The sequence below is a fragment of the Diadema setosum genome, chromosome 5 (genome assembly GCF_964275005.1).
Source record: "Diadema setosum chromosome 5, eeDiaSeto1, whole genome shotgun sequence".
In the NCBI taxonomy this organism is placed as follows: domain Eukaryota; kingdom Metazoa; phylum Echinodermata; class Echinoidea; order Diadematoida; family Diadematidae; genus Diadema; species Diadema setosum.
Window position 1 is genome coordinate 7,158,850 of NC_092689.1, and position 144,179 is coordinate 7,303,028.

The window sequence follows — 144,179 nt, forward strand, 5'->3', positions numbered from 1 at the left end:
AATCAATGTTGCCACTAACAGACTTTTGATAACATGGAATACTTTGTGTTATATGTAGATGTTGAGCGACTTGAATAAAGTCCACTCATGATTAAGCTGCTGTCATTAATAGCGAGTCCATGTTTTGTCATTCGATTCAGGGCAACAGATTCATGCGGGTTGAAAATGTCTGAAAACCTTACATTAAAACTGACATTCATCATAAAATACGTCGCAAGATATTTCTTGGGAACAGAATTCAAACCAAGGGAAGGGTCTAACTACGCTTATTGGAGAGCCTTCTTTCAATCTTTTACTTCAAAGATTTACATCGTCCGTCACATAAATTCTAAATGAATTATAGCGCGCTAATTTGTATTCACAATATCAAAGAGCGCGCTAAAGTATTATATTTCGTGATCGGGTTAATTTCCCTGAGTCAGAAAATAGCGCGCTATTTCGAAACATCGGGCTGATGTGAAAACGCCTATTAGGCTATTAACACCTGCGACAGAGCTCATAACTTCTCAGCGGCACGGGGCATGGGTACAAAAGGAGAGAAGTGGTTTCTTTTCCTTCTCAAACACTCCATGCTATATAATATGTGCGGCGGCTTGCCCCGGAGTGCTAACATGGCTATACACTCCGTGATAAGCAGATTGGCACTGACGCGTTTTCACATCAGCCCGATGTTTCGAAATAGCGCGCTATTTTCTGACTTGGGAAATTAACCCGATCACGAAATAGCGCGCTATTTGATAATGTGAATACGAATTAGCGCGCTAATTGATCGAGAAAATTTCTCGAGTCCAACTCGGGAAATTTCCGAAATAGCAGGATAATTAATGCGAACTGGAGCGCTATTTGATAATGTTCGGGCTGATGTGAATAGGAAATGAAATGGCGCACTAATTTGCGATCGCGATATCTCGAGCTTGGATTTTTATTGGGCTGATGTGAAAACGTCCAGTTCAATCCAGAAATCTAAGAATAAAAAAGTTCCCGTATGGAAATTTAATACATTTTCAAAAACCGCAGTGGCCCTCACAAATCAGTAAATGTGACGATCCAAGGCAATGGTCATCGCCCGAGTCACGAGATCTGACCAGGGGACCGTTTCATGAAACTTTTTGTCAGTGATTTACACTGACAACTGTTAAAAGCTACTGAAATCCTTGCGTCTGATTGGCTGATAGCAAATTTGTCGGTGAAAACATCCGACGAACTCGTTGATGAAACACCCCCCTGTTTTATTATTTTTTTTTTTTTGGCAATATCTTGAACACAAATTAACGAGCTAATTGTATCGCTCTGATCGAGAAAATTTCTCGAGTCCAACTCGGGAGATTTCTGAAATAGCGGGATAGTAGCGCGCTATTTGATACTAGGCGTTTTCACATCAGCCCGATGTTTGGAGATAGCGCGCTATCTTCTGACTTGGGAAATTTTCCCGATAGCGGGATAGCGCGCTATTTGATAATGTGAACACAAATTTGCGCGCTAATTGTATCGCTCTGATCGAGAAAATTTCTCGACTCCAACTCGGGAAATTTCTAAAATAGCGGGATAGTAGTTCGCTATTGGATAATGTGAAAACGACTCGAGAAATTTGCGCGATGAATTCCATCATTCCTAGCGTGTGTGACCCGATCGACCGAGGCAAACTGCACACAAAGCATGAGGCCATTTTTGAGAGGGCACACACATTACTGATGCTGTTTGCACATACTCAGCTGTCGAATTAGCTCGACAAAAATTCGGGCTGATTCTCTTCGGGCTGATGTGAATAAGAAATGAAATAGCGCGCTAACTTGCAATCGCGAAAAATTATTTTCTCGAGCTTGGATTTTTATCGGGCTGATGTGAAAACGCCTAGGCTAGGTAAGGCGAGCCTTGTGGTAGCTAGGGGCAACTTTTGTGAACAAAGCATGTCAAAATCTGAATGCATTGCAGAACCGGTCTATTCACATCAACAAAGAACAAAAAACAAAAAACAAAAAACAAAACAGTGAAGATTTATGCAGGAGAGGGAATCAAGGCTTTAACGGCATCACCATCTCATATGACTTGTGAATATATGGCTGTTCATTATGACTACGATGGGAAATCTCTCTATCACTTCTGGTTCTAGAAGTTGTTTTTTTTTTTTTGTTTTTGTTTGTTTGTTTGTTTGTTTTTTACAATTCCTGAAAGGTGGGCCTACAGTTTACCTTTGGGAGCAGTGATTTAAAAGATGTTCGAATTTTGATGCATAATAATGTGTGTAGGTCAGAGTTGCGGTATCACAAAACATCCTACCATATACACTCAGCAAAAAAAAAAAAAAAGAAGAAAGTAAACACTTTTTTGAGTTCATAATTTTCATAGAAGATTTTGATGAAAATCAATGTATTATATACCATATTAAAAGTAATTTGATTGGATACCAACCTATGAATATTAGGTCATTAGGCCCTATATATAGCAAAACTTTACGCATGAGTGAACACATTTGTTTTTATCCTCCAAGACACAAAAGTAAAAATTGCAAAAATCGACGTGTCTTTCATTAACAAACAAAAGACCAGTTTAACACAATGAGAGACATGAATGAAATAGCAAAAATAAGTTTTCATTCTCTTTTTCTCTATATAACCTCAAACAAAACAGAAATGGAAAACTTACGGGGGAAAATAAGAATTTTCTGTCAACTCAAATTTCAAATGACATAGGGACTAAGGGTAGGTCCTACAAAGATGATTAAATGAACAAATATCTTTATTTCATTCATTCAAGTCAGTAATTTAAGAATTAATGAGACAAATTCAAGAACCAAATACAATTTTCCTAATTTGAGAAATCGATTAAAAATCCTACCAATTTTGTTAATATTGCTTCTTCTCTCATTTCATTTGAATTTATATTTGACCGAAAATTCTTAATTTTCCTCCATTATTTTCAGCCTTTATTGATCTTTTGGGCTTCAAAGATATTATAGAGATTATAGGTGTATTTTTGCAACTGAATTCATGTTTTTTACTGCGTTAAATTTGTCTTTTGTTCTTATTGTTACATGGAAGAGCACTTACGCATGAATGACAACTTGTTCATCTTTGCAATTTTTACTTTTGTGCTTTGGAAGAGAAAAACAAAGGTGTTCACTCATGCCTAAAGTTTCCTTTTTATTAACTTAGCAAGTTGATAGCCAATTAAATTACCTTTCATATGGTATATGATACATTAAAATTTAGTCAGAAATTCTATTAGAAATGTAAACTTTAAAAAGTGTTTACTTTTTTTTTTGCTGGTTGTATAATTCTTACAATAAAGCCTTGAATATAAAGAGATATAGCAATGTACAACTTTTCTCAATAAACCATAACTGATGAAGACGGTTTATTCTAGAAATAAATAACTATTGTTCAAATTTCGTATAGGCCTACTGAGTAACATTTTTACATTGGTTGTTTTTATCCCTAACTCACATTTTAGAACTATTTTGAAGCACTATTGAAGCTGGGGTTTTGTTTCACTTGCAAATGATGAATAATGCCTTTAAATAAGGGTCTATTGTTTCCTCCCCTCCCCCTTCAACCCCCACCCCCCGACTTGGTGCACCTTCTAACAAAATGACCTGCTTCTATGCGATTTACTCTGGTTGCTGTTCTGACCAGGGAGGTGTTGCACCTCCCTGTTCTGACTCAGCAAGGAGATTCATAGAACCTCTTTGCTCAGAATGCACTGATCTGAGAATGCATACTACAGTGTAGTACTAATAGTCTAAAATCGTGAACGCTTAATTACCACAAGTACTACGCGTACGCCTGCGCGCACGTCGAATGAGCACATGTGGCGCCTTCACGGAGTAATGCTGTAGTACACGGTAGGACGTGGGCAGCGTGCCGACGCCGTCGTCGTACGTCCGTACGTAGCGCGATTGTATGTTGTTGCATATGCACGTACATAACACTGACGGCGTGACAACGATTTGATACTTGTTCACAAAACGAAGAGCTGAAGACTCCGACTTTTCCATTGAGGTTGACATCAAAGAAGTTGGCAACGATGGCATACAAAGGACAAAAAGTGCAGAAAGTGATGGTTCAGCCAATTGTATCCTTTCCCGCTAATCTCCTTATATGTCTTTTGTAAGGTAGAACGAGATCTAAAATAGTTGAAGTGTGGACTTCAGCATCATCTTTTGTTTCAAGTGCTTACGTACATTTACTTGTGTGGGACTGTGCTAATGTCGCCCCCCGCACAGCTCGCAGTTGCAGTTGTCAGTTCAGTTGAAAGAACATGCGGCAGTATCGTATGTAGAATCTATATAGCTAATTGGTAAAAACGTTATAGATGTTAGATGGTTATAGACGTTAGATGGTCTACCCTACACATTATAGCGTTGGGGAAACCATAACTGCGACCAGCAGCCCCAACGTACAACGTACAGTGTTGGGGCTGCGCCGTTTTGGCCTCGATATTCTAATGTTGTACCAAACGGGTGCCGTTCCGGCGCTGTATTTCCTTAAGTTTTCAACAAAAACTACTGGCAATACTTACATGGGTGGACTAAACCTAAATGATTCTTATCGGCGACTGTTTGATGCATTTCATTGCTTATGATGCAGAAAATGCTGTCTTATAAGGCAAATATCTTCAGCTCACCGATGCTCACTAAAACTCACAATCACTTGCACATGCGCACACAATGCATTCAGTGCAGTGCATTGACAGCTGTATTACTCGCTACATGATGCATATTCACCGTGCGATGATGCATTATTCATATCCTTTTGCGTCCGTAACGTTGACGTCATTGTTTACGCATGCGTAGATGCGTACTGATGGATAAACACGTTCAAAATAGCAGCAAAGCTCTCCACTAGGGCAGACCGCCTACTCCTAAAAAATGTGGAAAATTATGCAGTTTCCAGATAAATTGGTGAGAAGGACCAAGGCAATGGGGTAGTGTATATTTCATTTTATATTGTCACTGTGTTTATGATGGACATTTAGCTATGGTTTATTTGTGAAGTTGCCGTATATGTGGCAATAGGGAGTTGTTCGTGATTCTCACTTGCACGAAACTGCGGGGTAGCCGCCAGGACCCCGCCGCAGAACGGCGGGTCTCCGGGGCTAGGGAAACCACAGGGTGCGTGTGTTCATGCACGTTGTCGTTAGCAAGCATACCGTCTACTAACTGCGACCAGCCCCAACACTGCGCATTGTAGCAGATATGATCATGACAGGCGAAGTATAGCGCCTAAATATCAATATATTATCGCAAAAATTCTGTAATATGAAGACTTACAGGTGAAGTTATAATGTTGAAGACTGACTGCGTGCAACTTTTGGTCCTGCCAATATTCCATTTCTGCTCGAATTGATGAGTTAAATACGACTCGGTCGAAAGGAACTTGGGAGAACGACATCTTATACAGTCAATGGATTTGAAACTTGTGCGCATGCGCTGGCCGTCAATTCATCTGTACAGCTGTAGCTTTATGGCAAGGCCGTATCATACTGTTGTGGCAAACCCTCTCGCTGTGTATTGCGTTGCTTTCTGGGTGGGTACGCGCGCGCAGGCCTTGTCAGAAGGCTAAAAGCATTGCGACTCCGCCCAGCACATGAATATTTACGTGCGCAGTGTACTGCATACTGATTTCGAAAATGGTGAATGGGATGGGGGAGCTAGGAGATGGACCTGTAAAAAAAAACGTTTTTTCAAGATCATTGGACCAGTGTGAACAAGAAAAAGGTGAACGTATGGTAGGAATTAGATAAGAATCTTATGTATACTATAAAAGCAAGTTTTTTTCTAGTGAAATTCGAAACTTACGGAGGCGCGAAAATCTGTGACAGACTGTGTATGTTTTTCAAGCTTACCGATATAGCACTCTATTGACTCAGGACGCTCCCACAGTGTGTAACTGTGTACACGGAGCGTCCCGGGGTTAATCGTCTACTAACGCGCTGCGTGTACACAGTTACACACTGTGGGAGCGTCCTGAGTCAATAGAGTGCTATATCGGTAAGCTTGAAAAACATACACAGTCTGTCACAGATTTTCGCGCCTCCGTAAGTTTCGAATTTCACTAGAAAAAAACTTACTTTTATAGTATACATAAGATTCTTATCTAATTCCTACCATACGTTCACCTTGTTCTTGTTCACACTGGTCCAATGATCTTGAAAAAACGTTTTTTTTACAGGTCCATCTCCTAGCTCCACATCCCATTCACCATTTTCGAAATCAGTATGCAGTACACTGCGCACGTAAATATTCATGTGCTGGGCGGAGTCGCAATGCTTTTAGCCTTCTGACAAGGCCTGCGCGCGCGTACCCACCCAAAAAGCAACGCAATATACAGCGAGAGGGTTTGCCACAACAGTATGATACGGCCTTGCCATAAAGCTACAGCTGTACAGATGAATTGACGGCCAGCGCATGCGCACAAGTTTCAAATCCATTGACTGTATAAGATGTCGTTCTCCCAAGGTCTTTTCGACCGAGTCGTATTTAACTCATCAATTCGAGCAGAAATGGAATATTGGCAGGACCAAAAATTGAACGCAGTCAGTCTTCAGCATTATAACTTCACCTGTAAGTCTTCATATTACAGAATTTTTGCGATAATATATTGATATTTAGGCGCTATACTTCGCCTGTCATGATCATATCTGCTACAATGCGCAGCCCCAACACTGCGTGTTGGGGCTGGTTTTGAGTTTCCAATAGAAATGGAAACTCAAAAAAATGGGGCTGAAACAGAATGTTTCAGCCCCAACACTGCGTGTTGGGGCTGGTCGCAGTTAACCATCTACGGTCTAGTGTACACCTGTAGGTAGGCGTATAGGCTAGGGTTGTAACGTTAGCTGGTTAGATGTATCTCTACGATATACCTACATAATAAAAAATAGGCAGTGTATACAACCACACGCGTGTGTCTTTACCATCCAGCCACACGAGTGTGGTTAGGTTGTAGCTATGGCCCAAGTCCAGAGACTCCAACCAAAAGCACCTTCTGATCTGGAGATTCTCCCGCCTGAAACCCCTAGCAAACGGGAGACTCCAACTTGATGTGTGCAAAGCGCGAAGTTCCCAGGGTTCTAGATACTCTCGTGTGCTATCTAAGGCTTATTTTTTCAACACACGATAGAAATAAGTAAGAAATCCTTTCCAACGGGAGACAAAGAGCCAGGGTGGGAGAAATTAAATCTCAAACGGGAGGACGGGAGATTTTGCAAAAATGGGCTTTCGGCGGGAGATATCCCGTCGAAAACGGGAGAGTTGGAGTCTCTGCAAGTCGCTGGATACAGCCACACTCGTGTGTATCTACATGTTACACACACGGAGAAGATAATCGCTGTGCGTGCGTGTCAAGCACATGAACACCACACAACCAGCTTATTGGCAAAGCGATGAAAGTAACCTCATTTTCATACCTTCTGATATTGTTTTCTTACAATTTTTTTTTTTTTTTTTTAGCTCCATTCTCATCGTGTTTGCTTGATACGATGGGTTAAGCATTAATAGCAAAGTTACAACTGCCGCTAAATTGGGGGACTTCGAATTGACATCGCTAGACTGCAGCTGGTGGTGGGTCCTACATCGTGACTTCGGATGCTAGCGATCGCTCGGCGCAGCTGCAGCCTAGCCAGCGCAGTTGTGCCATCCGCGCCCGCCCCAGCAGGCCGCCCCAGCAGGGACCCACGCGCCGGCTGCCTGTGTACGCTAGGTGCACGATTTGCGAGTACCCGAACGAACGAAGGTGAAGTCTCAATAACGACGCCATGCATGATCAATCGTAAATAAAAGTCCAAAATCAATTGGAACTTTGCTATTTATTTTAAATTCATCTTATCAAATTAAGAAAATGAGAATAAAGTTTAAAATGAAAAAAAGTAAATTTGTGTAGATGGCGAGATAATATTAAATGAGGTTAATCTAGGAGGTAGGTTCATCGCTTTGCTGTGGTACATCATATCGCGTGTTGATGTGGCCACACACTTTCACACAGCGTGTTCCCCGCTACGCAATACAGTATAAAGCTCCGTGTGTGTGGATATGTACATTTGAATACACACGAGTGTGGCTGTATCCAGAGACTCGGGCCATGGCTACAACCTAACCACTCTCGTGTGGCTGGATGGTAAAGACACACGCGTGTGGTTGTATACACTGCCTAAAAAATATTACATTACGATTAGTCGAGGGACAATCCGTGCAATTCATCACCAGCTCAAAGTCTGGCAATCATGCACTTTACAAGTACGTAACCATACACAGCCCTGTTGCTGTACACAAGTGTCGCGACAGGACTGTACCTACTGCTGGAGGCCATGCAATCTTTAAATTCCGGGGCGCCGACACTGCTAGTATTCTGAATTTACTACACCATATTTGTTACTCGAACTTAGTATGTAGGATGAAAACTTTGCCTATTTAGCTTCCATCTTTGGCTATCGATATTGACATACAGATTTCACAACTTACCGAAAATGAAGCCTTTTTTAATCATATACGCTGCAGAAATTGTAAACAGCAGACATAATTCAAAATGTCGGCGCAGCACTGCAAAATGGTGGGCAAAGGGGGCGCTGTCATCTGTACGGGCAGTACAAACTCTGTCGGCACAATTTGCATCGTTCAAAGCTGGGAAAGATTTATTTTGAATCGCCCAGCGATAATCAGCATTCCAGTTTAAAATTTGACTTTTTGCTCAGTGTATGTTGCGTGAGGGCTAACTATGGACTGATATACTATGCTCATTGTCCAAGCATTTCAATTCACGTGAGTGATTCATAAAATTTGTGATAAGAATGTAGAAATTTTCAACAGTTTTGTTGTTGTGTGTCCGTGTTCGAGGGTCTTTAGTAGACTGGTGTATCAGAGCTCGTCTGACGCCGTGCTGGCGCATGGGCTAACTTAACGGCCCTACAAGTGTATATTATTGGTATCTCATTCCCCGTACGCCAAGGTGATATTTAATGAACCACCATGCACTAACAGCTGGCGAGCTACTCTTGCTGTAGAGTAAAACCCCCATTTTTCGGACGGCTTCCAAAATCCGGACACTTCTCACTTATCACAAGCCAGCAAATTCTACTGTCACAACATACACATATCACATCGTTTCACATACTGACACACTCGTTCACCACAGGAAAGTGCCAGAGTCACCTCCAAAATTTCCATGGCATAGCATCTTTCGTCCTTTCTTCTTTCAATTTTTTCCTTAGTTCCTTCTTTTCTTTCTTCCTTCTATTATTGAAAGGACTTCCTATTATGTCCCTCGACTGATATAACCTTAAATACAACCCTAACCCAAACCAAACCCTAACTCTAACCTAACCTTGCTTGCTAATGCATGGATGCACGCACGCTGCGGTGGGGCCGATTTCAGGATTTTGCCAGAACGTTCGAAGGAAAGAAAAGAAAAAGAACGAAAGAAGGAAGGACAAAAGTAACCCTGGAACGCTCCTTTGTACACAACAGAGTGGTGTCTCTTTACAATGAAAAGAGAAACACAAATTTAAGCACCTCTAAAAGTGCCCTTTCGCCAGCAAAAGGTTACTTTTATATTTCAAACATATATATGTTTTTTATCTAATTCATACCCGTCGTACACTTGCCCATTTCCAGACTGATCCCATGATCCTGAAAAGATGTTTTTCTACGAGTTCATCTCTATTCCAACTGTTCCTTCCTCCATTTTTGAAACGACCTTTGCATGGCACTTTGCACATTGGCCATATCAATATGCATTAGAAGGAGTCAGTGTTTGGGCTGGTGGCAGTTGGGACGAAAGATGCTATGCTGCAGAAATCAGCCCCGCTGCTGCATCAATCACGCATACAATAATGTACTTTCTAGGCCCCCAAAAACTTTGTTCGATCGTTCATTTACGTGTGTGCAGCGATCGGGAGTAGAAAGTCACTCTTACTCTCTCCCATCTACTCAAATTGACCTCCAAAATGCAATAACAATCGAGATGATCAAGGTCACTTGTACACACATGTCATTTACTACGTAGTATCTTGCAAACTTACTGGCTTGAGAGGCTTCCTTTGGGATTTCCAGGTGTTTTTCAAGCAAAAAGAATTTATTGTACTAAGTCTCGCATACGTATAGTGCTGTAGAACAGAAGCAGGAGTTACTGCAAAGTTCCATAAGTTCCACGTACATTTGTACTCATATATATAGATATAAAAATGTATTCCATTCTACGGATTTTCCTGACATACATACTGTATATGAATGTATGACTTTCACTATTTATCATTATTTTCCTTGACTATATACTTTCTTTGATGTCAGAACCTCATTTTCAGATATCTTCAAAACGTAAGTATTCAGAAAAAAAAGAGATGATGTAGATATTCTGTAGAATTTAATGGAGCCTCGACATACTGTGTACACTGTATATATGTGATTTCACAGGTTGCAAGAGAATATCACCATTTGCTTTACATGTTTAATTAATAGGACAAGTTCACCTTAATATACATGTGGATCTATTGAGTAAATGCAGCAATATCAGTAGAACACATTATCGGTGAAAGTTTTAGGGAAAGTGGACATTCTCTTCCAAAAAATTATGTATTTTTAATGTTACTACTTACAGTCACCGCTGGATGAGAAGACTACTACAGTTTGTGATATCATATGCATAAAACCATATGAGGAAAGTACAGTGTATAAAGAGAATTCCACATAATTTCGTTTTGTTAAATAGTACACATTTCCTTGACTTGATGCAGACATATAAAAGGGTAATATTGTTCCCACTGCCTTCTGAATGAAACAAGTCGGGTGCTCTTTTATTGTGAAAAAAGTGAAAATATGTTTCTCTATTTTCTTTATATTATTCTACGCATGTGACATCACAAGCTGTAGTAGTTTTCTCATCCAGTGATCACAGCCCTGTAATTTCAGTTCATGATAAACTTCACAGTCAGATTATCTGATTTTCCTCAAATTTTCACTGATACAGGACTTGTATGTTGTACTAATATTGCTGCATTTTCTCATGAATCCCTGTGTATATTAAGATGAACTTATGTAAACCTAACTTATCCTCAAAAGTCAAAATAACCAGTCACAGCTGGTAGCCTGGTACTGGTAGTATGGCAAAGTTTATATAGATTTACATGAACACGTATACTCACATGCATACAATGCACTTTCAGAACTTCTATAGCCAGACTTACAACATGTGTTCTGTTTCTTATTGTTGAAATTAACCTCTAATGTATTTGTCCATATTCCATAGTGTACTCTCAAGCTTCTGAGCAATTCCAAAGATCATGCTTGATTTAAAAAAAAAAAAAAAAAAAAAGAAAGCAAAGCATACAAACCGAGAAAATAAACTTGTTATAGTACATGTATTTTGAATAGATTTTTAAGAGTCGTATGAAGAGGAAATGTCAAGTGCAGATGCCAGTAGATGTATGTTAGAGATCCCATCTGTCATAGTAGTCAGTCAGAGCAAGTCCATGAATGGCACCCAAGTCATACCGTATAAGCTTGCACAACTATGTATTCTAAATGTTATGCTCCTCATTTTTGTTTGCAGAGATCAAGAGTACAAATCTGGCTGTATGACCAGTCCAATCTGAGAATAGAAGGCCACATTATTGTAAGTACATATGTGTGTGTAATGTACAGTGTGTATGTCACGTGTGTGTGTCTCTGTGTGTGTAGATTTTATTTGAACAAAAATCTTAATTTCTAGATCACAAGTGAGAAATCCTTGATTTTTTATTTTCCCCCCTTTTTTGGAAAGGATTGTCTGCTGAAGTTCAAATTATGTAATTTCTTCTGTCATGACATATTTCTGCATATAAAAATACACAGGAGGAAGTTTTGCGATGCGTTAAAAAAAAGACTGCTGTTTTCTGGTAGTCAATCAGTTACTTATTTAAACCAATGTAATTTCTGGTTCTGTCGACTTTCACAGACTAAACACTTTGCGGCTTTTGTCTTCTTTCTGTTTTTGCTTTGTTTTTCTTCAGAAAAGAGCTTACCGGTATTCTGTATGAAGTGCCTATTTGATTGTATCACCATAGAGTCAAAATCCTGTCCCCTATTATGACCACCATATAGCTATCCCTAATTGGGTGATAAATTATTGAAAATGTGTTCTGAGAGCTCACAATAGATTGTAATGGATGGCTCAACAATTTACACTGAAGTTGAAATTGTATACAGTGTGTAACTAAAGGAAACATGAGTGTGTGCAACATCATATTTTGATTCATTAATTTTGTCCATAACACAGATTATTGCCTTTCGTCTTCCTTTCTTTCTTTTTTTTTTTTTTTGGGGGGGGGGGGGTAATAATGGCACAATATGCAAGTATCCTGACTAGCAGCTAAAGTTCACATGTGATTGCTGCTCTCTTTCCTTTTCCTTTTTTAACAGGGAAAGTTGGACAAAAAATCAGACATCAGCTTTTTGGGGTTGTGTGTTCATTATTGTTTTGATTTAAACCTCTGTGGTCTCTTGATTGCCAAAGAATGAATAAATGCTTTGAAATGCAAAATGCAAATGATGCTGACATTTTTCAGTCACCACAACTATTTGAATGATGCAAACTTGCCCAAAATGTGTCCATTAAAGGATTAAATCAGAAAATGAAATAATAGGTTGTAAGAATTCAGAGCACCTCAAATTAAGATGATCCTCTGAAACAGTTATTTAAAGAGGAGATAGAAACTGTTGGCATGGTTACCATCAGCTAGCCAATATTTTAGCATTTATGCCTTTCAAATTTTGAAAGGGCTCACGTTTCTGTCTTTCCTTCGTATTACAGGGGTTTGACGAGTACATGAACGTTGTGCTGGATGATGCAGAGGAGGTTCACAGGAAAAACAAAACCAGGAAGCCCATTGGTAAGGCTCGATATTGATATTTCCCTTTTCCTTCAAAATAGAACGACTTAAGCACAGTGAGAGAAATACATGCATATTTGAGTAATAGTGATTCTGATAGATTGTTAGAACTTGCTGTAATTCTTGTCTTTCATTCTATTTAAGTTTTTGTGTAAGCTTTAGTGGTGGATTCCATGACTTTTTTGTTTCTCAGTGAGAAATCACGAGTGTCTGATTGACTGGTGTGTCATATTAACACCATTTTCTGCTGATCATGTAGTATTGGTTGCTTTATGAAGTTAGAAAGTGAGAATGAAACAACCTGTGATGTGCCACACCAAATGATGGCAAATGATCATGCTCTTAGAACGGGTGAGAGTATGTGATGTACAGTAGTTTCAATCGTTGAGTTCTCAGTGTCTAGAGTTCCAAGCATGTAATTGAGTTTATGTTCTTCTATGACAGTTGTTCACCAGCAACCTCTTACACCTTGGTATTGTCTGATTTCTTGCTCTCTAGGTCGGATTCTTCTGAAAGGTGACAACATCACGCTCATACAGAATGTCCAGGTAGCAGCATAGCATCAGATGATCCTTTCCTGTATTCCACCATCAAATTCTCAGTTTTTGGTTCTTTTTATTTTCCCCCAAATTCTCCAAGCATTATATGGGTCTTTCTGTGTGATTGGCATTTGTTGAACTAATCTGTCTCTGAATGAAAAAATGGACACAATTGCCATTCATTGAATATTAGAGAAGTTGAAAAAGACAGATTTTCATGCCTACTTTTTTGCACAAACTAATCATTCAAGAGAACAAAAGTTTCATTATAAATCATGCTGTAGGTTATGTTGGAATCTTACCCGAAAGTTTTCTTAGAGTACTACAATGTATGATATCCTGGTCCTCTCAGATATTTGTAAATAATTTTTACCTAGATTAACCAAGGCTTTGGGTGTTCTTTTGTGAAAGTAGCTTACTGAAAGTATGTAATATGTTGCCTCGCATGGAATAGGAGAATATCGACCTGTTTTCATACTGTAAGGAAGACCAGTGCTTTTGATAGATCGCAAGCACATTGAGATGTTGCCTCCCCTCCGTACTTCTCCAACTTGAGTAACAAGTTTACATTATGACCTTATAAACAAAGGATAAGTGTGGATGCTTCATGTACAGCAGGATGAAGTAACAAACTTGTTAATGTTAATGTTAGTGTTGTATGTCCAAATGTTTTGTTAGTTTAATTTTGGTTATATGTTATGATTTATTATCTTTTCATTTGGTAAAGAAAGCTTGGGGATTTGTGTATTAGGTATGTGGTGTATTTGCACAGCTCAAGAGGGCATGCAGGTACCTTGCTTTGTTTTATTTTGTTTGTTTTTTCAAATTCCATGTTATTTCTACGCTGCGTGCTTAGCAAAATAATTAATTGCAGTGGATATTGTGATGAGAAATGCAAACCCAGGTCTCTCTACGACTCTCTTTCTGCGAGTTTTAATTTCATAGCAGTGGCGCATAAGCCCAGAGCTGCCAAGTCTCCCTGAAAATGTCAAGAGAATATTGAAATCTCCCTGATTTGGGAATTATTTTCGCCCATTTGAATGCATGTAAGACACAGATATCTCCCCAATTTCTGCGTGGAATCTCCCTGATTTGGATGTAGGAATGTTGGCAGACCTGTAAGCCCCGGACACATCAGCATATAAATGAATTGCAGTTATATAAAAACCATATTTCATTTTCAGTGTACACTGTGTGAAGCTTCCCTGCATAGCCCAATTTTTGCCAGTATTTAACATTGATATGATTTCTGGTTCAGAGCAGCCCCGAGGGCCTTTTGTTTAGGGTCATGATGGATTGCATCTCAATCTTTTATACAACAGACACTGGGTGCTATATCAGTATTAAAGGGGCATTCCGGACGATTTTCATAATTTCACATCATGCAGTACATAAATCGACAGCTCCGTGTATAGATTCGTGGAATTTATTGTGGGTCCTTGAGCAGAGAAACCAATGAATTTAAAATCTTAAACAAATTACACTGAACAGTGTTGATGACATCGGAGCCTCATATATTTCAGAAATGTAGCAGTGTAATTCCATTACAATACCACATGTTCAACAAGTTCACCTGTGAAAAATCTATGCATGCCTTCTTCTTTTGTTCTGCTTCCTTGAGCCCCAACTTCTACATTCTTATGGTGAGGCTGCCATGTCATCATCCTTGTTCATTGCAATTTGTTATAAATTTTGAAAACATTCTCATTCCTCATCCCAATCACTATAAATTCTGAAACTCTGTACTCAGTTTAACTAATTTATAGTTGTTAAAATGTAAAAGTCTGAAAATCATCCGGAGGTCCCCTTTAAATCCATATGTAGTTGACAGATTGTAAACTTACTCTGTATCACAGAAATTTGTCACTTCCCTGCTTCATGAGACCAGAAATTTCCACTCTGTGCATTGTCAATGATGATCTGTTGACATTCAAACTTTCAGCTACCTTGGTACAATACGTATTAACTGCATATGACCCATTTAGGAACATATTTTTGATCATATCTGTGAAATATGTTTATTCCATGATATTTCCACATATTTTTAACCTCTCTCAAAATACTTGGAGTGTTTGAATGCGATACAATGTATTTACACTTGTATCCAGCTTCTGTTGTAGTATGTACGTGTACAGTTTTTCTTCTTTTTTTTCTGTAAGTGTGGCCTAGTAAACTTTACGTGCACTTTTGTACAGAAGTTTCCAAGATGTCTGGTCGTGTTTGCTTGAATTGCCGACTGATATTGTAGGAAGTTTTGTCGTACATGAGATCCCCAAACTTGGTGTAGATCATTGCACTCTATATATGCATACCTTGTGCAGTGCATATATACATTTCAACAAAGAGTGCATGGAGAATGCCAATACTTTTTAAGATGGCAGATGATGATTTAACCCATGTAAGGGAGAATGGCCTGTGTGATTATCCATGACCATGGGGGGATACATGTGACGTGCTGGCATGAATGTGAAATGTGCAAATTTTAAACCACTTAGAGTGGGATCTACTCATATGATACATTGTATTCACACGTGCACATACATTAAGGGTGTAAGAGTATGCCACAGACTTTTGCCTTGCTGTTTTGAAAAAGGCTGCTAGCATGAAAATACCATAATCACGAACATGAGACAGCAAAATTACTGCAAACATGATATAGCAAGATTAATTTTGTAGAAGCCGACTTTATTACCAAATCAATGATTATATACACATGAGATGAATGTGTCTACAAGTTTAAAGGTTCCCATGCCAATGGATGTTGACTAACAGGATGAATGCTACATGTATTTGAAAATAACTAATATACACACTTCCCTACGTGGAGGTAAATTATGTACAGACCTGGTTCATGTTACACACTTTTACACACATGATATTGTACAATAGTATGTGTATGATTATTGAAGGCATAATATTCACACTTCAAGATAAGTGTCTGCTAATGTCATCACAGATTAATATTAAAGAAGTAATACTAGTACACACATTTGTTCAGTTCTTCATTTAACACAGTACATTATCACAGCACATTGATATACTACATATACAAGTAGTGTCATTACAACATACACGTACAGTAGTTGAATTTTAGAAGTGTTATATAGAATCGTACACTAATGTATATGATGGTCTGTTTTTGCAGCAAGAATGTGATCTATTTCAGGCAAGAAAATACGAACAAACCCTCTCTAAAAGAAAAAGGAAAAAAAAAAAACGAAATAAAACAACACTAGAACATTTCAATCGAAAATATTGAATGTTCATAGTTGTACAGTACTGTCAAAAAGTACCAGTATTCAAAGTTATGAGTAAGCCCTAACAGCGTGTGACTTAAAAAAAAACCCAAAATCATAACAAAAACCCCTGTAATGACCAAAGAATCAGACGTGCACTTTTCCTTATAGATGATATGTTATATGGCTGCTGCCTGACAAATGAGCTATGAAGGGTAGGATTAGTAACACTGACAACTGCTAATGTATGATTACTCCAATACACGAATATGAGTGTATAACGAAAATGCATTCTCCATTTTAATATTTGTTCAGTTTGCTTGTTTTCGTACACGCTAGGACTGCATACACCCTATATTTTGCTTTTGTTTTCGCGAATTTGCAGGTAGGGTGCTATTCGTAAATTTAAGAATCCCCAAAAATATTAACTGGTTGCGCCATGAATATGACATGCATGCGTACATGTACTGGTACACAGTGCACAGTTCGTGAACAAGGTGCACGATAAGACAGTACTCCAGGATTGCAAATAATGGTGAAGTTCCAATTCACAATACAAAAATAGACTCGCTAAATATAATGGCAGCATGTACAGTATTTTATCGTATGAGAGTGTGGATAGAGAAGAGTGTACAGACAAAGGTACAGCCTTCAAAGAAGCACAATGGAAGACTTGTGGTTCAAGACTTTGGGTCATCTGCAACTTGCATATACCTGGAACCCTAATGTAGTCATTCAAGAAGAGCAGGGCAGTAACTACAGAATTATGTAATTCATGCCTCTTCTTGTTCTTAGCTATTTGATATGCCAAGCATAAAACCATCATTGAATGACATTGCATTGTATACTGATGCTAAGGAAAGAAACTCCTCATGGAGACTACATGTACACTGCGCATCTACATTTGTACTAAGCTTTGGAAACTATAATACTTGTCACACTGCATTTAGGGTTTTTTTTTTTTCATAGTCTTCAGCCTGTCATTAACATCATACAAAATGGGTCTTCAATTTTCTACATCCACATGACATAATTTTGCTACATGCATTACCATAATGCAGTACTGTATTCATGATTGAATCATTTCCCTGAAAATTCCCCTGACGCAAAAACAAAAAAACAAAAAAAAAACCCACCTTTTCAGAAAAGTTCAACTACACTGAGGTAAGAGAGACATTTCTTGTCCACACAAAGTATACCCAATATAAGTAGACTCTTCTGGCTAGACATCTACCGTATATGTTTTGGGTTTATTGTGCATTGGTGAGATTTTGTGGAAGAAGAAGACACATCATATGAGTACATTCTACAGGTAGAACTTGAGACTATAATTGTGCGTGTGTCTGTACTACTTTTATGGTAAGTTCATGGCACACATCACACTGGAAGATAAAAAGATCGCGGAACACATTACATCACACACAAGTATGCTCATTCTAGTTTGTTCTATCATCAAGTGCATGGCCAAGTTCATCTTGGGGCTACTGAACTAACACAACATTCTACAAGTTCACTCTGTGATGAAACTATAGTGCATGATTGATTGTCTGCAACTGATTTTGTTGTTCATGAAACAAAGGAACAGGTGCTTAAAACAGACATTATAGCCTCGATTCAGTGCTACAAAAAATTTAGAGGCATGTACAGCAAAACTTTTTCAATCAAACTTAATAACAAATTTGTGATTTCATTCTGCATTAACCCTATTCTAACTGGGGGGGGGGTCAAATTGACCCCCCCCCCCTCGACGTTTCGCGCCACGATTTCGCAACGCGCAAAGCTTTTGCCGCGTGGTTTCACGACTTTTTTCATTGAAGTCTCCCGCGTATTTTGAGACCAAATTTGCGACGTCCGGGTACACCGTTTTGAAGTTACGTAATGTTTTGCATATGCATGTCAACCAAAAAACAGCTCAAATTCATGATATCGTGTGCAAATCCAATGCAAGCTGTGTTTTTTGGTTAAATTGATATAAATTAGATTATTTCAACTTTTAAAGATTGAAATTAATCAATTCTAGTGTAGATAAGCCTGAAAGAGTGCCTGCAACAAGTTTTGGCAAAAAAACAATAGAAAACAAAAGGTTGAAAAAACAATAAAATACATAAGAAATTAACAAAACAATAAAAAACAAAAGAAATTAATTTCAATTGAGCTATTTTTTTACATGAAAATTGTATGATGTGTCTTGAGGAATTCTGACACAAAAATTTAGCAATCCTCCAGTCTTTTTAATGGAGTTATAGGTAAAAATATGATTTCATGCACAAATTTGCATAATTAATTTATTAAAAATAGAAAGGCAATATTTTTCTATTGTATGACGATGTAATCTTGTAGTTGACATCCAGCTCTATCTTCAGGCAAAATTTCGCGGCGATCGCGCCATCGGCGGCCGAGATCTGAAGGGGGGGTCAAATTGACCCCCCCTCAGTAAAAACTTGGTCTCAAATAGCCCAGTTAGAATAGGGTTAAAGAAAAAAGAAAAAAAAATCATATTGTGTGAACTGGCAATACATCATCATTACGTCATGTCAGTTGTACTGTGAAAAAGTGTAAATGCACTGAACAGAAACTGTTGGCCATTTGCTGAGTGTGTCATCAAGGTCCCCTTAAAGTTCAAAAAAATGACCCAATTTATCTGATTTTTTTTTATTATGCTGTGTTGTGGACTCGCAACATTAATTATTATAAGCTTTCACGGATTGTTGCTATTTTTCTGTGAATCTATTTCATTAAAAGCTCAGGAAGATACCACATGGCATTTAAAACTCTGAACTAAAGCAAATGTACAAACATCAACGCAGCTATCTATCTCCAAATCCATGAAAGACAGCAAAATAAAATCTCTAATTTTCTTTAATCTATTCTGCACAAATAATTTTCCTCAGCCATATACTACTTACTTCAAACCTAACTCTTACCTGGCATATGCATACAATATTTTTCAAAAGAAAAATATTTCAGTTTGAAATCTAGCCCAATGTCAAATATCTAAAGAAAAAAAAATCTTGCTTACAGTAAGTGCATATAATTCAGCTTGGAATTACGTTGACTGAATATTGCTTGCAAAACTTGCAAAACTCCCAGATCTCCCTAAATTAATATTATTATGATTGAATCAAAGCCAAGCTGTAAATGGGAAGCAATATATTATGACGGAGAACCCCACAAATATTCTCTGATTATAAGTGAGTTTTCCACAGAGCCAAAGTCACTCTATTTTCTCATATAGGAGAAATTCATACCACACTGAAAGATTTCTTAGTGTACACCATGACGTCACAAGAGGAGGGCCCAAAATTTCTTGCAGACCAAATTGGCAAATCTGTTAGTCACATAACATCTGATAGCACTTGAATTGATGAGATTTACCAGCACCAAGAGGAAATATTCCCAAGCAAACCATCATCATCCAGCAGCAGAAATTACAATCTCTCTTACTTGTAAAATATAAAATCTTATAAATCAATTTCTTTCAGTCATGATAGCCATAAACATAATTAACTACAAAACAATGTATGTGGAAGATACATGATTTTCATCTATTTATCATGGAATTCTGTTTTCATCAAAGTCTAGCTGTTTGTTAATCATGAAGGCATCAGCTGGGCCAGGAACTCATCGTAGGATACGTTCCCATCCATGTTCTCATCCACCTCGCTCATGATGTGGTAGAAGTCCTCCTCGCTCAGGCGGACGTTCATGATGCCGAGGATGCGGCGGAACTCGGGCACGCTCAGATGGCCGTCCCCGTTGAGGTCCGCCTTCTTGAATGCTCTTCGGATGCTCCTCCAGTCCGCCAAAATCTGACAAAGAACAGAGACAGGATTTGAGAAGTCTAATTTCTTGCTCATGTTTCAAATAGTCGGCTAGTATTTAGTTTAAAACAAAACCAAAGCAAACAATCTGATATGTTACATCCTGAAGATAATTTGGGGGTATTTTAAGGACCAAAGACCACATCTTTTAGATCATGAGTCTGTTTCATAAATATGTTCACTAGCGTCATAAATTTAAATGATTGCAGTTACTATAGCAACAGAATAGCTACTTTCATAGCTGAAAACTTTCATAGCTGAATAGATGTTTCCTGGCTGCTGCCATATAGCTACATTCAGTATGTCATCTCACTATTATTTGCAAACTGCCACATGAAAAATTTATGTCGGTATTGCATGTTTGCCTTCTTCTTTTATGTACATGAATGGTATCTTTCATGCACTCTTGGGACAGGATTCTGGTTTACAGTTTGGAACAGTGGGATGACTGGACAGCAATAAGCAATCTGGTTTTTTTTATCACACAGAAGAAAGAGATATATAAAATTATTATGTTTGACTGCTAATCAAATTGCACTGTTGGGTGATTGGGCTATATAAATTATCAAGATGTAGGTACAACCTGTATTCAACGTTCAACTGCAGTCAAACCAGCAACACAAAGATCCCATAAAGAAGAAAGATGAAGACATGACGAGTTCATTAAAATCAGAATACAGCCATATCCCGCAACCAACACAAAGGTGTGTTTCTGAGTGCCAATAAAGTCTTATTACTGTCTTTTCATCGAGGGTATAATATACTAATCTTGCATGGAATAGTTGAACATGTTTGTCACAACACCTCATGTAAGGAAAGTGATCTGTATTACATAATAACTGCACTCCCCCTCCCCTTTTTAATCCAGTGACAACATCACATTGTTTATACCTGGTAAATCACATTGTGACCATGTGACTACATCAAGGGTGAAGGGAAATAGAATGTGCAAAACAATATGTGCTCTGTGATCTACCCCGCTTTATACAGAGTTGTGAAGAGAACATAGACAGCAAATATCCAATATCCAATTCCAAGCTACTAAAAATCAAACAGCCAAATGAAAACTTTAAAAAACACACAAAATCAAACCATCACTTCACTTTCTTTTTGTACCTTTTCATCTCAATTCACTGTGGAATATGATGAGCAAAGCACAATGCATCAGGAAAGAGGCAAATACAAAGAACTTATTGGAATCTCTGACACTTTACCCTGCATTGCAAAAAGGTGCAAATTGTATCAAATGACATGTCAGTTTATGTTATGCATTGTGTGTGGTAAGGATAAAAGCAGCTCAACTGCACTCCATTTGGCAATAAAACAGCAGCATCTCAACTTTGTTCACCTACTAAAAGCTGCAGGGAATGCATTACATAAATAAAGAAGATGTAATTGATTAGATCACGACATACTTATGATAAATGCATCACCATCATCAACTGAAAAGAACAAAAGAATCTAGACCGTGCTTTCACATACCAAAATATTTTAATCAATTTATAAAGCATAGATACATAATCAGTTGTAAGTTAACTCAGATGGCAGCGATGTAACTTTAAAAAAAATCTCCATGTCACCAAATCTTTATAATATAGACAGCATCAAATTTGACAGGATTATATGGAAAATTTCTTACCTTCCTCCCAATCTTGTCAAAGGTTGCTGCGACAGTCATCTGTTCTGGTCCTTTGGATGTGTGATGCTAAATAAAACAGCAAAAAGGAATAGAAAAAAAAAATATGGTGGCTAGTAAGTCACATTTTCAGATAGTAGGGGACCACTTCCACTTTAATAAAATACACTTTTCAGAAAGTATTTTTCATGAGCCATTTGATCTTTAACCTTCTTCACTCTCAGAAAAACGACTCAAATATTGTGATTGCACGTACCGAGCATTCACAGGTGTAATGCCTCATATGAGAAATATGTCTACAATTTCTTTAGATAAAAAATGTAAATGCCATATATTTTGTAAGTATGATACTTTGTGATTGGGACTTGTAGACAAATTCACAAGTTATTAAATTTGAGATCAAGATCCACTATGGCTGCGTTTATCTAAAAATTTTCTGACGCAGAATCACGATCCTAAACGCATTTGAGGCATTTTCAGGGGTAGATAAACACAAACGTGTTTTCAAATGCATTTAGAAACGCCGTTTTGAAACGCCATTCAAAGGGCGTTTTGAAACACGTTTGAGACCACGATCGCTGTTCTGTGAGTAGATAAACGCAATGCCGTTTTGAAACGCGTTTATACCTCAAGGTCTATTCCCAGCTGTTTCCGGTTGTGCTCTCTACCCATTATTTGTGTGTGAATGATGAGGCATGTATGGTGGTATGCAGTTGACCTTTACTTCCCGGGTCAAATGGCGCAAAGCAGCTGCTCAGTGACACCACTCGAATCGGGATTGTATGATGATTAGATAAATGCTGCACCCTGAGAATCACGTTTCAAACCACGTTTGCAAACACCGTTCCAACCGCGTTTCGAAACGTGATTCTCTCTCTCAAGTTAGATAAACGCAGCCTATGAGGGAATGAAAGTGATTTCCCACCTTGGATTATTGGGTAACATGTATTTGTGTAATGGGAGGCAATATTTGTTGTTTTCATGAGTATCTGTCAATTTGCAAATGGTCAAATACTAGCAAAATTGAGCCCAAACTTACTGTGATTTTGTGGAAATTCCTGTGGTAGGATTGACCACCTTGTGGACCGGCTTTCTTGTTGTCAGTGAACAGACGCAGGAAGTCAATATAATGAACGCTGTGACAAATATGAACAGAAACATGATGAAATCAGATATATGAAGAAAAATGCAAAGATGTATTTTTTCTTTTGTTTTACTGACTTGAGTGTAGAAGGGTCTTGATGCCAGAAAAACCCCCCTCATGTATTTTTCTGCAGTTTGCACTACTTATGATCACAAATTCAATTATTTAAACTCATTTTTTTATTCAAAATATGCATTTCCACCCAAAATTAAGATTCATAGTGAGAAAAAAAACAAAACCATTTTGCATAATGTGTCCTTCTGTAATCTACTATTAATTTTGAAGCTTAAACAGAAATGTGCAGTGAACGTAAAAAGCATGCTGCATGCTCCAATGTAACTAGATGTCATTCTAAGATTCACAGTAGAGCATATATTAAGAGACAAAAATTAACAATTAGTGATTTTAATAGCTCACATAGAATATAACTTTTTAACATGAGTTAATTAAACATATATATTTTGGGTTTGTGGAAAATTCACCTTGAAGCATGAATGAGAAACACATATGCAATGTAAGATTGCTGGAGATTGATTACAAGTTGTCATGACACTCACTTTCCAGTTTGGTTCAGATCAAAGCTGAGTGCCAGTCTTTCCACCTCTTTACTGGAAATTCGGAACTGAAATCGCTCTGCCAGTCTCTGCAGGAGAAATTCATCAAAAAGTGATAGCATTTCCTCTAGCTCTTACGTACTCTACAAAGCATGTACATTCGGTTCTTACATATGTGTAGACAAGAGTAAGGACTCATTTACTGTACCTGTCCAGCAAACTCAATATACATTTTTAATAGCAAATACTGATACCAACATCACATATCGTCTGTTGAGAATGAGAAGGGCGTTGTCTCGAACACTATGGGTTTAGTGGCAACTTAACGCCCTTTTTATTCTCAACCGACAACATATTCTATATACACATTACGAGACAAAAGGAAACATTGTACTTTACTTGCTAATGGCTACTACAATATATTGAAAACCATACCATCAGGCCTAACACATTATCAAGGCTACTGCACTAATTCAAAGGAAAATATCAATATGGGATGTAGTTTTCATATTACACATTTGACCTATTTCCTCTGCAATATATATCAATTTACAAAGTGTTGGTGTATATGAGTTGTCCAGTGTTCAGACACTACATGTGTCAGATCATGCAAATGTAAATGTGTACAATTTATATACTGCCGACAAGATTTGAATGTATCATATAATCCACTTAAGTTACTCACATCTTGACACATTACATTGAGTCTGAAACATATATTCTGAAACTACATCCTACTCACAAACCTTAATCCCATTTATAGGGTAATATACACAACTTGATTCTGATGGGTTTGAATTATAACATTACATATTGTAGCCTTTTTATGATGATGTGGTTTTACCTCATGCCAAATTAAATAGAATGGATATTAAAGTGCAGACTTAGGATTAACTTTAAAATTCCACGCTTGGGACATCTAACCTGGAAATCATGGATGGAGACTGTTGCACTCCCATAAGGATCAAGATTCCTTAGCCTCTCCTTCAGACCATTCCAGTTACTGACAACCTGTGAAGATTGACATATGTGACAAAACATATATTCATATTTTCTTTCCCTCAAGCATGCACATCCTGTTTTCTCTGGCTGGTTGAGAGTTATTTGAATTGCCATCATTCATTTCATATGACTGGTTTTTACTTGGTTATACAAAAGTGTACTAATGTCCTATGAATAGGAATACCGCACTACTGTAGTTGTCATAATGTCATGATTGCAATGATCTCCTACATTGGACAAAAAAGAAACAATGATTCTTCTTCTACTGCCCCAAAACAAGTTCTTCACCATTAGCAGGGAAACTTTTGTATTTTCTCTTTTGCCTTTTATTCATATTGTGTTATTCATGGCTGATTATAACAGCTCGTGTGTGTGAATCAAGTCTAAGATATCTACCCAAATTTTTCTCCTGATTAAACTCTTTTTAAACTCTTTGAGACAATCTAAATTATTAATATTTTCCAGCTTTAGATTAGTCTCTAACACTACACATCTGAAGGCAACCACCTTAGTAATGAGGGAAAATTACACATTATGTAAGTGAAATTATTTCTCACTATGATACTCATGGCATAGGAAGTGAAAGTTTGAGTAATCCCTGGACGAAATTGGAATTTCTCTGAGAGGGCCAAGGAAAAATGAGTACCACACAACCATTGAGATGTTGATATCAGAAAGATAGATAAGATACTTACATCAGGTCTGACCTTCTCCACCAGCGAGCTGACCGGTATCTTGTAGAGGTCCACCATTTCCTTGACCTGGGCACTGCTCCTGACCACTGGAGGTTGGTCGGCCACCTTGGCTTTCCTCAACAAGCCCTCCTTGTCTGTAGATCACATCAATTAATAAGGCAATGAGGGTGGGATTAAAATTTGCTCACATGAGTAAAAAAAAAAATGAATCTATTAGGGTATCCTGTGAAGATCTACCACTAACATTTACATTTGCTGGAAACAATGACAAATAAAGTTGTTGGCACATTATATGAAGACTTTTGTAATAACATCAAATCTATTGCTGCAGACCTGAACAGTGCATGGCCAAAATTGGAAACTCAACTAGTGATATTAAATTTTGCAGCAACTAGACATTGCAGACATCTTTTGGGATTTAGCATACTGCAGTGAATGCAGATTAAGTTTCTTTCTTATTGTATCAGGAGAAATGAAATGTTTGTGATGTTTACATTAATTTCACAGCATAATTGTAAATTGTAATGCTCATCTGGAAATTGTGTTAGGAACTGTGCAACTGAGCTATTAACTTTGATAATGCTGAACTGATGAATACAAAACTATATAAAACACACAAAAAAAGCATTCTAGAAATACCAAAACAATTACTAAAATAATCTAAATAGTTGAAAAGTACCCACAGTTGCTATCACAAACCAGTGGCACTTTCAAAACAGTTTACATGTGCAAACAATGAAAGCAATGTACACAATATGACATCACAACTTAAGCAAAAGAAACAAAATCAATCCAATAAGTAAGATATTGAAAAGTTGCTATACAGGTGTATACACACAGTGTACATGTGATTTGACCATAGCCAGTGAAGTCTATAACATGCTTCAAATTACATATGAAATGCTATGATAATATTGATAGCATCTGTCTTAATTCTGGCCAAATACTACTGTTGTGGTCCATCCCACTGCATAACATATAAGGTGAGGGTATTTAAATGCATCTTGGATATATCAGGGGGGTGAGACGAATCACCTCCCTGATATATGTAATTTCAACATCTTTTCATTCTATCCCCAGGTGATTTGCAGTACACTACATTGAGTATTCCTGTGCTTTGAAGAATAAGAAGGTTCTGCAGAGGATATCATATGGATATCTATTCCTCGATAATTCTATATCACATTGAGCCAGAGTAATATATAGTTTGGTGCCATGGTGATTGCTACACAAAACAAAAGATGCAAAATACCACAACGGAAAAACAAGAAAGAAATGGATAGCAATGTGATGTCTAGCTGTGACAGCCAAGAATAAGACTCTATCATAACAACCTTTGAAGTATGACATTGTGGCATATGTGTATGTGTGCCATTGCGTCCATTGCATCAATGGAAGTAAGACCTATAAATATTTGGCAATGTCCCACGCACTCAGCACAAGTGCTTATAGTACTACAGAGTGTAACAAAAAAAAACACCAAACATACTGGTACAGGAAATGTAAAGGTACATGACTGGCAACGAAGAAGGAAGGAATCACCTTCAAACTGAATATCATTGCAATGAAATTGAATTCAGTGATAACACTTGCAACAATTGCAGACCTTCATGTGTGTCTATAAATATTTGTGTTGCATTAAAACAGAGGTGAAAATATCAATGGAAATTTTCTGCATTTGAAGGGAAAGACACCACAATTTGTAACACATCAAGTGTGCTTTTCAAATAGAAATCTTCATAAACCTGGTCCTAGACTGTAATGACTACATATGAACTGATTTTGCCCACTGCAACTGCCAGCTACTGTGGCTGTTTGGTCATGAGCTGGCCTGTTGTGGTAGAATTTAGACACAAAAATAAGTACATCAGACATTTTGAGTGAAACCAGTTCTCTATTAGTACATATGGTAAATCACTTTCTTTGATGCATGTATGCAATTCAAATATGCAATGTTACACTGCGATATCCAACGCTGTGAAACAAAGCAGCAAGTACTGCATGTTTATTTAATCATATTTATCAGAACTGCATGAAACTATCATGACTATCTTACATGAATGTCTTTTCCTACCCTAAAAGACTGCTACACTGTACAAGACCTGATAATTACATATACCACAAAAATTTAAAAAAAAAAAAGTTGCCTCTGAAATGTATATCTCACTCTGGAACACCATCTCATCTTAAATTTCTAGAACATTCTCATATTCTCTGGTATAAAGGAATAATCTCTTACTTCTCTCCATCATCGAAGAGCTGAAGGAAATGCATTACTTACTCCATGATTGGAAACAGAATAATTCTTCCATGACTATTAACACATCTTTCTGCATCACTCAAGCCCACAGAAAAATCATGGAGAGAGAAAAAAAAGGTTTTGCACCCTACGATCAATTTCAATGATACATTATGAGGCCATTTACTTACACTACTGCAGATAAATGCAAAGCACATTGTCAGCACTAGCTTGATTTGCTCCTGTGATATGTGCTCAATCAAGTTACATCTGCAACAACCTTCAGGACTGAAGGAGGCAGATTATCCAAAAGAAGAACCGCAACACCACTGAAAACACTTACCAGCAATGGGTTTCCTCTTGCAGCGATGCAGGAAGAAGTCAAAGAGCTCAGCATAGTGGACTAATCCATCTCGTGCTATATCCATGGCCTTCCATAGATCCTGTAGCTCCGTGGGATGGAGCACTATGCCCATGCTGAAAAAGTCAATCAAATCACGCATTTTTGTCATCATCTCTTGGCAGCAGCTTTGCTCTCACACAACAGGTGAAATTTGTAACAATTTGTACTCATCTAAGAGATATCTTTTTACTGCTTTGATACTACACCTCACTAAAGATTACCTTACAAATATGCATTTTTTTTTTTTGCATATATCATTTCTCTCTCCTGAAAAAAGAAATGCGAATATTCTAAAACTTAAAAATAGAATAAAGGAACTAATTGTTCAGTCACACTAAAGTTAAATTTCATGCATTTCGAAGTAAGATGTATTCATCATATTTCTCCTCTAACAGGAATATATTACAGGAAGTATCTTGCATACATATGAGTAACTGTTCACATCCTACAGCTACTAAAAGCACATTCTGTAACAGGTACAACTTAAAGTGTGGTGTAATTATCTGCAAGTCTGAACAATTCTAGCACATATGTGATCCAATGACAACCCACTTGAATGCTACCATGACAATGTCTTCATGGTACAAGTCTTGATGTTTGCACAAGAATTCAAAATGTTCTAATGACAGTAACTGGACAAGACTTTGAACAGTAACAGACATTTAAAAAGATAATTAGGGAACTTCCTAATTTTCATTGGTATCATTGCGAGGAAGTGCTATCTAAATAATGGAGGTGTGCTGACACCTCACTGTCAATTAGAGAAAATTTTGCGGACATTTGAACAGGCTTGGAGCAGAGAGGACTACTAGAGGGCAAGGGCCACTCCAGTGATCAGGACAAGTGACTTACTCAGACAGCCACTGGTGAAGCTGTGTCCTAGACAGTCGCCCTGTGTATTTGGGGTCAAGCCGGTTGTAAGAATCCTGGACGGTGTAGCCCTTCTTCTTCAGCTGGATCTCCACCGCTGCTGCAATCTGTAAAAATGGAAGGGGATAAAATTCAATCACTCCAACCTTAATCCAATTAGCAATTTTTATCCCAAGAGTCTTCTATGCTGATTTCTTGTTGTACTGGAAATATAAGGAGATAAACTGTCTAAGGAAAATTGGTTCTCAGAGCAGTGTCAGATTGACAAGCAAAATATTAAAGAAAATGTATATGAAAAGTTGAAAATATGTGAAAGAATGGAGAAAGAGTAATTCTTCATATGTTATAATGTCAAGAAGAATTTCTCTAAAAGGAATGAAACGTCAAAATTTGTGTAGACCTCATTATGTCTAACACTAATCTCATGGACTGCCTTTTTGAAAGTCACTAAGTTGCCAATGGCCACCCTTGTGTGCATAGAGGCAGTGTGTGGAGATTTGGGTCGTGTTTTGTTTTTTGTTTTGCCAAATTCACATCATCTCTTATCATCCTGCTCTGCAATTCAATCCCCACCAATATATGGTCAATTTGTCCAGGCTTGTTCAAAATCTGTGCAAATTTCATACTACTTTATTATATATATATATATATATATATATATATATATATATATATATATATATATATATATATATATTATATATATATATATATATATATATATATATATATATATATATATATATATATATATATGTATATATATATATATATATATATATATATATATATATATATATATATATATATATATATACATATATATATATATATATATATATATATATATATATATATATATATATATATATATATATATATATATATATATATATATATATATATATATATATATATATATATATATATATATATATATATATAAATAAAGTAGTATGAAATTTGCACAGATTTTGAACAAGCCTGGACAAATTGACCATATATTGGTGGGGATTGAATTGCAGAGCAGGATGATAAGAGATGATGTGAATTTATATATATATATATATATATATATATATATATATATATATATATATATATATATATATATATATATATATATATATATATATATATATAGTGAGTAGAAGTTGAAGCTACCTGGGCCCTGTGTTATGAAGAGATGTGATTGATCATATAGTTGATTTCTATCGTAAGTCTATATGGCAGCCCGTGTGGTAAGGAAATTCATAATCGACTATAACTTTTGATAATATGGGGCCCAGAAATACCAATGTTCTGGAGGTTTAAATGCACCGGTGTGGATTGTCATACCTCTGAGACAGGTCTGTATCTTCCTTCCATCTTCTTCCCCTTGATGTCCTTTTGAACCACAGGCCTAGAAGTCTCCATAGCTTCCTCTTCATGCTCCTCCCCCTCCTCCTGATTGGTCATCTTCATTGCAGGCCACGCCTCCTGCTGCTGGTCTGAAGTCTTGTTGGCATCCATGGTGGGATGGCTGTCATTGTGCACCGTCAAAACCTGTGGCTTATGCTCACTGGTGCGATTCTGGAATGGGACAAACCTGTGGGGGAAGAATGACAGTAATCATATGAAGGTATATAAATAATGGAAAAAGAAATGGAACTTTGAAATAAGTGTGCACGGACTGAAACCAGCCAATCACATATCATAGAAGATTGACAGAGGAACTTTGTGAAATCACACAAACACACTTTCCTATTCTACAATGTTCCTTTTACAATTTGATATCTGTTACCACAAATTATAGAATTTGCAACTGAAATGGATTGCTTTGTCAGCTGACAGAAATGATAACATCCAAAATACTCACACACTATAATCCATCGGGTATGCAGAGGATTGGGGATATGCTTCTAAGTATTCACATGAATGTTGAATATGTACAGTTGTAGCATTTTCCATGTCTACTTGAAGATGGCAAGCAATTGTACGTACACAACATGTATATCCATGTTTGTGGCAGATGCATATTTTCAAGCATATATCCACTACTAATAGTTTGTAGGTCTGTTGCTATGCTTTCTCAGTGAATATGTATTTTCACAGCTTGCATATCTGATGAGACCAATCCTCTACGACAAACATTGCACAAACAGATGGATTGTTTACCTCTTCCTGTTGAAGACAGCAAGAAATTGTGGGTAGACAACCAAGCCGTCCTCCTGGCCGTATTCATACAGGAGTTCATTGAACTGGTCCTTGCTGAGACGAATGTTGAAGATTTTCTCCAGGGTTTCCTTGAAATCTCTCTGGGTGAGGAGTCCAAGGCTGTAGACATCTAGAGCTCTGTATGATGTCATAAAAAGTACAAGAGATAATATAAGCCTTATTGGAGAGAAATACACATAGAATCTGGTGTATCCCTATGCAGCAAGATGATAGGATAGTTTAAAAATGTGAAATAATGCAAATAAATTATGAACTTTACAGTTTTTGTAGTCAAACTTGTGCTGTCACTAAATTGGGTGTAGATTGTCCAGAAAGACTTCTTGTTTGCTGTCACCCTTTAACTGCATTGCTGTTACATGTTTCCAAGGACAAACGCACTAAATACATGTATGATTCAACAGTAATTTCACCCCTCCTGTATTGTGTTTTCCCTAGCTTCCTAAAGAAAATAGTAGGATAAATTTGCTGAAGTTTGAAAAGAAATTTCAGTGCCTGTGCTAGTTGTTATTCTTGATAATGCATAACTATAAGGTACATAAAGCAAAGTCATGAAAATCCAGTCATATGACGTCTATTTCTGATTTGAGGTGAAACTGTAATACATATCATTTTAACAGAATGGAAAATAAAGAAGTAAGAAAATTCTACTAACTTGAACGAGCCCAAAAGGCGTAGAAAGTCTTTATGCAAGAATTCCACCAGCTTGGCCTCTGCAGTGTCCACAGAAAGGAAGCCCTGAGGTGTGTTCAGCCGCGTGTTGAAACTGGACAGAGAATGTTATCAAGTTAGAGAATGAAAGCATCATAATCACTCAATACTTAACTGTATAATACTCATGATACACTGTATGAGCGAATATCACAGATTAGTACACAACTGTTATCACCCTCGACTTATGTGCAATCAATGATCAAACTGAGAAGCGAGTGTCTTTTCGTGAAAAGTCTTAATCATATATTTAATCATATCTTTACTGACTAGAAGGAATATCACTATGATGGTAAGTGGCTTGTAAATACAAATCACTAAATGTCAACGGAACTGTGAACTTTATGCAATATCTCAAAGCAAACGTCAACCCTGTCAAGTGTATCAAACTTGGTAATCTCACACTTCTCAACATTTGAAGACACACGTTTCAGTTCTAACTTTATTTGTCAGTGCTAATAAATCAGTAAAAATCCAAGACATGCCCAATTCATCTACAGACCTCTACCGCAGTTAACTTAGTTTGCTACATGATTTACTAATTCATACTTACATTACAATACATTCTCTCACATGGACACATACATGATGAACGTACAACAAAAGCAGTAACATTGACGAGAAATCCAATGCCTATTTGAGAATGGCTGTATTGATGCCATCCCTTACCTGTGATTGGTATCCATGATGATCCTATGGGCCACTCCATTCTCCGTCCTCAGCATGTACTTGAGGAGGAAGTCCTGGTAAACCACTCTGCCATCTTTTCTCCTCAGCCCACACCTGCAAAAACAAAAACATTTTTTTAATTATAAAAAACACAGATATTTGAGGAGCTAGAATTCAGAGACAATACTCCAATTAAGCTGTAACTCATTGGCCCGAGAGAAGCAGCAGTGACCACCCGCCATCAAAATGAAAAAGATACATAAATCTCCCATTTCAATCAACAAGAGTATCCCATTCAGCACTCAACACTGTCAGCAAATTCTGAATAGGCCCTATATTGATTTTTAAAAGAATATTTTACATTGATATATTGATTGATAAACCATGCATCAGCTTAGCCTGTTGAGGATGGGCTGATTTTGCTACAACACACATTTCCCCATACACACCTGTCTGAGTGTACTCTGGACTCGTCCTCAACGAGAGAATGAAGAGGATCTGAACTCAACTTTCTGCCCCCTTGACTTACCGCTCCATCAGCATCTCTGCGTCTACATATTGCATGTTCATGCCATGGTCTGCAAGCACACGTCTGAACTGCTCCAGGCCGATGAGACCATTCCCTGAGTAGTCCATGGCCTCAAAGGAAGACATCATGGCGTTGAAGTTCTGCTCCATCTGCAGGGTAACATAGAGGAACAAGACTTGTAAATGCCTCTTGCTTTCAACTCTCTCTACCCTACCAAAATTATTTCCTGATCTTCCAACGACATTGTTACTCAAGACCACTGTCTCCCATCAACATCAGAGTGCAACTGCACATGAATAGTGCATGTTTATTGTGCAAGATTACAAGAGACCAGAGGGGTTGTTCTTTGTACAGTCAAACCTGCCTTAGCAGCCATCTGTCTATAGCGGCCACATGACATACTGTAAAACAAGGAATTTTTGCGTGCATTTTAATTTCCCGAATTTCGCAAGTGCCAAGATTCACAAAATCAAAATGCACGCAAAAGTTCTTGTCTACACTATATGCATTGAATGCCAGTGGCAGTTCACGAAAATTTCATGCCGCAAAAAAGGCTGTCGGCTCCAATTCGTGAAAAATTCATGCCGCGAATATATCATGTTTTACAGTATATAGCTACTAAAAGCAATGCCCCTGAAAGAAAAGCCATGTTAATGGCCCTTGTCTAATGGCCACCTGTCTGTAATGGCCACTTTTTTTTTTTCCCTTGGGTGGCCGCTATAGACAGGGTTGACTGTTCATTCTTTGAAATAAACTTCCCCTATCCGGCATGAGATATCTGGTACTAGATTCCTTTTCTGTATGCAGGTACTCAGAGGGCTGAGAGCTACGAGCCACATACATAATTGCTTCCAAGTTTGGCTGTGAGAATTAGAATTGTACCCTGGAGAGAAGTATTTGACCCCAAAGAGAGGGTTGGTTCAACCACAATGACCTCAATCAACCCCACTTGAACAGTTGTAGAATTTCTGCTCAGCTTCACACTGCATCCACATTTGTGTCACAATCATTATAATTCTAACAAGAACTGGAATTTATTATGCCCAGTGTTCTGGTGTCTAATGCAAGTCTGGATGGCAAATGCAAACATACCCTCCTCGCAATGAAGGTGATCGTGTCGGTGGTGAGAACTCTAGGAGCTGATTGCCGACTGCTCAGTTGCCTGCCAATAGAGGGTGGTGTGGGATTCCTGGGTAATTCTTCCAGCTCCCCCTCCACATCTTCAGCAATCTTTGGCTGGTAATTGTGCAATAAAATCAGAATGGTACAGAAATGATCACTAATAACCAGTAGAAAATAAAGCAGTTGATGATATTTAAAAAAATACATCAAAGTGCACAATGGTGATGTCAAGAAAGCATGCATTACTTCATACAAAAACTTCATACCTGGGCATCTTTTTTCACCTGCCAAATGTTTCTACTATGTATTTTTCTACCAAAACTAAGGGCTGTGGCCCCCACTAATTTAATGATTATATTTTATATTTTCTGTTACTTCATAAAAATAAAGATTTTAACACGGACTTTTGTTATTTACAAGGTAGTTTCTATGCCATGTAACATTACACCCATATATCGACACAATTATAAAATACTATGCTATGTTATATCATTTTTTGAACCTGAAATATAGCCACTATGCAAGAAAATTTCAGTGGGCACTTACTGTCGATGGCGGCTTTGAAAACTTCTGTCGTCTGCTGACAGGAGCGGTGTGTGCCCTGGGATTATAGCGCCCTCTGGCGTCCAACCCAATCTGGGTGAAGAACCAGGCACTGTCCAGGACTCCCGTATTCTCAATGTCATACCTTATGAGAAAACAACAAATAATTTGGAGGAACAAAGAGAAGAGTTAGATGCTTCCTAAGGCATCACTCGGCGATATCTTTGTGTTTCCTGTACGACATATAAACCAGCCATAAACATTAACCACAACCATTTTTATCTCAAATATTCCAAACACTTGACGGAGAGAAAATATTGGTGCAATCGTTGGTCAGGTTGACTCTCTGCTATAATACATCACTCACCGGCCCCGAATGCACCAAGAAACCATCACACATGAATGCATGATAATGAGTAGTATACATGTATACACATACATACAACTTGTTCTTGTGTGGCACACAAGCACAACATTTCTGAAGCACTATCTCTATCCCTTGCCCTACTCAAAATTTCCCAGCATTACTGGAAGTATGTGACTCACAAGTGATCATACCAATTCAAATAACCCTTCTCAATATGCATCATATTTTGTGCATTTGATCTTCTAAGCTACTGCAGGTTGAAAACAGGCTTGCCTTTCTAATTTCTTATGATTTTTGCATACATTATATATATGTTTGTCATGATGCCCAGCAGAAAGATATAATATCATTCATAGGATAACTTTTCTACAAGTATTGTGGAGCTTTCATAAATTCTTCCTACCCCCCCCCCCTGAAAAAAAAAAGAGAAGAAAGTATTCCAAGGAAATAAAAGACAACAACCACGAAAAGGTAGTGACATTTTAACAGATGTATAGTTTATATATATAAACAAATAAATGAATAAAGTAATGTTTTTAAGAACAAACATACCTTTAAAGAGGGAAATTGTATGAGAGAGAGAGAGTGGCAGATAGACATACAAAGACACAAATAAACATGGGAGAAAAAAGAAAGAAAAGGCTGAAGAACATAGAGCTGACCTTTCCCAGAGCTTCTCCATTTCCTCATCATCAAGGCGAGCACCCAGGAGTGACATACATTCCTGCAGCTGGGGTGCGATGACTGTCCCGCCCGATTCAAAGCAGGCTGGTGCCAGATACTTCCTGATGTCAAAATCACTAAATTGCCAAAAGATAAAAAAAATAAAATAAATGAACATACACTTGGAGGAATACTTGTTTAATATTAAACGAGAAATGTCACTATGGCGACTGGTATGCCTCCGCCATAATGCATGATTCTCCTAATAGGTCTATAGTACATGTGGGCAGTGTGTGATTACATTTTAACAAAATTGGCAAAATATCAAAAAGACATTTTCTCATAAATGTGCTGAATGTTCACCTTCTTTGACCTAGGTTTAATTGGATGAATGGGAGGGCATGTATTTGGGGATTTTAGGACTTTTACTTGACTTTTATTTGACTTTTGACCCTAAAATTCATAAGAGAATCACTGTCAGGCAGAACATGCATAGATATGTACCAAGTTTCAAGATAACTTGAGCCACTTCCAGGATATGGAGGAAGAAGTAAAGTTCAACACTTTTACTTAATCTTTGACCTTTTGACCTTTGACCTTTTTGGGCAAAAAAAAAAAAAAACTTCCAAGAAAATCTCTATTTGGTTATACATGCATACACCAAGTTAAAAAAAAATAATCCTGCAAGCATTGCATAAATACAAGGGAAACAGTAAAATTTTGAAATGTTGCCCCTGACCTATGACCCAACGAACCCAAAATTCCCTAGATAATCACAGCCAGTCAGTGCATGCATATATACTATGTTCCATGAAGATACCTTGAACCATTTACAAGATATGGAGAAAAAGGTAAAATTTTAACATTTTTACTTGACCTTTGACCTCATGACCCCAAACTTTCACCAGAGAATTTTAATTGGGTAGTACATGTATACACTAAGTTAAGAAAATATTTTCAGGCATTGCATAGATGTGGGGGAAATAGTGAAATTTTGAGCATTTGACCTTGACCTTTTGACCTTTGACCTTGAGCATGTGTACCCAAAAGTTGATAGGCACAACTTCACCCCCTAATACACATACATGCCAAGTTCCATTAGGAAACCTCAAAAGGTTTTTTAGATACGCTGTCCACAAAATTCATTACGGACGGACGGAAGGACGGACGGACAGAAGGACGGACAACGCGAAAACATAATGCTTCCGGCACCACTTCGTGGCGGAGGCATAACAAAAACTCAAAACAAATCTCATGAATTAGACATTTAATTCTTACTATTTCACCCTGTTATACATCTGTCTGTAAATTTTATCTCACATTGTGTTTCATACAGTGTATAAGCAGTACTTGAAACAATATTCATTTTGTCATATTTGCTTTTTCTATGTTTGTTCTACTTTTTTGAAAGTTATGTGATATGATTCCCTTAATGAAAAGCACCGTACAAAGAATTCATTTACAATCAACACAACTATGAGAGTGACCTTATCTTATATCTGGCACATGTGTAGCACATGTCAGGGTGACATTAAAGTGGTTATTATTATCTCTTTTTTTAGTTTCAATTGCTCCAAAATACAGCCAAAACAAGTCCATGATGTGTTATTCTACAACGTATCAGAATGCCACATAAACCAACTGCAGCAAACAACAACAAGAATGAAGTAGGCGCTATATACTCATACTCTCAAATCCTAAGCCAATGAAACACATAACATCTCTTCAGAATGCTGCCACATTTGAATGACTGATACACACCTGTGTTTACACTTCTCCTTCAGCAGGGCATTGCCGTAGGCAGCTGTGCACTTGTTTATCATCGGACCCCTCCCCTTGTCCCTCAGGTTTTCTTCGGGATGGAGGCGTCTCTTCTCGGCCGCCATCTCCTTTCTGGCCACTGGACTCAACCACTCTCGCTGGACAACCTGACAAAAATATTTTTACAAAGTCGATGTTATTTTCATTGTTTCTGCTGGTTCTAAAGCAAATTTGACAGTCTCATTCTTTAATTGTATTAACCCGTTGAGCACGAGTCCGGAGTATACTCGGGCAAGTGTCTATGGGAAATGCATGTTGTAGTAAAATCACCCCGTCCTCAACGGGTTAAATGTAATGCAGGAGAGTATAAAAAAAAGAATGCACGATATAATACAGTATAACACCGCATAGTATGATATTCCATACACAACATAATTTAATGTCATGTAATGTTATGACATGATATATGATATGATATGATGTATGCTAAATAATTTATCCCCAGTGATATGACATAGCATAAGATTACAAACAATTTTACACTATAGTTTAATCCTATGCCATGATGATACATGAAACTATACATCATATAATCCACATAATGCTTAAATTTTACATACTGATGATACACTGTTCATACACAAATATAGCATTTGTAGGAATCAGGTTAAGCAAACATGAATCAGATGTATAGCTTGCTCGTCAGGGATTAATATCTTCTCACCTCTGTATCTCTAAAGCACGCTATGAAGTCATCAAATGTCAGTGTGTCCTCACGGTCAAGGCCAAGTCTGGAAAAAAAAACCCACACAGGAATAATAACTATGATACACTAAGCCCAAATATCAATATTCAAAAAGTATTCTCCAAATGTTCGCAATTGCAACATATAAAGTGTCCATAAATAAAGAGATTAAAGGGCATGATAAAAAAAAACACGATATGGAATAGCATAACTTTGTAGCAGGAACTTGTCTCTCCCACGTTACACTTGCAGTTTTAAACATCCCTTCACACGCTATAACATTTGATTAAATGCAGGTTAAACTGGTATTTCATTTTAACTGATGAAAGAGTCCCGAGTTCTGAATGATTCATTTAATTTCAGTTTTACTACATGGTGGAACGGGTGCAAATTTTGCCTGAAAGCAAATTAGTACCTTTGTAGCAGTCTGCCCACATCCTCATGGGTGATATAGCCAATCAGAGGGTACAGTATCTGCCCCATGGCACTCCTTGACACACGACCTTTGCCCTGAGGGTCATGACCTCTGAACATTTGGCGGAGGCCATGAAACCCAGAAACCAACTTGACCTTCAGCACCTGAATGAGCTGCGCAAGAGATTATGGATAAAAAGAACAACATTAAAAATGAATATTATATTTCTTTAAAACTATAGCTGTATCAATGAAAATGTACTTTTCTTTACTCTCCTTTAAGTCTTCTTTGCTATTTGCTCATATGCAATACTCTCTCTTCTCATACTTTTTTTTTCTCTTTTTTTTTTTGTCTCATATAATACAACTCTCTGACTGACAGGAATGACAATGAGCAAGCTAGACAAGGAGAATTACATGATCAATAATAAACCATTAACTGAGGATAGGTGTTGAGCATATATACCCAGTAAGTGTTGTTCAGAACAATGTGTGTTCATTTTCTTAGTGTAACACAGTCTCTCACAAAACTGGATAATTTGGAGAACATGTCTGCTGGTTCAGGTCCTACAGACATTGTAGCTATCATCCTTTGCTGTGTGCATTAACTTATCAGACTAACAAAATAATAGGTCCATCCCAGAAAACAAAGAAGATCTAAAACAAAGACAAAGAATTATCACACATACAATAAATATGCTAACATCTCATGACATGTATACATCTATTTCAAACAATAAATGCAAACTAAATCATGTATGGATTACTGTATAACATTCTCTAAGAAAGAAATCATATTTTGTTATCAATATCCACATGAATGTACAATGTACAGGCAAACCTATTTGGCTTCTTTTCATGGAACACAACATTATCTTAGAAGACCCAACAATGTTGACGGTAGCCCTGAGTAACAGACGTCTTTGTAGTGTGTGCTATAAGCAGAACATTATGCTGTGTAAATGTTCTCACTTGGAATCTTATCTACTGGGTAATCATCCTCACAAACAGTCAGTCTTCACTATCATTGCATACAGCTTTGCATAAGCTCTGCGAGGCATTACGCCAGTTACGTACATTGTACTCGATACAATAGTTTCTATTGACTCAACGTCTGTATCAAAGGAATTCACACTCCTGCACTAAACAGCCAAGTATTGATTTCCCCCCTCGAGCCAAAATAGAAACAAATTGTGCCTCTTCAAATAGTCCTGTTATAAACAGTTACCATGCCTTAAAATGCAGGTGTGGCTTTATTCAGCTCTAAATGCTATGTTGACATCTGTTCTTATTATTTTTCTTTTATCACCGACATGTGGACTGACTGTCATAACAGCTATTCATCCGAAAGATTTTTTTTTTTAATTTATAAAATGCTTTTGGGAACTACACTGTACCAAAACTTGGACAAATTTGGTCACACTCTTTTCATATTGATCATCAAGATAGATAAATTCAGCTGATAATGATTCAAAAAATGTTGAAATGACACAAACTGCTCAGGTGCAATTCTTGGAATGTGATTTATAAACAGTACATTTTGTATTTAAGTGTTATACACGTACATAGCAAATCTGCAGTACAGTATGAATAGCTGATATCTACATCATGCATGCAGAAAACTATATCCTATGATGCATAATATTATGTACTGGGTATCACAAGATATCAAATCATAGAACACAATTCTACATGTGGCATTTAAAGATTCAATTAATGTTATTAAAATTAGTAAAATTAGTAAAATTAATGGTCGTGCACGAAAGCATCAGAAATTTGTCTAGATCGATTCTTTCTACATTGTATATTGTATCTTGGAGTGGATGCATTTTAGTGGATGCATTTTTGATTTGCTTTGAAACAATTGAGTGTATGTTTGTATTTACTGGTACAAAGAGCAAATATATATCTCCTCTTTTAGTAATATATATATATATATATATTTTTTTTTTTTTTGTGTGTGTGTGTGTGTGTGTGCGTGTGTGTACCGGTAGCAATGTAACATTTGTCCAGAGAATGATACTGAAATTAGACAATAGCTGTATGACGATTGTACATAACAAAGACAAAAAACAAACAAAACAAATACACAAAACAAGACTTATCCCATTGCAACTGATTGACAAATTGCCCAACATCGAGCTCAGTGGTCTAGTGGAGATGACGCCTGTCCGGTGATCAGGAGTTCGTAGGTTCGAATCCTGCTCGAGTATGTACGCCCATGATTTTTTTTTTATCATGGCTACTACTAAAACACTGATCAATTCAGTGCTTATTTACGTCGATGTAGGGCAATTTGTCAATCAGTTACAATGAAAACATCTCGACAGAAGAATTTCATGAAAGACATGTCCAGTTGTCATATATCTTACATGTACATTGTAGGTCTTGAGAGGAACATCTTTCTATGCGAATGCAAATAAGATCTACAATTTCAGGTACTATTTTCACTTGTGTGTGTACCACACTTTCTGCTGACTTTGAAGACTGTCAAAGTACGGTGTGCAGTTGACCTATTAAAGATTAGTTCTGAGTACACTCAGGCAGGTGTCAATGAGAAATGTGTGTTATAGCAAAATCAGCCCATCCTCATCTGGTCAATATACACTTTGAAATACATCGTTAAAGCAAAATTTGAGCCCTCATAAGAGTCTGTGTACAAAGGTCATCATCCTTTTGTAGCGGAAGTACTGTATATGTACACAAGGTAGTGGGATATCAATTTGAAGGCTTTACACTTTAGAGACCAAGAATGGCAAGTACATGCATACAATTTTCCAGTTTCCATGGCTATACAATGTATACATTGTATCAGACAGTTTAATTGTAGGTCACACTCAACTGGCACTGAACTAACTCTGAGTGCAATGAAAGCACTTTAGATGTGAATTTAGCAAAAGTCTTAGCAAAAGTCATAAGTTCTAACAGTATTTTTTTTTTTTTTGGATAAACTGGCCAGAGCTTGGGGGTGTGGTCGATACTGCCAAGGGTAGAGTAGAGTTAATACACATAGTTGGTAAATCTATTTGTGTAATAAACATTGGTGTAACTTACAAATAAGGAAAAGAATCCTGGAAAATGTTCAATCATGTAATATCAATACAGTAGATTGAAAATATAGGACTTCCATCATAACCTTGCTTGTCTTAGAATTTCTGTAAGTGAGTGTGACTCAAAAGCTGAATGTCTAAGACTACAGTACTCATTTACATTGTCCCCCTCCATCTCAAAAAAAAAAAAAAAAATCAAAAGAGAGACAACACTCTTCACAACTTTCAAGGTCAGAAAAAGTAATATTCCTTCTACAGCAAGAACCTTGTATCATATTTGGGGTATTTGCGACTGATGATCCCTTTTTTGTGAGAAAGTTATTGCAAACCCCTTAAGATACAGTGTACATTTATTCTATATTTCTACAACTCCCACTTCATAACTACAATGGCATGTAAAATTGTACGAGTCAAAATTTGTCCTCTTGTGAAGTCTGTCTTACAGCTTCAATGCCAGCACTCTCCACTCAACTGCATTGTTAATACACCTTTTATTTCTTGTTTATCTTTTTTTTTTTTAGTTTCACCATCCTCTCAGTTGGCTATTAAAAGTTTGAATGTTATTGTTATCATGACATTTCCATTCCATTTCTTAATATCTCACGCCATCGTAAATTGAAAGGTCTTGGAAGAAGGGAAATGTCTGGCCAAAGATAACTACAAGTAATGATATGACACATGTATGAACATGGTGGGTATCATATTCACCCATACAGGATGCAGGGGCGGATCCAGGAATTCTGTAAAGGGGGGTGCAACTAATATTTCTGGTGCCACTTCTGGGTTTCATTTCATTTTTTCTTTTTATTTCTTTTGTTTTTAACGAAAAATAAAGGGGGGGGGGGGCGTGCGCTGGTTGCGCCCCCCTCTGGATCTGCCACTGGGATGTACAATACAATTGTAAGTCCAACAATTTAAGTTACTGACAGCATCTTCTCTCCAATCCTCTCCTATACCTTGTGAGTGAGTGAGTACCTCGACAGGCACTGGAATTCTCTCTCTGTATCAAATCACTCTAAACTTCCAGAAATTCTTCAGTACATTCAGAATATGGCATAAAATGCTAACAAAGAGTAATATATGACCAACACATTATGAATAGGAACTTTTGTTATAAATATGTTGACACCATGTATTTCGTAAGTCTAAATTTTTCCAATTCAGGACTTCCCCGACAACTTCGCAAGTGGTTAAATTCGTGTTTGTAGAGTAAAGTACTTACCGGAAAGAGAAATGTATGTGAGCGTGTCACATTCAAGTCGGGATGAAAGTTGATATATTCGTGTTATAAAATTTGTAAATATCTGACTCACGATACTTGCAAAAATAAAAACATAGCAAAATATTTGGCATATACAGTATTATTTTGTTTTCAACATAAATGCATGACATGCTGGGCTAGCACTTTATGAGATTTAAAAGCTTACCTATATTGCTTTGACATTGTACTATGGCCATATCAACTGAGCAAATAACATGTTTTAATTAACACTGTTTCAAGCGAAAGTTTTCTTTTCTAGATCTGAAGATCATGTGTATACATAAGGGTTGCCAATATGAACAGGTTACGTTGGAAACAGACATCTGCGGTAAGACTTTTCCCAGTTTCTTACCTCATCTGGATCTCTGGTATAGCGAGCGACAAAGTCGGCACTGGATGGAACCTTGGCTGATTTAGCTCTCCTCTCACCGGGGCCACCTTCATGAGCTGCAAACAAGTTGGGAATCAGATTTACACACATTAGGGCCTAGATACTATCGACATGAACATGCAGCAACTAACCAGTGGAACAGGGAGCAGTACATTTAAATATATATATATATTTTTTTTTTGAACAGTTTTTTTTTTTTTGGGGGGGGGGGGCAGAGTGTGACAACTATTTTTTCAACAAAATAAGCTCCATGTTATCCTTATACATTTGATTCATTAGCGCTACAACTGTATCTGTGCCAATATCTTGTGACATGATAACCCAGCGCGCTCTGTTGTACACAGTTATACTGTGGCATTCGGGCTGGTCGCAGTTAGCTACACGCAGTTATGTTCACCCACAATAAAGTCGTACTGGATATCCCCCTCCCCTCCCCCCCCCCCAAAAAAAAGAAGTAAATATAGTATTAAATGATAACAAAGTGGCAAAATATTTCATACAAAAAGGAACTGGTGGCATATGTCATATGGGATAATCATTCAACTGATTGACCAACAGGCAACTATACTCTCAATGTGTAACTTATGAAATATTACTGATTCAAATAGAAATAATTAAAAAAAAATTCATGTCGCTGCCATTTTTAATATCCCACAACCAGGCAACTACTGTACTGTACGTAACTTAACAAATGACAACTTGGTGTAAAAACAAACAGAAAAGCAGTTTGCCGAATAAATTACCTGGAGGCCAAGTCATCATTCTAGAGTGTTTTTTGGACCGCTTGTTCTCCTTTCCTCCATCTTTTCTGAGAGGAGGTAGATTGTGATCAGGTTCATCCCACGCATGAAGGCCGACGACAGACGCTCGCCCCGCCGGAGCCCCGGGCGGCGTACCCGTACGGACTTCGTTCCTGCTGTAACTCTGACGTGGACTCACCGAGTCAGGTCGGTTTGAACCGATAATATTCAGAGTCTTTTTGTCGCCAAGACGAGAATTCGGATGTTCAATGTTCGGAAGATTCGGGGGCCTGAATCCCGATGAATTCCGCTGATTACTTACAATTCCAGTTGCCATATCTGAGGGATATTTATCGAATCTCTTCTAATGACAAATATCCATGTTTCTAGCAGCACGGAAGACCAGAAACCAGTCAAGAAGGCTTGACGTTGGAGTCGTAGTAGAGCCACTAGAGGTTCATCTTCACTTTCTGCAACTGTCTGAAGTAGAAATACTGAAATTTGCCCTTCTTCCTGTAAAATAACTGTAAGATAATCAGAATCAAGTCGAATGAGTAATGATTACAACCTACAAACAAAATGAACGGAAGTAATTTCACTTCGTGTCCTAGTAAATATTGACGGTACGGTAAAATCCTCTTACATAGGATTACACGGAGGGGTGCGATATTCCTAAAGCGGGCCTACGAGAGCTGTACGCTAGAACAAGTAAATGCGACTCTGCCATTTCTGTACAGGTAATATAGCTTTCGTGACTACATTCTCAAAATTAAATAACTATCTTGTGGAAATTAGAAAAAAAAAAGAATCTCAAGGATAGAGATACATTTATCATAGATATTACATGATAAAAAGAGAAAAATATTATATCATGGCTGGAACTATACATTATGAAATCAAATCATGATACTAAAATACCCTTCAAAAAATGAACGAATCCGAGCGTCTCCTGGTTACCACAGCCACAAGTTGTGTACGCGGCACGTGTATGTTTTGACTGACGACTGGTGTGCTGACAGGTGAATGTACTTGGTTGAATGGGAATTGAGAGAGAGATGCTCCTCGATCGAATTTGGTGTGTAATACATTGTACGTGCATAAATTTGCATGGCACATATCTCTCTCCCTCTCTACCCCCTCCCTCTCTCCGTCTCACGCTCTCTCTTTCTCAGGGATTCAGCCGTGGTACACGGCCAGACTCAACATACAACATTATTAGTATCTTGGAATTGAGGTTATTAGTCCTTTCGATCTCTCTTCTTCCCGAGAGCGCTATCGTAAGTCCAGAAAAGTGGGCATTATTCCAAGGAAAATATAACACACTAAAAATACAGATTATACTGGGAAGGTAAGAAGCAGTGGCGGATCCAGGCGGGGCCCACTTATTTATTAAATGCAAAGAAAAAAATGGGAGCCAGTTTTCTGTACCTTTGTTGCAGATGTAAAATAAGAGTAATAGCATACGTCTATAGGGTGAAAATGTCCAAAAAAAAAAATCATGAAGAGATAACAAGAAATATTTAGTGAATGTAACAAGACAAACTGAAAAACAAATGAATATAACTCATTAAAAAAAAAAAAAAAACGCGCAGGCCTATTTTCAGCTTTGTGTAATCAGCTTGTAATATATGTGCTGATTATGACGTTGATGTGTGTCGCGACCATGCTCGTACGTCACAATGCGCGTAGCAATTCGGAAGCCAGTTCTATAGCGTCACAATGAATGCGCTAGCATTTCGGAAGCCAGTGATCACTGCGTCAAAATGCGCGTGGTAAAATACTTTTCGAAGCCAATTTCTGTTTTGTTTACATCGTGCTCTTACGTCACAATGAGCGCAGCATTAAGGAAGTCAGTCAGTGGTATTGCGTCACAATGCGCGTTGCATTTTGGAAGCCAACACTCTGCGCTAATTGTGTTGGTGTTATGCGCATATCATTTTTACTTTACACGCACATTCCTCTTTAGTTACAACAAAGATCCTTGGTTACAACACAAGGCGCCTGTCCTTACATTCCGGCAATGCATTTTGTGTGCATAATCTAAGTTGGGTAAATGTCTAAAACATCTCATATAAGAAGGGCGTTTTTTTAAATATTTTTTTCTGAATTGTGTATATAAAGAATCATGGATCAATCCCAGCCGACCGCTCCACCACCATACCATAGTTCTACGGCTCCGCCTCCTGTTTACCATGCAGGGCAAGTGTCAATGGTAACGCCACAAATGCCTCATCAAGTGGCTCCTCCGCTTATACAAGAACGAGAAACATGCTGTACTGGCATCGAGGATCACTATCAATCTAAAGCCGGTAAGATGCCGTTATCCTTTCTGATCTCATTCAGAAAAGCTTCATTCACACACGTATTGTAAGATTAACATTTGGATGCTATTACAGCAGCCTGGAAGGATAATACAGAAAGTAGAATCTTGCATGAATCTATTAAAATAAAAATCTATGTACGAATTCTCTGTAGGCCTATATGATATATCGTTTCTAAGATAGTCGCCATCTACATTATTCTATTGTCATTATTGTCATTGTCATAATTATTATTATTATCATTATCATTATTATTATCAGAAGTATATAGTAGCAGCAGAACCAGTAGCAGTAGTAGTAGTAGTAGTAGTAGTAGTAGTAGTAGTAGTAGTAGTAGTAGTAGTAGTAGTAGAGGTATAGATCTATGCTTGTGCTAGATGTTTTAATTGCAACACCGGTATGACGTATTGTGCAACCATCATTATTCATTTATTCACTATTCACTCAAGGAAACTTAGTTCTTCGTGTGTGTGTGTGTGTGTGTGTGTGTTTTTTTTTTTTTTTTTTTTTTTTTTTTTTTTTTTTTTTTTTTTTTTTTTTTTTTTTTTTAACGGAGCATGCCATCAAGCGTATAGTTACACTCATAACTAATTAGCATACGACGGCTCTGACGAAACAGACGTACAATGTAATGTTAGACATCAAGTGAATGATAAGTCTTTGCCAATTTGTCTGTTCCTCTCATTAGCAAGCCATGTTAGACTAATCTGTCGGTTTTGAATAATATCTTTCTACAATAATCTCCTGCGTGATATGTAATTGCTGGCCGATTTTAACCTCTACCAAATCAGTTTCTGTCTTCTTCTTTAAATCGCTATCGGGAAGAGAGTGTTGATTTAGAAATGATTGAAATTATGACCATGTGAAAGACATCATGTTTGGCTTTTCGTATTATAAACTCGCTCGATTTGAGCAAACGACTTCTCTATGAAAGTTGTCAAAACCAGAGGCTGCTGGGGTTTCAAGACGAATTACTATGTATTACCTTGTATTACTTTACATGGAAATAAAATCATTTGAATTTGAATTTGAACTGTGGAAGTTTTCGTGTTGTGCATTGGAAACTTCAGGTTATAATTTCATCCTTCCAACGTTCTCAGTTGTTGTGACAAGATGATGATGACAATAATAATAATAGTAATAATTATTATTATTATTATCATCATCATCATCATTATTGTTATTATTGTTATTATTATTATTATCATTATTATTATTATTATTATTATTATTATCATCATCATCATCATCATCATTATTATGATTATTATTATCATCATCATCATCATCATAAGCAGTACGATAATGATAATCAAAAAGAGTCGATGAAAGTCATTATTTTCATTTTTTAAATATAAAAAGGTCACGTGACGGGCACTCTTCAGATTATCATCGGTATCTTCACCATCATCTTCGCCGTCATCCCGTATTTCGTCATCCCTTACCACGTCTATCCTGGCACCGGGACTCCCGTAGCAGCGGCCGTCTTCTTTTACATTCCCACGGGGATACTCGGCGTCGTATCCAGGCACCGACAGCGATGCGTGATCATAGCGTATCTCGTCATGGCCATCTTTAGCGCCTTCTACTGCTTCGTGGTGATGGGCGTGGAAAGCTGCGCGGCTGTCTTCTATTCCTTTACGTACGATTGCTCCTTATACTACTGCTTTTGGCGACGCGAGAACTTGGGCAGCGTCTTTCACGGCCTCGACGCCTTCCTGTCCTTCGTCGAATTCGTGGTGGCGGTCGTGGCCGCGTCCTACTGTTGCCATGGTCTGGCTTGCTGCGGATGTTGCGGGCCTGCCCGTTCGACTGCCCCCGTCTCTCGTGCTGCTACGACTGCCACCGCCGCTGCTCCGACCGTGTTCTATCACACCGCCGGCATGACGTCCCAGCTACCTGCAGAGGCTCACATTGTAACGCAAGGGAAACCTGTGTAGTTGAAAAAAATGACGTATTACAACGTCACTAATTGAAACGATAACTACAGTATTATGAGACAAAAATTGTTTATGCATTCGATGAAACTGGCAGTGGTGACATGCAGGAGGAGACGTTAAAAAAGAAAGAAAGAAGATGTTACTGACCATGGGCGGGGCTTTTTCTGAACTGCGTTGTGGAAGCTCGACGCACTGAGTACATGGCAACATAGATTAACTTCCAATAAAGTTGCGAAAGTGCTATTGATTGCTAGAAAGGAGAAACCAAGTGATATCCATATTTTACTGCTTTCATTTTGTGACATTGTTTGAAACCTCTGGAGGGAGAAGGTCTTATGTCAAAAGCAACCAAGAACAAGAAACGATAAAGGGGAGAAGGGACAATCAACAATGACTCGAAATAACATCGATTAAAGTGATATGTTGAAAAGTTCTTTTTGTTTCTTTTATATTTCTTATCTCTCTCTTATATATATATATACATATATATATAATTTCATCCCCTTAATCTAAGAAGTCATTTTAAAATGGTCAAGGATTGTCATGAAAATATCTCCCACAAAGACAAACAATGGCAGCCAGGTCTTGGGTGATCATGATTAATGAATGCATTGTCCATTGACTTTGTGCTTTCATTTTCTTATAATTTCCGACGTAGATGTGTAGTTCTTCTAAAAAGGGATAGATCTATAGAGATAAATCATTCCTTACTCACTATATTAAGAGAACAAAAAATCCACATTTTGACCCCTTTGATCGACTACTCCGTAATGTAAATTTTGCACAAAAGTGGATGTAAGGTCACAAAATGGATTTATTTAATTCAAACGTTCATTATGATGCATGCACTATCATGACTATATACTTTACTATTACTAGATTGGAGGTCCCTGTTTTGACAGTTGTATGTATAAATGTGAGATGTGCTTGATTCTACACATAACCGAACCTAACAAATTATAGGATGCGACCATCGGCCTATTTTCTGGATGTTTGGGGAATATGCAAATCTTCTCGGTTCCATAGGTATAACCCTCTGTATGCCACGTTAATCTCCTGTCCACTAGTGATGTGCGTTAAGTGTGTGCACATTTGAGTTGTTGGAACAGAAAGGATTAAGGATGGTCGAAGTGGTGTAATTCATTGATTTCATAATATGGGAGTATATCAATGCAAGAGAGTTATACATGCTCTCTGTGTCCAGACTCTGCTGATAACAATTGGGCTAGTGTATTCTTATGTACTTACTTTGAACTATCGTATGATTGTGATTAAAATTTCAAAGCATCACGACAGAATTCGTCAAAATTTAGCTTTGCTTCTTTTCTACAAAATTCGAGTCAATCCGAGTCTGCTGTTTTTCAAATGAGGTCTCAGATTTTGTCCTAAATCTAATACTGGAAGGATTAGAACTGTTTCAGCTTAATGTGCATGTTAATGAGATCTTGGATGTATTTCGTTATTTTCGTAGTTGTTTTTTTTTTTTATGAGGCACAATCATTCTTTGGATAAACGACTCAGGAGATGTCCCTTATAAAAATCTGTTTGGTACCCATGAAATAAAGTTAATCATTGCGATTCTTGTATCCATTTGAGTCAGTATTTATCATTACAATGAATTTGGATGTATTAACAGTGACAGTGCCTAATTGCAATTGATATGCAGAATTTTTGCAATGCGGTAAACCCATCGTACAAGTCTCAGATCTTCTAGCTGATTTTGAACTGATTTTCGATTCGTTTTGTTTTGAATCTTATGTTGAGATAATTTACAGACGAACCCAGAATATTGCGAGTTCTTATATAATATGATATTCAATGAAATCGTAACGTCTTATATGGACAATGATCAATAAGCATTATTTGTTAAAGCGACTTATGGTGATATGCCTTATCTTTCAGTTGCAGAATATGTTTTACACGCAGAAGGGATTGATTTTTATTGAGATATTTCCAGCTAACGTATATACGCTCTATATAGTTGCCTTACCTTTGATGTACTTTTTTTTGTCACTGTCGCCCCGTTAATCATCACTTTGATGTGATCTGCGTATGATTTGTTTGTGAGATGTGTATGTGAGCACCTGAGTAAATGTGTGTGTGTGTGTGTGTGCGTGTGTGTGTTTCTAAGAATAGTCACATGTATTTTGACGATGCGTCTACTGGGCGGGGAGGGTGAGACAGATTGAAAAAAAAAAACAACTGCGACCTGATTCTATTGACTGGGGAAGATTAGGAAAGATATGTGGAAAGATTCAGTACCAATTTGACTGGAGGAAAGAATGAATCGGAAATAAGGTTTTTCTACTCACGAGGGTGGGAAGAAGAACTGGTAGTCCTCTCAACACACCAGCACGATATAACTCAATATATTCTGTGGCATTTTAAAAGTACGAACCATGCAAACGCTAACAGAATGCACGCAGACACGTATAATCTCTAATGACATATTTAATTTTTTTTTGTGTGTTTTTGTGAAGAGGTAGACGATCTCGGTGAGCTCTAAGACGATAGGGATACAAATTTAATTGTACCCCCTATCATCTTTGTACCCCTATCATCTATTATCTTTTAATGATAATTTATTTCTTTCCTCTTGCCATACATTTACAATACAAGAAGTACATACATGTACATACAATACATTGTTATTTATCTGGATCAAGTGCCGTATACATTCATCACTGTATTTTATTCGGCATTGTCAAGATCTAGAGTACCTGCATACATATTACTTATAACACATGTATAAAATGTACTGTACTCATCTCCATTATCTCGATCCGGAGTACCTATAGGGCTCACACCCGTAAATACAATGGAATGTCCCAGACCCCTTCACAAATTCGTACCAAAGATACCAAAATAAATGAAGAAAAAAAAATAATTAAAAATCAATGACGTAGTTTGGCAAAAAACTGAATAGCTGTAGATATTGAGTATGAATTCCTCTACAAATTGCATTTTGGTTGGAAGACGAAAGCTTTTCTGGTGGAATTTGAGGGGACTATATTTCATTGGGTACGTGTACGGAAAATGGGTGATTTTTTGAGTGACAAGAACTCGTAGTCTGGCTTTGCGGACCCCTGGACAGAATTTGGACTGAAGAATCCATCCTGAAAATTTGATGGATGAAAGGGTATATCTAGTTTATCCAGGTTAGTGAAGCTGAAACACCTCATTTCTCCCAGCTATTTTACAGAATTTTTTGAAATTTGATTTTTAACACACATCCCTATGGGGAAATATTCATGGGTGTGATGAGCCCTATAGAGGATGCATGCAATGCACACAAGTCTATGGGAAGTATTCATCCCACACAAACTCTGCTGGTTTATGTTGATCTATTGTGTCAGATCTCTTCCTCCCTCCCCCTTCTCCTTCCTACCCCCCACCACTCTCCTCTACCCCCCCCCCCCCAACTCTGTTTGGCTAAAATTTGTTTTCTTATTATGTTGTTGTGGTACCAGATCTTTGTACATAGCAGTCATCAGTATCACACAACTTTGAATGACTGTGTTATTTTAATGTATTTCTTTGTTTAGCTACCACTGAAACAGGTCAAAATTCATAAAGTTAGTCTGTTTGACAAAACAAAGTCTTTTCAAGTATTTTGTAGGCAATAATGTGATGATGACACCCCCATAATAAAAGATTACTGCCTGCATTTAGGCATTCATCATATGAAGAACTGATCAACACTACATTTTTATTAAAAAAAAAACCCTCAAAGGGCATGAGTTTCAAAAGTGTCCCTTTTGAGAAGCTTTATAACCCTTGAATGTGTAATTTGCCATATGATGTAGGGGCAAATATCATCAGAAACACATTTATGATGTTTAAAAGTCAAATGAGAAATATGACCTCCACTAAAATAACTCTTTATCAATTACTATCAGAGCGCCATCTATAGGCTGTATGGCATAGCGCGAAGGGCATCACAGAGACACTGAGGACCCCTTACTCACCCCCTCCCCCTCCCCCTCCGATCCCCTGATCCAACTCTCCGAAAACGCATCAACAAACTAAAACATGCCAGTCCGGCCGTGAAATATTTACATTTTGCATTTTATACAGACATGTAACATAATAATCATTTTCAAAATACCATGCCAGTTCCGATGGCTATATTCCAGACTGATGCGCTAATCACACTCGCAGTGTTTTGCTTCTCTTTGTTTCTCTCTTTTACCTCTAGCTTGCATTTTCTGTTTTTACGTCGGTGTGTCCATTGTATTTGTGTGTGGATTTTAGATCAGTGATGGGTGGGTGGGAGTAGGGTAGGCGTTTCTACATTTTATGGGTTCAACTGAGCTTAGCATGGGTAACTTTGACCAGGGAGGTGGAAGAAAGTGCTTCCACCTCCTGCTTTGACAGTGCGCGTGCGTACGCCTAGAAAGTTTTTTGTTTTTGTTTTGTTTTTGTCTTTTTTTCCGTCTAATGCTCGGCACCTGTTCAGTGACCCGTGACGCCTTGTGCCTCCATACTCATGCGAGGGTGCCTTCATGGTGTTAGACGTGAAAAAAGGATACCCAAGCCTAAGGAATGCAGAGTTTGAATGCCGCTCAAGAGTTCATGACAGTAATACAGAATCTAGGAGCAGTACCTTTAGCGATGCTGTGTCCTACGGAGTAATGACTCTGATGACGACAAACAGCGAAAGACTGGAAGATGACCTGTTTATATGGCGTTGTCAGGTAAGTTGTCGATCTATCTTCATATAATGTGTGCTGTGATTTCTTGGCACAAAATAATGCGAGCCATGCAATAGTAGTAGTTTTGTTCAATTGTTGAACATCCTCCGCATGACCGCCGGCGCGGCGCATGTAGGTCACAAAGCCCGAAAGAGCGGCGGGCGTCCCGGGGAAACTTTCAGGCCATCGTATACATCTGGTCGGCCTGCCTACCACTGGGGTGGGAAATTCTGCTTGCTGGTCACCATGCACACCTCATGTTTGTTTGGTTTCACCTGTTCAGAGATCACTTCCCTGGTTTCACACGTGTTTGTTGCTGTGGTGGCGTAGGAACCGGTAGATATATGACACAGACTTTGGCATTTATTTATGAGTAGTTTGGTATCTTGCAAAGTTCTGCTCTGAATTTGAATGAAAGCTCTAGGTAAATTTATATTCATCAAATGCCATTTTATGTCTATCAACCATTTTACTAGTTTCTTTGTTAAAAAGCCCTGAACTGTTGATTGATTGATATAATGATATATAGGAGAGAATTAATTAAAGAAAAGAAAAACAAATGGAATACATGATTAATCAAAAGTAACAGATCCATAGCCCGGCTGGATTTTTATTGTCAAATTTAATGTAAACAAATGAATACAAGCTATTACTACATATAATAAGAATCAGTTTCTCAAATAACATGATGTTCTATGGCCACGTACAAGAAAAAAAATGTCCAAATAATTTAGTGTTCAAAGGAGTATCGGCCTACTGCTGGTAACTATAGAATAAGCAGCTTGTTTGCTTTTCATTCCTAGCTGTGACATCAAAGCTAGAGGTATAGGCACCTAAGCAGCAAATGTTAAAGGGATGTTACAGACAGTATTGGTGGAGATGAGAATTGGGCTTTTAACTTTTTGCGAGATACCAAGAAAACACTTATGAAATAGTACAGAGCATACCATTTTAAGAGGAATTCAAAGTTTATTTGATGAAAATCGGGTTTGGAATGACTGAAACTTCCAAAATCAAAGTAAAACAAAGCGATTGTAATAAAGTGTGGGTCCCACACTTATTAGAATCGCTCTGTTTTGGGATATCTCAGCCGTTCAAAATCAATTTTCATCAAATAAACGTTGAATTCCTCATGGAATAACATGCTCTTTCATATTTCATAAAAGGTTTCTCATTATCTCACCAAAAAATGTTAGAAACCTGAAATTAGGTCTCAACCAAAACTAAACGATCCCTTTAAGTGTGATTTAAACAGAGGCTTGCTTTGTGGTATCATGCAGAGAATGTAAACTTCCATGTACGGTAGGTGGGATTTTGATCGAGGCTTTTCCAGTGTGTGTTGTATATTGCTCAAATTTCTCAGACTTGAGAAATATCTTTGTTGCTGTTTGTCATATTACTGAATTTAATTTTCAATTACTGATTTCTACGTCTATGTTACTCTAAAGCTGATAACTTTGTTTTTTGAAAAGAAAACAAGGCAAAGCTCTTCTCACAAACTCTGTGGGCCTACATTTTTGCAGAGATTGCATGTTGACCATCTAATTAAATCGAATCACAAAAATATATCACAATATACACTGATATTGTGCTCTGTTTGTAAAAATCTCAAATAAAATGTAACACTTAAAATTGCAAATTATATTGATTATGTAGCTTGCAATAAAGATCATTTTACTGATGCAAATACTGATATAGGCCCAAGTGTACTTAACTTGAGTTACAAATTTGTACTTTGAATGGTCAGGTGCAGAATTAAATCAGTCCGGAGCAAGAGAAGTGTTTTGAGAACTTTTACTATAAGACTCAGTGTGGAAGGGTAAGAAGAACAACAAAAGGGGAAGGGGAGAAATAACAAGATAAGGGAGTGAGAAGATGAAGGAGGCAATAATCTGTCGACCCTAAGTGGAGGGGAGACGAGAAGAAACCTTAGGACAGCGGGAGGTTTGAACGGTGTCTTGCTTCACTGCTACACACAGGCAAAATGCAGGCAGGAGGCTGTATAGTGTGCGTTAAAGGTTCCAGTCACTTTCAGATTCAGCAAAATGAACTGTGTGCGTGTCTATAGGTGATATGACTGCCTCCAGTTTTGGTGGTGTTGATGGCTATAGTTTTAGTACTGCAGTGATACCTTATAGTGAAAAGTTGTGTCTCCTGATGATATATGAGGGTGATACCATTATCCAGACTTATCATAAAATAGCTAGGCATGAATTGTAATGTGTGAAACAAAAGGTTTTGCCCATGACAGCTTCTGCTTTCTTTACGAATCACCTTGAAAGCTGTTCATGTGCGCCTGTTTTCCCTTGAAACTGAGCTAGCTCATTAACTAAATCATGTATAATCATATAATACAGTACCTTCTATGATGGGATAAGACTTCAGTTTAGGCTGGCACTTCTTGGTGTATGGAAATTTTTTGAATGACTTTAAATGTGGGATCTTGGCCATTTTCATTTCTTCATGATAGAATTGTGGGATTCAGGGCCTACTTTAATACTCATCATTGCAATAGTGATATTTATTGGTCTTTTTAGTTGTTGGTTATTCTCTAAAAAGTATGAAGTTGAATTCTGCTATGTATGCAGAGACTATAAACCTGGGTTTTTTTGTTTTTGATAAAATCATCTTCTTGGTTCTTGTGTGGGATGCGACTTTATTGATGAAGTAGGGAGAAGTGAGGCAGTATCACTCGCCTCCTTGGGAGAAGGTTCTTGAATAATTAAATAATGTACTTTGGTGCTGTTTGTATTTGACATACCTTAAGAAATATTTCTGATCCTTCAGTTCTTGGCGAAGATAGCTGCTCAATTGGATTTACCTGTCCACTTACATTTTTGTAGTGTGGTAGCTTGCATCATGCACAAAGATTTCTGACTGGACTTTCTCCGCTTCAGAGAGTTGGTAAGACCAGCTATACAAAGGGTGACAAGCAGTCTATTGTTTAGGTCTTTGGCTGTCTAGCACTTGAGTTACACGCTATTGTTAGCTTTAACACCGGCAGTCTTTGTGTGGGAGAGGATACTGAGATATTTTGCTGAGTTAGCTGGGTGGAAGCCATATCCAGGTGATGCGTTGAGTTTTCTTAACTGCAAATCTGCAAAGGGATCGAATGTAGTTTGAAGTGCCTCCGAAATCACCAGCATCCAAGAGGCTGTTCTTGGTTTTTGAAGCAGCACAATTAAAAACAATTCCAGGATGAAACATTGATATCCTTGGAAACATGTTTCTATCTAATTCTATGTCTTTCTCCTCTTCCAGAGTACAATGTATGGTAAAATTGTCTTGCAGAAAGTGAAAATATGGCCTATAACTTTGTGTCATCTAACCACCTATAGCTCCCATTATTTTGCACTATAATTATTACAGGCAGCAAGTCTGCTTCTTTAACCCAGAGGACGGGCTGATTTTGCTGCAACACTCATTTCCCATAGATATATGCCCAAGTGCACGTGGGACTAGTCTTCAAGGGGTTTAAAAAATCATCTTGGCATGTAACAAGAAATGCACTCATACTTTTCACCACAAGGGTTATGACTAGATGATTTTGTATCGATAAAGCATACAGCTGTGCTATATCCAGGATGGTCTTTCATGAATTCCAGTGCTCAAGGCTCAAATTGCTTGATAGATTGTAAGAATTGTCAATTAAATCTCATTTTGATGAGAATTCTATGACAGGCCGTTGTTCGTCAGTGTGGGAAGAGGAGTACGACCAGGGAGATTAATGGGATGTTCAATGCCTGCACCCTTGCTTTGATAGAGATGTCTTTAATCTGTGATTAAGGGCTTTAATAATAGCACAAAGGGCCCACTTGAATAGAATTTTATGTGTATCGCTGCAGGGGTGCATGATTATGCCCCTGGGCATAAAGCAGTGTAATAGAATGATTCAACAATGGGGTGGGGGGGGGGGGGGGATGGGGAGGCAAGCTGTGTTACATGACAGATGAAATGTCAGAAAGAAGAATATAAGAATGTGCAGTATTTATGCTGCTGTTTCACACAGTTTAGATAATTGAACACATGTATGCAAACTACCTGTACAAAAGTTCTGCGTGAGACACAGAATATATGCTACATGTATGTGCACTTTTATCAGATGTTGATTGCAACATTTTAGCTAAAAGTGAATTCAAAATACAAGAAAACAGTCTATTTTCCATGGGGAAAAATATACTGGCTGGTATCTGATGCACTAACAGTACAATATGAACTTTTTTTAGCTTAAGATGTGATTTCACTTGGAGGTAAAATATCTACATGTACATAATATTGTTTCACAGAAATTCATAGACTGTGCTATAAGATACTAAATTGCTTCAATTTTTTTTCCAATGCTGCCTATTTTATTGTGCATCATGTGATGAAAAATAAAATTCATGCAATTCAAATTTTTAAATCCTTCTTTGAGGTATAATCCCTGACAGTAAAAATGTCTGTAAATTTGAGATAGATATCTTTACAATGAACGCTTAGAACATAGTAGTATGCCCTTGAAGTAAATGAAATTTCATTATTTGAGATGCTCATATTGCAGCCTTTTAAGGCTGAAAAAAAAAATACCCCCCCCCCAAAAAAAACCCAAATAAAAAAGACCCACAAAAAACAAAAAAAAATCTCCAGCCCTGAAGTCATTGACTTTGTTTCCATATGTTTGTTTGTTTGTTTGTTTGGTTTTGAAGTTCCTATGCCCCTTTTCTTTTCTTCTAGCTGCAAGAAAATCATTCTGAATCTTGACTTTCATCTCATACTACAATTATATGCTTCTCTGAGGCAATAGCATGCACACGGTCATGTTTGCCCTTAAATGCACATTTGAAGGTGGTTGTTTACTAGCCTTAGCTGATATTCTATCCTGTCATTGCAAATGAAGCCAGCATGTTTATCAGCAGGTACACCCACTTTGTTACCAACTTCTTGCAATTCCTTCAATGGATATCCTTCAGGTTGACCATGCATTTAATCCTGTCCTCTAAATAAAGTTTTTAAATACCAACAAATTACAGCTGAAAATTACTTTTAATACTTGTACTTAATTTAGTACTTGTACTTAATTGTTCAAAAGTGATTGCAACTCGCCCTGGATACCCTTATTGATTGTTATATGGTCCACTCCCAGCTCGTTGTCGTTACTAGTAAAACTGACTAACATCTGCAAAGGGCAGTGATTAACAAGTATTTTGAAAGGCAGAACACAAGATGCTCAACTAGATTTGAAACTAGTTTTGCAGTTGGATTAAAAGAATGTGATTTGGGGAATTGTTGGAATGCTTGGAATTTGACATTCAGTCTTTGGCTTTCCAGGTAAAAATGTGGATAGAAGAAGGGAAAAAATAATTTATGTAGGCTAAGATCATGGTAATTTCCCATAAGGACCCAGCATTAAGCTGTATGAATTCCTTTCCTTCTACTAAGTACTTACAGTGTATGTGCATGTTTTGTTACTTGGGACCTAGTTTTGCATACCAGTATACACCATTTATTGCTATATCAGGAAAGCCTGTCTGCCTTAGAAACTGGCAACCACATTAATAAAGTACAAAATATTCTTACAGTAAGCAGATACATGTAAGTGAACAGCACCTATTATGCTACTGATCTAATTGTGTGAAAGGTATCATCATTAGTACTTTGCATGAAAAAGGTGGTGAATTCCTGAAATTGTCGACTACAAAGTGTTGTTTCATGTCAAGGTGAATGGCAGTTGTTTGCTAATAATGTAGTTAGCAGGAGATTTTTCGAGGGATTATACAGTGAGCTCAGCACATGCTGGTATATATGTAGTGTGAATGAATAGTTTGAAAGCCCATAGAGTCAGATGTTCTTTTGTCATCATTGATGCTTTTGATAGAAGTGATCATTTGCGCATACCAACATATACCAACAGGGGCGGATCCAGGAATTCCATAAAGGGGAGGTGCCTTTACAGAATTAAAGGGGGGGGGGGGGTGCATGTGTCTCCCATTTTTTTCTTTTTATTTCTTTTGTTTAAAAAGAAATAAAGAGGGGGTGCTCACCCGGTGCCCCCCCCCCCCCCCTGGATCCACCGCTGTACCAGTATCTTTTTTTACAGTTGTTTGTCTGTGGGCAGCCACCCATGAGGAGCATGTTTAAATGCATTAAAGGGTCAAACATACACTCAAATTACATCTTATGTCCACCACATCTGCTAAGCAGAGTCCTGTTTACACAGACTTCAGAATTTGAAGCCTGTGTTATAGGTACATAGCCTGCATGTTTTTTTTGTTTTTTTTTACCAGATGGCTATACATTTGGACCTGCAGATTGAGGTTGGTGCTGTGTTTCACTTTTCCTGAAAAGACTGGATTGAATTGAATGGACTTGCTGAGACTCCATCTCTGACGACTATTTACTCTGTGTTGAAAGGATTGATGTCCACATTCAGTGTGATATATATCGTCGCTGGGGTGACAAAACCTCGTATCTCAAAAATGTCAAATGTTCAGGAGAGCAAAAAAACATGGCGGCCAAAGCGCTATAGTGAATGGGAAAGCCTTTCCTTTGACATGTCATGGTGACTTCATTTTTGAAGTAAGACAGTTTGGATTTGGTCAAGACATCACTTGATTCATTATTTGACCATTAAGCTAAAAAAAAAAAAATGACATTTTTGACATACGAGGTCTTGTCACCCCAGCGACGATATACAAATATGAGAATCATCTGTTTGTGTTGAATTAACCCATTGAGCACGGGCTGATTTTGCTTTAGTGCGCATTTCCCATAGACACCTGCCTGAGTATACCCAGGACTAGTCTTCAATGAGTTAAAAGGTGAGAGATGTTGAGGGCAGCAATGTCTTGATTCAAGGAACTGGCCAGCAGCAGGGAAACAGTCTCACCGCGTTGCCACCACACGTCGAATTGAAGGGAAGCGAAAGTTAGAAGTGGCTCATACCAGGAAGTGATCTTAAGGAGGATTACGTTGCATGGCTGCAAACCTGACACAAATGTGGCATGCAGTCAATATGAATATGAATACATTATCTCTTGCACACAGCTCTAGAACTGTATGTTGGCAAAGATATATTTACCATGGATCGATCTCTTTAGCGTTGTTTCAGAACAGACTGAATGGTGACTGCTTGGAAGATACCTGGGCTAGGTTTTCAGCTTGATATCATCTTTGATCTGCACAGCAGTGACATTCATTCTCTTTGTGAATTGAAATTTTTTCTATAGGGCCTACTTGTGAAACTCTTGATTATCTGCGAGAAGTAATGTGAAGTTAGGCAGACTGTGTTTACAAGATATGGAAGGAACTTTTCAACTCTGATGTGTTACAAGAACTCATACATTTCTGCTTGTGAGATTTGCAACTGTGAAAGAAACATCAAGACATAGTGAACATGGAGACCCTGCTTTGTGCTGAGCCATGGACCAACACATTGGTATCAAGGTAATCAAAAAGGAAATAGATGTTTGAGACAAGTGTTCTCTTTTCATTACAATTATCAGAGTTACAGGACAATCAGGCAATCAATGTATATAGTCAGCATGTATCACTGTATTCTTGATGGATTTCTTTAGTACCCTTCACTAAATAAAAAGGATATGTATTACCGGTACATTTTGTGGTGCCATTCATTTATACTTCATCCCTTCTGCACTTTGACATTACCAAATTGTGTTTCCTTCCTCCATATACTAGTATACTGCAAGGATAGGATTTGTGATGAGGATACGTTTTACAAAGGTGTAGATTCAGATTATTGTTAGGATTTGAATTTGGAAGTACATTTGGAATATTAGGCTCAAGGATTTTAAAGCCTGTATAATGGATATAAAGGTCAAAGGAAAGCTCAAACATTGTGGCATTCAATGACACGGTATTTTGGAATGAGAATAGGTATATTAACTCTTTCCTGGAAGTTCTAAAGAGGGATAGATCTGATGAATGGAATGAAAGTCAATTCATGCACAATATAAACAAAAATGTTCCAGTTCCTCTTGTCTGCTGTTAGCTTGGCAATCAGTTGCCGTCTGCTTACAATTTTTTTTCTTTAACATTGTGAAAACAATCTGATGTCTCTGGCACATACACCAGGAAGGAAATTTGATTTCCATGGCATACATTTTCTTTGAAAGCTCGGTTTTGCACATCGTCCCTGAATTTGTGATCAAATTACTGCTCAAAGTAGTGCAATGATCCAGCAGTATGAAATTATATAAGTGCATTATTTTCTATCTCTAAGGGGTACTCCAGACTTATTATTTTCCATAGCCAATAGAGACATGGCATATCAATCATTTTGAAATGATTCCCATGAAAAGTTTGAACAGGGTGTTGTGGTATAATTCAAGTACTACATATGTATAAATCATTAGTATTGGTTTCAGGTAGTCAATTTGTTTTTCAGAGTGCCTCCATGATAAATGGCAAATCCAAGTTTTTGCCTCTCGGACAGTAGCCTTCTGCCAGTGTATGAATCTGATAGTACGTGCCTATTACAAATCTGTCTCAATATCAGTCAGGTATCCATTAATCTTAAAGAGAATTAATTTTACAAGCAGACTTTGGTAATGGTGGCCTAATTTCCATTAAATAGCCGATGAAGACTGAAATGTTGGTCGACAATAATTGCTTCAAGTTTTCTTAAGATACTGTATACGGCGAATATTTTGCAAGGGTTTTATTTTCGCAAATTTTGCGAGTTGGGTGCTATTCACAAAATTAAAGACACACGAAAATATTAACTCTGATCCCGATGTGAATGTGACGTACACGTGTATTTTGTCCGTTCAGTACAGAACTCCACGATCGCTAATTTAACAACTCGCGAAATAGTCGGGAGTTCTGGATTCGCGAAAATTTAGACTTGCAAAATATATGGTGTATACAGTATCCAATCAATATAGGGTATGTTTTCAGAAAAGAAAAAACAAAAATTAACAGAAGAGGCAGATGGATGTGCTTAACCTCAGAATAAACATTGCAAAATCAAGTTTTGATAACTAGTTTCTCATTTTCACTTCATTACAGTTCAAAATCATTCAAACAGTATCATACCACCTCTGTCCTGAAATAACTGCAAGTATACCTTGCTTATTACAACCTACTTAGGTCCTGTGCGCAATCTATTGTAATGGGTTAGTCATAAAGTCTTCCTCTTCCTTTTCTCACAAACTCTCACTTTTATTGCCTTTCATGTTTCCAGTTAATTCTGGCCTGAGGTTTTTCCTGCTTTGTGTTGTTCGTTTGAAGAGAGAACAGTTATAGGCTTGTAATTCAATCACATTTACAAGCAAACATCTTGTCTGGCAATACATTCTAGATTTCCTTGAGGAATGGATGGGACTGACCCCTTTCAAATATATATGGTCATTGTCCACCTTCAGCATTCAATTATATTGTTTGCCCAGTACTCCTACATGGGAGGGATTAAATGTTTCCCAACCTTTGTCTGGGAGAGTGCCCCGTGTGTCTTCCCAACAAAGGCGTGGAGCACATCGGGATTAAGCGGGATGAGATTTTAGCGCCAATACGGTCCTCCATTGGTCTAGAGTGTGAGCCAGTCATGTAGGGCCTACTCGTATAAAGTGTGTGATTGTTGAGTGAATCACTGGAATAATTGCAAATTGTCTGTTTGTGTAAAGGTTGCAGAATGAATGTGGGATGGCCCAAATTGATTTGATTCCAAGTCGGGCCGCTTCATGATGCATTCAAATGATTCAACATTTCTGGCCCAGGCCTGTAGCCTATTTCTTAAAGGACAAGCTCACCTTCATTAACATAAGGATTAGGAGAATGTAGAAATATTAGTAGAACACATCATTGAAAGTTTGAGGAAAATCGGACAATCCGTTCAAAAGTTATGAATTTTTGAAGTTTTTGTGCAGTCACCGCTGGATGAGAAGACTACTGCAGTGTATGATGTCACATGCGTACAACAATATAAGGAAAATATAAAGAGAATTTCACAAAATTTCATCTTTTGAAAGAAGTACACATTCCCTTGTCTCGTTACTGACATATGTTATGGGTAATATTATTCCCATTGCCTTTAGAAAGAGGCAAGTCGAGTGCTCTTTTATTATGCGAAAAAAGTGAAAATATTTGGAATTTTCTTTACATTTTCTTTATACTGTTGTACTCATATGACATCACGAGCCTTAGTAGTCTCCTCATCCAACGGTTCCAACACAAAAATGTTAAAAATTCATAACTTTTGCATCGATTGTCCAATTTTCCTCAAACTATCACTGATGTGTTCTACTAATATTGCTGCATTGTCTCAATCCTTATGTTTATGAAAGTGAACTTGTCCTTTAATCACTGATCCCTTATGTTCTTTTCTTTTCTTTTGATGTGTTATCATTTTGAAGTGTCGCATGCCTAAAGCAGTTATTCCTCTAGAGATTGTTGTGGATTATTCTGTGAAAAAAAAAGTAGAATCAGAGATTCAAAGACTTGGGTGATCTAAATTTATATTGTAAGTAAATCAGTTTGTACATGAGGCATAGGCCTGTGCTTTATATCCACTGTCTTTTCTTTATTCTATAGCTTGTGTGGTATGTTCACTGCTCATGTGATCTAGAGATGTTTATTTAAAATGTACCCCAAATCTTAGATGATTTCATGGATTGATAAAAATTGTAATAATCCTGGCTGATTTCCTACAATAAACAAACAATTTTATTATGTGTAATGATGATAAACTATTCCAGTATGTGTTTAAATAACTCTCAAATCCTGTTTCAAATAGCAATATTCAACTGAATATGGTAACAATAACATTTCGTTCTCTTCCCTCTGAGCTAACAAGGACCCCATTCAAATGTTTAGTTTATGGGTGTTTAATTATCACATATTCTTACAGCATGTCAGTGAGGTGGTGAAAATGTATCTTTTCCTTTTTTTTCTGTAAAAGATTTAAACCGTACATGCCCTATTGATAAAAATATTATTGTATATTCTCATGTCTATTTCAGTGAAATCCCAAATTCTTTGGTAATATGTTTGCATGGTAAGACAATTATATAATATCCATGCTATTCTCATTGTAATGTGTTGGCTGCTAAATTTCAAATAATGCAGGTCCATTGTATGTTTGGGGAGTTGCACAGTTACTACAAATGCCTAGGCAGCGGATGCGTATAAACTTTGGTTTTAGCAGTGTGCCTGCTACATATAATACTGTGGAAGGGGGTCGGCTTTAGCACCATAATCGATAAGTGGTGAAGCCAACTTGTTGGGTTTCTAATCTGGCAATTACCGCCAAAGTTGCAGTCTTCTTCTCTCTTCATTGATGGGCGTTGTCTGTTACGATGTTGCTAGCTTTTGTGTGAGTTAGTCCAGTAGAGACTCAGATTTTCTCTAAAGCAGACAGTGAATTCTTATAAGGCTAAGTTAGGGCTTGGAAATTACATGAGCATATTACTAGACATTGTATGTCTATTGTTGTTGTTTGCCATTTGTGGTGGCTTAGCTGTGTCATTTTTATTTTGATGTTCAGCAGAGCACCTTTTTTTTTTTGTATATGGAGGAAGTACACAGTTTTTGAGCATAATACGCTGCATTTCTCTTACAGCAGACAAAAAAAAAATCTTCATTTCATGTCTTCACCTGCATTCCCTAAGGATTAGCTGAAGCCATCCAAAAGAAGGTTTCTAGTGCCATTCATTTTAAGGAGATAATAACTGGGAATTCACACCTGGTGAAGACTATTGTCAATTTGAGTAAATGTGTGTGTCTGTAATTATACAGGTACCAGTTTTTCCCCAGTGTAGTCAATGTAAGATTTGCTTAGGGTGACTGCTGCTTTTACAGTGCGAGAAGGGGGCAGTTGCATAAATCAGTGCATAAACCAGAGGTGTTATTTTCCTTTTCTTGTTATGGTTTGCTGTGTGCTTAACAAGAATTTGACAAACTCTTTTAAAAGATTTTGAGCTTGTCATCATTCTAACTAACTAACTAGGCTAACTAACTAACTAACTAACTAACTATCTAACTAATTAATTAACTAACTACTATATGACAAAAGGAATGAGCCTTATTACAGAAAGAATTGCTATTTGCTTATTAAGCTGAGATTAATCATTTAGAAGGAGTGCAATTCACACATATTCTTCAGCATTCCCCCATTTACTTTCCCTCCTTACACCCAGGGTGGCGGAGGGTCAAACCCCCCCCCCCTCCCCGCCCAAACTTTGTAGTATGCATCAATTGCATGTTTGAAGTAATAACAGTTGACAGAGCATATGATGCCAAATGCATTGGCTTCAAAAAGTAGGAGGGAGCTTTTAGGTCATAGCATTTATTTTAGGATGCATCCCAACTTTTATTAGGACAGCATAGTTTTTGGATACCTCAGCATTTTGACCCAGATTTTAGCGGATAAACTTTGTTTTGATTCTAAGATTATGAGCTTTTCAAATTTCATTATTGTGGTTTCACAATACAATGTACATTTGAACAAAAGAAATAAAAAGCTGAATGACCTCTTTTAAACCAAAACCAAACTGCACAAAGATTGCACTAAGCCTTTGATTGTAAGAAGCTGGTAGATTGTGTACTATGTTAACATGGGATTATATTACAAATTTTCATGGTGTAAGGGTCATAAAGTACACTTTGAATGACCAAATCAGTTTCATACTTCTGTTCACAGACAAGCATGCCGGGATTCAAACAAAGAAAACAAAACCACTCATTCCCCTCATTCTAAAACCTTGATTGAGTATCTTTGAGAGCTAGGAAATATACTCTTTCAGGAACTGAAGGATATGTGTCCAAAGTGCAAGCTTATATTTTCTTATGATTTTTTTTTCTGTCTTTAGGAAAAACAACAACTAGAAAGTTTTTTTTTTTCTTAAAGACAATAGAGATGCATCTGTGTAAGGGACTTCATATTTTTCATGAAGTGAAAAGAACCGAAGATGCAGAAAAGAAAATGTGTGGCCATTGTGTATAGATCCTGCAGTAATCTATATCTATCAATTTAGACTAAGATTTAATGCACTACTCATAAATTTGTAAAATAAATGCCTCTATCTGCAATCTATTCTAGATGCAAATTGCAACTCTTTTGTAGAAAGAATTTTCCTACTGTGATGAAAAGGGGCAGGCCCTCCTTTGCAAGTACGTTAGCCATTACTACTCTATGAGAACCACTGATCACACCTTTTACTGTGAAGTAGCAGAGAACATGCTTTAGTTTTCCCTTGCAAACATCAGCCTTTTGTGTGTAAACACCCCCTGGTTTGGCCCTTTTGTTTAAGAGTACAAAAGAAGTAGGAGTTTAATTGCCTAGTTAGCACACTAGATTTGTTTGCCAAGCACCTCTCATTGATGAAGAGCTTTATAACTTCCTCTCTCTGTCTCCTTTACCCTCTGTTGGGATGTCTCCTACTTCAAATGGGGGAGGTGTAAATCCTTCAACTGCTAAGTTTGACCACAGTAGACGTTGCTACCACCTTTCCTGGCCTTTCCTAAACAGCACTGCCGAATTACCCTATTTTCTTTTACTGGCAGCTTTGTATTTAAAAAACAAAACAAAAACAAAAACAAGACAAGTATAGACAGAATCAATAAGACCAACATGCATGGGTATCCATACCTTTTGCTTCTTGTGGCATATTCAAGCCCAAAAGTGTGTCATATTGGGGAAATTTTCTGTTCAATGTGTGACATACTTGTATCAGTGAGTTAACTAAATGTTTCCATAGCACATCACATCAAAGTCAGTTAAAATATGAAGAGCTTATTTCCTAGTGTAATGCTGTACAAGCCTTCATTTTAGTAGAATGATATAGGTGAATAACTCACAGAGCTGTGGTGCTCAACTACCCTGACAATTTTAAAGAGAAAAGACAAGCAGAAATCGGTGCTCTCCAACATATTGAAATCATTGGAGGCACCAAGTCTTTTCTGAGTGTTCTTATAGATTTTACAAAAATAGAACAATCAAATTAAGTGACATTTAGAGTTCTAAGTACATATAATCTAGGATAGATAATATGTGACCGTGCATCACAAAACCAACAAAAAGTCGCACCATCTGATTTTGTGTGAGGACTGAAAATAGATGAAATGGGTCAACATAGCCAGTCTTGAGTTTTTCATATTTTCTGAAAGGGAAACTCTTCTTTGAAGTTGAACTACAGTATGCTAAAGTTTGGGATCATAAATTGAGCAGGAAATTGTGTTTTCAGGCATTTTTCTCGAACACGTTTTTGTAGAATAGTGTAGTTAGGTGCGTCTTGATGAGTCCCAATTTTATTTCTCAAAAAACCCTGTACATATGCTTCACGTTCAACTCTATTAACTTTAGATGGGATGATGTCACTGCTCTGAAAGTTGGCATTAATCATGGAGAGAATGTATTGATAAGGCATGCTCAATTTTAGCTTAATCTGATTATCCCTTCATTGTTGTTGCTCTGGTGGTTTACATCCTGTTTTTTTGTCTCATTCATTGCACAACTAGCATGGCTTGGTAAAGATTGAGTGCTTGAATAGACCCTTTACTTCAGAGCCTCTTTTCTCAGATTATACTTTTCCAGTGTGTATGCTTTCTTTCCAATATATAAGGATAGGTACATGTAGGAGAGTCCATTTGAATTGAATTTTAAAGCTTAAAGTGTGCTCTTTCAGAATCTGCTCTTAACTAAGACATGTTTGGCAACTTTTTGTTGGTTTTGTGATGCAGGATGGCATACACATAGACATATGCAGATAGATTGAGGTATAATGCCTGCAGATCTACATTGTTGCGGTGTACGCAATTTTATCAAATTATATTATGGGAGGGCATCCACAGCAAATTGAAGTTTTGGTCAAAATGGCTGTGACGCATCTAGATCCTTCTACGAGCAGCTTAATGTGGAGGTTGGGTTCAAGACTGACCATTTGAAGGGGATTAGGAAATAGAGTAGATAGCCAGGTAGACTGGTAATGGTATTTGCGAGCCTGATGTTTTATGGCTCGAGATCATAGATAGCAAAGCCATTAGGCATTTGTTTCATAGGCAATAAAGCAATTACATGTTGAATTTTGCAGATTTGTGGTAGGTATCGCAAATATGCCATTTCCGTCGAAAGCAAGATTTTGTTTATGTATGTGTTTGTGTTTGCGTGTATATGTGTGTGCATAGAGACAAAAATGTGAGATAAAAAAAGGTTGATGCAAAAAGAGAAAGATGAAGGAAGCTTGTTTTACTTTGTCATTTCAGTTTGCATTCTGTCTGTTTTATCTCCATGGTATTTGATATGTTGGTCCTGGAAAAGGGCTAAAAACCACATTCTCATGAGAGCTGCTATGGTGACCACAAACAAAAAGAAAATTGATCATGTTACATCACTGTTGGTATTTAGGGACTCATGCCATTATCAATATATGCAGCTGATAGTCTGCTTGGAAGTGTTCTAAAAAAGCTTGCAAGTATCAATCCTTTTCATTGTCATTGTTATGATGATGAAAATTATAATAGTTATCAATATCATTATTGCCATCAATATGCTGGTTTTGATATCTCTCTGTTATAGTAGGTATAGTAATTAATTTTTGGAATTGCTCGCAATTGTTATCAGTAGGTTGTCACACAGCAAACACTCTCTTTCGAAATCAAAATTGTAAATGTTCCAAAGTCTTTTATCTATTTTGAATTCTATGACTGCCTAAAATATCTGCAAGTCATTTTAAATTTGAATTGAAAATGTGTTGAAAAAATTTGTTTTACTTTCTCTTTAAATGCTGACTGTAATGATTGTTGCATAATCCCATGCAAGATATGCTTACTTTACCATCCAATATACTTTGATATGATGGAATCTGCCTGAATAATCATTGATTCACAGTGATATCCGTCATTCATGAAGATTATCAGATTATATCTTTTCATTTGCTACTTAAATAGCACTGAATTCATTTAGTTAATTGCTTCACCAAGGCCATGAAATGTTGTGGTGCGGAAATGAAAGTGTTAGCATTGATTATTACGTGACCATGCATCAAAAAACCAACAAAAAGTCGCACCAATTGATTTAAATTGCAGTGATGCCTCAAAGGAAAAAAAAAAGGTGAAATGGGTGAAGATTTACTGAAAAAGCTTTTCTTCATCTTCTTCTTCAGTATTTTTAAGTCTGGGGTCATAAAATGGAAAGGGAAGTGTGTTTCCAGCAGTTTTTCCAGCCATTTGTTTGTTTGTTTGTTTGTTTGTTTGTTGTAGAATAGTGTGATTAGGTGTATCTTAGAGGCCCCTTTTCATTTCTTGAAAATCCTTTACACACTGTTAACCTTCAACTCTAACTTTTTGTAAGGATACAGCTCCTGCTTCGAAAGTTGGCATTAATCATGGACAGAAAGTGATTAAGGAGCATGCTCTATTTCAGCTTAATCTAATAATCCCTTTATTGTTGTTACTGTAGTGGTTTACATCCTTTTTTTGTCCCATTCATTCCATGGCTAGCACAGCTTGGTAGAGATTAAATGCTTGAATAAACCCTGCACTTCAGAGCCTCTTTTCTCAATTGACACTTTTCAAGAGTCTGTGCTTTCTTTCCAATATTATGTAGTTGATAGGTTAGGGGAGTCCATTTGAATTGAGTTATACATTATATTTAGAGCCTACAGTCTGCTCTTTCAGAATTTGTCTTTTTAACTAAAAAAATATATGTCTGGCGACTTTTTGTTGGTTTTGTGATGCAGGCTCACATATTTCGTCTTTTCATCTCTTGTAGGAACATGTATGGTCCCATGGACCAAGCCAGCTTCAACACTGGACATCCTCAGAAATCTGCACTCAGGTAAAGGCACTCCTTGTTATAAATACGATATTACTTCATGATTCTCTGTATAGTCAGGATTATCAAGGTCAGTGTACTCTTTAAATGCAGTTTAGGTATGTACCTGATATGGAATGTACATATCTTTGTACCAGACAAAATTGGGTAATAAACTGCAGGTTAGCATGATTCAAGAGAAGTTAAAACCCAAAGCGACAAATATCATTGCCACAACTATTCAGATACAATTGAATTACGTATCTTGTGCTAAAGGGAAGAAATCTGCTTGAAATGATTATGTGATTGGTCTGTATCTTTCCATATGTAATGTTAAGTACGTAGTTGATATACAACAACTGCTTGGAGAGGTATACTTCTTCCAGTGACGTGGTATATATAACAGGAATGTCCTGGTTCAATCCCAAGTAGACTACAGGATTTCCTCTGGAGAATATCCTAGACGGCAAAGTTTGAGGCTACTTGCCACTACTAACAGTCCTCTCTTTTAACCTGTTTGTAGATAGAAGACATTCATTTACACATAATTTTTTCTCATGACAAAATTGTTTCCATTTACATTTTAGTTTTGGTTGTTCCTTTAGATAATTACCAGAAAGAAATATCTTAACTGGGCATCCCTCAGTCAGAGAACTTGTACTGTATTTTGTGGAATTCAGGTGTATGAACAGTGAGGTGGATTCTGTCCAGCGCTGGCTGCTAGATCTCCAGGGCGCGACGGAGGGCGAATGCATGACCCTCTTGGAGACGAAGCCCATCCACAACTCACCGCTTAATCTGGAGAACGTTGCCGCCACCATCAAAGGTGCAGCATACATGCAGGCTCTCTCTTATACTGTTGCCAAGGATTGTGATGGTGGTCATGGTGGTGATGATGATGATGATGATGACGGTGATGTTATTGACGTTGTTTGGGCTGTAGTGATGGTAGACTGATCAAAGAGTAATGACACCAGTGTTGATGATAATATCAGAAATGTGATGCTGCTGACCACAATAATGGCAGAGAAGTAGTATATCATTGTATGCACAGGAGAACGACTATCTCCTGGGTACACGATGGTACATAGGGATGACATATATTTGGTGAAGATTATGCTAACAAAAGTGATGTTGCTCCGGAGTTGGTGATGGTAGTCGTGGTAATTATTGCACCAGTAATGATGGCTATGATATTGGAGTGGTTTTCACAGTAATGACACTTGTAATTATAGAGGTGAAATTATGGCCATAGTGGTAATTATGTTTATAAAGATAAAATTGATAATTACAATCTTGTTCTTGTGAGAAAAAAAAAGTTGTTGTGATTGAAAACAGTGATTATGATTTAACTGTAAAAGTGTTTAAAATCAATGTAAGATTAATGGAGTTGTTGAAGTCATAGCTAATAATAATGATATTAGCAATAGAAACATTGGTGATGATACAAATCATAATGTTATTGTACAGTGATGGTGCCAGTACGTTTGAGTACTAGAAAAGGGGAATAACACATAGTGAAAATAAACATCTCACATTGATAATTCTTCTCCTGTTTCTTACTGTACATACCTGGACAGAAAATATCTACAGGTTGCAACAGAGGGCTGATTGCCTATCCACTGAAATAACCCAACTCTTCAGGTGAGTGTTAGTTTGAATGATTCATAGCACAAAATTAAATCAGAACTATTTAGAATATGTTGTATTAATGAAATCCACTTGATGTCTTTGCGGGTGCTGAGTAGGTTTTTGTATGGAAACAGTTGTATTATCTGGAAGTTTTAATTAGTTTTTAAATGTAATGTAAGTGGGTAATAATCAAAATGTTGATCTTGCCAAGAATTCTGTAATTTTGCTTCAAAACTTAGTGGTATTTTGTCTACTTATTTGTTGAAAGTATTCAAGGTGCATATGCATGCAAAAGAAAAATGTAACATTTTTTCGTTCTTGTTATGCCCAGAAAATTAAAAGCAGGTTCCATGAAGCAGCTGCGGCCGGCCATTTTGTCACTGTGTGTCCACATACGATCCTGCCTGAAGGAGTGCAATGAGTTCTGCCCAGATATGGGACACATTCAGATGGTAAAGATTCAACCAAAGATATATTTCATTTGCTCTAGATCCACCTTCCATAGAAAACTGGAAATTATTAAAGTGATGCTGATACGCCTCCATGTGGAATCACAATTCTTCCATCTTTAGTTCTAATTTATGTTTAGGCCCATCTTCAAAGCACACATACACTTGTAACATTTCTGCTACTTTGTGTATATAGCATCAGCAAAAGTTAACAGTTGCCAATGAGAGAAGTTTTACCAAGTTTTACAGAAGAAATATATTGTCTTTAATGATATCTGCACATAGGGAAGAAATGTATTGCCTTGAAGGTATATATTTACACAGAATCTGTTTTAATGAGAAGCAAAAGAATTAAATCTGCAATAGAGAAGTGTAAATATAAAACCATGGCTTGTATGAAGTTTGAAATTAGAAAATCCGACTTCAGATATATCACATGAATATTTTGGTGTATTTCTGACTGTTTTGACATATGTGTTATTCTTAGAGAATGCTTTGTTGCTCTTTGTTTGAGAATGCACGGCTTGAGACTGCTACTGACAGCACACCTGATACTGCAATGACTCGCAAAAGAAATCCTGATCTGTTATATGTCTGATCTTCTGACTCTCTAACTTTGTATATTGTATTTGTTTATAGCCTCCCTCAAATACATTGAAATCATATGCCATGAAAATATGGTAATAATTAAATGACTATTACTTGGATTGGGCTGAACTCCCGTTGTCTCTATTAAAATTTCAGAGCCAGCAGCATGTTACAGATGAGTTAGGAGGGCTCGTTAAGAGATATGAAAGGTGAGACGATTTTGAAGTTGTGATATCAGTTTCAATAAATTCAATATTGCTTCAATATTATCACGTAACTTGCATGGATCTTGACTCATTTCAGTAAATCAATGCATCGCAAGTGCTGATTGTCATTTGATATTGTGAATGCATTTAGAATATTAGCACCCCTGTAAGTTTTGTTTATCAAACCTTGCATGAATAATATGAATATGTGTCAACATCTGTCAATGGGCTTGGTTTGTGAAAGTGAAAATGTTTCAATTAGACAAGCAGACTACCTGTGGTTTCTGTATCTTGCCTTAGAAGCCAAAAGAGTAAAAGACTACTCTTGACAGTACTTGTCGGTTGGGTCAGTTTCAATAAACTTTGGCTTTTTCAAGTGTTTCCAGTGAATTTCCAAGTAGGGTAGCATTGAGGTTTTAGTTAGTAATAGAAGTTTTGAGACAGATCATACAAAATGTACTATTTCAATGCTATATTGTAAGACCGGATGAAATTGCATGAGCTCTATGAGACAGCTTTAATTACAGTATCAGTGGTTGTCCTATGAAACTTGACACGAGATTGTGTAACATCAGAAATGCTCACCTTCTAGTTTGCCATTTTGTTTCCGGTGTAAAACAGATTACTTTTTTTTTTTGCAAATGCGCAGCAATGATTTATATCTATCTATTCATCTGTCAGTCAGTCTGTCTGTACATCTGTCTAAGTACATGTATTAGAAACCGAAAGTGTTTTATTATCTTTGCCCAATAGGAGTGAAGGTCTGAATGGTAACACACAGATGCTGGTCATAGAGCCCCTGGCGTCCCTGAGCAAAGCCTTAAACTCATTGCTTGATGCCGTCCAGTCAGAGCTTGTGATGGTGAGCAACAGTGCCATAATTTTATATGTTATAGTTTGTCCAATATGGAAATACATTTTCTTGTGAACAAGTGGTGTACAAAGGAAGCAGCTCATAGTGAAATCTGGGCACACAAATTTGATATGCCATATGAGGGTACAATGTATCATTCTGTATGTCAACTCCCAAATCAGTGACCATCTGTATGATGTTCCACATATCCAGGATGAGTTGATTTCAGATTGGAGTGGACAGGAAATGTTCTTTATGCTGGTAATTCCTCCAAAAATATTTGCTCTTCAAAATAATGTTCATCCTCCAATACAATGTTAGATGTGAAATTGTTATCCAATGTCACAGCCCTTCTTATACAACAAAGTGTAGTCCTTAATTGCCATTTTGTATTTTGGAAGATTTGCAGTGGATACGAATGTAGAAGAATACATTGAAATAAAGTCTCATAAAGTGAATCCAAACAAAATCATGCATTTCACAGGAAACTCCTAAATTAACATTCTCATTTGTGTTGCTCTGTTCTCCCTCCCCTCCACCTTCCAAATTTGCACGCTGGACAGAAACTGGTCATGATGGTGCAGGACTCGGCCAGCGAGCTCAACGTGAAATTCGCGGTGCTGACCGTGTACAGTTTGAGCCAGGAGAGCCTCTGGCTGCGCAGGCTGCTGGTCAAGGGGAAAGCCCTGGGGGCGCTCTTGGCCGTCTGCCGAATTGCCACCCTCTCCATACGCAGCATCGTGACGACTGCGCTGCAAGCCATCTCCACCCTGTGCTCGGAGCCAGAAGGCAGGGAGGAGTTCTACAAGGTGGGAGATCTTCCTCTCTCTCTCTCTGTTCATCAGTCTGCCTGTCTCCCCATCCTTCTATTCATCCTTCTGTCTATCTTTTCTCTCTTTTTTTCCCTGTTATTCCATATCCACTTTTCAAAGTCATATAATTTGAGACTAAGGGAATATCAATTCAAATAATTCTCTTCTCATCTCCATTTTGATGAGACCACGAGGTCACTCATAAACAGAAAACCGATTATAGACCTCCTTACACCCAATATTTTTAAAGTGAATCTTCATTGATTGATCTTTGTTGTATATGTATGTTAGAGAGTGCCAAAATTGTAAGAGAAAAATATGGTCAGTCATGTATAGAAATTTACATGCTCTTCATTCCTACATGGATTGATACTGAGCTTCTTCCTCATCAGTTGTATACATCCAGTCAGCCAGACTTCCTTTTAATTTACATGATTGCAACTATTTGTATGACTGTCTTGGTGATGAAAAGCTGATAGGATGTGATGCAAGTACTTGCATCATAATGAAGTACTGCAGTGAATGTGTTTTGTTGAGGCCTACTCATGGATGTTTTATTCATAATGATTCTTTTTTTTTTTTTTTGGTCAGATTGGTGGTCTCGGAACCCTGAGTGAAATCTTGGCCTCACCGACAGCCAGCGAGAGGGTGAAGCAGGAGGCGGCCTCAGTCCTGGCAGAGATCACCTCCCCGGACGTGGACAGCTACCACCGCATGCTGTGCTTCATCGAACACATGGAGGACCTCATACAAAACCTGACAGGTCTGTGGCATGGCTGGCGCCACGTTTTCAAAAGTGGGGGGCCAGTTATCATTTTTGGTGCCACTTTCTGGTTTCTTCAGACAACAAGTGTAATGCAGTAGCGCCCTCTGTTGCTGAAATATAAGTGAACAACAACAATGGCAGAATAAACGACCAGAAATGTCGCATCAAATTCTCTGCAGTATCTCATTTTATTGGGTCGTCGAAACAGGTAGTCCATGGATCTGTTAGCCGCTAACACAGATTATCATCTATATAGGATGTTTTAGCGGCGCATTAAAAACGCGTATTGTAGTCCGCTCAATTTTTACCGTTCAATATCAGAGCATATTGAACGAAACGTATAGGCCAACGTATTAATTCTCCATAGGCTACCGTTGTTACTTGCCGTTCAAGATCACACCATATTCAATTCTGTTGCGCGAGCGCTTGCTGAATGCGCAAACGCTCGCTACTAGTGCGCGTCATTTTGTTACAATTCACAAGCGCGCAAACATCTTGCTAGTTGTTTGTTTCATACGCAGTTTTAGGGGCTTCCCCTTTTCAGCGCTGGGATGTGACTGGCAGAGTCAACTTCCAAGACGAGTAGAAGCCGGATATATTTTGTGCAGTTTATGCTTGCTCTGCTTGATTGTATAGATGATAATAATTATATTGGATGGCCTTGATTCATGGAATACCAGGGAATATTGCACTCGTTAGGGTCAATATTGCACTCATCTTCGATTCGTGCAATATTGGCCCTAACTCGTGCAATATTCCCCGGTATCCCATTCATAGCCATCCAATATGATATAATTACACAAACTCTACAACAGGCAAGCGAAAAAAAAAAAAAATAATCCTTCAGTGCAACTTTCTAATCTCAACTTTAATCATGGCCCACAGATATGAGACATGATCAGTAACTGATCGATATGACCTCCTGCTATTATTTAAAACTGTTTTGCAAAACCAAGTGGACAAACTCAGTGTACATCAAAACTGTCGTTTGCCCGCTACAGCCCCATATGAATGCAATATTGCGTACACAGTGTCATATATATTATTATTAGACATCATATACACAATTCTTTGTATCTCATTGTGTGGTCTCTGGATGAGTACACATCATGCCGCATGGAATCTCGCACTCAACTGTTCTGCAAAATCTCTCCCCTTTTTGTAATTGTAAGCAGAACATGATTTACCGGTACGTCCGAGAATCCAGTAATATATGCTCACCGTGTGCAGATTATGTTGATGAGTGTTATTACGTTTCATTTCAGCCCTTTGTGAGCAGACCTGCAGCACAGTAGTCTTCCTGGTGGCCACGTCGGCCATCGCTAACATCACCTTCATGGATACCATGTCGTCCGACTACCTGGCGGCATTTAACACGGGCAAGGTCTTGATTGAAGGCTACATGAAGGGAAAGGCTCCCAGCATGTACAGCAAACACCAGGTTGATATTTCCTTCCTCAGTGATGGTCATATTTCTCTCTCTCTCTCTCAACGTGCTAGTCAGTCAGTCTGTCTGTCTGTCTTTCTCTCTACATAGTACGTTGACCCCAGATCATCTCTCTCTCTCTCTTTCCCTCTTTCTTCTCCCAAGTTCCTTCAATCATTCTTCTTGCCAGTTCTGGCTGTGGTCTTTTGAATTATAATCATACTGGGCCCTGTTGCATAAAAGTTGAGATCAAACATAAGTCAGAAAATCAAACATAAGCCTGTGAATACTCAATTCTGATTGGCTCATACCTGACTTATATTTGATTTTGCTGACCTATGTTTCATTGCATTAAAGTTTAGATCAAACATAAGTCAGAAAACCAAATATAAGTCTCTTAATGCTCGTTTCTGATTGGCTGATACCTGTCTTATATTTGATTTTCTGACTTATGTTTAATCTGAAAGTTTTATACAACAGGGTCCTACTAGGTCTAATATTCTGGCACTGGATGTGCATGTTTGTTCGATTGTTGTCGTTTTATTCTGTTTTTTGTGTCTTCAATTCTCTCTCCATCTCACCCACCACCAAGTTTAAAGTTCCAGTCTCAATATACTTCTAAAATATCAGTGGAATCTTTTCATTTTTTATGCCTCCGCCACGAAGTGGTGCCGGAGGCATTATGTTTTCGGGTTGTCCGTCCGTCCGTCTGTCCTTCCGTCCGTCCTTCCGTCCGTCCGTAATGAATTTTGTGGACAAGGTAACTATCGAAACCTGTTGAGGTATCCTAATGAAACTTGGCATGTATGTGTATTAGGGGGTGAAGTTGTGCCTATCAACTTTTGGGTGCACATGCTCAAGGTCAAAGGTCAAAAGGTCAAGGTCAAATACATAAAATGTCACTATTTCCACCATATCTATTGAATGCCTGAAGATATTTTCTTGAAACTTAGTGTATACATGTATTACCCAATTAAGATTCTCTGGTGAAAGTTTGGGTCATGAGGTCAAAGGTCAAAGGTCAAAAGGTCAGAGTCAAATACATAAAATTTCACTATTTCCACCATATCTATTGAATGCCTGAAGAGATTTTCTTGAAACTTAGTGTATACATGTATTACCCAATTAAGATTCTCTGGTGAAAGTTTGGGTCATGAGGTCAAAGTTCAAAGGTCAAAAGGTCAAGTAAAAATATTAAAACTTCTTTTTTTTCTCCGTACCTTGGAAAATTGTTCAAGGTATCTTCATGGAACATAGTATATACATGTACTGACTGGAAGTGATTATCTAGAGAATGTAGGGTTCATGGGGTCAAAGGTCAGGGGTCAAAGGTCAAGTGCAAGACTTCAAAATTTTACTATTACCCTCATATTTATGCAATGCCAGCAGGGTTATTTTTTTACACTTGGTGTATGCGTGTGTAACCTAATAGAAATTCTCTGGAAAGTTTTTTTTTCTCTTTTTGCCTCAAAGGTCAAAAGGTCAAAGATCAAGTGAAAGTGCTGAACTAACTTTTTCCTCCATATCTCGGAAGTGGCTCAAGTTACCTTGAAACTTAGTACATATTATGCATGTTCTACCTGAAATCTTATGAATTTTAGGGTCAAGGGCCAGATGAAAATGGTAACAATTTACTATTCAATTCAGAAATTGCACTTTTTCTCCACACCTGTACCTTGAAAATTACTCAATGCCTAAATGTATGAATGGGTCAAAGTCAAGTTAAAGTCCTTAAATCCCTAGATACATGCTCTCCTATTCATCCAATTAAACCTACGTCAAGGAAGGTGAACATTCAACACATTTGTGACAAACTTGTCATTCCAATATTTTGCCAATTTTGTGAAAATGTAATCACACAGTGTCCACATGTACTATCTAGACCTATTAGGAAAATCATGCATTATGGCGGAGGCATACCAGTCGCCAAAGCGACATTTCTAGTTTTTTTCATTTGAGAACATTTTTTTCTTCTTCACAGATAGGAAAAAGTAAAAATATTTATACATATCTAGTTTGGAAATTTTGCTATAACACGCATTTCCCATAGACACCTGTCTGAGAATTCTTTGGACTTGTCTTCAATGGGTTAATAGGAATGACGTATGTAAAATGAGGTTTAGGACAAGACGGGAAAATGTTACTTACGACTTCAAAAAGAAAATTGTATGGTTCAAAAACTGTCCCACGACTGTTGTGACTACAGGATTTAAAAAGAATGCAGCAATCTTTTTTTGTTCATATTGTCCACTAGGTCATGACAATTATTGCCAACATGTCAGGGGCAGAAACCTGTAAACGGCAAATCCTCGAGGCCGGTGGGATGAAACTCCTCGTCGAACTGCTCCATCTCGGCTCGGCATCATCCAGGAGAAAGACCTCATCCTCGTCGGTCAAGACCGGTGTTTGTGATGGCCCGCTACCCTGTGAGTTGGACGATGATAGTGGGGTAACGGAAAGAGCCGATACGAGTCGTGGTGCTGGAGCAATGACTGGGACCTCCACTTTCGACCAGGTGTACCACAAGGCTGCTGTTGCACTCGGTAGGCTGTGTCGAGATTATGAGACCGCCATGTTGGCGGTAGAACTCAATGGTGAGTTGTGGAAAGCATTGACTGATTTTATGTAAAAACAAAATTAATTTTAGTGATTTTGAGCATGTTGGCTGTGACTAACATCACTGATTTCCTATTCTAAACATGTTAAAAGATTTTTTAAAAATTGTTTAAAACGATCCATAGAATTCATTTTAAAGATCCATATCCATCTTTATTGTTGGGTCCGATTTTGATAAAACCTCCACCATTGTGTTTATTTACATTTTACACTGTTCACAAAGTTGCTTCGAACATCGTGTGGAATGTAGGATTTTGTGAAGTTGGGCACAGAGGGATCAATGTGAGATTCTGTTGAACCAAGACATTAATTAGTGGTAAACATAACAAGCAAAAATATTTCACTTGCTTTTATTTTTGTGCTACTTTGTGGTTGCATGAAATGCACAAAATTTTCCAGGAATGAATTTTACAGTAAGTTGAAGGTGCTTGAACCACCAGAGGGAGTTTTACATTGAGTTGATGGAACTTTAATGGAACTTTGGTAGCAGAGAATGCAGCAAATACATTTTTTCTTTCTTTCTTGCTTTTAACTTGCAGTGATTCCAAGGCTTGTGGAGCTGTGCAGACATCGCAGGGAGAGAAATGATAATGAATCGGTCCTGGTTGCCTGCCTAGTAAGTGTGTGTACCACAGATAACAAATGACATACTGGCATCAATTCTATTAAAATAACACACACAATTTGTTGCCCCATAACACATCGTCTGTTGAGAATGAGAAGGGCTTTAAGTTGTCTCGAACACTATGGGTTTTGTGGTCACTTAACGCCCTTATCATTCTCAACCGACGACATTAAGTTTTGTGTGGAAAAGTGAATTTAAAAGATAAAAAATTAAAGTTCTTCCCCCCTCCCCCACACACACAAGTGATACACGTGGGCTGAAAACTTCCAAGTTTTCAAAAAGTGTGATGTACACTGTTGATACACTGCATTATTTTGTGTCATAAGAATGAGGAATTCTTTGAATTTCTTTGCAGTGTTGCTGAGACAAGATGTTTGTTCCAATTACAGCTTTCAAAAGTAAAAGGAGAACATAATCATCATTTTGTTCACATGTTCAGTTCAAGGAGGAATTAATGACAGATGATTTCCATGCAGTTTCACTGAATAATTATTTGTTTGTGATAATTGATAATCATGTGATAATGAGTGCAGAAATTTCATTTGTCTTTGTGTGTTGAATGCACACTAAAACCACGCCTTCAATCTAAACCAATTGTCTCTGTTGTGGCACATGATTTGAAGAGTTCCTGGCTCATTGACTTCTCTGTTTCAGGCAGCACTCCGCAGACTGCACAGCAATGTGGGCGGGTCACCTTTTAGGGAAGAGGACCTGCAGACTCTCATCCAGCCTTGCCTCATGGAGTCATTCCAAGCCTGCTCCTCCTCTGACGAGGGCAGGGAGAGCTTCGTATAGCTGGGGGCCCTGACCTTTGACATTTTCTTCTGACATAATGCACACCACTCAATTCTCACTCACTGTCTTCTCACCAGCTGGAGATACACTGTAGCAACATGGGAGGAAATGCAGAATAACTTAAATGATCTACGAGTATAATATCCCCTTCTGGATCGAGCCCGACAGTTGTCAATAACCAAGATAATTTTGAGAGAATGAAGAAAGCATTATTACTATGTATCTATATTTTATGTGCTTTCAAGTGAGAAGGAAGAGCATGAGCTTGCTATCTGTGTTAACATTTGCATGTGTGTGTCTGTATGTTTGTGTATGTGTGTGTATGTGCTTGTTTGTGGTGTTTATATGTATACACACATGCTCCATTTCTTTGGTTCAAGCAACCTGTGAGGATGCTAGGAGCTGAGACTACCAGTAAATGGACATGTAGTACAAGTTGTCAAAAGTTGGAGAAATGCAAAATATTATAAAAGTGCCTGTGGTGTGATGGATTGACAGTACTTGCCACTTATTTGTTACAGATACCCGTTGTAATAGTCGTATGCATATCTGAAGCTATAAAAGTTACTGATAGTTTCAAAGCCAGAAGTGTGTGACTCTGAGAGCTAATTAATGATACCACAACTTTCCACTCTGTAGTATTTGTGTGCATCAGTGACATATTTTGATCAGTGATATAATGCACACAGTGTATACCAAAGATGTCTTATTTTGATGGATCGATCATAAGGAAATGGTGATATATTTTTTGTAATAAGAGGGTACAGTATTATAGCATAACCTTTGCAGTCATGTTCACTTTGTGTGCACTTTCTGTGTGTGTTGTTGTATCGTAAAGCTGACTGGAAGACACACAAGCAGTCTAGGAATTCAAAGGAAAATTGAGTGAATACTTTTAAGGATGTTGACGGAAGGCATATGGTAACATGCTTCGTAGATATTATGGCAATTTGAGCCGACAATCATCAGTAGCACTTTGTTCCAACACCACATGCCATCTTGAGAAGATTTAGTGGTTTATTTTTTTAGTGCTTGCATGTGAGTACAAAGTGTATTTGTCACATTAACTTAGACCCGTGAGATAAGGCTGTTTAGTACAAAAGTATTCCTTTTTGAATTACCAAAGTTAGGCTGTCTAGCCGTTTATGTCGTTTAATGAATTTACCATGACAACTCTCTGATGGCAATTATTTTGCACCTGTATGAGAACTTACATTTAGACTGCCATACTCCACAAATACATTTGATGTGAGTGTGATAGTGAAGTTAGTCTCCACCAAGGCATCTTGAGCTACACTCCACTCCAAAACCTTAACTCCCCCTATTCTTCTGTTCAAGATCTTTACTGACATTGCAAATCTGCTTGAATAAAGTCAAGCTGGCAAGTAGGGTGTATATTTGGTACGCCTGTTTGGCTAAAGGCTACATTTCAAGCAAGTGTCGTAGCCTCTCAAAAACTTGGGAGTGTTGTCAACAAGATGCTTTTGTAACCCACTCAATCAATAAGCTAAACAAAATAATGTGCTGCAAATGGAAATTTTGTATTTCTTTGCATTGCATATTTTTGGCTTCGATGAAAATACTCTCAAATGTCTCATTCCAGTGCAGGATGTAGAATGTTTGTTGCGATGTTTGTTTGTTTTTGTTGCTTGTAGGTCCCAGTCTGTGTTGTAGTCTGTTGAGCATTTTGTGGCATCATTGTTTGCAATATCTCAGGGATTTACTATGAAAAATATTTATTCATATGTAAGAAAAAAAAGAAAAAAAAAAAGAAAAAAGTATATGATTTGCCAGATATTTGTATTGAAAGAGTATATGTAGAGGTGAAGATGTTTTATTTTGTAAAATTAAATGGGTGAACTCGAGATATCTGAAGGTTAACCAATGTGATCTAATCTGCATTTCTGGTTGCCAGTGACAACTCAGATTGTTCTATTTCATTACGTCATACCCGTGTTCAATGGAATGACAACTCTGTGCACATTTGCTTAAAAACAAAGTCTGGTAATGGTCTACTTTTAGTTTTGCACTAAAATGTCTGTGAAGAAATTCATTTGTCGACTGCACCCTGTATGAATGCTTTTCCAACATCTCTGTTATTTGAAGCAATTTTGTTTTTATGTATTTGATGATATCAAAGAACAATTTTACAACACTTTTGTCATTATTTGGGACAAGGGACCAGAAAATGTCACATTCCCACAGAGAAAGAATACACAAGGAAATAAGATCGAATCCTGTGACCACTGTTCATGTAGTTTATGTATTACCTATGCATACTTTGTGTGTGTAATTTCATCGTGGTCAGTTACGCAGATTATATTTTGACACGGTTGCACCGTTAAGGTAAAATTAGCATACGAATGAGCTGTTTTATCACAGATATTTCAAAGCACAAAATCAAAATGTACAACAAAGAATCAGCTTTTAGTTTGCCAGTTGCTGAATGTCACTTTGATATACTACATTGTATATGTTTCAGGTGTATATGTAGTACAGTGGTACATGTAGTATAATGTGTCGTTTTGGATACTATGATACTTTACGTTTGGGAGTAATTACTACCATGAGCAATATATCTGTGAGATACACATGTCTGTCTGTGAGTTAAATGTAGATAATCCCAAGAACAACTTAATTTATATCGAATGTGTCAAGAGCTGTATTTTGTGCATTTTGTATATTGGTTCACCACAGAGAAATAAAACGAGTATGCATCAGATGATAGATTTCATGTGTCCTGGAAGCCTTCCTAATTACCTATGCCAAGGGAGGAGGTTATGTTTTCATCGGCATTGGTTTTTTGGTTTGTTTGTAAGTTTGTTTGTTTTTTTGTCCGAGTGCAAAATAACTCAAAAAGATGTGCACGGATTTGGATGAAACTTGCTGAAAAGATTGAGAATGACACAAGGAACAGGTGATTAAATTTTGGTAGTGATCCTGAAATTTTTATGGATTTTATGAAGGATTTTTCGATATTATGGCAGGTAGGGTAAATGAACTTGGGAGTTCAAGCTGCGCATTTTCATGGTTTTCATGTGCACACTAAAGTGCGTGCTCTAGTTTCTGCTAGGGTGAGGCACGCTGCACAGCTGAGGGTTTATGACATAACAAAGGCTTCATATTGGGAAATCGGGTGACTTTTCAGCATGTATACCCATGGGTGGAAATCACTGATCTGTACGGAAGAGCCCAAAGAGCTTTTCCCCAGTGGTGGAGAGGAGAAATATCTCTTTGGGAAGAGCAAGATCATCGGTGGAAAGTAACTGCTTGGCAGAGGTCTGCGCTCTCAGAGTGCTTTTCTAGTTTAAGTTTGAATTAAACTAAACAGCAATCTGCCTCAGGTAGCTTCAGGGGAACCTGATCTATGTTGAATTTGTGTGCGAGTAATCAAATGCTTTCTAGTCTAGATTGACTCGTGTAAGTGTGTTTGATTTAAATGAAATCCTTTTTATATTGTATACTCCTTCCCAAGTGAAATCAAGAGCTGCAAGTGTCTTGTTATCTTGAGCATTTGCAGGTTAAGCATAACATGGTCTTGAATGTTTGCTCAAGAAAAACACATCCACTTTGAACTGTGATTTTGAGGCATGTTGAATACATGTACTGTATTGGAAGAAGAACTCGAGGATCACAAGATGTCCTCAAAGTGCAATTCCACATGATATTCAAAACGATTTGATATAATAAAATCAAGACTTACAGCATGGTAGAAGTTTCATAGAAATAGAACAAAAATTAAGAAAGGTATAGAATTTTGAAGTTTCACATGCCTGTACTGAATAGTGATATTGACCACAAAGACATACTGATATTCAAATCAGGAGGGGGTGAAATGTCATCACTTCACAACTATACCACTGGTTTGTGCAGTACACTATACAATCATGTTCATTGGTCATTTAATTGAGCAATGAACCACTCCTTTACACCAAAAGTTATTTTAGGCATGTCAATATTAGACCTAAATATTTCATGCACAATATTAAAGGGGTGATATAGTTTTGGTCAAGGTGGGGATTCAAATTTTTTTTGTGAGAAAATTAAAAACCAATTCTGAAATATTACAGAGCATACAATTCAAAGAGGAATTCATACATGTAGTTTATTTGATGAAAATCTGTTTTGAAATGGCTTGGGTATCTCAAAACGAAGCAAAACAAATTGGTCCTATTAGAACAGAGTTTCCTGAAATAAACTTTGAACTCCTCTTAGAAGTGTATGCTCTTTAATATTACATAAGTAGTTTCTAAATTTCTTGCAATAAGTTAAAATCTGAATCCCCATCTCAACCAAGACTATACCATCCCTTTAGACTAATTCTTCTGATTTTTTTTTTCATGTCAAAAAAAAAAAATAAATAAAATAGTGAACATGTGCCTGTGGGTCAAAATCACATTAGAGAAATGTAGCTAATTGGCAAATGTGATTAAATCACTATCCATTTTGTTCAAATTGTGACCCTTAAAATAACATTCTTTTCACAAGTCTTAGATGAAATTTCGACAATTCTATTTAATTTTACTCTCATCAAATGTGAGTAATTGCACTTTAAGAACACATGCCATGCAGACGCAACATCGAGACAATATTACACAGGGAAATCAGAATGCTGTAGGCAATTTCTCTCCTTTCACTGATACACACATTTTAATTACTACTGAACATTTTACAAGTGTACATTGCATGTCGCATCAAATGAGAGCAAATGTCTGCCTTGTAAACAACACCTTAAACAAACTTAAAGGTACATTTATTTCATTGATTATTGAAAATCAGATGAGTTTGTGAACATAATACATCTGTCAAAATGAAAGTTAAGTTATGGCTAAAGTCTTGAGGTATGAATCCCCTTCCTAGACACTATAGATTAAATTGGAAAAGAACTTTGTTAGTATTAGTCTGGTGAAGGGGGAGGGCATAAACCTAAAGTAGAAAATTCTGTTTGAGAATATAAAAAACAAAACGGTAATGAGTTTATTTCAATACCATATTCATTCACCAAGTCTTATGAATTAACATTTTGGCTGTTCAAAAGTCATTGAAAATTATTCCCTCACCCACTGATGATGTGGGCACATGAAAATCACATTTCAGTACAAGGCATTCCTGTTCCTGTGTGACTCTTTCCCCAAGAAATGTTTTATTTTTCTATTTTTATTTATCTAGTCATTTTTTTGAAATCTTTGAAGGCTTCCATGGTGGTAAAACGTTGAGTGGTAGAAGGCTTTGCGGTGCACCACGTATTCTTTCTGGAGTACGTGAGTGGCCCTGAAAAGGGCCTACTCAATCCCGACGTTTCGTTCTCGCCGTTCTTAAAGTAATTTTTTTCTTTCTTGTTGGGGTTAAAAAAAAAAAACCCAAAAAAACCTCCCATCAAGAATTTTTTCTATCCATTTATCTAATCCTTATATTTTCTTGTTTGTTTGTTTTTTCTTTCTTTCTGGTTAGGGTGGGGGTGGAGATCTTTTCTTTTTTTATAACAAAAATCTATGTTAAGTTCTAGAAAGTTTCTGTTTATGTCCACAACACTGGCTCCATGAAAGTGTGGCTTCACAATGTACCTGCCAATACCATTTTTGAAAGGGAAAAAAAAATGTCAAAACGAAAAAAAACAAAAAACCCACAAACCCTATTCTTTTGTTATATCTGAAATGGGGAGGTAATTTTGTTTAATCACTATGTAAATACATGTATCTATCATTTATCCTGCTCAAAAGACAGCCTTCCTCAGACAAATGTGCATACACGAATATCTACAACGTACCATACCAAAGAGAGCCTTTTCATACCACTGAATTACAACGTGCCTCAATTCTGCCAAACTGTGACCTCGTTTTAGACAATGGCTCTTCAATGTGCAATAAAGCCTCGTTCAAACCACAATACACAGTAATTTTAGCCTAGAAGTTGATGTATCATTCACATAAATGCATACTTGCTCACTGAAACAACCTTTGTGCCCAGTCTCTCCAACATACTGTAAAAGTGGAAATTTTCGCGGTGTTGAAATTTTCGCGCATTTCGCGCAACCACAAACTAGCGCGAAAATAAAAACGTGAATATTTTTGCTTGCCATACGTTCCTGTGCGTGATGTCTTGATTCCGCGGAATTAAAAACACGCGAAACTCTTCTGACCCGGCCTAGCGCGAAAAATTAGTCGCACGAAAATATCCACTTTTACAGTAAATCACAAGAGTGTGTTTCTACAGATGTTCACGCGGTCTGCAGTTGTTCTGACAATCTGCCGAGTGTTTAAACTTCACAAGGCTGCCAACAGTGGCCAACCATATTAGGAAGATTAGAAACGGCCATCTGGGATATCCTAGTGTGTAACCTATATCTCAACTGACATAGATAATATTCTCAAAGCAGGGATGCTTTCATTTTTTCTTGTCAGGACATGATAGATAGCTCACATCATTTTCAGAGAGCCTCCGGCAGAATGGGGGAGACTTGGCAGTCTGTCTTCATTTTGGGCACTAAATATTGAAAAACTTCACCAGAACAGTTCTCCTTTATCAGAGAAGCATTGGAATTTGAGGGGGTATAAGTCAAAGTGGTATGAATGGCTCAATTTGCTATGGCTGGGGTCAAACATGTCACTGGTATTAATGTTCCATGGGCTGTTCACTGCCATCGCCAGTAGAGGGCGCTTGCTCTCCCTCCGGCTTTGGTTCTGCACCGTCGGTTTCCATGGTAGCTTGCTCTGGCGCCCGGCGCCCCCTTGTTGGCCCCTCTGTCTCGATACCAGAGAGCTGGTAATGGCAGGAGGATCAGTGGTCAAGGAAATTCTCATCCCATCGATTTAAATATCAAAGCTTATCTGTATACTTATGAACTTACCAATAACAATAGGAACCAACAACACACCATTCACAGGAAGTTCATATCAAAAAGTAGTTATCAATGGTACCAAGTTAACGACAAAAACTCAGTATAACTTATTATGTAATCAATAAAATACTAAAATAATCTATATGTATAAAACAATAGACATCATGAACCTGTGAAAAGTGTAACTATACAGTCTGATTACAGCTATCCAGTCATCATTTTTCTGCATCTCTCTATTATTCAACATGGATTGGCGAGGATTGTCTGTGTGTTTTGAGTGTGAAACTTTACTAAACGTTCAAAAAATTATTATCTTGAAAATACAAGGAAATAAGAAAGTCGGAACATACATGTTTATCACTTTGATAAAATGTATATTCATACCAACCAAACTACTGTTGCTAGAAGGAACAAAGACCAAGAAGAGAGTAAATTTCTACTCATAATCCATATTATTTGAATTATGACACATGCAAATATCAATCTTTCGAGTGAATAGTAAATCAACAATGCCTTATTAATATGTAAATCCCTGACACAGCATGTTCTAATGTGCCACTTATGAGCATATCTCACTTATCCAGCAATTTCACATATCCAGTGGCTGTTGATCCGACATGGCCAAATAACGGAGGTTTAAATGTACCTGTTTTTTTTTTTTCCTTCCTCTTTTCTTTGTGCTTCTAACACAACAAGGAAAAGTAGAAATTACGCGGTGCGTAATATATGTCCCCGCCGGAAGTAGCATTTTGTAACAAAATGTGCAATATAGGTAAAAAATCAAGGTCAAAGGTCAAAGAAGTCAAAGGTCAAAATTCTGTGTAGAAGCTTTGAAGCCCTCACCTAGTGCCATCACATAAAGCAAATGGAATCGAAATTGGGTTAGAAATGGCGAAGGAGTAGCATTTTGTAGCCAATGTACAATATAGGTCAAAAATAAAGGTCAAAGAAGACAAAGGTCAAAATTCTGTGTAGAAGTTTTGAAGCCCTCACCTAGTGCTATCACATAAAGCAAACGGAATCGAAATCGGGTTAGAAATGGCGAAGGAGTAGCATTTTGTAGCAAAATGCACAATATAGGTAAAAAATCAAGGTCAAAGGTCAAAGAAGTCAAAGGTCAAAATTCTGCGTAGAAGTTTTGAAGCCCTCAACTAGTGCCATCATATAAAGCAAACGGAATCGAAATCGGGTTAGAAATGGCGAAGGAGTAGCATTTTGTAGCAAAATGTACCATATAGGTCAAAAATCAAGGTCAAAGGTCAAAGAGGTCAAAGGTCAAAATTCTGTGTAGAAGTTTTGAAGCCCTCACCTAGTGCCATCACATAAAGCAAACGGAATCGAAATCGGGTTAGAAATGGCGAAGGAGTAGCATTTTGTAGCAAAATGTACAATATAGGTCAAAGGTCAAGGTCAAAGGTCACAACTGAAATTCTGTGTAGAAGTTTTAAAGCTCCCATGTAGTGCTATCATATAAAGCAAACAGAATCAAAATTGGCTCATAAATGACAGAGAAGTAGCAAATTGAACATTTTGATCACACACGGACGGACGCAAGGACGGACGGGATGGACGCACGGACACACACATGTACGGAGCCCGTTTCATAGTCCCCTGCTCGAACTCGTTCGGCGGGGACAAAAAGTCCTATAAGCTAGAAGTGTTTTTTGTTTTGTTTTGTTTTTTGTTTTTTCAGAAACACTTGGAAGTGCACTATGGCAATAAAAGACAATAGGATACTGTTTTGCCAACAACTATGATTACTTCTAAATATATTCTGTGACAATTTGAATCAATATACCGTAATGCTTTGCCTGCTATGTCTAGCATCACTTCTACTGATGCTGAGTGCAGACAAAAAGTTGAGACATAAGTCCGGTCGAGTTCAAAGGATACAAATTTGGCCACCTCCTCATCTTCGTACATGGTGAACTTCTGGTCTTTTCCAACGATGGCGACTGAACAATTCTGATAGGATGCATGGAGAATGAAATGAGTTTATCATTTGCACGCATAATGGCGGTTTCACATTGAAAATACTAAATTCCATATCCACTCATCACCATCCCCTCCCTTTGCTAAACTGTTCTCTTTGCAAGACATACAATGTACTTTTGATTGATACAGTAACAATGACTATTTTACAAGAGATGATTTCTGGGGAGCTTTTCATCAAGCTATCATGTCAGATATTTTTTTTTTTCTTTTTCTGACAAACCGTTAAAAGTTACTGAAATCCTTGCATCTGATTGGCTTAAAAAAAAAAAAAAAATCAGAAAAAAAATCCAACAAAATGCTTCATGAAGTGCCCTCCTGATGATGAAGTGATCAATTTGATCACACACTAATACATATATTAGAGTCAGGGTGCAGTCACAAGTGAGAGAAAAACCCTAGCCAAAGAGCTGTTGGAGACCTGTCTAAATTTCTGAAAATATGTACACCTCAGAAGTACCAAGATTGACTACCAGTGTGTGGTAGTGATTTTTGTGTGTGAAATATATGTGCAGTGATGGCAGAAGAACAATTCTAGCAATTTAATTGATTGAAGTGACTAACTACATTATTCAATAACTGAATTACTCATGACAGATGCACCTGTTGAGCCTTCTTCCAAATTATGAAAACTATCGGTAATAACATTTGCAGATCTTAAAATGCCCTCGCACTGACGAGCATGGCTTCAGATTCCTTCGTGTGCAACTGTTAGTGCCAACAACAGTGCGAAGGGCCTTGGAAAAAGGCTAGGACCAATGTGAATCACTCACAGAAGAAGCATCAGTGTCAGGCATTCAGATCATTCGGGCACATCTACCATATTTCTTGTCATCCCAAGCAGGTAGACAAACCCTTTGACACACAGAGACAAACTAGTAATGGGATGTCAAATATCTAGACTGGGACATCTGTGGTCTTTTATATGGGATATGTCAAGAAAAAGCCTACAAGGCTAGGAAAACGAATCCTCTGTGATATAATCTATTGGATTTTGTTGTCTTGACTATAAATAGTATAAACAAGCAATCAAAATGCTGCCCCTGTAAAATACATTGTAATAACCATCTTGTACTAATCAGAAATGAATAAAACTTCCTTATCATTTTCATGGGCTTTGACACTTACATGCTACAAACATATTTAGGACAACATCACTGAATGTGATGACATTGAGCCTGCATATTCTTACCTTGGTGTTCAGTTCACTCTCATTGGGTAGGGTATCTCGTAGAGCCCTCAGTCCATGTTTCACAAGCTCTTCTAGGGTGGCTGTGCGCCGAACAATACACATAAAGGACAGCATAATAACAAACACATTCTTTGTGTATTAGGCTGTTTTGTTCAGAGTATTTTTACAGTCATTTCTCTGTTTTCTCTACCTTAAGATCCCACTTTTTCTGCTTGTTCTCTTCTTCTTCTTAAATTTGCATTTTTTTTTTTGATTGACTGATTAAAGTGATTGATTTAATTGAGCAGGCCATACAAAACACAAAAATTTGGCTCGCACTGTAAACTGTGTCAAACTGAACATATGGCATGACAATTATTTCCACCTCTTACATAAAAGTACATTTGAGTATTAACAAATGTAAGCATTAAATCATTTACTATAGGTGCTCACTGTTGTGCAACACAAATGTATCCTCTGCACCCAAATGAAATCTTTTCTTTACAGTATATTATTCTATTGGGGAGATGGAACATATGGGCCATTACTTGGCTGGAGTCAGAACAACGAGGGTGCGGTCATAAAAAATGCTGGATTTCCCATGATATACTTTCATGGCATACTTGAATGAATTCTGGAGAGGCATGGGGAGGTACAGTGCACACAAGAAATGTGACTTGGTCTTGAGTGGAGGAGGAGGATACAATAAAGATATGAATTCACAATTATGGGCAAAACCAGAAAAAAACAAAAAAAACAACAACAAAGAAACTTACAGTTCTGGAAGTCATCAAGTTTCTTCTCCAGGTAGGTACGTGCTGACTGTGAGCGAGCCCCGATAGCCATGCACTTGCAGTCAAAGTAGTTGGCTGACGGACAGGTTTGGAATATGTGTGGGCCCATCTCCTGTAGATTAAATAGAGTAAAATTCATTCAGAATGGTGTAATAATAATAATAATAATACATACATACAATTTCTATAGCACCGTTCTCCACTTTGATTAAATGCTCAAGGCGCTTTACAATTGTACATCAAAGCAAACAGACTGAAGATACAAGTACATCACCGTAATAGAAGAAGATGAAGAAGCAGAAGAAAAAAAAAAGACATGAAAGTCTGTCTTCAAAAGGCTCTGGTCTTCAAAATGCACTGCTAAACAAATAGGATTTTAAATTACTCCTGAAAGATGTTATAGAGCTTGAGTCTTTCAGCTCACGAGGAAGTGAATTCCACAGTGCTGGTCCAGCGTGAGCGAAAGCTCGTTCCCCCCAAGATTTCCTAGAAAACGGAATATGTAAGAGACCTGAAGTTGAGGATCGAAGAGTTCGTGAAGGTTGGTATTGACGAAACAAACAAACATTGTAATCAGGAGCTGTTCCCTCAATAACGTGATAAACCAAAAGAAGTATATTATTCTAATACTTTTCAATGACTGTTTGCCACAGCAAGTGCGATTCAAAAGCACATATCAATTTTTCACCTGCAATCAAATCAATGTTCCAATGTACAATGTTTCATGATAGTTCATGCCAACAAGACTGTATGCCCTGTGAATGTAAAAACCTGTTGCGACTTGGCAGGTTCTTTGGCACTTCATCAGTTCAAGAGAGTCAGAAACAGTGAGCATCAAACGTAACACAAATACATCTGACATCTTAAAGTATCAAAAAACATGGATGCAAAAGCCACACTGAGCTTCTTACCTCACGTTGTAAATTACAAGGGATAATTCTTGCATGTTTTTATGAAGTTTGCATTTACTCTATGATGTCTTCGAATGCATTCACTCAAAGAGGAAAGACAGTTACTTACATCGTAACCAGCCACCAGCAAGCCAACCCCAAATGGTCTTCGCCCATATCGCTGTGTGTTGATTTGAGATTCTGTGATTTTGCAAGTCAAGGACATTGTAATCTAAATCTGTACTTGACAACACTCATAAAAAGTCAGTTACCATCATCATACCCCCCCCCCAAAAAAAAAATACACCAAGAGAACAAAGGCTCCTAAAGAAGACATGACTTTGACACATTATACCAGAAACTTTATTTCTGAGTGTGAAATGCATATTTACACTGAACTTGATCTTTACAGATCCAATGCACTACGCAACTGATCTACATATTATTTGTAGTGGCTAACCTCCCCCCACCCCCACAAAAAAAAAAAAGAAGAAGAAGAAAAAAAAAACAACAACACCACTTTCTCAGCAGTTTGGTACAATGAAGAAAATTGGACATAAAATAGACATAATGTAAGCTGAAGACAACCTCAAAAAGGTGGCCAACATATGTTTACTTCTGTTAAGGATGACAAATCAGGCTATAATATATTGCAAGAATGAAAACTAGAAATGTCGCTACGGCGACTGATGCCTCCGCCATAATGCATGATTCTCCCAATAGGTGTATAGTACAATGTCTTGACAATGTGTGATGACAGTTTCACATAACTGGCAAAATATCGAAATAACAGGTTTGTCAGAAATATCTTGAATGTTCACTTTCCACGAACTGGGTTTGCTATAATTGTCTATTAAAGAGTGCAGGTACACATATTTGGGGAATTGAAAATTTTTACTTGACTTCTGACTGACCTTATTATAAGTTTATGCATTGAGTATAATTTTCAAGGTATGAAGAAAGAGTGTAATTACAGTACAAAATATTTTTTTTTTCATTTAAACCTGACCTTTGACCCTTAACCTTTGACCTTTGACCTTCTGGCTGGAAATTTCCAAGAGAATCTCCATCAAGTAATACATGTACATATATCAAACACTTTTAAAACTAATAATGCAATCATTGCATATACTAGTATGCGTGTATGAGGGAAAATACGAGTAGTAACATTTTGAGGAGTTGACCTTGACCTTTGAACCCCTGACTATTGACCCATGACCCCTAAATTCCCTAGATAATCCCTGCCAGTCAGTACATGCATATGTACCATGCTCCATGAAGATACATTGAACCATTTGCGAGAAAAGTGATATTGCAACATTTTCACCTAACCTTTGACCTTTTGACCTTTGACCTTATGGCATGAAACTCTCTCTGGAGAATCTTTACGCAGTAGTACATGTCTACACTAAGTTTCAAAAAAAATAACTGCGGGCATTGCATAGATATGGGGGAAATAGCAGCATTTTTAGCATTTGACCTTGACCTTTTGACCTTTGACCTCTTGTCAATGTCACTAGAATCTACTCAACTAATTGTCCCATCATACATCATCCTTGGACCAAGTTTGGTGAAAGCTGCTTCATCCAGTTTTGAGTTATCACATAAACAGATAAATTTTAGGATTTGACCTTGATCTTTGACCTTTGACCTCTGTCCGATTTCAGAGAAAAACTAATCAAGTAATTGTCCCATCATACATCATCCTCCAACAAAGTTTGGTGAAATTTGCTCCATACAGTCTTGAGTTATCGCGTAAACGGATACAATTTCATGATTTGACCTTGACCTTTGACCTTTGACCTTTAGCCGATTTCACCCAAAATCTTATCAAATCGTTGCCCCATCATACTTCATACTTGGACCAAGTTTGGTAAAATTCCAGTAAATATTACTCAAGTTATCGCGTAAACGAAAGCGGACGGACGTACGGACGTACGGACGTACGGACGGACAGACGGACAACCCGAAAACATAATGCCTCCGGCACCACTTCGTGGCGGAGGCATAAAAACAACAACATAATTTCAGAAATAAAGAAATATCATATTATGCGTGTATTGGGAAAGTTTCCCATATCCTACTATAAAAACTAGAAATGTTGCTACGGCGACTGATGCCTCCGCCATAATGCATGATTCTCCCAATAGGTGTATAGTACAATGTCTTGACAATGTGTGATGACAGTTTCACATAACTGGCAAAATATCGAAATAACAGGTTTGTCAGAAATATCTTGAATGTTCACTTTCCACGAACTGGGTTTGCTATAATTGTCTATTAAAGAGTGCAGGTACGCATATTTGGGGAATTGAAAATTTTTACTTGACTTCTGACCGACCTTGTTATAAGTTTATGCATTGAGTATAATTTTCAAGGTATGAAGAAAGAGTGTAATTACAATACAATTTTTTTTTTCATTTAAACCTGACCTTTGACCTTAACCTTTGACCTTCTGGCTGGAAATTTCCAAGAGAATCTCCATCAAGTAATACATGTACATATATTAAACACTTTTAAAAATAATAATGCAATCACTGCATATACTAGTATACATGTATAAGGGAAATACAGTAGTAACATTTTGAGGAGTTGACCTTGACCTTTGAACCCCTGACTATTGACCCATGACCCCTAAATTCCCTAGATAATCCCTGCCAGTCAGTACATGCATATGTACCATGTTCCATGAAGATACATTGAACCATTTGCGAGAAAAGTGATATTGCAACATTTTCACCTAACCTTTGACCTTTTGACCTTTGACCTTATGACATGAAACTCTCTCTGGAGAATCCTTACGCAGTAGTACATGTCTACACTAAGTTTCAAGAAAATAACTGCGGGCATTGCATAGATATGGGGGAAATAGCAACATTTTTAGCATTTGACCTTGACCTTTTGACCTTTGACCTCTTGTCAATGTCACTAGAATCTACTCAACTAATTGTCCCATCATACATCATCCTTGGACCAAGTTTGGTGAAAGCTGCTTCATCCAGTTTTGAGTTATCACATAAACAGATAAATTTTAGGATTTGACCTTGATCTTTGACCTTTGACCTCTGTCCGATTTCACTGAAAAACTCATCAAGTAATTGTCCCATCATACATCATCCTCCAACAAAGTTTGGTGAAATTTGCTCCATACAGTCTTGAGTTATCGCGTAAACGGATACAATTTCATGATTTGACCTTGACCTTTGACCTTTAGCCGATTTCACCCAAAATCTTATCAAATCGTTGCCCCATCATACTTCATACTTGGACCAAGTTTGGTAAAATTCCAGTAAATATTACTCAAGTTATCGCGTAAACGAAAGCGTACGGACGTACGGACGTACGTACGGACGTACGTACGGACGGACGGACAACCCGAAAACATAATGCCTCCGGCACCACTTCGTGGCGGAGGCATAAAAAAGGAAAAGAAAAGTGCCTATAATCTCATTAAAAAGCAACAACAAAACAAAATTGTACAGCCTATTACAAAGACAAAAGTTGGCAAAGCACACTCCAAATGATGAAACCATCTGTTTCCAAAGAAAGGATACTGTTTCCAATCTGTGCAACCAATCTTGACACAGGCAGTGGCGTGTCATAGGAGTAGCGGGAATTAAGACACTCTGTCCTCATGAACTTGCTGCATGAAAGGAGTCAAGAGAGGAGGGATCATAATTAAGACAGTGTAACATCACTCTCCTATCTTTGTTCAAAATAAATAAGATAATGTCTCATCTTGTGAAAAGGTGCATCAATTAAAAAACAGAATAAAAACAGCAATTGATGCACACAACAGATGCAATTCTGACAAGTTTTTTATGCATGGATAAGTAAAAATTTCACACCAATAATTCTACAAGTTGTGACATTGTGATAATGCTGGACAAAAAAGAAACCTCTTTCTGAATTCACAACCAGTGCTGTGTGAACTTCAGTGATCATTTATCAGGGTATGGTAAATGATTTGTATATTTTGTTTATAACCATGTACCGAATGTTCTGGGCCCTGTTTTATCAAAAGATGATGTATACATATCGATTATACATTTCCATACCACCCAGGCTGCCATAGACTTACAGTTGAAATCAACTATATAATCAATTTTAACTCATCATAAAACAGGGCATGATATCATCATCTAATGACTTGTTCTATTTCCTTTTTCCCCCCAAGTAACATACTGCATAAATACTGTACTCTTCAAGGGCCTTTGACCACGTTTCCTATGTAAAGGCAACACTACCCATGAAATCTTGGTCAATTTGGGTCACATATCTCTTCACTATTATGTAAGATATGAACCTGTAAAATATTCGCAGTGATGTGCTGCAGTCTACTACTGGACATCTAATGTGATCATCTGCTACAGCATCACCTCAAAGACATGTGGGTTTCACCTTGAGGGTTAAATCATAGATGCCTACAATGTGAATGGAAACTGCATCTTACAATCAATCACTAAGATGGGGAAAAGGATGGATATTTCAATCATTTTTTTTTCATGGAAATGGTAATAATAAATATAGACATACATATCTGATTAAAAAGTAATGATCCAAGGTAAGAATTTACTTCTTTTTTTAAAGAAAAAAAGGGGGAGAGAGAGAGAGAGAGAGAGAGCTGGACAATGCAAATTACCTGAGAAGCCTTGCATCAGATGTCAAACCTGCAATAGCAATCCCAACATGATCATCGATTGGGATGATCTTTTTCTGATGTGAAGACAGCTCCGATGATGCTCTCTGCATTGGTAGATCCATGCAAGTTTGAAAAATAATATGCAGAGAAGTGATGCAGAGAAGTGATTCATGCCATGTGTAGTACTGAATGCAAATTATCAGTTTAGATTTACTTGTTATAAAGGCTCTTCAAATGCTTCAGAAGGTAACTCTCTCTTTTGCAAAAACTTCAAGTGCGTAAGGATGTTGTCACTCATATCCTTCCCTTTTTATTTTTTCATCCGCGTGGTCTTCACTAGATCAACTCAGTGTTGTAAGAAGCCTTCAACCACATTCAAGGCCCAGAGCCATGTGGTGCACATGAAACAGTAAATTTGAGGAGGAAAAAACAATAACATTCATGAGATGATTCTCAAAACTATTTGTTGAGGCAAATGGATGATGTTTTATTTCATACTATCAGACCAGAGTCAAGAGTGGCGTGGTCTAAATGTAGATTATGCATCTTGAGAGGACATGATTTTGGAGTGTTCTACTCAGACTACCTTTTGGGAACTCATCCCAGGAAATACTCGATATTCTCTGCCTGAATTACCACATATGACACCCAATACTTTATGTGCACACTGATACTCAAACCTGATAGGTTCCTTTGGAAGAAGAGATCCATTGCTCGCAGTGAAATAATTTATTGATGAGTTGTATAAAATGGCCTCCAGAATATTTTTAAAAGGAATATGTAAAATATCTGAAAAATTCTGCTGCAATCATCTCTAGATGGAAGACTTTAAAATAGGGATGGCTGCACAACAGGACTTTTAACTGTTAGTGCAATGCCAATGAGCCAGTATCACCGCAAAATCACTCTACACAGTAACTAGAGTGTCATTTCTGGCATGCGAGACTTACCTTGAGTGCTACAAGAACAGCATGAGTCTTGGACTTGAGGCCAACAGTCGCCGATCCCTGCTTGACAGCCTCCATGGCATACTCAATCTGATGGATCCTCCCCTGAGGGCTCCATACGGTCACATCGTTGTCGTACTGGTTACGAAACTATTGGTGCCATCAAAACAATCAAAAGTTTTGCTGAAAACAGTAGAAGCATAGGCATAGCCAAGATCAAGACTCACCAGGGCCCCGTTTTATCAAAAGATATAATTGATTATAAATTTCCTTACCACACAGGCTGCCATAGACTTATGATAGAACTCAACTGTATAATCAATCGTATCTCTTCATAAAACAGGGCCCAGAGCATACAAAAGCAGCTCAAATGGCACCATTTTGATTTATCACTTGCAGTGTTTGTGCACATCCACAGCATTGGTGCAAGCTATTAGCCTTTTGTGTCAGAGCACAAGCAGAGCATCTCCCTTTATCAATTAGCCTATAATGTGTTTTAAACCTATAATTCATTGCCATTTGACATACACTTGCAGAGTTGTATCAAAAGCTACATGTACAGATGTAAGTGCTGAAGTACAGAAGCATCTCTTTACTGTACAGCCATGAATAACTTGCTACTGCACAATGGTATCTGCTGTCATGTCTACGTGCACTCTGTCATCTCCTACACAGGTATTCTACACATTTGTAGCTACACCTGTAGTTTCTGCCCCAATTTTTCTTCCTCACACTCTAACACTCAAGTGAGTCAACCCCCCAAAACAGAAAGTGAAACAAGAAATGTCTCTAAAATCCCTCGAAATCTGAACACTCAATTCAATATGCCAAGCCCAAGCTTTCAAGATCTTCCCACACCCCAGGCACACTCTCTTGTTCTAGGCATGTGTCACCTCAACCGCACCAGCGACCCCAACTCATATACTGTACGAGCTGAAATTTTCGCGGTGGTTTTATTTTCGCGAATTTCGCAAATCGCCTTTGAACCGCGAAAATAACAACGTGCAAAAACAAAAACGCACGAGACCATCGCAACCGCGAAATTAACAACACGTGAAAATGTCCTCCAAGTAGCAATTCGCGAAAATATCTGTACGCGAAAATTTCAGCTCGTACAGTAGTAAGTCTACTACCCAAGGTACTCATCGACCACCTATTTTTAGATCGACCACACTCATGAATTTACAGATGTAATATATCGCTTTATGACTACGCGTGGGATGTACGCGTGGGATGGGGCACAAAAGTATGCGTGGGATGGGGCACAATACGCTGGAACATTCGAACATGATTACAAGTCAAGAGAAATGAGGTGGGTACAGGTAAATAACCTGAGGAAACAGGAGGAAAAAGAATTAAAGAAGATCCTCATTAGTTAATACACATATTTGACGTTTACACGTCTTTGCCATTCATTAAGATTTACATGCCTTATCACTATCAGTGGAGAACAGGTGGTCAGTTAAAACGATGAGCTTGCAGCGACACACAGTAAAACAAGTCACTTGAGTTTGTCACCGAGAATTCTGCACATAAGATACGAGTCAACAATCTCAGCCTGTAATATTAATCTGTGGTATTTTCTGCCAGAGTGAAATGAAAATTAGGGTGAAACTGAGGAATATTTTCTAAGATACAAGCTATTTAATCAAAAAGCAGTCTGGCAATTGGTGCACCAAACGTACACTTACAGTGTAGACAGAAAAATCCATCTGTCTGGAGGAGTTTCTTATCATTTTTGGACTTTATCAGCTCTCCCCCGTAGGAGGGGATTCTGTGAAGCCAGACACAGTCTCCAAGGAACATATCCCCACTGACCTGATACAGATTGATCTTATCTTTTGGTCAATGCCAAGCGATGACGTCATTGCATCACTCACGTCCTGAATCTAGGGGGCGTGAAATCTTTGGAAGACACTAATTTTCACGATTCTGCCGTTGTTGGATGTGCTGGAGAACCTGGACTCTGGAGCATGCACAGTTCCTTAAAATGATGTCATTACCTCGATGTCCACGTCCAGGACTCAGGAGGTGAAATCAAAGTCCCTAACAATTTAATGTCTCACTCCAAACCCTCCTCACTCAATTCAACAAGGTTGGCAGCCCTGTAATTTAAACTTGTTGCAATTTTCTAACTCTGTAAAGTATAGTAAGGGTAGGACGCCATAACTGGGGGCCAAACAGGCCGGGTCGGCAAGCGCCCTGCGTGCGTGACAAGGGCGCCAGCGGCAGCCAGTGCTTTTACCACCCGGCGCCAGCCGGCCAGCTAGCTATCTCTGGTGCTGGCAGCGATCGACGCATCTGGCTTTGTGACAACTAGAGTCTACTTGTTTTTTTCGCTAGCTAATCAAAAATAAACAAAATCACACAACTTATACCGACTATGAGCCAATGGGTAGATGACAAACGGCTGTAGCCAAAACTTGAATTTCAAGGTAAATATCGGTACGATCCGTGAATGTTTGTAGACTATTTCTTTGGCGATGACTCGGATACTCGCGTGTAAGCCCCGTATATTCACATTTGTGTAAGAGAATAAAAAACGCTGGGGAGAATTATTGCTAGGCGCCGGCAGACGTCTTGCTAATAAGCCTAGGCTGTTGACAAGTTAACTGATATAATTAAATACAAATAATGAATAAGAATCTTGAGCTAGATATGGCGCAATAAATTGCAAGCTATCAGTTAACTTAACCTTTTTAGGGCAGGCTTTTGCCTTTACTCGGGAGTGTCGGGCCCGCAGGGTAGAATCTGTCTAACGTTAGACCTTGTCTAGAAATCTAGGCAAGAGTCCAGACTAGATCTAGACCTATTGACTTCTAGAACCCTATATCCTATTTCATTTTCGGTTGTCGATAACTTTAGGCAAGCCTAACTAAGTAAACCAAACGGAATATAAATCTAGGCGTTTCTAGGCCGTATATGCCTAAACTTAAGTTACGACTACGTCGCCTGATGTCTACAACCAAAACTTCTACTGTTTTAGGTCTAAGTAACCTTGCATAACATCACGCTAACGCCTAATATTATAATCTACAAAAGCGATTTTAAATCATACTTTGTTAGTATGATTATGAAACGGATGTTTGCCACCATCCATGGTTTAATATCTATAAGTATCACTTTATCAAAAGTCAAATTCAGAGTTCCAAGCCAAAATTGAATACTGTACGAGCTGAAATTTTCGCGGTGGTTTTATTTTCGCGAATTTCGCGAATCGCCTTTGAACCGCGAAAATAACAACACGCGAAAATAACAACGCGCAAATAGTTACGTTCAGCTAGAATGTCGCAACCGCGAAATTAACAACACGCGCAAATGTCCTCCAAGTAGCAATTCGCGAAAATATCTGTACGCGAAAATTTCAGCTCGTACAGTAGGCTAAATGGTCAATTCAGTGCTGAACATTGAAGAAGTGAAAACAATATAAGAATTTAATGCATCTTGAAACATTTATTTAGCTGTAGTGTAGGCTGTAAAATGTTTGTCAAAATAATAAAGTCTATCCAGGAAGTGTATTCTAACTTTGGCAAATACAACACCAAGGATTAAAAAAAAAACAAAAAAAAAAACAAACAGTGAATTATCAAATTCTTTGATCTAAACTTGTCTTCTAAGATGAACAACATATTTTACCACTATGCAGTGATAACCTAATTAAATAGAGAATCTAGTAGACATAGTTTGTTTCGAAATCTGTGCATTTTTATACCGTTAAATATCATTTAATTGTCTTTAATTTTGCCTTAATTTATCATGCGTCAGTGGTGTCTGAATTTCACACACTGCCGTGCAGCTTCCATTTCCATTTTTTCTGTTATTTGTGCACCCAACAACTGCACAATGTGTTTTCCTGATCTTTCCTTAGGAAGCTTTCAAAGTAGATCAATATGTCTGAATCACTCAATTTGTCCAAAAGAAAGGTATTAAAAGCCGCTGAATGACTTTTCCACAATGAGTAAACAATCACAATATTAGCGCGGCGCCGGCGGTCGCTGGCCGCGGCGCAGCGGCCGCATCCGGCTAACTATGCGCGATGGGTACGCTAGGCTGCTGAGCTGCAAGTGCAACTCGCTGGGTAGCTAGCTCGCTGGAAGCCCCCGTTGGCCCCCAGTTATGGCGACCGTTATAGCGCCGCTAGCGGCGGTAGGTGAATAGGTCATCGAAATTGAATCGGTCTATAGAATGAAAAGGTACGCGTGGGATTAAGACTAAGTGCCATTAGGCCTAGCTATGAAAACAAAAAAACGAAGAAACGAAAATGAAACTCGTAAACAAACTAACAAACCAAACTAAACACATTGCAATTACACATCCGCTCAGTAACGACGCAAGACTGTTTAGTGTTAAATTGACGTAGACTATGACCTATGGAGGGAAGGGGTGGCCCAATCGAATCGTGAGATACCGGACCGGTACCCTTACTAAAAGCCGCGCGAAGAAAATGCATTGCATGCACTAAAATCGCGTTATTTCACTACGGAGATTCAGAATCAAGAGGACGGTCACAACATTCAAAACTGCAGTGATTATGGCATATTTGAGGTAAAAATTAGGCGAATTTGTTTTATACTTTTGGAATAAACAAGCTGCAGATCCTTGCTTAGGACCACGATACGATAGGTGGTAAATTACCTTCGAGCTTGATTATCATTGATCATACATTGTATGGTAGGGGTCCAACCCACCGACCGGGTCCATAACGACCGACCGCGCATTATAATGGCATTGAGCGTACAGAAAGAAAATGTACGCATGGGACTACGCGCAACGGTGTTCGATTCTTCACTGGGCTACGCTACCGAGTAAAATGTGGCGAAAACAACTAAGTATTCCCTCTAAATTACCGAAATTTAGCAAAATCGAATAAGGTTTATCGTGTAACTACATATAACTAGGCCTACCTTTGCTGACTCGTTGTTAGATGTAGAGTATCCTTCCGTAATAAATTTGACGATTTTGACCGCAAAATTGTCACCGCCGCTTGTACGATCGTGCACACACGTTACACATACACATGACATAAACATTTTGTCGCCCGCTACGACCGTACGAGTTGATGCAGAAACGAGAAATGAATGTGAAAAAACAAAGCGACTCATCTAATTTATTTCAATTACGATGAAAAGTTTACTAATGAAAATCAAGTCAAATTCATCAAACAGTCCTTCAAAATTAATATCGAAGGATTCAAAATATATATTCAAATATTATTGGGGAAAAAATTACGAATAGAAAAAAACAGCAGCTTGTCGAAAAAACGCGTTTAAGTACGCTTTATACGTATTGTCAATAGAGGGCGGGGTGGTCGGTCGATATGAGCCCTGCAACTGAGTGCGGAAAAAATGACACCCCACGCATTCGAAGCCGCCATCTAGAGCGCGTACCTCAGATCGCATCTTCAGTGCGCGCTTGTGAATCCGGAGTATTTTCTCCACACGTGAGTAAAATTTCAGGCAAATTGTGAGATTTTTCACGTTTCTATTGATAGAAAAACGTTAGGTGTCCGATATTATGAACACCCAACCATACACTGTACATTTACATGCACATGTTCACATGATGTTCCTAACGTTAATAAATCAGTAAAATTTACATGTGTGTGTAATCGCTGAATTTATGTGAATGATTGTGGAATAAACTGAAATTGAAGTAAAACTTAGAATAGGGGCCCTATGTTCTAGACCTTAATGATAAAATTCAAAGACAGTGTCTGAGCTGTGTAACTTTGTAATTAGTCCATTGGCCAGGCCAGATATTGGTACCATCTGAGGTGGCAAAACCTTTTTGGTGTCATTTTGTTTGTCGGGCATAGATATGCTTATCAAGCTATGATAGCATTTCCAAATGAGTAGCTTAGTCCTAATAAATGAATTTTTAACCCGTTTGGTTTCGCTGTTAAATCCCTTTACTTCTGAATCGAAACTAACCGCTATAGAAAGAAGAGCACTGTCTTCTGTATGTCCACAGGTGTTCTGTTGTAAACGCGGTGCGCTTAGTCTTTATTCAAGGCAGCGATGGGAATATCCAAGGGTTATGATGTCCACAGCGCTTAGTCTTTATTCAAGACGGCGTAGGGAATATCCAAAGCTAATGATACAGTGTATATCCCTTTATCTAAAAAGCAAACAAAAAAAACAATTCCTATTGGAAATTTTCAAAGGTCACACTCTGCCTGTCTTTGGTCAAAGAGCGTCAAAAATATTTAGCATTGGTCGGGTTGATGGCTGAAATCTATGACTAAGCTACTACTCTGGAAATGCTATTATACTTTTATAGCAAAATAATATTCCTTAGATATATGCCATTTCAAAATGCACAACTAGAACTTGCCACCTCAGATGGTACCAGTAACCCATTATTCGGGTCTTGGCCCATGGACTAATTGTGTGACAATTGTTTCCGTGTCTCTCTGTGTGTGTGTGTGTGTGTGTGTGTGTGTGTGTGTGTGTGTGTGTGTTTGTCTGATTAACAATATCAGCTCTGGTAAACACTGCAAAAAAACCCCCACAAAACAAAACAATGTACCGTTATCATATCTAAAGTTACTAATAAAAGAAATTATCTATACTGTTTTTATACTACCCTCTCAACAAATACATCAGTTTTAAACAAAAATCACTCTGCTCATTTACAATAGTATCTATTATTACGTATTGTAGTGTACCGGTTCATTGTTTGATGGAAATAAAGCTACATTGGCGTGGCATTAGTGTTTTCACCTCAGCGTTTTCACCGGAAAATGATGAATAATCAAAATACGGCAAAATCCACGAGGAATTGCTTTTTTGATTGTTTTTTAGATAAAGGGATACACACTGTATCATAGGCTTTGGATATTCCCTTCGCCGTCTTGAATAAAGACTAAACGCACCGCGTATAGCTCTGGACAGCATCACCCTTTGGATTAGCCCGACCAGACGCTGTTAATACGCTACGCGAATACAGCGTCTGACCAACGAGCGGGCACCTACAAAGTGGGGAACCACAACACAACTACAAAACTTATGAAAATTTATACGTTCTTTATAAACAATGTACACGTTACCAAACGTTACTCACCTTAAGTGCATGCTCGTATTACAGAAGGTTCGTAAGTCCATTGAGAGCCCTCGTGATAAGTCCGTGGAACCAAAAAATGATACTTTCTGGCGGATTCCCTAACACCGTCAGGGTTCATCGTTGCAGAATTCAAAATGGCGCCTTGATCTCTGCGGAAATCTTTTGCGTGCGTGCGATGCGCTGCTTGAGTGTTGGTGTAGCAGCACGGTCGACAGCGCGACCTTTTGAAAGGGCATTCAGATCATGTGACCTCCCGGATATTGGAAATGGCCTGGCGTGAAAGACGATGTACCGTTCGTGAACCGTTCACACATGCTGCATATAACCATCATTTTAGGTAAGTTATCAAATCTAAATTTCAATATTCATAGCATAGATATGAAGTCTCATTATCATTTTGTTCGTCAGATGAGTTTGAAGTGACAAAAAAATGATCTAAAGTACCAATATCAAAATTCAATCCGATCGCATGCTATCGTTGGACCCTCTTCGTGTTTGGAGCTTCGTTGGTACAGCCCTGTCGCGCTACGTATGTACAGCGGCGACTGGGCTGTGTATAGTTACCTTTGGATATTCCCTTCGCCGCCTTGAATAAATACTAAGCGCACCGCGTTTACAACAGAACACCTGTGGACATACCATGAGCTCCATGGACATACATAAGACCGTACCGTGCTCTTGTTTCTATAGCGGTTAGCCTCGATTCAGAAGTATAGGGATATAAACACGAGACCAATAATAATAATAATAATAAGGTCTTATTTACCCAGGGTAGCCTCTTCAGTGTTGCCACTGCTCTACCTAGCGTTGCCAGGTACCCATTTATACACCTGGGTCGAGAGGGACACAGTGGGTAAAAACATCTTGTCCAAGGACGTAAGCACTGGGCGGGATTCGAACTCGGGTCCTCCGATCGGGAGTCGGGAGTCTTATCCACTATGCCACAGCGCCCCCCAAATTGGTTAAAAATTCATTTATTAGGACTAAGCTACTCATTTGGAAATGCTATCACAGCTTGATAAGCATATCTATGCCCAACAAACAAAATGACACCAAAAAGGTATTGCCACCTGAGATGGTACCAATAACCAATTTTTCGCCTCTTGACCCATGGACTAAATAGACTGTGAGCATGGTGAGATAAATGACAGAAGGAAAGACAGTCACACTCACACTACAGTCACAGACACAGCACAGCTCACAGTCACATTCAAATCACGCCACCACTCACAGACGACCTTGTTGCAGTGTATAATGAAGACAATTTCAATGAATTGATATAACAGAAATCAAAGTGAAAACATAAACTACAATTTACTATATCTCATAAAGCATAGTTACCATTTTGGTTGAGTTTCTGGATTTCTGCTGGCAACAGTAGCTACATACAATCTGTACATTCGCAAGGCAACAACCCGGGTGTGATGTTGGTAGGCCTCACAGACGTACACTAGCACTGTGTACTGCACCACCACCACATAAACGTGCGTGATCTAGCAAAACGTTCGCACCGTTACGCTGGCTCTCTCGATAAAATGTATTTTGAATTACTAACATTTTACATTATTTGTCAAAAAAAGCTAGGAAATGAAGTAAAATAAAAAATTAATCACTTAAATAGTAATCATGGAATAGACAATCTAGCATTGGATTTGTGTTAGTATTTAATTAAAAATGAATTTACGTCTACAGTCTTCTTGGCAGAAAAACATGGCGGCGTCCTGTCTTTTTATTCGAAATGTTCGTATTTCGTCCTCTACATCGTGGGTCATATCTTCAAGATATCAGTCAAGTACAGCAAATAAGTCAAAAGAACATTATGGTTCGTTAGTTTCAACATCATTGCCTGATGTCGACTCTGAAATTGAAAGTAAGTGAATGTAATATATGCACATGTTGCTGTGTGTAGTCCCATATATTTGTTTCCTTGTCCGGCATGTAATTTACACGATTCACTACAGTTTACTAGCTTCTTCTTCTTGTTTTCCTCCCTCCGTTAATGTCGGAGATTGGCGAGTGTGGATCGCAGAGATGTGTTCAGGAATGGGCACCTTCCTGTTAGATAGGTGAAATCAGGAGGCAGGGTTGGAAAGATTGTGGTTCAGTCGGTTAATATGGAGTTTGTTTATAAAGTGAACTGAAGCATGAAGGGAGCATAGCAGGATTTTGTCATTGGCAGACTGTGGGCAGGTGGGAGGTTAGGGTCATATGGTAAGAATGTGATGCATGTAAATTGGGGCGCAGTCTGGGTGTTATAGTCGTTGGAAGGAAAGGGATGGTCCAGCAGGCACTTTCTATTCTGTTGGTTAAATTCATGACGGATTCCAGTGGAGTGACGGCAGGTAGCCACAAAGTGTACGGTGGTCTCATCACCCTCGTTACATGGGGGGCATATGGGGTCCATCTGCTTCTTAATCTTGAGGAGTCTTGTTTGTAGGAGGTATGTGGATGTTAAGAGTTGAGCTCTTGCTGTCAGGGCCTGTCGGATGATATGGGATGGAGGGTTTGAAGGGTAGAGTATCCTCGGGTTATTGTGATTCCAATGTGTCCAAAATTCAAGTGAGGTTTTGAGATTTATCTTTTCTGTGAGGTCCTTTTGTGTTGCTGCAGAGATGATATTTCTTGCGAGGCGTTTCCAGCGGGGATATGGCATGAAGCAGTTCATAAGGTCATCGAGTTTAGGTGGGTTGTATTTGGAAAGGGTGGTCTTTAGAGTAAGGATGAGTGGGGTGTTGCAGCTTGCTGCATGGAGGAAGGTACGCCGCTCAAACCTTGTGTGGTCTAGGTTGAGGGTCTGGCCAAGCAGTAGGAGTGTTTCAAGATCAATACGTCGTGACATTGGTTGTAGGCCGGTGAGGAGATATATACTTTCATCTGCAGCAGTCAGGGGTAGACCGATGATCCGTTTGAAAAGGTGTGTTTGCGCCTGATCGAGTTTGGCTATCATGCTTTTTGTCAGGTGGTATATGGAGACCCCATAAAGCATACGGGGGAGGCAGAAAGTATTCCATAGGTGTGCGGATATTGTGGGGATGAGACATAAAGTGTGGGCTCCGACTCCAGAGAGGGCATAAAAGGTTTTAAGGCCTTTTGCAATGATGGTGTCTGTTGGGTCGAGCCGGGTTCCAGATTTCATAATTCCGAGATGCTCATGGGAGGTCTTCTGTTCAATGGAAGTGCCGTTCATTGCCCATTCCATTTGTCTGTCTGATCTTTTCCTGTTTGTTATGACTATTGCGCTCTTTGAGGGGTTTTATCTTGTAGTGCCATCTGTCTGCATGTAATATGTCTGTGTAACATTTAGCATCTCGTGGAGTTCGTTGGGTGAAGAGCTCAGTAATGCTACGTCGTCCGCCAAGACGATGACCCCTGCATATCTGTTCAGGAAGGTGCATCCAAGGTTTCTATTGCGTAGTTCTTTGATGAGGTCATCAATGAATAGGGTATATAGGGAGGGCGAGAGGACTCCACCTTGTCGTACTCCCTGGATGATAAGGAAGGGTGGTGATGTTCTCTCTTGCCAGAGGACTCGGCTTGTTATGCCATCGTACATGTCTTGGACGATGTACGTGCTGCAATCCAAGTGGGCAGCTCTGAGTTTTTCTAGAAGCCCCTTATGCCACACTTTGTCGAAGGCTTTTTCTGCGTCGAGAAAGGCAATGAAGGTAGGTTTTTTTGCAGCATTGTTTATTTCGATGGTGAGTTCCAGGGAGAGAGAGGTAAGTTGGCAGGAGAATCCCTTGCGGAATCCAAATTGAAGTTCATCTGGTATGTTCATTGTTGTGAGCTGTCTTTTGAGGTGTGGCTTTATGCATTGTTCAAGGAGTTTGCTAAAGACGGAGGTGAGTGTGATCCCTCGGTAGTTTTTGGGGTTCATTGTGTCTTTACCTTTCCCTTTATGAAAAGGGAGGATGATGCCTTCCTTGAGGGATCGTGGGCAGAGTCCGCATCTGATGATGGCATTCAACACCGTTAGTAGTAATCTCTGTGCGCCGATCCCCAGGTTTTTGAAGTGCTCTGGGCTGATATTATCCGCTCCACTTGCCCTTCCGGTCTTTAATCGCCCGATTGCCTCATTGAGTACGCGTGAGTTAAGTTGCCAGTCACTCTTGTTAGAAGGTTCCAGGCAGTTGTTGTATGGCTGGGTAGCGCTGCTATCTATCTGGGTGAGGGATGAAGCGGGGTCATGTGCTAGATCTGCGAAGTATTTGTGCCAACCGATTAGTACCTCCCCATTGGTGTAAGTTATGCCGGCGTGCGAGAGTGAGGTGGTCTCTCTTTCATTACAAGAGGTGTCTCTGTTCCGTTTGATGAGTCGGTAGAACAAGGCTTGGTTGGCGGTTGAGGCTGATTCGATCTCTTTCATAAGAGAATTCTTCTGTCGTGCTCGAGCCTGGCGAAGGCTGCATCGGAAGCTCTTTTTTTGTTCGATATGATTGTCATAGAGGGTTCCGTCTTTCTCACCGCTGCCCCTTTGCCATGTTTTCCAGGCACAATGTGCTTTATTGAAGGAGCTTTGCAGTTCAGAAGACCACTCTGGTTTTCCTATGTTCTTCTTCGATGGGAAGGAGTGTGGTAACTTGAGGGAGCAGTTGATCATGTTTCTGGTAAGATGTTCAAGAAGGGTTTCGGCTGTGGTAGAGTCGATCCGTCTGACGTCCATGATCTCCTGGAATAAATGCAGTGCTGACATTTCCATTGGGAGTGTATAGCTTTCCTTGATTTCTTGTTTGCTTGCCTGTTTCCACTTGATCTTCAATCTCTTTAGTGGTTTACACGTTGTGGTGTGGGATTTTTCTGTCTTTGGAGTTTTGTCTGAGGATAGTATTCGGTTGGTGAGAACCATAAGGTGATCTGAGGTGTTGGTAGGGCCATAGCCGGTGATGTTGGTATTGTGAAAGAGTCTGGCCTGTGAGGAGGGTACCAGGATGCCATCTATGCTGGATTTATTTCTTCCGTCATCGGAGCGGTAGGTGGTTGGGTCATCATGACAGTGTAGAGCAGTGAGGTTGGTGAGTGAGCACTGGTTCATGAAGTCCTTCAGGATTGACTGTGTTTTCTTGGTCTTTTTGCAACCGACAGTGTCTGCATTGAAGTCTCCGGCTATGATAATTGCTCCCGGCGTGGAGGATATGATTTGCGACATCACTGCTAGGCAGGAGTGGTACTCTGCCTGGTCCGCTATAGACGTGCCGCAGGGGAGGTAGCAACATATGAGTGTTATGCTGTCTTTGTTCTGGCGCTAGCACATCTAGATCTACCACACTCAGCACCAGATCCTAAACTAAAGGCTGAGCCTAAGCTAAGACAGTTGTGTATCTCTCTTAGTCCTAGGGTCCTTTTTTTTAAAGGCAGTGTAGACAACCACAGTGACACTAGAAGCAGATCTATGTGATGGTATTCTCAAAAAATGCGAAAGAAAAACAAAATCTCTGTTACGTGCCGATGTTATCATGCGATGCTGCCTATATGCAGTGATTAAATGTACAGCTACAACAGGGTTGACTGCAAGTGCTGACTCGCCAGAATTCAGACACCAATGCGCCGCAACGTCTCCGATACAACCTCGTGACCTTGCGCCGATGAGGTATGGTGCGGCGCATTTTTCAGCGGCCTTGTACGCATATTGACATTTAACGTGCATGCATCACATGTGTCTGGATTCTGGAGAGGCTGGATGTATTGTGGTGGATTATCAAGGTGGCATATTTTGGGATTTTGTTAGATTTTATGATTTTTTTTAACAAAATCAACATTGAGATAAAAGTAGTTTGATATACTGTATTTAACATACATTGTTGTGGATATAATTTTGTATTTGAGTTGAACAAATATTGCAGAAAAGCTAAAGTGTCCGAAAACTGGTGGTTTTACTCTAGTAGATCCCCTACATGTGCGTAACATGCAATGCGATGTTATTGCACTGTGCTGTTAGGTGGTCTCTCTAACAGTATAATCATCATGATCATTGTGTATGCAACATCATGAAAGTAGAAACAACCTTCATTGTATTTTTCTTACGTTCTTGACAACTTACTTCACTAAAAATGATCTCCAGAAAGGTGCAATCCATGCTTATCGTCTTCTCCTCGGGGACCTCACCTTTTTTTTTTTGTAATTCTTAAGTTTCATCTTGTCAGAAATATTTGTCTGTTTTAACTGCAAGTTTTCTCGGGGGAAGATCTCATTTCTAACTTGAGGCCTGGTCATAATGGCCTCTTTGTGTAGCGAGAAGGAGCCTACCCGTATACAGTGTTACTTTAGTGAACAAAGAAACGTACAGTACAACATTGTACATGTATTGTTCTATGTAGTATTGCTTTTTTATTCAGAACTTAGCATTATAATCTGTAGTTAGTAGTCAGCTAGGCCTATGACCTGAAGAAAATGTAAGCCTGTACAAGTTAAGTGCTGATCATTATAGGTAGACTCTATAATATATGGTACATGCACTGTATAGGCTGTTATTTTCGGGAGGGTTTAATTTTTTGCGAATTCTGCGAATCACAGTTGAATCACGAATTTAACAACACACGAAAATATTGCAATGCTCTAGGATAATAGTGCATTTACGATAGCCTTGTTGTCAATTTGCGAAAACAGCATCTTGCGAAAATGTGTGTGAGCTCCTTATTTGCGAAAATATCTTTATGTTACGCAAATTTAACAGCTTATACAGTATATTATCATGTGATTGATTACCTCTAAATTTCTTTTCCTTCTTGACATTTATCCTTCTCTTGCAGAGGTCTCACCTCACTCCGTGAGGGGCAAAGCAATGAGGGCAATGGAGCAAAGACTGAAGCGATTTTCACCTGTAAGTGATAATGAGACCAGCGGGCTGTGCAGAGAAGTTTTCATCATGTCATACATATTCTTTTCATCATTACAAATCTTAGTTGTGATATACAATGTAGCTTGACATACGTACGAGAGGAAAATGAAATATTCTCAGGATGTAAACACTTTGAATTCAATGCTCTTTGTTATATTACAATGTTCAATATTGAAATGACATTTACTTGCATAAGTAATTGAGTACTTGACTACTTCTTGAACAAGGTTCATGAAGTTTAGTGTTGTAGCAACTACAAATGTAATTAACAGAAGAAACAAATAGTGATGAAGTTTAGCAGGCCAAATTTACAATAATTCTTTCATTCAAAATGTTCTGAAACAAAGAAAGGTACAAGAAAGGTAGAAAGATTGGTGTAATCCTAGAAACTTGTCAAACTTATTAACATTTCACATTGCAAGAATGACAATGATGTAGTTGGAGTATAGTAAAAGCAAGGAAAACTTGCGAGAGATTATTTCATCCTTCTTTAATTCATAATTTGTGAAAGGACATGTTGACTTTGTTTGTTCCAGCTGCCAGCGCCAAGAGAATCTAAGATGGAGGAGGACCAGGACTGGACTGCAGTCTACCCAACAGCAGCGAGCTTCAAATGGTCTGCTGTTCCTCTGCCTATTAGGATGGGTTACCCAGTGGGCAGGGGCATTCCACCACACAAGTTTGGCAACTTGGAACTCATTAAGGTAGACTTACTACATCAAACCTGCCATCGATCCCTAGTACATGTGCTTTCCAATTGTTAAATAGAAACTTGTGTCTAAATATGAGTCAACTACTAAGCACGGAATCAAGATAATTCTGAAGTATAAGATAACTTCCTAGAGTCTGCTCTATACTATCTTACCTATTATTGTTGTTGTTTTTTAAATCTTATCTTACCTTTGTTGATTAAAACCAAAATAAGTGAAATAATGATAAAGGTGCTATCCATATGATATGTTAAATGTCATTGGCAAATGCAGAAATATTTTCCTCTGCTCCCTTCCTTACAGATTCCAAACTTTCTGCATCTCACACCACCTGCCATCAAGAAACATTGTGCTGCCCTGAAAGGTAACAGAGCTAACAACCAATACTGTATCATGGTATTTTAATTATTTTGTGAGAAATCTGAATGCATTCCACCACAGTGTTAGGAGTAAGCACTGAAAACAGAATGAAGTAAAAACACAAAACAACACAAAACACAACAAACATTTAACACAGTCATAAAGACACATTTCATGCAAAATCTCCCTGTATCATTACAAAGCCTTTTGGCAGTGTAATGCAGTGTGAAAAGTTTGTCAGTGGCTTTCCATTATGCAGAGCATCAACATAGAAATCATCACTATTATGTTTCTTGTATGTGTGTGTCTTCACACATCAAATGACTGAAATGGCTGAGTTTGAGTTCACTGTGTTTTAATGTGTAATAATATTGGTTAGATATTTGCATAAATGTGCATACAACAACCTGTTGGAGACCTTTTTTTGAGCTTGAAATAGCAGAAAAGAAATGTTGGCAGTACAAGTAAAGGGAAAAAAGAGAATACTAAGTGAGCAGTGGTTACTATTATTCTTCTTGGGATCAAGGCATCCCTTTCCCTAGATGAATTACCTACCTACAATTTAGGAGGCTAAGAAACCTCATCCACCTGAGTTTGGATATAAGAATAAACAGAGCATAAAAGCATACACCACCATAAAATACTTTCTTGTCAGCAGAAGACCTTAACATACCATAATGCCATCATGTCACTTTCAGTTGTAAAGATGAAACTAAAAACAGCAATGAAACCCCACTAATTCTATTCTTCAACCAATTTGTTTTGTATTACCTCAGATTTATGTACTGAGTGGCCAAAGGGACTTGAGACTGATGCAGACTGTGAAAGGCATTTCCCTTTGGAGACTGAGTCATCAGACTATGTATTTGCAAGCCCCTCCCTTAGACATCCAAAGTCAAGGGAGGTCACCATTAGGGTAGGTCAAAGGTTAATACTGTGTCATAGCATGTATATATTAATGTTGGCTATCATGATTTGGTTTTCTTTTATTGAGTGTGTGTTATGATATATAGGAAAAAATATTAACAAGTGAGATCCTTTTTTTTAAAAAAAGACTTAATTCTGAGCTTGTTAGAGAGACATGAAAAGATATGTGATGCTACTGTAGTGGTAGTTATCATAGGAAATCTCCATTGTTGTGAGCTCCAGGTTGAAGATTTTTTTTTTTCACATTTGGTATAGTGGATGGTAATACGATCTTCAACACAGTTTGTAGTAATGAGTCCATCAAATGTGCACTTACAATCTATTGTAGTGATGTGTTCTAGGCTAGAAAAGTGATACTATGCTTTGAAACTGCATGATGAATGCTTGAAGATCAATGATATTCCTTGAATATCAATAATATTCCTTGAATGTCTAGTAATTACCTTTCTCCTCTGAGACAGCTATTGGTAGATCTGTAACACCGATTGATAAATGTGAATACCGTTACCAAAAATAATGTCTTTCCAATTCATTTCGTTTTGTTTTGTTTTGTTTTTGATGTAACAGCTGAAACTCAGTGAGCTGTCTTTTGACAAGCACGCTAGGTGGAAATTCATCCAGCTCATAGGGGACAAGTACAACAAGGAGACTGACATGGTTACCATCTCGGCAGACAGGTATGTAAACTAGTGTAGAATACATTGATTGTATTTTGTGGTAATGTGGGTTTCTGTGGTACAGATATCCCTTCCAGATTTTTCTGATTTATCAAAAGTGAAAGATCCCTTCCAATAGAAGTGACGAGTAATGTGTTTGACTCGTTACAAATGTTCCTTTTTATGGTCATAGTGGAATATTCATCAGAGGTAGAGGAGTCATAATATTTTCAAAGGTGATTATGGGATATGTGTTTGAAGGACGTAAACATGTAAAAAAAAAAGTAATGATGTTTCCTTAAGTCTAGGCTATTTTTTATCAAATTAAGCATTTATAATCAATATGTTGATTGACACAAACAAGCAATCAACGATTTGTGTTAACTAGCATTATACTAGCAAGCATTCATTCAGTATGATGGAAATAAAATTGGAAAGTGTCTGCATTCCTGTGCTTATTTGTCACTCGTTTTTGTTACACGCCCAGGTGTCCACTCAGAAAGCAGAATTATGACTACTGCATCTACCTCCTTAGTGTGCTGTATCACGAAGCATGGGTGAGTCATGGGAGCATTACAGACTGCATGGGATTATGGTGGATTTCTTACGTGAATGTGTGCGTGTGTGTGTCTGTATGTGTGATTGTGCGAATTCCTGTAAGCATTATGCAGTTACAAAGCAGCTTTCACTGTATGCTTTGCTCTGTTATTGATTTGAGTGTGCACACTTATTTTCAGGGAATCGTGTCTATTCGCTCAACCAAAAATGTACAATCTGAATATGAGTATGGTCACTACGTACTTCATATTTTACGTATCAAAGTATATCAGTTTATGCTTGAATGATAGAAATGCTAGACTTATCAGTTTCAAACAGTCACTGAGGAAATGGCATGAGATGCTAGGCCATCTGTTTGTTTTTCTTAATATTTACACCACTGTCCTTGTAACAGAGCAATAAATAAAAAGACACATCTGCTATTTGCACTACATGACAAGGAATAGCTCAAAGTTTGTTTTTTTTTCAGTGTGCCATTTGTATGTGCCCAAAGAAATTAATATGTGACCCGCTACAACAAAAAGGTCCTAAAGTCGCGTACGGTCGAAGCCGTGAAAATCGAGTTTGAAGTCAGAGCATTAAAATTGGTCAAAACTTACGATTTTCTGATTTTGATATATTATTGGAGTCTAACATGTCTTCTATCATCTGTCGAAATTTCGAAGCAAAATGATCAAAGGAAAGATTAAAAAATAATGTTTTTCTGAGCCATGTTTTTTGGCGTTTGAACGAAGCAGAAACTGGTTCCAAAATTTTGATTGAGCGCCACAGATAGGTTCCGCCCGTAACAACGACCAGAGTGATCTCATTGGTCAGTTTGCTGCTTGCTGCTAACCGAAGCGTGAAGCTCGCACACTGCCCAGTCGACTGGTGCGTGCGGGCGGGGTGCGCTATGCTCAGCCGCTTCTCACATCCTGGTCACTGATTGGTTGGTGAGGAGACCGCCGACGCTGATGTGCTTGAATAAACTCTTCGGGGGTTGCTAGGGCTTACCTTCTATTGTCCAGAGGTGAAAACTGACTTGCGTGTCCCTTGATCGCGATTGCGTCGAAAGGAAGACTTTAAGGGCGCTTTTCTGGAAACAGTGATTTTCCAGACGTCTCGACATGCTCTCTTTTAAGCATTGATATCTCCGCAGCCGATTATTTTTATAAAATGTGTTATATATCAATTTAAAGCAGAAAGATTACATAGCGGATTATATCATGCAATTTTCAAATAATCGACCTCGTGCGACTTTAGGATCATTTTGTTGTAGCGGGTCACATATGCTCTTTTGTCATCACTAAAGATCACTGAACCGTGGGAGTCTGAGATCACGGATGAGGACATGGAGGAGTACGTGTGGGACATCAGTCCTTCCAAGCAGGCCATCATCAGCACATTGACAAGGATCAGAAATAAAGTGAGTTTAAAAGAGGCTTTATATGGGGGAGATGATCAATGATGCACAAAATTGGCCAGTAATGCCTACAAGAACCCGAGTTTCATGAGTGAGCTGTTGGAAAGCAAAATGTAGAATGTATACTTTATGTACGAATACTTGAAGGCTAGAAATAGACAATTCTAGATCAAGCACCATGAGCTCCCTTCAAAGGTGGATACCATTACTGTATGAGAAGTCATCATTGTTGTCATCGGCGGTGTCGCCGCCGCCGCCGTCATCATGATCATGATCATGATCATCATCGTCATCATCTTCATCGTCATCAACATTGTCATCATCATCAATTTCATCATCAACATCAGCATCACATAATCATCGTCATCATCATCATCATCATCTTCATATTTTGAAAGCTCACATGTAGAATAGAATAACCCAAATAGATTTCCCTTTTCCTTCCATTTTGGCAAGAACCTAGCATTTATATGAGGTAAAAGCCCATTCAGTCTACCTTGTCAGCGAGTTTTAGTTGCTCTGGGAAAGTGGCAAGAGGGTTTGTAGCATCCTGCAAGGAGGATAAGGGTAGACTATCCTCTGACATGTCTGTGACTCAAAACTGATATAGTGGGTGTTGCGAAACTCGGATGCCATCAATTGTCTTGTGGTATAATGTGGAATGTCTCAGGCTATTACATTTCAGTGATACCATTGGGTCTTTGGAATGTCAAATAAGGTGCAAATGGAGATGTAATGGTATTGACAAGTACACACTCGAATAGTTATGTTATTTTCAGCATCAATTTATCATCTTTTCAAATTCTCTCTTCTCTCGCTCTCTCTTTTTTTAATCCAATAGGATAACACTGTGGCTGAAGTGGACAAAGAAACAGAGCGTCAGATTTTGGACAGTGCGGATGTCCAGACTTACAAGGACTGTGTTTCAGACATTAGGAATGCTGGGGAGTCAGTGGAATCACTGGAGAGGTACAAGGATGCAGTGCTCAAACTGGTTCATGGAAAAGCGCCCTCTGGAGAGAGCTGAAATGCAATGGATTGTCAATTCTGAACTCTCCCTTGGCAGTGATTTCATTCTGCTTGCTGCTGCTGGGTATAGAAGGTTTATCATTGAATGACAGATGAATATTCACGTGCCAGAATCTGTGTGCTTCTTCCCTTCATCAGCAACCAGAAAAGCAGTGAAAAATGGCCAGCTTTGGTATACAGTATTCCTTTGTTTGTTGCAAGTCAGCTTGAATGCAAAATATGACAAGTTTACTCACATGATATCCCTGGATCATGATATTTTTGCATTCACCCATACTGACTTGGACAAGGCTATAGAGAAAGAAAGAATAATATTGTAGTGATATTCATGTAATTTATTACATACAGAATGTATTATCAGTCATTTATCAGTCGACGGCATGCCAACTTCGCATATTCCGCACAAACGCACAAACCCGCCCAAACCGATCAATAAATCGCCCAATGCCACAGTACAATGAAAACATTTCACACGATTCCGTTTCTCTCGTCTATAGCTTGCATTTTATGTAGTGAATGACTAACAAGCAGTGTTTCATACTTAATTTGCATGCAAATTCTAAGTTTCTGTCACTGTTTTGTGTGCCAAAGTCATACATTTAAAGTAATATATCTAGCGGGAATTTGAAAGAAAAGCAATTATAGATTTGTCATAGAATTTAAATCAATGCAAAGCTTGGTATTTTCTCTACAACTTTGCTAACTTCGTCTACAAGTTAACATAAATTTATAAATGGTATATTCATTTGAAAAAATATTGTTTTCTCAATGTATGACTACGTTGGTGTCCCAGAATAATGTGGCACACGGGGGGTTTCCACTATGGTACATAAAGAGTTAAAATCCTGCTGAATGAGTAAATGACCCAATTGACCTTTTTGAATTATGTAAACAGATAAGATATAGATCAATCACTGGGTGTACTTTGCAGAGCTAAGGTTGAATTCAAAGTTCTGCAGCTGACTGTACAACCTTAGAATCTGACTGAAGTCTCTCATGTCTCTCAAAGAAGAAATCATGGATAGGTGATGTTTGAGTAAGTTTGACAAACTCTCACTGAATGAGGTGTGAATAACTGACAAATTAGGGGCACGGTTTGAGTCTTGTTATAAACTGAGATAATTTTCTGGTTAGCAAGTTTTTATTTGATTTCTGTTACAGTTACCTAAATGGCGTACTCGGGGAAACTCTGTAGAGCATTGAACCGTAGAAAAATGGGCTACATTTCAGACCCATTTTCCGCTACACTATCACGCATGAAAGCGACCATAAGAGTGACAGAATGGCTGCGAAGTATATCTTGCAAGTAAACACAAAATCTGCTGTACTGCGCACGTTCTTGTGATGTTGCAACAGTCAGCGTTCCACTTTCATCGTGGGGCTTGTAGCGGTAGTACATCTCAAAACATCTCTAAATTTCAAATGGGTAAGTTCTCATTTGAATTTTCTATTACACCTGATGAAAAACGATGGTTAAGGCTAAAGTGATGAGTGACAGATTTTTAAATCTTCACTGTCCACATTGTTAATTATTATCTTCTTAAGTCCATGCATTGTTGATATCGATGCAAACATACATGTGTCAGAAGAGGGTTTCTTTGTTTCATATAACTAGTTTACTCAGTGTATCAAATTGCCTCACATTCAGTTCAAAGATCTAGCCCCTAAAGTATGTTGACATGGATGTGTATGTGACTTCACAAGCTCTTTGTGCCAAGCAGCGTATGGGTCCATGCCTCCAACTCAGTTTGTTGAACTCTGTCGAGTTGATTGCCCCTGTCGGTGAGATACCTTCATGCGTCATTCTGTGATGTGTGCAAGGTGGATTTTGAACTGTTGGCAAATATATACAGTGTACAATGTTGGAGAGTATGACAATGGAACAATTGAATGTGATTGATAATATTCCCGTTTAGTGCAGAAATATCATGGAATACACTCACAATTCCTCTACCAAAGTAAGGTTTTAATGTTCTATTACTCCTAATAGGTAGTATCATGATGGATAAATGTACTACACGTACACTGTAAGTAGCATATTTTTTCTGTAAACACATGCATTGTAATAACTTCCATTGATGTTTAATCTTTGATACCGGTGTCTGATTAATTGGCATCCCTGACTAATATGATTTGCCAAAGATCAAATATTTGTTTCCCCAGAGTCAACCAACAGTATAAAAGTTGACAGTTTTATGTAGATTATTAAAACAAAAGAAGAAAACTGTTGACATCATCAGATCAGTTGTATTGTTGGCCTGCCTTGTTGGTGTCATGTGCTAGATTCCAGGAGATACTCTTTATAGAGTTTGGGTGAGACTATCACCCCCCCCCCCCCCCCCCTTCTCCTGCTACTTGCAAGAGTCATTCTTATAGAGTGTTGTATGGCTTGTGAGGTGAGTCAAAACGTCATAATAACATGGTGACAGTTTACATACATTTGTATAAATGTCTAATACAGATTTTCTTGTGCAAAATAACATCTACAGAATGTCAGTTTTATCAAATGGCTGTTGGAGGATGCCAAAGTCCTCAAGGAGAAAATAAAACCACATTGTCAGAGAACTCTTTCTTCTGTGTGCAAAGTCTTCAAAACATGTAACACTTACGCTCTGAAACACTCTCTTGTCATCATCTACAAAAGACTCCCCCAAAATTGAAATGCCAACCTATGTTTGAATCAAAATTGCTGAATGCAGTACACTTGAAAGCACAGAAAGGTAGAATTGTCATAAATAAGTATGACCTAGGTTAAAGAAAGTCTCAAAATTGCAGGGATTTCACACAGTTTCACAAAACAGTTATTTTAGTAATCACAACCACATAAACAAAACAGACAAGGTTATGGTGTCATGTTGATCTGCGCACAATTGTGCGCTGCATTTCTTCTTTTTCTAATGTGGATGAAACCCGGATTAAGTGAATACAGCAATATTAGAAAAACACTTCATTGAAGTTTGAGGAAAAACGCACAATCAATAGTTAGGAATTTTAAAGTTTTGTGCAACCATCACAGGATGAGAAAACTACATTGTACTACAGTTTGTGATGTCATGTTTGTACAGCAATAAAGAAATTATAAAAAGAAATTCAACAAATTTCACTTTTATGAAAAGGACATATTCCCTAGACTTATAATGTTTATTGATATACATAAGGGGTAATGTTCCCTCTTCTTTCTGAAAAAGGTAAGTGCTCTTTCAGTATGCTAGAAAAGTAAAAAATGTTGAATTTTCTTTGTATTTTCTTTATACATGCACATGTATTGGGCTAATACATAACATCACAAAGTGCTGTACTGTTCTCATCCAGCAACGGCCATGCCAAAACTTTAAAAATTCATAACTTTTGAACAGATTGTCTGATTTTCCTCAAATTTTGCTGCTGTGTTCATATGCTGTATTCCCTCAATTCACACATTTATTTGGGTTTCATTTTGCCTTAAATAACGGCAAAGAGAACAAAGCATAGCCATTGCAAGAGGCGACTGTAGATTTGGAAAGACCGAGTATGATCACTGTTCAGAGTTGAGCTGTAGATGCTAAATAATGGACCAACAACTTCAATTTTTTTTTTTTTTTATAACAGCTTTGATTATGAGCTGATATGAATATTGTGACATGGTGGCGTCATCGTGTCATCCAGTTTGCACTGCACTGTATGTGTGATTCTGACCAATGTTCCCGGTTCATGACATTTAAAAATGTATAATCCGTAATTTTGGGTTTTTTTTCAAAGCATGAAACTAATACCAATCTGTGGTCTGTTTTATACTGTGTAATCTAATCTTTACACAATGGAATGGCATTTCACTTGATGTCTTTGATTTATGTGTGGGAATTTTGATGCACTTTGGAATAACTTTCCTGAAGAATTTGGGTTTCCACTAAAGGTTTGCATTTAGATATATGAAAAATGACATGATGAACATATAAATGACACAATTTTCTTTCACCTCATATCATGCAGAGCTGATGAAACAAAGCAGAATGAGTACTTTGAACTCTACATGTGTCATAGCTGTATACAATTGTGAGCGTGACTTATCTACATGAGAACATACTGAGAATGGGTTATTCACCTTCACTGAATAATACAATGATATTATACATGGACTACAAAGAACAAAGTTCAAACTAAAGCTTACTTATGACTCAGTGTAAGAATAAAACTGCACAGAGAATTAAATGCCCAGAACAACAACCAGAAGACACAATATTCATGAAGTTAATAAGAACTTGGGATTCACTGCATGTGAATAAACCTTTCGTCATGGGGATGTCATAGAATATCTGCAAGAATTATAAGTACAATATAGTGTGCAATTCAGCTTATCTATCTATCTATCTATCTATCTATCTATCTATCTATCTATCTATCTATCTATCTATCTATCTATCTATCTATTTATCTATTTATCCATATATATATATATATATATATATATATATATATATATATATATATATATATATATATATATGTGTGTGTGTGTGTTTTTTTCTCGAATATGGAATCTCGTTTCCTGCTATGTGGGATGCAGGCAATCACACAGCGAAGGAATTTCGTACTAAGTAGTTCATCGTCCCGCGATAATTGAACACACATTCATGTACGTCAATAGTAATTCGTCATGTTCTGTAATAATGCGCCTTTTCTACCTCTTAGCATGTAACCGCGGTTCCGTTTCTATCATCTTTCTAGCGAGTCTCCTCCTGTGACCCTCTTTTCCATGTCCCTTGTTTTCACTCTCTTTCTCTCATTTTTCCCATGTCTCTCGGTCTAAATATCACCCACGCCTTAGTATGTCTCTCTCAGTTTATAATATCTCTCACTCTGTATTACAAAATGTAGTTTCCCTTTTCGTAACGTACTAAGTAATGTTTTCTATAGCAGTACTGGCGCTGCAGTATCCAGGGTATTGTGTTATAAAGAACAAACGCTACAGAGTACAAGAAGTAGGCCTATGTACATGCATTTAGTGTATATAGGAAGAAAATACATGAAAACTTTCTGAAATACAGGAAAGATTTCGTATGGGAATGAATTAACAAGAGGGGAGCTTTTCTTAAATTTATTAGGACATTGATTCCAGATATTTATGATTAAACATTATTAGACTTGCAAGTTTTCTGCCCATACTGAAAAGGGTTAACTAAATAATACAGTGTTTAAAATTATGTGGAGCAGCCCAGTCTACGTGGGTGATATCCTTGATGAAGTTAGTGTAAATATTGACTCTGAATCGCATCGCCATTCGTTCTTCCCAAGAACTGTAAGGAACTGGAATTCCCTGTCGTTAGAAATTGTTTCAGCGCCATCTGTGGGATCATTTCGATTGTTGATCACAGTTGCTAGTTTGTTTGTTTTTTCGTCAAATTTTCTATGTGCTTGTAAATATCTGTAAATAAATTGTATTATAATGTAAATAGCACCAGTCTGCAAGAATCTTCAGTGTATTGAAGGAGGCAGACTTAATCAGAAGAAGAAGAAGAAGAAGAAGAAGGAGCTGAAATAATCAATGTTTACTTTTGTATGCATTACCAAAATTGTATTTACGATCACTGTTGTCTAAAAGGTAACCAATGTAAATCACAATCGTATGTTGTATGAGATATATATACGGATCTTATGTGGACGGACGCCGGGCCAGTAACAAGCCTTGCGACTTAGTTTCGTATTCGCTGAATCATAATAGTAATTCGCTTGTGTTTTTTTATATCATTGACCAAAGAGCACGTGCAACCAAGCGGTCAAAAGTTAGCGGTGTTTTACCGGCCGGTAACTGGGAACGGTTTTTTTTTTTTCATGTACATGATATCACCATGAGTTGGCACTATTGGTGATGGAGTGACTGTTGACTAAGGACAACTCGTAAAATCAGAGGGCAAATATTAGCTGTGAAGATAGCACTCGATTTCAATATATCCGATAAGAGGAATACACTCAAGACGTGATGTACCAGCCCGTGCAGTTCACCATGCACTGGAAGAGAATGATCGGTTCACACACAATCGTAAAACCGTTAATTTTAACCTCATAATAGCTTGATTATGGTTATATCAATATTGAATAGTCGCAGCTTTAATTATGATTGGCCTACTCCCCTCACAGTCCTTTAAAATTTTACCTTCACCTTGAGCAGCCTTTTGTATCTGATTTGCTGGATCATTTTCATAATTTGCATACTTATTTGGACACGAAAGCCAGAGTACACACAACATGCACAATGTTATCACTAATCACTCCGACCCATTATTACAGATAACCACAAATCCCTTTATATCCAGTCGTACTTTTGTGGAAATAAAGAGAGATAGAACGGTAGGGGAACTCCTGTCAGTAGGTTGTTCGAGGGCTATTCCATTTCGACTTTATGATGAAAATTATGATCTCGATACGGCTATGTGTTGACTATAGATTTTTGTTTCTTCTAATTTCTTGGCGGATATTCAGATGCAAGCATAGTGGTAGTGAAAGATGAACCGAAAGTCCTCTATTATTATAGAAAACTCGGAAATTTAATATCATCTTTCAATGAATTCTCATAGCTATTGTTTTGGTCCTTATTGCACAGATATATATGTCATGTGAATTAAGCGAAATGTTCATTTAAAAGAGTTGGAGACAGAAAGACAGGGGTGGGGTGAGAGAGAGGGGATCACAGCGACAGAAATTGGGGAATATAGTTCAATTTATTGTCAACAACCGTTCAGCGTCGAGTTCGCTCTTGATCTTTGGCCTTGGGCTGACAAAAGTTTGGAAAATTGCCGCCACTTCGTCACTGATCGTACGATCAAACCTCGCTTGTTTGCATGGTGGACTTTAAAGAAAATGCAATAACTTTGTCAGCGGAATGCCACACAGATGTATTTATTTGATGATAATAACACCTTCATGATTTCATTGGGCTTTCGATACCATCAAGGAATCATGCTATACCTATTTATATGATAACTTATATGATATTCATACATGTATCCATATGTTATGACAAAACGATGTATAAATGGATACTCAGTTATAGTCGTAAAAAGTACATTACATCTGGTGTTATCTGTTACCACACTTTTCTAACTTTAGAAACAAAAATGTATGCAATTAAATGGGAATAAACGTTACTTTATTGGTCCATCCCCCAGCGTTTTGACTGTCATTTTACCCCCGTTCCAGTGTCGCGAAAAATTACAGAATAAAAACTATATTGTGTGACAAACGTCAAAAGTGATTCTGCAGATGAAAGTGAAGTAGATAATTATTATCAACTCTACTGTGGGCAGAATCTGTCGGCCCCTCTAGTTAACCCCAACTTCTGAAGTTCCTAACTTTCAAATAATTCACCTATAATATAAAAGTGACTTCTATTTTCATATAATTTTGAACTCTACCTATTGAATTCATGCATCAACAATGACAATGAGCACTACAGAAATTTGGAAACAGGTGTACTTTCCACCTTTTCACCCCTCAGCGGGTGATTTAAGAGTTACCAACATTTCTAGCGACACCTAAATCCTGAAACACCCCCTAGGTGCCATTGAAGTTTGATCGTCCATTTGAATAATATAGTCTCCAACATTAAAGTACAATTACACACCATGATTAAGTTGTTTTGAATAAGAATCGTAAAATTAAACGAACGTTGAAGGTAGTACAGAAGTATCATCGAAATCAGACATAAAATTGGAGATATGGAAATTTCGATTGTGCAAATTAACAGAAGCAATCGATGAATCATCAAAATGTATCACAATATTATCACAAACATTACGATTTAGGGTGGCAATTCAATAACTACAGCATTTTCTCTTAAGTGCCACCATTCTTAGTTTATTGCAATGCAATGTATACATCACAAAGTGGTGCGAAGGACAGAAGAATCTCTCCTGTTCATTTCATGTCAGAGAACGTAATTTTGATTTGTTCTGATAAACCATGATCACTAACCTTCATCTTGACATACATGTATTTTAAGAACATGTAAAAACTTATATTTCATCAAGCCTTTAATAATCTTTTTGTTATACTTTAGTCTTCTTATTTAAGCCAATATAAACATGGTACGGAATTGCACTTTAAAGGGTGCGTACAGTCCTGGTCGAGGTGAGGATTTAGCTTTTGACGTTTTGCGAGATATTCAGAAACCACTCTGTGAGATGTCAGAGAGCATGCAATTCTAAGGGGTATCAAAAGTTTATTTGATAAAAATCGGTTTTGAAATGGCTGAGATATCCCAAAACAAGATGAAACAAAGAGATCCTAATAAAAGGCGTGGCCTGTAGTCTTTTATTATTATCACTTGTTTTTTTTTTTTTTTTGTTTTTTTTTTTTGATATCTCAGCCATTTGAAAACCAATTTTCATCAAATAAACGTTGAATCCTTCCTACATGCTCTTTCATATTTCATAGGAGGTTTCTCATTATCTCACTTAAGAATGTTCAAAACATGAATCCCCACCTTAACCAGTACTGTACAGCCCCTTTAATGGCTTGTCCTGTAAGCTCGGCACATGTCCGCTCGATGAACCCAAGTCCGCAAACAGTCATACTCGGTCAGAAGACGCTTTATGACTCCTTCTGTCCTGTATGAAAAATCGCACGATGAATGTCCATCATACATTGATAATGGAAGGAGCTTTGATCAGCAATCTTTGGGCGAGAAAAAGCAAAATGAAGTAGAACCAGAAAATCTTGACAGAACGTGATCAAACTTACAAGAATATTACGGAATATCTAAGAATCTTTGTTTATATGGCAGAGATTAATGAAGATAACAAAGATAATGATAACATCAGACAGAAGTGGCACCAGAGGTTGCGCTGAAGGCCTTTTTTGTCTTTTGTTTTTTTGCTTGTTAGTTCATGAAACCCGGAAGTGCCCCCCCCCCCCCCCCCACACACACACACTTTTGAAAACGCTCCGCCGGCCCTGATGTTGTACTATTTAAGGGCATTTTATCAAGATTTGTTGTCATCGATAAGTCGTGATATCATCATTGATTTATCTACATTTGAAATACTGTATATACTATCCACATTATTTATTCTATATGAATTATATACAGCATTGTGCAGTGTACTGAACATGCTTTTACAGACCCACATTATCACAGCACAACGCACACCTCACAGCACTGCGCACCTTCAGCACTACTGTTCATTAAGTATAGTGAATGGCGATATCTGGGGCCGTCTTCAAGCTCTGCTTTATATGAAGATGGTCCCCTGCTTGTCTAATTTCATGTAATATTGTATAATACATGTATATTCTATAAACTCAATTTGAACTGTTCAATTTGCATTCAATTTGACATTGATGTATATTTTTCACCCCATAAGTTTTCTTTATACAATATCGTACCCCATGTGTGTTAATGTGTTGGAACAATATTCTTTTGTCCTATATGACACATTTTCAAATTATTGTTTTATACATTATTGTATTGAAAACGGAATGTAGAAATAAACCGAACCGAAGTGAACTCTTCTTATGCAAATAAGATGAGACGATAATGTTTTTACCTCATAGGAACCCCCCACTAAATCCCCCTTTTCATATGAAATACTGATCAATTAGCGGTATAGCCCTTAGCTCTTTCAGTGTATGGAATGTTGAGCAATGCTTGCTTTTAAACGGATCTTGAGTGCTTTTGGATAGAGGGTTGCTTGGTGTGCGATTTTACATGGAGGATGTCAGTTTGAATTCGAACAGAGTAAATCCCCAGTAAAGCAGGCGAACAGACTAGCAAATGCATTATCAAGAAGGATAGGTAAATAGATAGATAGGTAGATAGATAGTGTAACGACAGCCCACACCACGCGGCACTTCCCCGTACTTCACCAGTCAGAACATGCACAGCCACGCCGTCCACAAGCATTCATGGGACTGACACACAAATATTCTTGAATTCAGATCAATTTAACGTCAATATCTCAATTCTTTATTGATCAACAGTCTCACATGTCACCAAATAATCAAATAATCACAATCGACTTGTCATACAAACCAGATTCACGTAGATTTATCTCGATTATCACAGCTCAATCTCTGCCTCGATTGCCTGTCCTAGTTTGTCACCAAGCCGCTCTCCTAACGTAGGTGGCAGCAAACTACCAACCCGTTACACTACCCCCCTCTTAAGAACAAACTCGTCCTCGAGTGCACTATTCCAAAAAACAAAACAAAACAACAACAACGACTGATGTCCCTTCTTATTGTTTCAGTACGCCTTCTTTACCGACAACCTCTGGTTATTTTCTTCTTTAACCTTAACTTCAACTTTGAACAAACAACTTGTATTTAATACAACACATACTTCCGCAACTGTTGTTTAACTAAAGTAACACAAACAACTCTGGAAACGTTAATCAAATCTTCGCGGTAGCTCAAATCACTAGTCCCATTCTTCAGTTTCGAGTCTGTACACCCTTCCATCTGGATAAACCACAGTCTCAGTTGTGCGACGGTAATGCTCTCCCACAGACTCCCTTTGGCGTCTCCCCCTCAAACCCTGCTTCTCCTTGTCAGCCTTTGCTTGTATCACCACCGAGCGTACGCTGGGCTCTGGCGATCCTGCGTAGATCGATAACGGTGTCTCTGCCCGGGTCTCCCATGGGGACAGCTCTCGTTGGGTTTTTCGTCCTTCTCCCTTGCTAGAGGATCCCGGGTCAGGAGTTTGGGACTTTGGCCTTTTCGAAGAACCACTGCTCAGCCGTCGCGACTGCTCTCCCGCCGTGGCGTTTGCCGATCTCTCTTTCGTTGGTCTCTCCAACGGCGTTCTAGACCTTGACCTTTTTGCGTCACCGCGATGCATCTTACTATGATGCCGCTCAAGGTCGTATCTCCGATTTGTGCTGTAGGAGCACAGCCGACACTTATGACTACGTTCAGGGTGATCCCTGCGAGAATGATCCTTTAGATCTCTCACGTTGCCGAACTGTTGATGGCACTGAGTGCATCTCATCCATACGTCTATCTTCTTATCAGCTTCATTCGGCATGGTAGCTTCTCGGCCTCCTGTAGAAAAGTGTTAAAACAGCAAAAATGAAGTGACATGATGAGCATAATGGAAAAAATACGTTCTTGCTTTTTTATGAGATAAAGTAACTCGGAGGACGTCGGATACGTTTACTACGCCGGGGAAGTAATTCATCATCTGTGCGTTGCGGTTTGGCCATGGCAGTGTGAGATTCTCTAATGTTCTTAGAATTGGAACGAGCCACCACTTCCGCGTACGGTCTTTTTGGACTCCCGGTCAATGACTGGTTCTCCTGGTTGAACTGCCGAGATATATCATTATCCTCATTGGCAGTCGATGTGGTTGTGTCTTCTGTCATTGTCTCACTAGCTCCACTCAGAGTTCCGCTGCATTCCTCTGTTTGGTTGCCCTGGCTGAACTGCCGAGATGTACCATCATCTTCATTGGCAGTCAATGTAGTCTCATCTTGAGCCGCATCTCTCACGATTTCCGTTGTGCTGTTATGGTTCTCAGTTTTCTTAGAGATCCAGTCAGGCGGTTGGGAGCCATGAAAGGGCTTTAGTCTGTTGAAGTGGACCACTCTGGGCTTCGACCTGGGACCCTCTTGTATGCGATATACGGCGTCACATAGTACGTTGACAATGTAAAATGGGCCATGCCAACTCTTCTGTAGTTTTGGCGACATTCCTTTCTTCCGTCGTTTGGTGTGCAGCCATACAGCATCACCTACTTTGTGGGTCTTGCCAGTTACATGTGCATCATAGCCACGCTTGTTCTTTTCAGCACCTCCTTTCAAATGACTCCGCGTGAGTTCATGAGTATATGCCATGTGGTCGAGTAGACGTTCGGTATACTCTGGATAGGTGGCTTCATCAGGAGTGGCTGTACGGCCCATCAGCAAATCCAAAGGGAGCAGCACTTGCCTGCCCATCATCAGTTCACAGGGTGGGTATCCGGTTGACTCATGTAGTGAAGAACGGTAAGCCATCAATACGAATGGAAGGCATTCATCCCAGTCACGCTGGTTATCAGCAACTGTTTTTGCCAGGAGGTCCTCAAGTGTTCGGTTGAAGCGCTCCACCATTCCATCACTTTGGGGATGGAATGGGGTCGTCCTCGTCTTTGAGGAACCCATGACTTTGCACATGCTCTGGAACAGTGCAGCCTCAAAATTTCTGCCCTGGTCAGTGTGCACTTGAAGGGGGACCCCATACCTGCACACAAATTCCTCCACGAATACCCTTGCGACTGTCATAGCTTCCTGATTTGGAAGGGCATAGGCCTCCACCCATTTCGTGAAATAGTCCGCCACGACTAACACGTACTTATTGCCCCGAGATGATTCCGGTAGGGGACCCATGACATCAAGGGCGACCCGTTCCATGGGAGCGCCGACATTGTAAATCTGAAGTGGTGCCCTAGGGTGCTTGGGGGGATTCTTTCTCGCTTCACAAACAACACATAGACGGCACCACAGTTCCACATCACTCTGCATGTGTGGCCAATAACATCGTCGTCTAATTCTATCCAAAGTCCTCTTTGCCCCCATGTGAGCAGCAAACTTGGTATCATGTGCTTCCTGAAACACCTTCTTGCGCAGAGCCTCGGGCAAGATCAGTTGGAAGAGTGTTTCTCTGCCACTGTCCGATTCCCAGCGGCGGTAGAGGACACCCATTCTCCCTTCAATTCTATTCCACTGACTCCAGAGGGACTTCACCCTGGGACTATGGCACGCCACATCATTCCATGAGGGACGTCTTCCGTCTTCTTTCCACTTCAACACAATTCTCAGCTCAGGGTCCTGACTCTGTGTAGTTCTGAGATATGAAGGTGTCCACTCTTGCTCCTCTTCCTCTAGCGCCTTGGCTGGACTGATGTCTACCTCTTCTCCTCCCACCGCTTCGCAATCGATGGCAGCAACACGGACCCTGTCATTGACTACACTCCGGTCTTCTGTATTCGTACCAACTGATACGAAGGAGGTCTGGGCCACATCTTTCTCCTCAAGGCGCTGACAGCCTGCACAATCACCGCAAGGTCTTCTAGAAAGACTGTCGGCATTGCAATGGACCTGACCAGCTCTGTGTTCAATTACGAAGTCATAGGTTCCCAAAATTTCCAACCATCGTGCAACTTGGCCTTCGGGGTTTCGAAAGTTAGTCAGCCATCGGAGTGCTCCATGATCAGACCGAATGGTGAATTTCCGCCCATAGAGGTAATGATGAAAATGCTTGACACCACTCACTACCGCCAGCAGTTCTTTGCGAGTAACACAATATCGCCTCTCCACCTTAGTCATTGATTTACTGTAGTAGGCTATGACTCGTTCCTCTCCTCCTTGCACTTGTGAGAGAACTGCTCCAAGGCCATTGGCACTGGCGTCAGTGTCTAGGACAAATGGATCATCCACTGTAGGGTAGGACAGTATGGGGGCACTTGTCAGTACGTGTTTCAATCTTGCGAAGGATTCCTCGCACTCCTCAGTCCAAACGAAGGACTTGTCTTTCTCTGTTAGTCGGTGGAGAGGACGAGCAATGTCTCCAAAACCCTTCACAAACTTCCTGTAATATGAACACAGACCTAGGAAACACCTGACATCATGTACACTCTTGGGAGTAGGCCACCTGGCGACAGAGTCGACTTTGGCAGGGTCTGTTGCCACACCATCTGCTGAGACTACATGGCCCAAGAAAGGGACCTGTTTTTGTAGGAGGATGCACTTCGTTGGGTTGAGTTTCAAACCGGCGTGGTGGAGTCTTTCGAAAATCGTGTCGAGTCTGCTGAGCTGGTCAGCAATGCTTGTGCTGTACACTATCACATCGTCAAGGTACACCAGGCAAATTTTTCCTATCTGATCATCCAGTACTTTGGTCATCAAACGCTCGAAGGTGGCCGGCGCATTGCACAGTCCGAATGGCATCACTCGAAATTGATAGAGACCATATGCTGTAGTAAATGCAGTCTTTTCACGATCTTTTGCTGTCATCTCTACCTGCCAGTATCCACTTTGCAAGTCAAGAGTTGAAAACCACTTGGACCCGGACAACCTATCCAATGAGTCATCAATACGTGGAAGGGGAAAGGCATCTTTTGTTGTCACTGCATTTAATTTCCTGAAGTCCACACAGAACCTGGTAGAACCGTCTTTCTTTTTCACCAACACTATTGGTGAGGCCCATGGGCTCTCCGACGGCTCAATGACACCACGTCCTGTCATGTCTTCGATCTGCCTTGACTCCTCCTCGCGCTGGTGTACTGGAAGCCTTCTTGCTCGTTGACGAATAGGCGGAGAAGGTCCAGTGTCGATTTGATGCTGAACCACGTTCGTTCTTCCAAGATCACTTTTGGAACTAGAAAACACATCTGCATGCTTATTCAGTAATTCCGCGAGTAAGTGCTTCTCCTCTTGATTGAGATGTGTGATAGTCTTGTTCCACACGTCCTCCAGATGCCTAGGTACTTTGAATCCTTCTTTCTCGACGTGACTCCCGACGCTACTTCCTTCATCTGACTCATCCCTGCACAATTGGACATCGCCAACTCCTTCACATTTTCCTAGCTTCATCCCTTTGTAAAGTTTCACTGAACTACTAGACAAATTCAGCAGACGGACAGGAAAGTCTCTACCAGCTGATTTTGCAACAACTGGATCGACTACAAGTTTGCCTTCACCCTTCCATGTGTTAGACGGTTCTAACATGAGGTTTGTGTCAGGCAACTCACTTTCCATCTCTCCTTTGACAACCATTGCGCTCAGTGGAGGCAATATCACAGTTTCGCTCAGATTCACTCTGCAACAAAGGGGGAAAGATGGCAATCCCTGACATCGCACAAAGTGCCCGTTCACTACCATTCCGGTCCTGGAGAAGTCAATTTGGCACTTCCACTTCTCTAGGAAATCGCATCCAAGTATCCCTTCTGTGGTAACATCAGCAAACCATACTATCTGTTTGTCCACTGTATCTCCGATGCAAACTTCAAGCTCTCCCTGCCCTCTGAAGGGTACAACATGTCCATCAGCTGCCGTCATTTCGATGCCAACATCGGTCATGAGCTTGTGACCATTCATCTTATCAATGAAACGACTATTGACAACCGTTACAGATGCTCCACTATCTACTAGCATCGTTATCTGACATCCGCCAATCGTTGCTTGAACATAGAGGCCATTATCTTTGGTTGTTGATGTTCCCACAGTAAAATCTCGAACCTGCTCAGTTATGTTGGGTCCTTCCCTTTCCCCTACTAGCCCCTGACCCACAGGACTAGTACCACTTAGTTTTCCTGGTCGGGTTCCTGATTTGTCATTTTCTCTCCTTTGGATGGGCATTGCCGCCTGATGTGGCCCTCAACTCCACATGCCCAACATGTGATCGGTCTGTGGTCTGTGGAGCCCTCTTCTTTCTTCGCCGCCTGTCGGCGTCCTTGTTCATTGCTGTTTGGCTGCTGACTTGATTTTTTCTTTAAATCAGTGAGGTTCTCTCGAAGATCATGCATCATTTTGGTCAGCTGCTGCAAAACATCTTGTATGCCAGCATCCCGGACAATCGAAGGGCATTCCTCTTTGTGAATGGCCCTCATTACGTGACCCGGACCACTCCTCAACCTCTCAGCAACTTTCAGGTCATCCATCCGAGCGGCTACTTTTAAGGCGTCGTCGATCGTCTCGGGTTGTGCTTTGAGAACTTCAAACCTTACATCTGGGTCGGATAGGGCATCAACAAAACAATCCCTTGCAACAACTCTTTGAAGGCTCTCTTGTTCCTTCGGAAAAGCCTGTCTTGCTAGGCGCTTAATGCTGTGCGTCAGTTCCACTAAGGATTCTCCTTTCCTTTGGCGTCTGTTCTTAACCTGCAGGCGAAGCACTTCAAGCTGTTTGTCAGGATCAAACCGTGCTCTTAGGGCGGAGACCAGTTCCACAAAGTCATTGCGCTGAACATCAGAAAGTTCACTGAGAACGCTTTGGGCCTCACCCCTCAAACTAGCGGCCAGAAACAGGACCTTTTCTCGAGCATTCCATCCATTAATCTCGGCCGCCACTTCGAAATGATGGAGGTAAGATTCAAGTGGTTCCTGTCCAGTGAAATTGCCTGGCTTGTACACAGATCTGTTACAAGCACCAGCCGTTAGAGGTTTCTCAGGGAGGAAGGGTGTCCGTTCGTCTCGTGCATGTCCCATTGACATATTAATCCTTGGAGTCGACTCCCTTTCTTGCATCATGATGCCCCTATGACCGGAAGACGCAAAGCGTGAATTTCTCACCGGAGAAAGAGATGACGCACAGCGCGTCATGCATCCACGCTGGAAACAGGCTCCATCGTGAGTTAGGGCTTGTCCTTGTTCTTCTTGTGTAGCGTTGGGTTGTTCTCGCGAACCTAGCTGGGAGGGCAGATCGGGAATTAGATTTTGCTCGTCACTCTTGTGGAACGTAATATGCGTTGGATCGTGCGCATCGTTTTCATGAAGTGCACTGTGCGTCGAGTTTGAGGCATCGTGAGTGAGGAACGCCTTAAGCGTCGAGCTTTGCGCACCGTGCGTTGAGAACGCTTTCTCCATTGGTTTTTGCGTAGCGCTCTCGAGTAACGCATTGTGCGTTGGTCTTGGCGTGGCATTCTCGCGTAATATCTCGTTCGTTAGTCTAGGCGTAGCGCGTTTCCGGAGGAACGCATCGTGCGTTGGCCCTGGCGCAACACCCTCCAGTGACGCATCACGTATCGGTCTTCGCGCAACGCTCGCGAGCAACGCATCATGCGTCAGTCCTCGCGTAGCAGTCTCAGTTGACGTCCCGTGCGTCAGTCTTTGCGTAGGGATGTGGATGAACGCATCATGCGTTGGTCCTTGCGTAGCGGTCTCGTTTGATGTCTCGTGCGTCCGTCTTTGCGTAGGGATGTGGATGAACGCATCATGCGTTGGTCTTTGCGTAATGCTCGTGAGGAACGCATCATTCGCCGGTCCTTGCGTAGCGCTCTCGTTTGATGTCTCGTGCGTCCGTCTTTGCGTAGGGATGTGGATGAACGCATCATGCGTTGGTCTTTGCGCAATGCTCGTGAGGAACGCATCATTCGCCGGTCCTTGCGTAGCGCTCTCGTTTGATGTCTCGTGCGTCAGTCTTTGCGTAGGGATGTGGATGAACGCATCATGCGTTGGTGTTTGCGCAATGCTCGTGAGGAACGCATCATTCGCCGGTCCTTGCGTAGCGCTCTCGTTCGATGTCTCGTGCGTCCGTCTTTGCGTAGGGATGTGGATGAACGCATCATGCGTTGGTCTTTGCGCAATGCTCGTGAGGAACGCATCATTCGCCGGTCCTTGCATAGCGCTCTCGTTTGATGTCTCTGGCGTCCGTCTTTGCGTAGGGATGTGGATGAACGCATCATGCGTTGGTCTTGGTGTAGCGTTCTTCTGGATGAACGCAGCGTGCGTGGATCTTCCCGTAGCGCTCTCGAGAAATGCATCGTGCGTCGGCCTAGGCGTATGGTTCGGGATAAATACATTGTGCGGAGGTCTTCGTGTGCGCTGTTCAAATGTAGGGATGATCTCCTCGTGCGCATATGTATGTGCACGCATACCGACTGGCTCCTGTGCTTGTGTTGTCTCCCTCTCGTGCGTCCCAATGCTTCCTTTCGCATCAGCACTAGTGAACGAATTCTGCCTTGAAAATCCCTCGCCATGCTCAACCTTGTTCAACATTGTGCTTGGAGGTAGCATGTCAAGCGAGTACCGATATTCTCCAGGCCTATAAATGCGAGGATTTGGGCTAGTGGGTAGTCCATTCCTTTCATTCACATATGGGATGCTCATGCTTATGTATTCATCCACGGTAATTAGTGACTCATCATCGATATCACTGTAATGATTCACAACTTGAGCAGCCATATCCCCTGCCAATTGAGTCAAACAATCCCCTTCTTCTATATCTATGGCAACATATTCCAAACGGCCTAACGGAGAAGCCATTGTGGGCTAGTTATGTACCTGGGTTCAATCGAGCTCGTTACCAATCAAAACTCAATTCCGCAGCTGCCACCAATGTAACGACAGCCCACACCACGCGGCACTTCCCCGTACTTCACCAGTCAGAACATGCACAGCCACGCCGTCCACAAGCATTCATGGGACTGACACACAAATATTCTTGAATTCAGATCAATTTAACGTCAATATCTCAATTCTTTATTGATCAACAGTCTCACATGTCACCAAATAATCAAATAATCACAATCGACTTGTCATACAAACCAGATTCACGTAGATTTATCTCGATTATCACAGCTCAATCTCTGCCTCGATTGCCTGTCCTAGTTTGTCACCAAGCCGCTCTCCTAACGTAGGTGGCAGCAAACTACCAACCCGTTACAATAGACAGACAGATAGATAGACGATTGAAAGATACATTGGTTGGTTGGTTGATTGATTGATTGATTGATTGATTGATTGATTGATTGATTGATTGATTAAATAGTCAAGGAAGGAAATTGAAGACGATTATTTCCTATTTAATGCCAGCCCCATGAAATTGTGAAGTTGTGAAAACTTCACATGAATACTTTTTATAGTAAAAAAAAAAAAAAAACAAGAAGAAGTCTCGTATCGATGCCCCGCCCGGGTGATGTGCTGTGCTTCTTGAGCATGTCGGGGTTTCTCTGCGGCCAAAGTTCGCAAAGGGCAAAGATCGCATTGGCCAGCTAAAAGGAGCTCAAGTTCTTTTGTTGTTCCTTTCCGTAAATACAGTGTAAGTACCTGTTCACACACAGCCGTAATAATCATGATATTTTAAGCCTCACCCGGCTTCATCATCTTTCCATTTACAATTTATGCTACTTTAAGATCGTTTTCTGGCTTCTTCTGAGAGTACACGCAGCTTTCGAGAGAAATCTGGATTTCAGAAATAAATTCTACGAAGTAGTAGCGTCTAATATAGGCCGTCCAGCTTTACGTATGATTAGTAATATTTATGACAGTGTCATTCATCACCTATTCATGCGCTTGAAGAAGGGCGTCCCAATATTTTGCTTTTCTCAATATAAATACCGATACTCCTTCATGAGAGAATATTTTCACTCGATTTTTTTTTAGAGAGTTCGTCTTTCTTTTATTGTTTTGTGCTTTTTCCTCCTTCCACACAATGTACTTTTTTGTCTTTCTTTCTTCTTCTTTTTGCTTTCCGCCCCCATTAACTCATCTTATTTCTCTTGCACATTTTAAATTTCTGCTCTTCTCTCTATCAGTGATTTATTTGTTTGCTTTCTTTCCCATCCTTCTGACTTTTTGCCTCTTTTGCTTTATTCTTATCCTCGATAGGAAAGCAAATTAATAGACGTTATTTCAGTTTTAATGATTTCTTTTTTTTTTTCAAACTACACTGCCTTGTAAATTGCGAGAAACTGTTGACAAAGTTTTGCTGCTCCCGCTTGCCAAACGATGAAAAGCGAGCCAATGTGTATAATACATGATATTCTTGATTGTTTCCAATTAATAGGGATCGTGTATTTAGCCAGGGAGGTCACCTTCTGAATTAGCCAACAGTGTGAACATAACCGCGCTGAACGGTTGATCGACGGACTCACCAGTGGATAACACAACTCCCAGGCTCCATATTTAACTTGCGGTCACGAGTAATCGGTTGTATAACATGATAGTAAAAACGAAGTCAAAGAATGCTTCTGCTGCAGAAGTGGGGTCAACTACATTTCTGCACATGACACGTGGGACTAGTATTAATATATAAACACTATCTGCTCATTGTGGTAAAGAGCAGACGTAGAGAATTTGGCGTCGAACCGCAGTATAAACCTATCAGGCCACATCTACGACTCCCCCACCCCTCTTCATGTGTACTGGCTACAAGTACCAGCAAAGTTAAGTGCACATGGTTGTAGTTGGTTGGATTGTGCCGTGCCAGCAAAGATATCCTGCGCACCCGGTTTTTGAAGACAGTATACTAGTAGTAGGCCTAAGTGGCACACAAGTTGGAAACACGTGGTTATTTTAATGTCTAAGTTTTCCTTCGCGCATGCCACATGCCCACTTCATTTTCTGACGGACGTGTCCTACATACAATCCGAGCATCACTGTGATTGGGAACTTCCTCTGAGCTAGTTACAGTCATTTCTCCGATAGTCCGAAATTTTGTAGTGCTTCTGCATCAGTCAAATTAACTCACTCTGCTCACTTCTATAAGTTACCGACTTAATAGCTCAAAGAGTGTCACGGCGGAATTCACATGGTTGTCATCGGAGAAAACTCAAGCGCGAGAAACTGATTGGAATTCATCGTCGGATCAACTTGCGTGAGAAGAGGGTGTTAAAGAATATCATGGGAAAAGTCGACGGTGAACAAGACGACTTCTTTCAAGATGGAGAGAACACCGAAACGAAAAAATCAGACGTTAAGGAGGAACCGATTGAGTTAAAAGAAGGTAAGGATCGTGCTGTGATGAAAGAGAAGTAGGCCTATAGAGAGAGATACTAATAGTTTGGGTTAAGAAAAGACAATGATACATGAATAGGAAAGACGAGAGAAAGTACGTAGAGACAAATGATATAATGTTGAAGAAGATGAAGGAAAAAAAAAATACCAAAACTGGTTTAACGAGCGAAGAGCATGCAGGAGAAGAAGGGCTATGATAAGAGACAAAATAACAGAAAAATGGTCATGCAATTTCTCAAAAGATGGGCGACCTGTGTTTGTACAATATTGCGTAATATATCTCAAATACAAGTGCAGCAGAGGAAAAGCTTTATCCAATGACACCGTGCTATCCCAGATATTGAGCAAATTTCCAGGTTTTCGTCAACGTTCTAATAATTTTTGATGACACTGCACTAGAGGCCCTTTGTTCTGATTGTAACTATGATACCCAACAAAGAAAATAATATCAGGTAGTACTCAGTTAATATTTGGTGCGAAATGTAAAAATATGTAATTGTACGTTAACACATCTTTATTTTCCTGATAATACCACCCGTCGCTCACTTCAATATTGAGTTCCCGTCATCTATATCACCACGTAAATTTATAACACACCGCAAGCACCATGCATGAGGACCAAACATTAAAGGGACATTCCGGACGATTTTCATAATTTCACATCATGTAGTACATAAATCAACAACTCCATGTTTAGATTCGTGGAACTTGTTGTGGTCCTTGAGCAGAGAGGCCAATAAATTGAAAATCTTAAACAAATTACACTGAACAGTGTTGATGACATTAGAGCCTCATATATTGAAATGTAGCAGTGCAATTCCATTACAAGACCACTTGCTCAAGAAGTTCACCTGTGAAGAATCTATGCATGCCTTCTTGTTTTGTTCTGCTTCCGTGAGCCCCGACTCATGCATTCTTATGGTGAGGCTGCCATGTCATCATCCTTGTTCATTGCACTTTGTCATAAATTTTGAAAACATTCTCATTCCTCATCCCAATCACTATAATTTCTGAAACTCTGTACTCAGTTTAGCTGATTTATAGTTGTTCAAATGTAAAAGTCTGAAAATCACCCGGAGGTCCCCTTTAAAGACCCATTTGCTTTTCAAGGATGAGGAACATCCTCGGCCACTTTGCGTTGCGAACACCTATAGGCGACAAATCTGGTTGATCAACAGTTACTGTCTAAGATTTAGGGGGGATACACAAGGAGCTATAAGCAAACAATCAGTATGTGATCTATCCCCCAAAATCATGATATAGAATTTCAATGTATTTTCCATGGTCCTATGCAGCTCAGCTTGTGAAATCGTATATGGATCAACAATATGCAGACAGAGTTATGTCAGGGAGCAGCGTCTCTTCATAACAAGTTTTGCTATTAAATGAAAAAAAAATAATTTAATAGCATAATCCTGTCTGTATATCAGCAGACGATCGAACAACGCTGACTTTCAGGTGACATTCAGCAAGCCGGTATTCGTGGTCCTGCAGAGGTACGCCATCAGAGTGTGGGGCACCCGCAAACCGCAGGCAATATAACTTTGCTATCGCCCAGGCACTATCCTCTATACCCTCACTTTCCTGATTTTACTGGCAGGAAGACAGGAAGTTAGCTAAGCACATGGCTTCACGGTACTTTAGGGACAATTAGACGCAAAATGAGTGTCTGAAGAAAGGGATAAAGAAACAGGCATTTCCTATGAACCTGCGAGTAATGTGTTTTGCAGTGGCATATCTTGAAGATAAGAGCTGGTCGATGGCCGAACAAGAATTGAGCCAATTTGCTTTAGGCCCTTAAGTTCTGTTTGATAGCTGGGTGCTGTTTTGTGTTAATGTATTATTTCAACCGTAACACGTGGCTTCAAGTAGGCCTATAAGTCTATTAAGTGTTGTCGGTTTATGCACTGAGAAAGCAGTGCTCTTGATTCATTAGTATATATCCCGTCGAATCATAAGTTTGGGAGCCCCCACCTCACCTCCCTGGTTAGAGCAATCCTCGTCGAGCGCCCGGAGGAACGAAGGAAGGTGGGGGGGGGGGGGGGGGCCGGGGGGGAGGGGTGCACGTGTACGTCCCTCCCATCGTATAGGCGCTTGTGCGTATTAGAAATGTGATACAAACTTGTATTTTCCTTTATATGCTGATTAAAAAATTGACTTAGGTGTTGAAAATCCTAAAATCAATGTTTGTTTGTTTTTTGTGAGGTGAGAGACTTGGCAATCTCGATATATAATTGTCAGGTCTTCTCATACGAAATAAGGTCAAATTTTCAGGTGAAAATGACCACCTGACAACTGAAGTTATCCATTTTATAAGATTACTTTGTAACAAGTATGTCATACTTTTGAAATATTTTTCCCTAGCATGCCTATATAGTGTAGGCCTACACTGTTATTATAGCCCAATCAATCAAGTTTGAGTTGCATGCACACACAGCGTTCCATACTACTTCATAAAGGGACTTTTCCCCAATTGGATCGAAAGTGAAACATACCTAGTAGAAGGGCCACTATACTTTATTTATGCCCCAGATGTCTTACCAATATGTGGATTGATGTGCTGATGACGCCATCAATACGGTGAGTACGTTCAAAACATGGTAGAGCTTACACAATGTCATTCTAAAATCAGTAGACGCGTGCAATATGGCCCTCTATAATGGATAGAGAGCTGTGTTTATACTGCGTTTTTGTACTCCATGTACGCGGTGCGTGCTTGCGTGTGTCATTGTGCAGTTCTATGGATAGGTACTACAATGTACTATTGTACTCTAGTAGTAGTAGTTTTATTGCGACGATTTTAAAGTATAGAAAGCTGAATGAGCAAAAATTATATATTATGTGTATGTACGCGTACATGCATTACGTAGGCCTACACAATAATGCCATGTATGATCAGGGAGGTGGATCCTTCCACCTCCCTGGTATGATAGATACGTTTGTCTGGTTCTGGTAGTTCCTGAATGTGAAGGTCAACATACAATAAGGAAAGAATACAAAACTTTTCCCCATTCAATAGTGTTTTTTGTTTTCTTTTTCAAGAAGGATGAAATTAACAATGAAAGAAGAAGCAGAAAGAGAAATAAACAACTGTCATCATCGATGGCGTACGTACTAGATGATAATGTTTCGAGAGTGAATACGCAAAACAAAATACTGTCTAAATGCAGAAACATATTCAGATAAAAACACCTCCCCCCTAAAAAAAAATACCACAGAATAAATACAAATAAAAAAACAAAAGCCCACCGCCAAACTGCAACTTTGCCATGGGTTAGCTTGGGCCCATATCTGTTCCGGTACATGATGTCTGGAACATTTGATGCTCAGCAAGTTATAATGCTAATTAATAGCGAAAAAATACCTTGTTCGCATGTCCATTCCTTTGTCTTTTAGGTGATTGTACTGTCATTTCTAATTTTTCGAAGAATGATTTCCAATTGGTTTGCTCCACAAGTATACGAGCAGGAACGGTTATTTTTTTTCTCTTTGGACTTTGGTTTCGAAATGTCTTGATATCTTCTCAATGTCATATCTCAGTGGAAACCATGGACAAGAAAGATGACATCGAGCCCATCCTCGCCGGCAGCGACGATGAGCCGCCCAACTATAGCACAATAGTCAACGCAAACGGCCATGAACCCGTGGTTGACCGTGAATCGAACCGGGGCGACGACGCCGCCAGGTCGCGTCAGATCACGAACAATTTCGACACCCTCCGAAAGACGTTTCTCGGCTTCGTCATCGTGGTCGGGATCGCCGTGTCATGGGTCGGATCGACGCAATTCTCGCAGAGCACATACTCGGATACGTTCAGCGCCCCGTACTTCAACGTCTGGTTCGGAACACTATGGATGATGGTGTGCTATCCGCTCTATGTGGTCGGTGCCTGGATATTCAAGAAAGAAAGCCGAAGCAAGGAAGGCACAATAGATCTTTACAGGTATCGTTTGATTACATAAAATAGCAATAATCACGTAGAATCATAATGACAGTGCATGGTATAATATTAGTTGCATGTATGATAGTATACAAATGATGCACAGGATAGAGTGCGTTAGTGTAGGCGTAGCGCACTCGAGGGTATTTACAATTGTGAAACATGCACGAGGCTAAGCCGAGTGCATGTTGCACTACATTGTAAATACCCGAGAGTGAGCTGCGTCTCCACTAACGCCACGAAATAATCCTGTGCATCATTTGTTTTATAAAATGGGTCGAAAACTAACACAATTTTTCACGTACCTTTGTGGATCAAGATGTCCGAAGATATTCATTCCAAACACGTCGCACTCGGAAATCCCGCACATATAGGTACTGTACGTATTATACGTACGCCACACATGTTATGCACACAAGAAAGGCCGGCCGGCAGCCCGAACTAGAAGTTGTTTACAGGATTGATAGCGCGCGATGCACTTGTAACAACTGATTGAGTGCGCACTGCTAGCGCAAACATTGTGACGTACGTCGGCCGTGGATCCGGATGTTAGTGAGAAATTAATACAAGCACACGTGACTCGTTTCAGCGCTTCCAATTGGCTACATTCTTGAACCCATTTTATAATATAATGATAACAATGATACTGATGATTGCTATTGCTTAATTTTTCATTTATTTATGTATTTGCTTGATTGTTCATTCATTCATTTATGTTTGCGTGTAATCATTAGCACCAATTCGTGAGAATGACGCGTGATTATCCGATATAATGATAAAAATAGACATAAAATATCTAGATGGCCTTTGCGCGCTGTTGGCTTCAGTCAGAGAGACAAAAATTGACATTTTTATTTTTGTCATTAGATATTGACAATTAAGCTACGTCTTGAAGCAAACTTACATATTTGTAATCAAAAGGACGTAAAGAAACATTTAACAGTTTGTGTTTTGTTTGACGCAGTTTTGATAAACATCAAGGACACATCAAACAGCCAGATAATTATGTTCGCATTTCTGTCACAAACCCCAGGCAGGCGGAGACTGTTTTTGGCAGGCGCGGTCTCACCTCAAAAAATTACTTCCGTTTGGTCGTGCCCTTCGCTCTGTGCTGGATGGTGACCAATTACATGTACGTCTACGCGCTAGGGGTGATAGCCGCGGCTGACGTCACAGCTCTGTTCTCCAGCAACACTGCGTTCATCTACGTATTTTCGTGGGTTTGGCTCCACGAGCGTTTGGCGCTATTGCCCGCCCGGGTAAGTTATGACATCATTTAACCCTGTCGTTACACCAAGGCCTATCTATCTGTAAAGGATGAGTTTTCTTTTAAGGTGTTAATACTGTAAGGGTTCAAGAGAAATGCAATCTTCACGGCAAGCTTCTTTTAATTTTAGTTATGGAAGAACTGAAAAAATAAATACAGAATGTGAAAGTTTTTCTCTTCATAAAAAATAATTTTCGACGGATTGAGTACAGGCAACTCCCGTTATAACGAAGTCCTCGCGACCGGCAGTTTTCTTTCTTTATATCAAAATTTCGTCGTAACCAAAGAATATATTGCGCCATCAAAGACAGATTTGAATAGTAGTGATTTAGGCAACTTAATATTTACCTTGTTATATAACGACATTTTGCTATAACAGTGTCCGTTATTTAGGGAGTACCCGAACAAGGAAGACATGAATTGTAATGATTTTGCTCACAACGATGCATAGTGCTGTATGTTTTCACTGTTTACAACTGACTCTTCATTTATCTGGCTGGCATGACTCAAACGGGAAGCTCACTTTCGGAAACTGCCAACATTTTAACTGCACTGCCCTTCCAAGAGGATTTTAATGATGAGCAGATGGACCGCTTCGTTTTTTATCTCTTATGATGCCATACTGAATGTGATCACATTGAAAGAACAGTGCGGCATCCGATTTTTTTTTTTTTATCATTAAAGCACACTATTCATCTCGTGGAAAGAAGTGCTCTGGACGGCATTAAGTTTATAGAAGAGGAGTAGGCTGAATCGTGCGTTTTTGTTTTTTTTTTATTTTGCCGACTGTCGATTCGCGATTGTGTGATAGATTCTCTGTTTGTGTTGCCTGTAATACATAGTTTTTGCTTGCATTACACACCATAAAATGCGGGAAAATTTTACACTTACACTGTTGTCGCGAAAAAGGAAAGAAGAGTCTTTGCTATTTTATAATTCATTTGAAAACGAAAGGCGCAGGGGGAAAAGGGTTAAATGAAATACGAATTACACAGAAAAATTAGCGTTCCTTGAATATTGGTTTGTAAAAAAAACAAAAAAAAAAACAAAAAAAAACATGTTAAAATCATTGTTGCTTTAACTAATAATGATATAAATTTTGCAAGGTCGTCAG

General features: G+C 38.7%; 7 protein-coding genes across 7 annotated transcripts in view; 5 read left to right on the forward strand and 2 right to left on the reverse strand.

Moving 5' to 3' along the window:
- The first annotated feature begins 3,914 nt into the window (after positions 1 to 3,914).
- Positions 3,915 to 15,601, forward strand: LOC140228541 (small nuclear ribonucleoprotein E-like). Its single transcript, XM_072308774.1, has 5 exons — positions 3,915 to 4,071; positions 10,280 to 10,306; positions 11,538 to 11,600; positions 12,777 to 12,855; positions 13,354 to 15,601. The coding sequence occupies exons 1-5, from the start codon at positions 4,024 to 4,026 to the stop codon at positions 13,413 to 13,415; spliced, it is 279 nt and encodes a 92-aa protein (XP_072164875.1). The 5' UTR covers positions 3,915 to 4,023; the 3' UTR covers positions 13,416 to 15,601.
- Positions 15,602 to 18,829: 3,228 nt separating this feature from the next.
- Positions 18,830 to 44,672, reverse strand: LOC140228462 (EF-hand calcium-binding domain-containing protein 6-like). Its single transcript, XM_072308677.1, has 21 exons — positions 44,178 to 44,672; positions 43,396 to 43,490; positions 38,734 to 38,906; positions 38,298 to 38,364; positions 37,574 to 37,740; positions 35,812 to 35,949; positions 34,786 to 34,927; positions 34,210 to 34,353; positions 33,118 to 33,266; positions 32,589 to 32,702; positions 31,864 to 31,974; positions 31,152 to 31,328; positions 30,333 to 30,582; positions 28,977 to 29,101; positions 28,065 to 28,198; positions 25,483 to 25,616; positions 24,710 to 24,796; positions 23,789 to 23,874; positions 23,127 to 23,223; positions 22,091 to 22,156; positions 18,830 to 20,439 (listed from the first exon to the last, which is right to left on the reverse strand). The coding sequence occupies exons 1-21, from the start codon at positions 44,509 to 44,511 to the stop codon at positions 20,224 to 20,226; spliced, it is 3,006 nt and encodes a 1,001-aa protein (XP_072164778.1). The 5' UTR covers positions 44,512 to 44,672; the 3' UTR covers positions 18,830 to 20,223.
- Positions 44,673 to 46,162: 1,490 nt separating this feature from the next.
- Positions 46,163 to 50,339, forward strand: LOC140229039 (uncharacterized). The gene is made up of 2 exons (XM_072309300.1): positions 46,163 to 46,483; positions 47,858 to 50,339. Exons 1-2 carry the CDS (start codon positions 46,300 to 46,302, stop codon positions 48,433 to 48,435), a joined length of 762 nt encoding a protein of 253 aa, XP_072165401.1. The 5' UTR covers positions 46,163 to 46,299; the 3' UTR covers positions 48,436 to 50,339.
- Positions 50,340 to 59,801: 9,462 nt separating this feature from the next.
- LOC140228463 (protein inscuteable homolog) lies at positions 59,802 to 80,641 on the forward strand. The gene is made up of 13 exons (XM_072308678.1): positions 59,802 to 60,551; positions 69,832 to 69,897; positions 70,554 to 70,699; positions 71,454 to 71,517; positions 71,837 to 71,957; positions 72,699 to 72,751; positions 73,502 to 73,610; positions 74,165 to 74,410; positions 75,005 to 75,176; positions 76,445 to 76,620; positions 78,860 to 79,199; positions 79,761 to 79,837; positions 80,501 to 80,641. The coding sequence occupies exons 1-13, from the start codon at positions 60,502 to 60,504 to the stop codon at positions 80,639 to 80,641; spliced, it is 1,761 nt and encodes a 586-aa protein (XP_072164779.1). The 5' UTR covers positions 59,802 to 60,501.
- Positions 80,642 to 85,272: 4,631 nt separating this feature from the next.
- On the reverse strand, positions 85,273 to 106,449 carry LOC140229041 (proteasome subunit alpha type-1-like). Its single transcript, XM_072309301.1, has 9 exons — positions 106,319 to 106,449; positions 97,919 to 98,065; positions 96,969 to 97,072; positions 95,881 to 95,969; positions 92,457 to 92,527; positions 91,419 to 91,548; positions 90,664 to 90,743; positions 89,373 to 89,444; positions 85,273 to 87,400 (listed from the first exon to the last, which is right to left on the reverse strand). The coding sequence occupies exons 1-9, from the start codon at positions 106,319 to 106,321 to the stop codon at positions 87,254 to 87,256; spliced, it is 843 nt and encodes a 280-aa protein (XP_072165402.1). The 5' UTR covers positions 106,322 to 106,449; the 3' UTR covers positions 85,273 to 87,253.
- A 238-nt stretch (positions 106,450 to 106,687) lies between these two features.
- LOC140229042 (small ribosomal subunit protein mS35-like) lies at positions 106,688 to 119,693 on the forward strand. Its single transcript, XM_072309302.1, has 9 exons — positions 106,688 to 106,847; positions 111,724 to 111,794; positions 112,349 to 112,516; positions 112,826 to 112,886; positions 113,659 to 113,798; positions 114,377 to 114,486; positions 114,953 to 115,022; positions 116,315 to 116,428; positions 117,267 to 119,693. Exons 1-9 carry the CDS (start codon positions 106,688 to 106,690, stop codon positions 117,450 to 117,452), a joined length of 1,080 nt encoding a protein of 359 aa, XP_072165403.1. The 3' UTR covers positions 117,453 to 119,693.
- An 18,051-nt stretch (positions 119,694 to 137,744) lies between these two features.
- LOC140229043 (solute carrier family 35 member F3-like) overlaps positions 137,745 to 144,179 on the forward strand; it is a 13,458-nt gene continuing 7,023 nt past the window's right edge. Inside the window, exons 1-3 of the mRNA XM_072309303.1 lie at positions 137,745 to 137,847; positions 141,399 to 141,801; positions 142,832 to 143,057. Coding sequence (XP_072165404.1) covers positions 137,745 to 137,847; positions 141,399 to 141,801; positions 142,832 to 143,057 — 732 coding nt within the window. The remainder of the gene's footprint in view (positions 137,848 to 141,398; positions 141,802 to 142,831; positions 143,058 to 144,179) is intronic.

Coding starts and splice junctions, on each gene's coding strand:
- LOC140228541 (XM_072308774.1), top strand. CDS start 4,024: ATGGCATACAAAGGACAAAAAGTGCAGAAAGTGATGGTTCAGCCAATT. Junction 11,601..12,776: donor GAATAGAAGGCCACATTATT/GTAAGTACATAT, acceptor TTCGTATTACAG/GGGTTTGACGAGTACATGAA. Junction 12,856..13,353: donor CAAAACCAGGAAGCCCATTG/GTAAGGCTCGAT, acceptor CTTGCTCTCTAG/GTCGGATTCTTCTGAAAGGT.
- LOC140228462 (XM_072308677.1), bottom strand. CDS start 44,511: ATGGCAACTGGAATTGTAAGTAATCAGCGGAATTCATCGGGATTCAGG. Junction 38,907..43,395: donor ATACCAGAGATCCAGATGAG/GTAAGAAACTGG, acceptor TCTCTTGCGCAG/CTCATTCAGGTGCTGAAGGT. Junction 34,928..35,811: donor ATGGAGAAGCTCTGGGAAAG/GTCAGCTCTATG, acceptor TTTTCTCATAAG/GTATGACATTGAGAATACGG.
- LOC140229039 (XM_072309300.1), top strand. CDS start 46,300: ATGGATCAATCCCAGCCGACCGCTCCACCACCATACCATAGTTCTACG. Junction 46,484..47,857: donor TCACTATCAATCTAAAGCCG/GTAAGATGCCGT, acceptor AAATATAAAAAG/GTCACGTGACGGGCACTCTT.
- LOC140228463 (XM_072308678.1), top strand. CDS start 60,502: ATGGAGACCCTGCTTTGTGCTGAGCCATGGACCAACACATTGGTATCA. Junction 70,700..71,453: donor CGTTGCCGCCACCATCAAAG/GTGCAGCATACA, acceptor ATACCTGGACAG/AAAATATCTACAGGTTGCAA. Junction 79,838..80,500: donor CGGTCCTGGTTGCCTGCCTA/GTAAGTGTGTGT, acceptor TCTCTGTTTCAG/GCAGCACTCCGCAGACTGCA.
- LOC140229041 (XM_072309301.1), bottom strand. Junction 92,528..95,880: donor GGTTGCACAGATTGGAAACA/GTATCCTTTCTT, acceptor GCAAAATCACAG/AATCTCAAATCAACACACAG. Junction 89,445..90,663: donor AGAGTGAACTGAACACCAAG/GTAAGAATATGC, acceptor GCATCCTATCAG/AATTGTTCAGTCGCCATCGT.
- LOC140229042 (XM_072309302.1), top strand. CDS start 106,688: ATGGCGGCGTCCTGTCTTTTTATTCGAAATGTTCGTATTTCGTCCTCT. Junction 111,795..112,348: donor GACTGAAGCGATTTTCACCT/GTAAGTGATAAT, acceptor TGTTTGTTCCAG/CTGCCAGCGCCAAGAGAATC. Junction 112,517..112,825: donor GCAACTTGGAACTCATTAAG/GTAGACTTACTA, acceptor CCTTCCTTACAG/ATTCCAAACTTTCTGCATCT.